General features: G+C 43.6%; 2 protein-coding genes across 4 annotated transcripts in view; one reads left to right on the top strand and one right to left on the bottom strand.

The window, feature by feature from the left end:
- DSCAM (DS cell adhesion molecule) overlaps positions 1–4,676 on the top strand; it is a 439,612-nt gene extending 434,936 nt beyond the window's left edge. For all 3 annotated transcript variants that reach the window (XM_056858130.1, XM_056858129.1, XM_056858131.1), the window contains one exon: positions 3,706–4,676. In XM_056858130.1, coding sequence (XP_056714108.1) covers positions 3,706–4,049 — 344 coding nt within the window. In that variant the 3' untranslated portion in view covers positions 4,050–4,676. The remainder of the gene's footprint in view (positions 1–3,705) is intronic.
- A 44,133-nt stretch (positions 4,677–48,809) lies between these two features.
- Positions 48,810–136,634, bottom strand: PCP4 (Purkinje cell protein 4). Its single transcript, XM_056858551.1, has 3 exons — positions 136,517–136,634; positions 102,195–102,246; positions 48,810–49,267 (listed from the first exon to the last, which is right to left on the bottom strand). The coding sequence occupies exons 1-3, from the start codon at positions 136,523–136,525 to the stop codon at positions 49,140–49,142; spliced, it is 189 nt and encodes a 62-aa protein (XP_056714529.1). The 5' UTR covers positions 136,526–136,634; the 3' UTR covers positions 48,810–49,139.
- Positions 136,635–144,179: the final 7,545 nt, after the last annotated feature.

Below are 144,179 nucleotides of genomic sequence, written 5' to 3'. Positions count from 1 at the left end.
ACAGCACAGTGAGGCATCTGCCAGTCAACCACCAAACTCCCATTATGCCCTGTCCGCTGCCTTACAGTCCACCCGTACCCCAAGATCTTGTTCACACACACTGTGAACATCCAGTATGCATGCTTCTCAGGAGAAAAGTAGTGATGGTGGAGAAAGATCTACAAATGGGGTAAGAGGATAAAAGCCCAGAAAATGAGAGCAGGGAAATGAGGGGGAGGCTGAGAAAGATAGGAAATTAGGGCAGGGGGGAGACTGGGAAGATATTGAAGCTGGAGGCAATGTGAAGGGATACGATTTTCCTTATGCGAGTTCCATGGATCCTCAGCTTGTAACTTTCTATTTCATGTCCACATGTATTTTAGTATATCATTCCAAAGATTCCTAAAGCTTTTTCCAGGCAACTTAAGAATATGCACTCCAAATATATATTTTTAAAGAAAAAGCTAAATATCCACAAAACAAGTGGCTGTGGAGGAAGGGTATGGGATAAGCTTGAAGATAATGTGTGTGTTAAGTGCCATCAAGTCGCTTCTGACTTATGGCTACCCTATGAATCAGTGTCCTCCAAAATGTCCTATCGTTAACAGCCTTCCTCTGCTCTTGCAAAGTGAAGGCTGTGGCTTTCTTTATAGAGTCAGTTCATCTCATGTTGGGCCTTCCTCTTTTCCTGCTGCCTTCAACTTTTCCTAGCATTATTGTATTTTCCAGTTATGCTTGTCTTCTCACTTGAAGATATACCTGCTTTTATTTTCAGTCTAGATGAGTATTCCCAAGTAGGGCTGTCAATTCGGTTCGGCCCGAACTGAAAATCAGCCGAATTTCCCCTGATTCGGTGGTTTTTAGTTCGGGAGGAACCGAACTCAAAACTGGCAGGCAACCGGGGGGGCCGAATTCAGCGAGTTCGGGAGTTCGCGAATAAATTCGGCAAATTTGGCCATCAGTAAGCAGCATAACCGGCAGTAAGCAGCATTCTCCTCCCCCGGCCAATCAGTGGGCAAGCTGGGTCTTCTTCTGGCCAATCAGTCAGGATTGAGTACTGGAGGAATCAGCTGATGTGCGGCCCGGCCAGGGAGAGAGAGAGAGAGAGCGAAATCCTCGTGTGTGTGTGTGGGGGGGTGCTTGTGCACATTCACTCTTTTCTGTGGCTGCAGGGGGCATATTTTTGGGGTACAGACACAAAACTTTCACTGGAGTTTCAGACCAGTGTTCTTAAGATACCCCCCAAGTTTTGTGAACATTGGGTCAGGGGGTCCCGAGATATGGGCTCCCCCTTTTTCTTTCCATGGCTGCAGGGGGCGTATTTTTGGGGGTACAGATCCCAAACTTTGAGCGGAGTTTCAGACCAGTGTTCTTAAGATACCCCCCAAGTTTTGTAAACATTGGGTCAGGGGGTCTCGAGATATGGGCTCTCCCCCTTTTCCCTCCCCCCTTTTTCCATTTATGTGGCTGCAGGGGGCGCTTTTTTGGGGATATAGCCCCCAAAAGTTTAGCATAGCTTCAGTCAATTATTCTTAAGATACTACCCAAGTTTTGTAAACATGGGTTCAGTGGGAGCAGAAATATCGCCTCCCCCCCTTTTCTCTTTCCATGGCTGCAGGGGGTGCATTTTTGGGGGTGCAGATCCCAAACTTTGAGCGGAGTTTCAGACCAGTGTTCTTAAGATACCCCCCAAGTTTTGTGAACATTGGGTCAGGGGGTCCCGAGATATGGGCTTTCCCCTTTCCCCTTTCCCCTTTTCCCTATTGGGATGAATGGATCAGCCGATCCTGTGCATCTCCAGAGCAAAACGTTCCGTGCCTAATTGGAATCATCTTGGATTATTTACAAGTCCTCTTCAGCCCCTCTTGATGGAACAGAAGACAGCCACAGTAAGACCCCTTTGGGGGCTTTAATCTATAATTTTTCTCCTGTGTATGTGTGTGTGTGGGGGGGAAAGCAGAGTCTGTGTGTGTGGGGGGAGGGAGCAGTTTCTGTGGGTGGGGGGGAAGCCAAAGGGGGCTTTCGTCGGTTCTGCCTGGGGTGTGTGTTCCCCCTCGAGTCTCTCGCTCCCTGGTTTGAGGGGGGAGGTTTCAGTTGTGTGTTGCAAAGGTGTTGTTTAACAAGGTTGTGTTGTTTTGCAAACTTGTCAGCTGTTGTCGGGGCTGGGAGCTTTGTGCGTGGGCGGCAAGCTCTGCTGAGAGATGCACATTAAGGGTGGGGGGACCCCTTTCAGGGCCCATATCTCAGCCCCCCCTGACCCAATCTTTACAAAACTTGGGGAGTCTTTCAATAAACGTCCCTGGAAGCTCTGCCGAAAGTCTGGGACCTCTAACCCCAAAAATGCCCCCCCAGAGCCGAATTTTTTTCCGAACTTTGAATTCCCGCCGAATTGAACGGATCCGAAGTGGGGGAGTTCGGACTTCGGCACGTACCGAACCCACAAGGGCCAAATTCGGCCGAATCCGAACTGTACCGAATTTTTTTTTTTTGACAGCCCTATTCCCAAGCAGGAATACTACATAGAGGAGCACTTGGCCTCCAGTGATACTATTTAAAAGTCACAAAATGCCATCAAAATGCTGATCACCACTTATTTTCAAAAAATAATCCAAATGAACCTACACAACCACTGTGATCATATTCTGAGGCCCTGTTTTAGGTGCCCCCACCTTCTGAGTTTAGGCAGGTAACAATGCAAGAGAGGGCCTTCTTGGTCATGGTATCAAAACTTCCTCCCCTGGGATATCTATCTGTCCCCTTCCATCACTGTCTTCTACCAGCAGGTGAAGACATCTTTGGTATCATTTGGAGATCCCTTAATGACCTCTCCTTCCTTACCTATGTTTTAGTTGCTGGTTTTATACAGGTTTTATTTGTGGTTGTAACTGATTTTATGATGAGTTTTATAATATTCTTCTTTTAATTGTTAGTCATTCAGTGGCCCTGTTTGGGTCAAAAGATGAAATATATATATTGTAAATTAATTAAGTTCATTCCAAATGCCAAATGCAATTAATGTGCTGTCTGGAGGAAATGTATCACTTTCCATATGCAAATTACAGTATTTTTAGAGCTGGGAAAATATTATATGCCTTCAGCGGAACAACAACCTTGAAGGTAAAATGTATAAATTATTTCTAATTATTGTGTTAAAACTGATTTCTGTAAAGGCCAATTCAATTATATTTAACAATCAAGTTATAATTATTATCATTGACATTATTCAAATTTATATATGCACATTTAAACATGTGGAATTTTTTCATACAGATATATTGTATTGCTTTCCACATAGTTTTTCTCCAGTTTTGCATCTAGTCAACAAATGTTATTACTACACTGAAACTGCTGTAATGCATTTCCACATAATACAGTTAGATCGGAAGTTTAATCCCTTTCCGTGGATGCAGCATCAGAATATCTGGATTTCTTGTCCTTTCCTCTCATTAAAAGTAATTGCTTTATTAGATTACTTTCTTTTCACCCAAGACACATCAACTCAGTGGGATAATAACTTCAGGATGACCTTAGATTTCATGGAGCAATATTCCTTCAAATAAATGTTATGAGGCAGGCAGGATTTATTTTCACATAGCCTGTGACTAGATGAGGGAAAGGTCCATGTCAGTACTGAATACAATATCCTTCCAGTCACAAACAGGTTAAGAGTTTTGCACTGTGTTAATTAAGAAAATATCTTTTCCTTTCCCCCCATTCCCATAACAGGTGACCTCATGCATTTGCCACCGTATCTTAGAATGGACTTTTTGTTAAATCGAGGCGCTGCAGGCACTAGCAGAGACCCGGGTTTAGGACAAGCCTGTCTGGAACCCCAGAAAAGTCGAACCTTGAAGCGCCCAACAGTCTTGGAGCCAATACCGATGGAAACATCATCATCGACGAGAGAAGTACAGTCATGGCAACCTGGCGCCGTAGCAACATTACCTCAGCGAGAAGGAGCTGAGCTAGGACAGGCAGCTAAAATGAGCAGCTCCCAAGAATCCCTGCTGGACTCCCGGGGCCACTTGAAAGGAAACAATCCTTACGCAAAATCTTATACCCTGGTATAACGAAAAGAGCATGGTTGGACAGTGGCTGTAAATACTTAACAATTATTTAAAAATCAATCAAAGCTACCTTTTTTATTGAATTCCAATATTTATAATTAAAGAAGAAGATTGCCAAAATATTTGGGATGAAAAATGCAACCTACAGACAGTGCAAAGACTCTCCTGCTTTTTTTCTGTCTGAGTGTCAGCTTCATCTGACTGGATCTCTGAATTTTTTGGGAAAAGGAAGTCCAGTTTTTCTGATATTCACAAAGCTTTTGTGTTTTTACTGATTTTCTACGAAGTGCATGGGAATTAAATAAAATATTTTAAACTGGGAATTCCATTACACACAAGGAAGGAGGAAAATAATAAAAATAAATCACCCTCTGTGAATTTAACAGGGATATTTATTTGAGAAGGCAAAAAGTCTTTTGTCATGTTTTGCACATTTTTTTAAACTAGAAAATGAGTCCTTGATCATTTTTCCCTTTTATTGTTAATTAGGACGAGTGCTGTCAGTCAGTGAAGTGGGGGAAGGGAGGGGGATTCAGTTTGGTTTTGGCATTTCTTTTCTTTTTTAATCTTAATTTAATGAGACACTCTTTGCATTTTGTCTATGCGAAATAAAAGGGTCTTCTGCCTTTATCTCCGTGTCTGCTTTACCTTGCCTTGTTGCTTCTGCTCTATTCATTTAGCATGGGATCCCTTTAGGTTTTGTAGAATTATAACCTCTACAGACTTGACTAGGAGAAGCTTTTTTTAACCGTTGGAGAGGGGGGCAAATCTCTAAGGGACTTCCAGTGAGGGAATAAAGCTGTTTAAATGCAAATGTAAAAGGATATAATTAAAAGAATGGATGAATATTCACGTTATGATGACTTTGAACTCATGCTGCTAGTGTTAATATTTTCTTTTGGATATTCTAGAACTTTCCCCCTTTTTCCTGAAGTGCCAGAGATGGACACAGGACAAAGCCATTTGTTGCTAAAATGCTGTGAGGTGATGTTGAATTGTATGTTTTCCATTCTTACTCAGAGCCCAGTGGATTACTGCGTTATAGGAGGCAGGAAGGTATTCTCCCCTGGGTCAGATTGGATAGGGACAGGAAGGAAAGCGGAATGTTTATTTTTCTCTTCCAGCAATTACCATGGCAGTTTACATGGAAGTCTTTGGCTTTGTACTGTTTTGGTCTCAAGATTTCTACTGTATTGCAAACTTTCTGCCAAACCACAGGAGCAGCGTTAGCTGAATTACCTCTACACTACCAGCTGTTTGCCTAAAGTGCTTGCATGTAAGCTGCACCACGTTGGACAAGGATGAATGAAAATTTCCTGTGCTGACAATTTCATATATCTTTTAATTTGTCTTCTGGCTTTTTAGCTTTTAAGGTTATGAACATCCTCCTCAGGTGGTGTTAGATGTACCGAACAGCCTTCAGGCTAACCTCCAATGTAGGATTTCTCAAGTTGCAATAGCTAAACAATGAACATGTATTTCAAGAGCTCATCAATCCAATTGTACATAGCAATTGCAATACACTGATTGGCCTCCCTACTGACAGCCCATTCCTGAGCCGCGCCGGCAGCTCAACCCAAAGGCCTTTGGAGGCCAACGAAGGCCTTCCCGGCGCAAGGGCCCACAACGCCAGCGCCCGGAAGGTGCACCCCGGCATTAGTGGCCCCAGCGCCAGCGTGCAGGCCTGGACACCAGTCCCTGGATCCCGCTGTGGCAGCACTGGGCCCAGACGCCGCCGGAGCCTCCTGCTGGCATCCAGCCGCCAGCACAGGACGCAGCGGCGCCCCAGGAGGTGTTCTGGTGCCCTGGGAAGTGTTCCTGGGGTGTTCCGGCTCAGGAACGCCCCCTTTTTTTGCTGAGGGATGGACGGTTTTTTTGTGCCGGGTAGAGCACAAAACGCCTCTGGGTTGCCTCCTAAGCCCGGCGCAGGCATTCCTCTCAGGAATGGGCTGTAAATCTTGGCTGTTCCCATACACCAAATCACTTTGTAGTTACACAGATTTGGTCCTTGCTTCACCATTATTTCGCTCCTATGCATTGTCATCCTGCAGTTCCTAGCTGGTCCAGATAATACAAGCAATGTCTATGCATATGATCCTGTGCTTGCATCTGTGATCTGGTAAGATTTCCGATCCTCATCCTGTCCAACTCCTTTTCCTTAATAACCATGTTAAACTTTTAATAGTGGCAGCTACTTTTTTTGAAGAGTTTATCCAGCCCATTCATTTCTCCATGACACCAAAGTATCCAGTATTTGCCAGAATAATTTTTTTAAAAAGCTTACACTATTTACTTTAGACAGTAATTCCAGTGAACTTAATGAATGGATTTCTCATACTTCTGGAAGAATGTTCCTCTGAATGCACACAGGAAGCTGCCTTGTACTAAGTCAAACCACTGGTTTATCCAGTTTCTCAAACGGAGGTATTTCTCACAATCTACCTCCCAGTCTGTTTCACTGGAGGTGCTAGGGGTAGAACCTGGGACCTTCTGTATGCCAATCAGATGGTCTACCACTGAGCCATGGCCCCTCCCTAGTTCTAATGCTGTTTCCTTAAAATAAAATTACAGTTACTGAATTTTGGCGTACAAAAAGGTCTCCACGTGCATTATTGTGAAGTTTCTGAGGAAAGAAAAATGGATACACAGCAATTTACCAAAAAAAACCCAGTTCCAGGTATGTGGATAATAAAGAAATGTAAAACTTTTGCTTCTGGAAACCCCCAGGGCAAGGAGCTTTATGCTACTTTTTCCATACAGTACAATAAAAACTAGTGTCTTATGGGACATGTTTAACAGACAACAGGAAGCTGTGTAGGGGAGCGCCTGCAGTGTGGCAAGCCACAGGATCCCACATGAGTGCAAGCCTCTGCATGGTACCCTTTCCACCTGGTGGTGAGAGCCACCTGACAGCCCCCGAGTTTGGCCTGTCACCGTAAGGCTCCACCTCAAGACCCCTGAAGGGAGTCCCCAAAATAGAGGAGGCAGGCATTTCCTAAATGGATCCAGCCTAATGCCCAAACCACCAACCCAAGCTGTGACAAGAATGCCATTAAAAACAAGCACAATATATACCGAGACACAACCAGAACAACTATAACCTAGGAAGTGGGGAGGGGAGAGAGCAAGAACAAACAGAGGGCAAGGCCCCTACAGTTGCCAGAATAAATAGGGAAAGGGGCCCAGAGGGAACCCTTCGGACTCCAGATCTGCCTGGAGGTCCACCCCTCCCTATCCTGCCCCCAAGGAGCAGATAGGACAGCTTGGGCCTGCTGCAGGAGCCTCCCCCCCCCCCGGCTCCCTACTGGAGACAATGAGGACCTTCCCCATACTGATTTCCAGCCCTGCAGCTGCAAATGCAACCCCAGAGAACATCCCCATCATGGAATCACCAAGAGTCTATCCATATCTGAATTCTGAGAGTTGAGAAATAGTAATTTTCTCCCGAAATCTCCCTTCCCTCCCCCTAGGGTTGCCAACCACCAGGTACTAGCTGAAGATCTCCTGCTATTACAACTGATCTATAACCAATAGAGATCTGTTCACCCGGAGAAAATGGCCGCTTTGACAATTGGACTCTATGGCATTGAAGTCCCTCCTCTTCCCAAACCCTGCCCTCCTCAGGCTCTGCCCCAAAAACCTCCCACCGGTGGCAAAGAGGGACCCGCCAACCCTCCCTCCCTCCCTTCCTTCCTTCATCTGTTTTTCCCTGTAACTATTTTTAGGAGTCAGTTCTGCTAAAAATATATATTCCATACTTCCTAACTGAAATATTCCATATTTCCTAACTGATTTTCATTCATATGCCAACTTGGCAGTTTCCTTTCCTTTTAACCCTTAGAAACTTTTTGATCTATTGATCTTGAGCAGCATCGTTTTAAATCTATTGTTTGGGGGATATAAGGACTGAGATAAATTTTGCCACTGCCAATGTAGCCTTAGGATCCCTATCACTTAATAAAAAAGGCATTATATCAGACACACAGGCATTAGACTTATCTATTAAAAGAGGGCCCTGACCTGGATGGCCCAGGCTAGCCTGATCTTGTCAGATCTCAGAAGCTAAGCAGGGTCAGCCCTGGTTAGTATTTGGATGGGAGACCACCAAGGAAGACCAGGGTTGCTGTGCAGAGGAAGGCACTGGCAATCCACCTCTGTTAGTCTCTTGCCATGAAAACCCCAAAAAGGGGTCGCCATAAGTCGTCTGCAACTTGAAGGCACTTCACACACACACACACACACATTAAAAGAGGAGATATATATCATAATTTAAGCTTCTCATACAAATGACATTCCAAGAGCACATGAGCTAGTGAATTGATGGAACTGGAAGAGCACAGACAAGTCCTTTCTGAATATGGTAGGTTCAAAAATCAACCTTGCAAAACCATAGAAGGCTTAGCGTTTAATCTAGCTAGAAAGAAGGCTCTAGAGAGATGAGGAATTGTCAAAAAAAAAAAAGGTATAAGCAGGCAAGCCACGTGGAGGTGGCAGTTCAAGGAGCTTTGTCATCTGCTCTAGGTTTGAAAGTTTGGCAACAATGTCCTTTACAGAACTCAAATAAATAATGAAAATGACAAATGGTAAAATCCTAACCAGAAATATGTTTAATTACCCGCATTTCCAAAACTTCATAACTATATTGCAGCCTGCAACATGTGAAAATCATCTGCATAGTCATTTCTACATTTCCAGTAATTATCACTATGTATCAAATGCATTTTTCTTTATTTTGTTGATGTCCCATACCATCTAATAAATAATTATTTTACTTTTTAGATTAAATATTACGTTGTTCACCTTTACCCAGTCTTTCACTGCTTCCAAACACTGGTTTAGCATTTCCATCAACTCCCTGGCTGGAAAGAAGATACAGAGCCATTAAGGCACATAAACAAAATTTTGAAATTGCTATTTTTAACACAGATTATTATTATTACTATTACTGTTGTTGTTGTTGTTGTTGAATTTCTACAGCACCCTCCTCTGCCAAGGCAGGGCTCAGGGCAGTTTACAAGGTCATATAGCATCGCCTGGCTCACTTGTTTGTTGGCATTTTCACACATGAAGCTCTTTCTTCATTGCTCATTGGCCCCAAAAAGGCTCTCCTCACTTTTTCTGTTCCATATTAGCAATGATCAAACATTTCTCTGAAGGATCAAAAGTGATTTAAGCTTCACACAGGAAAATGTCCAGGAACAGCCAGAGCAGCAGACTGCTCAGTCTGGTGCACATTGTTCATTGTTCATTCCTGCTTGTGGTACTCTGTGGTCCAATTTACATGTTTTAATTGATGAGGGCCTAAAAAATTGAAGATCCTGATTTATATGGCAGGGCATTCGACACCTGCTTAGACCTTACTAGCCTTATGACTCTGAAGCAGCTAATCCTAAGTATGTTTTCTAAGAAGCAAGGGGTGTGGTATAGGTGAAACAAAGTAGTACAGTACAACTTTAGTTACAGAGTCATAGTTGCATGATAAAATTTCTCTCCTGGTCATGGAAAACAAGTGTGGCAAAGAAAAAGATTCTACCTGATGTACTAGTTTAGTACATTAAGCCATCCATTTTCCACCAGCATGCTTAAGTGACACTGTACTGTCATTTTTCTGAACACATAGATAGTCTTAAACACTGAGTTCAGCAGGTCTGACCTCTGAGCAAACATATTTATGAAAACCATTAAGAAAAGAATGATATGTGTCTGGATGGTTTTAATCTCCTACTTTAAAAATGCTGCTTTTGTGTGTAAGGAAAACTAAACAAAATTGTTTCAAGGCAGTGAGTTGTTTCCATGGGTATTGAAAAGCTGTAGAAGCTATTGACATACCTGGATAGATACCACTGTAATGCTTTAATGGCTTCCTTTCAGGTACTTTAAGCAGGAAAAACAGACTTAATGTTTTTAAAACATCACAAAATTGTGAATATGCCATGCAATAACAAAATGCTACTCAGCAATACTCAGTTCTTTCTCGGTGGCAGTAAGTATTTATGTGGCAGTACTATATACTGGTTTGAAATGCTTCCTTTTTGAAAAACAATGTAACATGGGAAGCAACCATAAAGGGTTTTGTGTGGCCAAACTAAAGCCCAACATATTTGCCAAAGATGAAGTAAACACATTAAGATGTGTGGCAAAGGTATATGAGGGAACAGTCACATTTGATTTTATCATGTGAACTACCTTTGCTCTCGGTACTGTATCAGTAAGTGTTTGCTAAAATAGTCCACAAAGCAGGATGAAAAAATGGCCCTGGACAAAGGCCCCGCCCCTGGCCCACCTAGGCCACACCCCCACAAAGGAGGGAGAAAGAGCTAGCCAGCCACACACCTCATGTAGCTCAGCTGGGTGGCTCCCACAGCTCTTCTGACCCTGGGTGCAGCCACCTATATCCTCCACAGGCTGTGCCCAAGTGGTGGGGGCAGACCACTGGCTCACTGGGGAATTCCCCAGTAGCTATAATGGCCAGTCTGATGCAAATAATTACAAAATATAATTATTCACAGAAGCTGTATTTGATATGATGGTATTGCCAAGCATATAAACTCAAGTATGACTGTATTGCTGATGTGCTCATATGGTTAAACTGCTGTCTCCTAAACTGTAGTAGGCCATGTCTTATTTAAGTGAGGATGTGAATGAAGCTGCATGCCTAAGGTCACTTTCTTTGGAGTAAGGCCCCATTGAAGAACAGGGGACTTACTTCTGAGGAGACCTGCTCCCTATGTCACCCAGTGCAGCTTTCAGCTTCTGTTCCCAATCTTACTTCCATGAAATGTGTTGCCTCCATTGCAGCCAGAGACCTCAGCTTCTGAGAGGGTATGGTCCTGCTCTCAAATTATTATCAGTACCGGAAAATCCCTTTCTTCTTTTTCCAGTCTCTGCTTTCTTTGAATAATGTGTGGGGAGAACCTATCAAATTCTAAGCATTGCGAATTAAATTAATTATCAAGTATTGCAAATACCTCTTATTGGATTCCAAAAAGAGCCTTTCCCAGCTCATTAGGACTTGATAGTTTAATTTTGGTGGATAGTAGAGGACACTTGCAAAAGTATTTTAATGCATTATGAAAAGGAACTGCACTTTGTGTGCAACAAAATAATCTCATGCTAATTTAAACCCCCCCCCCCCACAGATCTGTACTTTTATTTCCAGTCTACAGAACTGATGGACGTGTGCTTTTATGGACTATTCCAAAGAAGGTTCCAGCAGTTTGATCATTAAACTTTCATTTGCTGATAAACAACTCAAAGTAAATCACTCTTAAAGGTAAAATCTTTCTAGTATTGATAGGCAGAATAAAACAAACAGATTTGAAATGCAGGTTATTGTTAGTAAGGATTATTTCCTCCCCATGGAACATGATGAGACTCTTGTGGCCTTTTGGCTGTTTAAGCAATATCATTCAAGTAAGAAAGACGAGACCCTTGCCACAAAATGAAGCTTAATACCTGGAGAGCTCTCAAGACTCTTTTTGAAAGGGAGAACAGAGTCAATGGTTGCTTTTAAGTAATAAAAAGATGTTCCCTCATGGTATTGATTACCACATTCATATTTTATTTGTGCTGAAGGAAAGAAATAGTGAAGGCTTTTAAAATTTCTGTTTTGGAATGTAATATTTCCTAGCCAAATGAGAAAGCAAGTGATTTGCCATACAAAATTTATGGTTCAATGTAAATTGCAGACTTCTCAAACAAGCAATACACAGGAAACAGAAAATTCAAAAGAAATAACACTATTTCTGTACTGAAGGAGTTGCTAACTCTTAAAAAGAATTATAAGAATTTGATCAATTAGAGGAAAAAGGAGGCCTTATATAAAAGTTGGAGGAGCTTGATTAAACAACAATGATAATTTAACCTTTTGGCGGATTGTAAATTCTTCAAGTAGGGTTATGTCAAAGTCCCTGTCTGGTATCCCTTCATCAGGCTGGGTAACCTACTTTAAGAATCTTTTCTCCAATTCCTTGGATAGACAAGAACCTATATCTGTAGCACCTCCTATTCTGTTGAATTCTTGGCCGGACGTGTCTCCTGGTGAAATCAAACTGCTCATTGACCATCTACATCCAGAGAAAGCCCCAGGCCCCGATCTAATTCCCTACAAACTTTTTAAAGTGAACAGTCAATGGTGGACTGACATTCTTGCTCCTATTTTTACACAAATTAATGCATCAGGAGCTATTCCAAAATCATGGAGACATACCATAATAGTCCCCATCTTTAAAAAGGGTCAGCATTCTGACCCAAGTTGTTATCATCCAATCCGTCTACTGTCTTGCTTAGGCAAATTGTACTCTTCTTATTTATTAAAGAAGTTGCTTGATTGGATTGAGAGTAATGACATCCTTGGCTGGGAGCATATGCTTTAGAAAAGGTTGGTCTGTTATGGACCATTGTTTAATACTCTCTCACTTAACTGAGAAATATTCCTCTCCCACAAATGGCACCCTTTATGCTGGTTTTAGGGATCTTAACGGAGCCTTTAATGCCATTCCTAGGGAGAGACTATGGATGAAACTAATTCTAGTATGGGTAGGAGGCTATTATGGCTTATACAGCAATTTCATACTAACCTTACATCTAAGGTTCGCTGTGATGAGCAAGGAAAATTACCTGAGTCCTTTGTTTTGGCCAAGGGAGTTAGACACTGTTGTCTCCTTACTCCTCTTTTGAACAATATGGCAATGAACTTTTCAGAGTCCTGCCATCCTCCAAAGCTTTCAAGTTGTAGTATTCCAATCCTACTTTATGCCGACGATGCAGTTCTTCTGTCCTGCACAAGAATTGGTTTGAAAAGATCCTTACAAACTTTTTCTAAATATTGCTCTAGGGAAGATCTTAAAATAAACCACCATAAATCCAAGATCATGATCTTCTCTAAGAGGAGAAAACTGCCTTCTTTCCATTGGATACTAGACGGCTTTCATGTTGATCAAGTTAAGGAGTTCGTTTATCTCGGTATTCTATTTTCTTATAATCTAAACTGGGATATTAATCAAAAAGTGGTATTCAACAAAATTAAACGTGGGGCTATTGTTAACTTTTTCCATACTAAAGGCGGAAAATATATTCCAGGGGCCATTCAAGTTTTTAACTTAAAAATCATTCCAATCATTCTCTTTGGTGTTGCTGTCTGGATAACTACTGTCAACAAGTGCATAGATCAACCATTGCTTCCGTTTTTATGAGAACTGTTAAGTGCCCCTCGTTGTGTTGCTGGTTTGCTCTGAGTTTGGCCAAATATATCTCGAAGATAGGGCATGCTTGTTTGCTTTTAAGCTACAACTTAAGTTGTTGTTTTTTGCACTAAGGGGTACTTAGTTTCTCTGAAGCATGCCTCATAGCAAAAAATCTTTGATGAGAAACTGTCACTGATGGGCATCTCGTGGTATATGTTATCAGATCTTAGAAAAACAGAAGCTTTCGCTACAATAAAAAAGCATATCAAAGAGATTGATTATGATAGCACATATTTTCATGCTCTTCGTGTTTGCTCATCTCAGTTTTTCAAAATACCACCACCATGTGGTTTGCCTGCCTATACCTGCTTTTTGACAATTCCTCGCCTCTCTAGAGCCTTCTTTCTAGCTAGATTAAACACTAACCCTTCGATGGTTATGCAAGGCAGAATTTTGAATTTACCATACTCGGAAAGGAGTTATCTGTGCTCTTCTGGCTCCATTGACTCATTAGCTTTTTTGCTATTGGAATACCATTTCTATGAGGACCTTAGAGCACGATATATCTCTGCTCTTTTAATACATAAATTCAATGCCTCTGTGTCTGATATAATGCCTTTTCTATTAAGTGATAGGGATCCCAAGGCTACATTGGCAGCAGCAAAATTTATCAGTCCTTATATCCCCCAAACATTAGATTCAAAACTATGCTGCTCAAGATCAATGGATCAAAGAGCTTCTAAGGGATAAAGGAAAGCATCAGCCATATAACAATCAACATTTGAAAGAATCTAACTGCTGACATTGAATTTTAAGGTCAGATTGTAGCATAAAATGCTAAAATTTGACAAATGTTCATTACTTTCAGCATGTTTTCCATGTCAAATTAAATTTCAGAAAGTGTTTGGCTTTTTTTAATTGTGACCCTGAAGTCAACTACATTACTGAAGTGCTATTTATTTCATTGGGACTATTCCATTAAGCACATAATAACCTATGCAACTTGTGACCAGCCACAATGATCATGTATGGCAGCCAATGAGGAATTTGATAAACCACCAGTCTTTGCTATCTGCATGGAACTGTAAAAACAGAAGGTAGGATTGTCAAACAATGGGCAGGGGTAGGGTTGCCAGCTTCAGGTTGGAAAATGCCTGGAGATTTTGGGGGTGGGGCCTGAGGAGGGTGGTGTTTGGGGAGAAGAGAGACTTCAAAGAGGGATAAGGCCATAGAGTCTACCCAAATGGCTGTTTTCTCCAAGTGAACTGATCTGTGTCATCTGGAGATCAGTTGTAATCTCAGGAGATCTCCAGCCACCACCTTGTGGTTGGCAACCCTAGGTGGGGGTGCATGGTGAGTCTCAAGTTGGGCAGCCTTACTTAACAAGTTGGATGCATTCAAGTAAATGTGAACAGATTCTGTGACTTTCTTGCCTTTCAGTTCAGTCTTCAAGGACAGATAATGTGCAAGAACTGGGGACTGATTCCTGTTTAATGAAACTCCTGAAATACACACAAGCTGAGAGACTTTTAAAAAATCGAGAACACATTTAAAAGTTCCAAGGCATTTACATTGCCAATTTTGTTAGTTTAAGCTTATAAATCAGAGGCAAGGAGTAATTCAATTAACTGCTCACTTTATGTCCTTTGCTTTCTCTCCTTCTGTACCTTTGAGACCTTTGTGGAATTCATGTGTCTGCTCAAAACTGCTGTTGAAAGCTGAATCCAACCTCAATCAACCTCTTCTGCATTTGTCTTGTGGCCAGTGCACTCCTCCTGTCCCTTCCTTGGCAGTTAAAAGGGTCAACTGAAAGTAGATATGGGGGTGGGGGGTGAGAAAAAGTCCTAAGCTGAACATAAACATGCTAGTTAAAGTGTTTTTAGAGACTTTCTTCTCATATTGATGTGAGCAGGTGAAAAACAGAAATGTGCTTGTACCAGGATTCTGAATCAGCTGATGTCCATGTACCATAATTCAACTCTTCACATTATGTACATTATCTACATGCTGCCACCACCCAGGTCAACTTTGGTGGCTCTCGTTGAGTATACAGTCTGCAGTAATACACTTCACAGTAAGTATTATACAGTGGGCCCTTGCCACCTACATAATTCTAGCAGTTGTAGCTGAGTGATATGATAGTAACAGGTCCTTCAATAAATCACTCACTTTATGTATCAAAGCGATAAACCAATTAAAATCTTATTGGTAAAGTAGTTCTCTTTAACAGAGTTACACAAAGGACACACTGTTAGAATCTAATGGTGATGTTAACCTAGACTGTAAATCTAATTGATGTCGTCATGTCTCAAGTACTGGTCTGAAGTAACTAGAATATTTGGTCAACCACTATCTTCTACTCCTCCTCAGCTCTCATTTTCCTTCTGCCTTCTAATTCCAACTACTCCTTGATTCTCCACCCACAGAATGTTCAGGTGGGCCAATCAGGTTTGTACTTTAGTTACTTTTAGCACCACTTTTACGACAGCAGCTCACCATGGTGTCTGTCCATCTGCAGCATTATGCAAAGAGGATCGATTTGTGACAATCATACAGGAAAGCTGATCGACAATCACATTTCATCCTTCCAATGCTTTCAAATGCATGTGTGATTTCAGGACTGTTATGTGCATATTGTATTATGCATCTAGTTGCACAGGAGAAGCTGGGGCTAGGCTTGCAAGATGTAGTTATGACAGATTATGTATTTCCACCCTCAATATGTAAGAGCATGCCCAAGTGTAACTACTTCTAACCCATCCCTCACATGGTAAGAAGGCACATAACACAGCATTCTAGTGCCTGGGTGGAAAAATACCTAGGAATTCTAGGTGTGCCACCCTGAATTCCATGGTTAAAAAGTGAAATGTTAAAAAAAAAATGTATATATTTGCACTTTTAAGAGGACCTGCAGCTAAAACTTTACTGGTGATAGGACAGTAATGCAGCCACATTGAGGAGCATATTTACCTCAAAACAATTCAGAGATCAACTCAACCTGCACTGTGTGATGAACACTGGCACATCATAGTAGGTAAGTGTTCCATGAGATTCTAACTGCTTATGTGGAAACAGGTATTTACAATGTTATTTTTCTGTTTATTAGTTTATCTTACTGCTATAAGCCACTGCCAATATATTAATAGACAGTGTGAGATAAAAATATGTTAAATAAATAAAATACATATGTGTACATGCAAATGTGGCACATGTGATACGTGGAGCCCCCCTGAACAAGTTTGGTAACTCTGGGTAGCATAATTGTAGAACAATATGGTTCATAAGCTGAGATCATACATTTCCAGACCTACATGAATAGGAATGGAAGGAACAGCAGGTATTACAGATTTAAGCATTCTGTAAGGAGCCCCGTGGCGCAGAGTGGTAAGCTGCAGTACTGCAGTCCAACCTCTGCTCACGGCCTGAGTTCGATCCCAACGGAAGTTGGTTTCAGGTAGCCGGCTTAAGGTTGACTCAGCCTTCCATCCTTCTGAGGTCGGTAAAATGAGTACCCAGCTTGCTGGGGGTAAAGGGAAGATGACTGGGGAAGGCACTGGCAAACCACCCCATAAACAAAGCATGACTAGGAAACGTCAGGATGTGACGTCACCCCATGGGTCAGGAATGACCCGGTGCTTGCACAGGAGACATTTACCTTTTAAGGAAGAAGACTAGCACTAGTTTAAAGGTCAGCACCTTATTTTTTAGAAAAAGGCATTTTATGAAGAAAAAAAAAGAGTTGGTTTTTATACCCCTCTTTTCTCTATCTTAAGGACTCTCATGCAGCTTACAGTCACCTTCCCTTCCTCTCCCCACACCAGGCACCTTGTGAGGTAGGTGGGGCTGAGAGAGCTCCGAGAGAACTGCGACTAGTCCAAGGTTACCCAGTAGACTTCATATGGAGGAGTGGGGAATTCAACTTGGTTCTCCAGATTAGAGTCCGCTGTTCTTAACCACTACACCACGCTGGCTCTTATGAAGTCTCTGCTCCACCCTCTGGCAGTCCCTGCATGGCACCTGGATTTGGGATGGGCATGCCTCTCCTTTCTTGCTACAAATAAAGGAGCACCTGGAGAAGAGCCCAGGGAAGATTTAATGAGTCATGAAAAATGAAGCTCCTGAGTGTTTTTCATTGTAAGGTCAAGAGAAAGGAAACCAAGTTCTGTTGATGTGAATTACTGAATACAGTGCATTTAGCAACACTGGGTCCTGACATGATCTCCAACACGATTTCCCAAATTTTATTGTCTCTACTAAGGATTTGTTTTTAGGGGACATTTTAAAAAACATTGCTTTAGTAGCCAAAATATCTACTGTGGTAAACTTAACAAGAATTGGAGAAAGAAAAAAATTAAAAGAGAAAAATATTGCAGAGTAAGATTGCGATGTTCCCACTTCCAGCAGGGATCCCCCATTTTCAGCCTGTGACAACCCCCTCCCCCTACTGCTTAGTAGCTTTGTGGGAGAAAATTAAGGGGGGAATCATAATTGGTGCAATGACATTATGTCACTTCTGGGGAAAACACAGAGGTGACATCATGCCATTCTAGGAATCAGCGGGAACTCTGTGGTTTTACTGAAAGTGATGTAATGCTGTCACGCCAATGGTGCTCCCCCCGTCCCCACCTCCCAAGTCTCCTCCTGGGTGCCAGCCCCTGGCTGGCAACCTTACGGGGAGGAAGAATACTTAAGAAGGAAACATGGGGAGGTACTGAAATTAACATTGTTGCTATAAAATCAAATCACAGGGAAATTCTGCATGTGTTGATGAGTTCTGTATTTGGATTATGCTGAATGAAAACAAGGGGCCATGGCTCACTAGAGCATCTGCTTTGTGGGCAGAAGGTCCCTGGTTCAATGCCTGGCATCTCCAGGTGAAAGGATCAGGTTGTAGGCAAGAGACAAAAAGAGGTGGTTTAGTATCCAGAAAGACTAAACTGGCATATTTCTACAAACTTCTGGACATGACAAGCAATAAAAGTACTTTATTTCTGTGGGGAGTGGTAGAACAAGGATGGAGGAGTGAACTCTCCATTGAGGGCTCATGATTTGAGTTCAGGCTTAGCTGAACAAGTTTCTCTGGTCACCTTTCAGATATTTCCCTGGGTAGAATGAAGAGGACCCACAAAGGACCCATTGTGATTCAGGGCCACCTAGCTGATTCCTCTCTACTTCAACTGGTGGCAGCTCTCCATTCCGTTCCTTAGAAAAATACCACAAAAGACTTGCAAACTTTGGCTCAGATCCCGCAGTGTTTTTCTGCCCACACAGCATTGTTTTCTTGGCTCCCCCCTCCTTATTTTAAAACTCTTTCTGAGGTTCAAACCATGTTACACTTTCTTCCATAATCATTTAAAGACTTTTCATTTCCAAATTCAGCCACCTGGTCTGCATTTTATCCCTTTATTGCCATGCCTTTTTCCCCACTGAAAATATTGATTCTAGAGCATTTTTTACCCACCACTGAGGAAAAATTACAGGCATCCATTCTCCCCTCCATCTTACTATCTCTTCCCGACCCAAACCAGAAATTGTTTACAGGGTTCCATATTTTGTCAAATTATGTGGAGCCCTCTCTTGCCAATGGCAGCATAACCCTGGCAGTCAGGATGACCTTGCTGGCAGTCAAAGACTTCACGTTACTGGTGGCGCATGTGGGAAATCTGCTTTTTATCCCTTTATTCCCGTGCCTTTTTCCTCACTGAAAATACTGATTCTGGAGCACTATTTACCCACCACTGAGGAAAAATGAGTAAGACTTCGTGTTACTGGTGGCACGTGTGGGAAATCTGCAGCAGCAGTGAAAAAATTAAACTCATTTTTAGACATTATTAGGAAAGAGTTGATTTTAAATTATGAGACCACAAATGGAATTCTTTGTTCCAGTCTAGTCACTCCATCTCAAAACAGATACTGCAGAACTGGAAACTGGACAGAAAAAGACAACCAACATGTCTTGGTTTGGAAGACCCTCTTCCATTTGATGAAAAGCCAGTGTTCAGAATATTTTAGTTTAAAGAAAAGACCACTAACAGAAGATCTGGTAAAGGTTTATAAAATTATGCATGCTGTGAAAGAAGGAGATAGAGATTTTTTTCCTCCTGTCTTATAAGATAAGATGTTGAAGGATGATAAATTCAGAATGAATAAAAGGAAATTCTATTTCATTCATTGCATAATAAATTTATGGACTTTTCTGACACAAGTTGTAGTGATAACCACTAGTTTAGATATGTTTTAAACTAAGTTAGACAAATTCAGGGAGGTTACATCTATCAGTGTCAGCTAAACGGAACTTCCATGGTCAGAGGTAGCATACCTCTGAAAACCAGCTTCCTGGGATGCAAAACCAGGCATGGGTGTTGCCTTCTTGCCCTGATACGCATTTCCAAAGGCACTTTATTGTCTGCTGTGGGAAACAGGAATAGCATCTTTCACTAGATTAACATTGTTATAGAAATATATATGTGTTTGACGATGAAGTAGACGTAAAGATATCGATAAGCTTGAAATATAATTGGAATGAGAGGTTAAATCAAGTAGTGTAACTATTATTAGCATAATAAGGGTTAAAGCATTATTAGGGGGAAGACACTATGTGGGGGTTGCCCTGGACATGGATCATGATATGTTGATTTTTAGTATTTTTCCCTTTTTTCACCCTTTTCTGTACCCTACTAAAATTCAATAAAATTTATTTTAAAAGAAAAAAAAGAAAAAAAGAAATATATTTGTGTTTGAGCTTTTATAGTAGCCTGCCTCAGGCATATTCCAAGGTAGGGGATCTACAGACCAACATAATTAGATATTTTGGAGGAAAACAGAAGATTGTATTCCAGAGTATCCACATCCATGCCAATTTCTTTCTTGTGTAGTGCTAGCTTATGGATCACTCAGTTTTGGAAATATAGAGTGATTTAGGCATTGCTTCTTGTGTGTATCTATATATATGAAACAAGGAATCCTCATAAACAATGAAACAAACATCTTGGCTGTGCTATGGCTCACTCCTTTGTGCTATGGCTCACTCCTCTCCTTACTTATCTTTCCATCCCCAAGAAATGTGTTTATTTTAAAATGTATACCCTACTTCTCCAAAGCTCAAGGTGGTTTCTATAAAAATAAAAATATCATCAATAAATACAATAAAAAGCACTGGCAACATAGTCTGTAATGTCTATTCAGTAACTCTATACCTTCTAGAAGTGGCTAGTTTTACACTGTCACTGAAAACTGACCCACAATTCATTGGGAAGGTCATTCCACAGCCCTGGAGCAATAATAGTATATATCAGGGTTGCTAGGTCCTCTGCTATGGTGGGTCGGCCTCCTATCAAGCCCATCCATGGCCAGTCATTCACTTTGCTGCTGCTCCTCATGGGTTAGCTCTGTGGGGCTGTACCTTGTGCTTCACTGCACCCACCTGCAAAGACACCAGCTGGTGTCTGTTACCCAAAACTGGACCCAGAGAGGGGGAAATTAGCATGTTATAGGGTCTCCAACCAGACTTCTGAAGAAGGCCCTGCCACCCACAGAAGTGTAAACAAGGTCAACTGGCAGGGCCAATCTCCCTCATGGGGGGATTGTAAGGCACCTGTCCTCTCCTCAATTGAGATACCCCAATTTGATCCCCATCTCCTCTTAGTTGTTTTGAAGTGCAGTGGGAATCCTTGAGAAAAGTTTCAGAGAGCAAATCTGGCTGGCCATGTCCAGAGCACATTCCAGCACAGAGGCAGGATGAGGCATACATAATATGAGCATATCTCCTGCTTTAAAGGATATCTTCATCATTTATTGAACAATAACTGGATTGGGGGTGATTTTTCTCATCAAGTGGAAAAGGCCCATTCTGATGAAAGCATCTCTTAACCTCCCTATACATTTATACGCTAAACTAAAACATTAAGTATTGAAACAAAACTCCTCAGAGCAGCAACTACACATGGTTGGAATGCCGCCCAGCCCAACCGGGAGTCCTCCAATAAATTTATGTAGATTTCTCCCCCACTCCTGGCAGTAATGCATTCTGTACTATACCTAGGGTTGTGCATATCGATCTACCCGAACTGAAAATAAACCATTTCGGCAATATTCGGGTTTCAGGTCAACCAAATACCAAATCCTGGGAATCTGCCTGAAGCTGAATAGGCGATTCCTAAAAAAGCTGGATAGATATTCAGCTTTTTTGGGTTTCAGCTATTCACCTTTGCTCAGATGCACAGCTCTGTGCTTTCTCCCATTTTTCTGTCTTTGACTGGTTTTGTTAGGGCCCCATAGTTGGGACCCTTTTGAGGTAGGGGTCGTGTAATCAGAGCCAACTTGGTCTAACCAAACTATCCATCACCATTCAGTGGAGTGATCTGGATCAAGATAGTCTGGAGGCAGAAGGATCATTTAAAAGACGGTGTGAGGGTTCCCAACCTCCCTGTGCAAACTCCATAAAATCACTTGCTCAGACTGTCATGCAGAAACAAGGAACTTTATTGGAAGCTTCAGGTAGTACAGGCCTTACACTGGTAAAGTTGCAAGTGCTCACAGTTTCACAAAGACAGAATTATAACCCCTACAGGGAAGCAGATGTCAAACGTATGTTATGGGAAGCTACGAGATAATTGTGCATGGTACAAAACATCAAAGAACTCAGGGAGCTTGTTAGTACTATCTACCCACCAAGGCCATAGCCGGTGGAAGGGAGTCAGTGAGAGCAAGGGAGGGACGTGGGAAGAGGGAAGAGACATTCCAACCTGGGGCCTGTGAGACGCCGCGCCTGAACCAAGGAAAGGCAAGAGGCCTGGACTGCTTTTACGAGTCCAGGGAGGGGGGGGAAACATACAAGGCAAAGGCCTTACCCAAGGCAAAGGCGTACAGACCCTCACATTCTGCCCCCCTTAAGGCCCCCCTCCCCCGAGTCCGGGCGGACGAGGCTTGTCAGGATAGGCAGAGTGAAACTCTCGAACCAGGCGGGGAGCCGCCACATGGGGAGCGGCCACCCACTCATCCTGGGCGGACCCCAGGTGCTTCCAGCGGACCAAATAGAACAGTTTTCCCTTTTTCAGCTTAGAGTCCAACACTTTACAAACCTCAAGATGCGATTCCCCTCCCACAACCGTAGGAATTTCGGACTTAGGGAGGGGGTGGAACTGAGGGGCAGCGACGTACGGTTTAAGTAGGCTGATGTGGAACACTGGATGCACCCCTCGAAGAGACTTGGGAACTCCACCGTGACGTCATTGATCACCCGGGTGATGGAGAAAGGACCTACATACTTGTCACTAAGCTTTTTGCAAGGCCGAAGTGACCGTAGGTTCTTTGTGGAAAGGTAAACCTGCCCTCCCACCTTGAGTTCCCACCCCAGAGACCGATGTTTATCGGCCTGGTCTTTGTATTTGCGCTTGGCCCTTTCCAGGTTTTTCTGCAGCCAGGGCCAAGTGGTCTGCACTACTTGTACCCAATCCTGGACCTCCTGCACCCCTTCAAGTTCAGGAGTGATGTTAGGAGAACCAAAGGGCCCAAAGTCCTTTCCATAGACCACATGAAAAGGACTGAAACCTGTGGAGGAATGGGGGGCATTATTATAGGCATACTCAGCAAAAGGCAGTAGGTCTACCCAATCGTCCTGATGGTAATTGACATAACACCTTAGATAGCATTCTACTACAGCATTGACACGTTCGGTCTGGCCATCGGTCTGGGGGTGATAGGCTGAAGAAAGTCCTTGCTCTTCCACCCCCATGACTTTCAGGAAGGCTCTCCAGAATTTGGCTACGAATTGGGCCCCTCTGTCGGAGAGGACCTTCCTCGGGATCGAATGATGCTTCACCACGTGATTAATAAACAGTTTAGCCAATTTCTGGGCCGATGGTAGCCCCGCACAAGGAACAAAGTGAACCTGTTTAGAAAATAAGTCTGTTATCACCCACAGTACAGTTTTCCCCCGACTTGGGGGCAAATCAGTGATAAAATCCATGGCGATCACTTCCCAGGGCATGGTCGGGGTCTCCAGAGGCTTTAAGAGTCCGGGGGGCTTTCCCATCCATTTTTTGGCCGTGGCGCAGATGGGGCAGCTGCGCACGTACAACTCCACATCGGCCCTCATACCTGGCCACCAAAATTGACGCCGCAATAGATGCAAAGTCTTTACAAACCCAAAATGCCCCGCAAGTTTGGCCCCGTGAACCAGTCCCAGTACCTCTTTTCGGAGCACTTCGGGGACATAAAGCTTACCCCCCTGCAACCACAAGGAGCCCTGTTGGTCGAGATGTGCGGGGAGAACCTGCAGATCCGCCTCCCTCAGAGAAGCGTCCCGGAGCCACTGTTGAAAAGCCTCCGGGATTCCCTTGAGGGGAGGAAAATCCTGGCGGTGGGACTGGGATCGGGTGGTCACTGCAAGTCCCGAGACTTCCCCTCTCTGTTCAGGGGTAAACAAGGAATCCACCGGCCGGTCAAAGTCATTGCGGTATTGGGGAAGCCTAGAAAGAGCATCCGCTAACGCATTGTCCTTCCCTGGCACATGTTTCAGGACAAAGCGGAATTTGGCAAAAAACTGTGCCCAACGAATCTGTTTCGCGGTGAGCTTTCTAGCCCCTTTTAAGGCCTCTAGGTTCTTGTGATCGCTGCAAACCTCAAAATGGATCTCTGCCCCTTCCAGAAAATGCCTCCAAATGGTGAGGGCATGTTTAACAGCAGCGGCTTCCTTCTCCCAAATGGCCCAGTTGATTTCGGATTGGGAGAATTTTTTTGAAAAATAGGCACAAGGTTTCAGCTGACCGTTCTCGTCCCGTTGCAAGAGGGGCCCCCCCATGGCGACGTCAGAGGCATCGACCTGGACCACGAAATGTTTTTCACAATCAGGGTGCGCAAGAACAGGTTCGGACGAGAAAAGCAGCTTGAGCGTATCGAAAGCCTGCTGGCAGTCTGAAGTCCATTGCAACCGAGCAGAGGGCAAGGCGGCTCCCGCCCCTTTCCCTTTCATGCGCAGAAGCGAAGTGAGGGGGAGTGCTACTTGGGCAAAATTAGGGATGAAGTTTCGGTAAAAGTTAGCAAAGCCCAAAAACTGCTGTAAATGTCTGCGCGTGGTGGGGGGGTCCCACTCCATTACCGCCCGAACCTTCTCAGGATCCATCTCTAAGCCTTGATGGGAAATCACATACCCCAGGAAGGTGATGGAGGGTTGATGGAAATCACATTTAGAAACCTTAGCAAACAGTTTGTGCTTGCGCAGCCGCTGCAGCACTTCGCGCACCAGTTGTACGTGCTCCTTCATGGTTTTCGTATAAATGAGAATATCGTCCAAGAAAACCACCACCCCACGGAACAAGAAATCATGAAGCACTTCATTAATTAATTGCATGAACACACTCGGAGCCCCCGAAAGTCCGAACGGCATCACTAAATACTCAAACATTCCAAAACAACTGGAAAAGGCAGTCTTTGGTTCGTCCCCTTCTCGTATGCGGACTCGGTGGTAAGCCTCCACCAAATCCAATTTGGTGAAGATTCGGCCCTCTTTCAATTGTGCGAGAAGGTCTGGAATGAGAGGGAGGGGTATGCATTAGACTGAGTGACAGCATTCAGTCTACGGAAATCAATACACAGTCTTAAGTCTCCCGTCTTTTTCTTGACAAAGAAGGCGGGGGCCGAGAATGGAGCCTTAGACGGGCGGATAAAGCCCAGCGCCAAATTGGTGTCCAAATAATCTCGCAGCACCGCCTTTTCATTAGGACTCATGGGGTAGACCTTCCCCTTGGACAATTTGCCATCCCCCACTATCTCAATAGCACAGTCCGTCTCCAGGTGGGGGGGCAGTTCGTCGCATTCCCGCATGTCAAACACATCGGCAAACTGGGAATACTCGTTGGGAAGCTGGGGCAGCAGAATCCCGACAGAAGGGGCCCCTACGAGGGCGGCTGCGGGAGTGTGCAGTACTCGGTCTTTATCATGAAGTTCACACGGGTTGCGGGGAAAGGTGAGCGTCCGCTCAACCCAGTCTATGGAGGGATTGTGCCCCAGCAACCAATTCATTCCTAACACAATGGGTGCAGTGATGGGGGCAATGGTAAAATAAAGTCGTTCCCAATGCTCCCCTATAGCCATGACGACCGCGGCGGTGCAGTGAGTTACAGGTCCTTTTTTAAAGTCACTGCCATCCATCTGGGAAAAGCGGATGGGTTCAGGTAGCCGCTTTCACTTAACGCGCAATTGTTGGGCAGCCTCTTCGCTTATCAGGGTGCGGGCACAACCTGAGTAAACTAGGGCCGTAAATTCTAACGTGGGCCCCCCTTTAGGCAGTGAGAGATTGACCTTTACATACACATTGTCTTCCTGAGCGCTTACCATCAGTGGAGCTCCTTGCACAACGTTCGGAGCGGTCTGCTGAGGAGCCCCCTTTACAGCAGACCGACGGCGTTTTTTGCCGGCATGTCCCAGTCCTCCTCCTCGCTGGAGGAAGCAGCTGCGGTATTTGTAATCCGTGACTCCGATGAGTCAAAGGCTTCATTTGTAATCCGTGGCCCCAATGGGCCGGAAGAGTCCAAGGCTTCGACCTCGGCGCGTGCGTGCAAGGCCAAGGGTGTGCTCCGTCAGCTCGGTGCGCCGCTCCGGCGGCGAGGTTGCCCCTCGGGAGGGGGCTTCTCAGGTTCGGTTGTTGCCGGACGAGACGGTCCCGGACGTCCGGGTCGTGAAGGGCATTGAGAAGCAAAGTGTCCTTTCCCCCCGCAAACGAGACAGACCCCGCTCTCAAAGCGTTTGCAGCGTTCGGTCACGGAGGGTCCTCCCCCCGAGGGGGGACGAGAGTCCTTCGGACCGCTGGGCCTGTCTCCACGGGTCTTGGTCTCCAGTCCGGTGCGTTGTCGGGACAGGAGCAGCAGTTGCTTTCAGTTTTCGATGTCAGTGGCGTGGCGAACCCACCCTTCAACATCGGGAGGGTTACCTTGCGTGAAAGCCCAGTGTTGCAATTCCGGGTTCAAACCTTCGCGGAAACACTGCACCTTAGTAGCTTCACTCCAGTCCAAAATGCGACTCGAGAGCGACTGGAACTCGCTTGCATACTGCGTGACAGATTTAGTCCCTTGGCGCAGTTGTTGCAAGGCAGTTTTTGCTCGCTCACCCAAATGCGGGTCCTCGAAACGGTGTCGAAGGGCGACCATGAAGTCATCGAGACTTCGCAAGACCGGGGAGCAGAGCTCATACTGCTGTACCATCCAGGCGGCCGCCTCACCTAGTAGGAGGGACGCCACATATTGGACCCGGGATTCTTCCGAGGTAAAAGTCCGGGCCTGTTCACGCATAAAAATGTCCACTTGCACCATAAAAAACGTCAGCTGGTCACTCGACCCGTCATACGTGACCTTCAGATCTCGGCAGGCCGGTGGAGCAGGACGGATGGGAGGTGCGGGGACCACGGGTGGGCCTGTTGGTTGCCCTCCATCCGCCGGAGCCACGGGTGGAGTCTGAACCTTCAGGTCGTCCATGGCTTGGGCCATGTCCAGCATCACTGCGTTCATGGCATCCATCCGGTCCAGTAACTCCTGGCGCTCTTTCTGCCAGCGCTGCCGCTCCTCATCCATCTGGTGAAGCAGCAGGGCTTCCTTTTGGGCGGGATCGTCCTTGAACCCCAACCCGTGAACAGCAGTCCGTCTTGACTGCGCGTCGCTCTGCGGGAGCGACCAATGCCGGGGAGATTCCAGCCAGATCTTCAAGCGGGTGGGCTTGGGCTTTGCACCCAAACCCGATCCTGAGTCAGCTCTACTGGGCGTCTTCCCAGTCGACTTTTACCTTCCGAAGGGGCCAGGTCGGGCTGTTTGGGTACAGCGTCGTCCTTCTTGTCGTCGTCATCCCCGTTGCCTGCCATAGCTGTCCAAGAACGTACAGAAGCAGGACAACGAGGCAAATGACTTGCAACTTAATGTGAGGGTTCCCAACCTCCCTGTGCAAACTCCATAAAATCACTTGCTCAGACTGTCATGCAGAAACAAGGAACTTTATTGGAAGCTTCAGGTAGTACAGGCCTTACACTGGTAAAGTTGCAAGTGCTCACAGTTTCACAAAGACAGAATTATAACCCCTACAGGGAAGCAGATGTCAAACGTATGTTATGGGAAGCTACGAGATAATTGTGCATGGTACAAAACATCAAAGAACTCAGGGAGCTTGTTAGTACTATCTACCCACCAAGGCCATAGCCGGTGGAAGGGAGTCAGTGAGAGCAAGGGAGGGACGTGGGAGGAGGGAAGAGACATTCCAGCCTGGGGCCTGTCAGACGCCGCGCCTGAACCAAGGAAAGGCAAGAGGCCTGGACTGCTTTTACGAGTCCAGGGAGGGGGGGGAAACATACAAGGCAAAGGCCTTACCCAAGGCAAAGGCGTACAGACCCTCACAGACAGGGCTCATCCAGTCCTGTCTGGAGAGAGATACCATCCAACTTAAAAGCACCAGCTTCAACAGCTGCTGACCACCAGGCTTCTGAAGAAGACTCCTCACCCATGCGGATGAGCAATCTCCTTCACAAGAGCTGCCTTGGTCATGACTTCGGCTGGCTCCAATATCATCCCCCCCAAAACCTGCTCTCAAACTGAAGGTCACCTCAAGTAGAGGCTTCATTTCCCCACACTATGACCATCTCTTGAAATCAGATTTTTGATTAATATAATTACATGCCTTTTTTTCTTGCATTTAAGCCGTTTTCCTCAATTTGGAAGCTAATTTGCATGGACATCATGCTATGCGCCCCAGATACAAAGGGAGCCCCCAGACTTTGAGGTGCCAGCCTGCCAATTGGCTCTTTTCGCCAGTCCTCAGCAACGCTGAACTTCTGAACCTGAAAACCGATGGACAGCTCGGCTCGCAAATGCCTGGAAGATGGGGGTGACCCCTTTGCTGGCCCATAAAATTGGACTCCCTGTTCCCACATTCACCAAACTACGGTGTCCATCTAAGGAGAGTCCCTTGCAACTATGCTGCAAATTTGGTGACTCTACCTCCAAAAATGCCCCCACAGGAGCTTTGAAAAAAATCCCCATAGATTATAATGGACCCGAATTTTTTTGGTAAACCTGGGAATAAAGCTGAAATACCCCTTTACCAGTATGAGTATTCGGCTTATTCTGGGTTTACCGAAAAAAGCAGGGCCAATAAACCCGAACCTGAAATTTACTGATTTTTTTTTACATGACCTTAACTATACCTGAATTTGTGCTGTCATTATCTTAGCCTTCTCAGTTTGATAGATTTATTGCATGACAACACATCTCAGAGAAGAGGCAAGTAAGTAATCTTGAGTTTGCTTGTCATCTAGAGGATATCTCCCAAGAGAGCAGTATGTCATAATGATTCCCAGGGAAAGTAGTATATGCAACAAGCAATGGTAAATCTTTCAAAGATCCTTCATGTCTAAAAATAAATACTTTGAAACCAGGAACAGCCAATTTTAATTACACCTTAGAGGTTCAACAGGGTTTTGAGTCTGATGATGTGTTATTGGTCAGGAGAGCCAAGGAAAAAAACAAACCAAATGAGGATGAGATTACGTTGCTAGGAAAAACTGTAAATTCAAATCAGCACTGGCCATTAGTGCCATAGTAGCTAAGGGACTTTCTGGAAATAGTTTCTGGGCATGTTAACTTTGTCATTAAGCTAACTCCTCAGGCATATCAGAAGATTTTTTTTCTATCTTGCAAGCAATAGTTTTTTAAAAATGAAGACTCATAAGTTACAAATCTATAGCTGCATCATTTAATTTCTTATCACAAATATAATTCACAGGTGATAATTATTTATTTTACTTAATTTATACCACAGCTTTCTTCCCAATGGGGAGCCAAAACTTCTTACATCATTCTACTCTATATTTTATCCTCACAACAACCCTGTGAGGTAGGTTAGACTGATAGTATGTGACTAGCCCAAAGTCACCCAGCAATTTCCATGGCAGAGTGGGGATTTGAATCTGAGTCATATCCTAGTCCAACACATGAACTGCTATACCACACTGGCTCTCATGTGAACCAGTTCCACTGAAAAGCACTGGGTTGAATTCAGACTAAATTTTCCACTAGCACAAGAGAAGGTATATTTCAACCAACTGCCCCTTTCTGCTGCAGACCCCTAATTTACCTCATGCCATTCCTGAGGGTTTCCTGCACCCGCAGGGGCAGCATTGCAGGGAGATAAAAAGACTACAGCAGGAGGGGGAGAAAAGAAAGTTCTGTTCTGAGGATGGCAGTACCTTCCAAAAGTGGAAAATTCAGTCTAGATCCAGCCTATGGTGTGGTGACACCCAGGTTCTATGCCTCTGTGGAATATGGCTTGTCATGGCATGTTCACTCATCTTCTGATTTAGATGGGTTATGGTCAGTAGGACTCATCTGATCAAGAGGTAGGTATGGACAAGTAAGTTTTTTTGTGGGAGGGTGGCAATACATGTGCCACTGAGATTCAAGGCCAGCATTTCACACCATCTGAGGCTTCCAAAGCAGCTTCTAGGGCAGCCCTGCACAGAGCAAGTTACAGTAATCTAACCTGGAAGTGACTGTTGCATGGTTCACTGTGATGAGATCAGAGTCGGACAGAAGGGTTTAATTGCCAGACGTGGCCCAGGAGGTGGAATGCTATCCTAGCCATGTTGGACACCTGCCTCTCCATTGTCAGGGAGGCATCTAGGAGAACACCCAAACTCCTGATGGAAGGAGATGGAATTAATTGTGCCCCTTCAAGAGAGGGGAGTGTCTGCCCAACCCCAGTACCAGTCCAATCTAGCTCTAGGACCTCCATCTTTGATGGATTTAATTCCAGCCAGCTCTTCCTCAGCCATTTCAACATGGTCTCCAGACATGTTCACAGATATAGATTTCAACTGGTCATTCATTAACAGGTAGAGCTGGGTGTCATCTGCATGTTGATGACAACCCAGCCCCAAACTCCTGACTAACTGGGCAAGGGGGCTCATGTATAATTGAACAGCATATACACATTGAAGAGCAACACCCCACACACGAGAGGATCCCAGGCCAAGACCCTCTCCCCTAGCACCACCTTTTGTCTTCACTCTTGTAGAAAGGAGGAGAGCCATTGTAAGGCCACACACCCCGAATTCCCAGGGTGGGAAGGTGGGGAGTCAAAAGATCATAATCGACCATATCAAGTAAAATCACCTTGATCCAGTTGTTGGCAGAGGTCATCTGTAAGAGTGACCAGAGCAGTCTCAATTCCGTAGCCAGGTCAGAAACCTAACTGGAAAGGGTTGAGGGTCACTACTGCACAAGCATAATTCTTAAAAACACTTTCCTGTTGTATGATACATGTCACTTTCTTAACAAAGAGCAGCTGACCACCTTAGGTAGCAGATCTTGGAGGACACTAGAAGGCTAGTTATTTATTTTGTAACTGCCAAGACAGCCCAATTTACATGTTTTCACCAATAGTGCTAAAATATCTTGTGGACAATTTTGTCCTTTACTCCTAGTCACTAGAGGGTTACATCCTGCTCAGCATGCAGAAGGGCTAAGCATCAATGATATACAAAACATGCATCACTTCCTTGCACCAGGCAGTACTGCTGAGTCCTTTTTGTCCATTTGCCTCAGTTGCACGTTCACAGTATCCATAATGGAGGAAGAACTCTCAGTTGACTGTATATTGACATTATGAGAACAGACTGTCAGTGAAAAAATGTGGGTTTTTCCCAACATTTATTGCCTGTTTCATCACGGAAATGTTCCAACTGTCTATCTTGATAATGAAGTGTCCCCTGGAGAACTTCCCTGTTGCCTGTAACTGGACAGTTACCAAATATTTCCCTCTCTCCTCTGCCAATTTCCTCACTGCTTGGTAGAATAAACTGTAGAATACCCTTTTTACTTGTTAAAGTTGTCTTTGTCTACCCTAGAACAGTGTGCTGCAAAGAAGCAGTGTGCTGGCTCTTAATTCAGATATGGGTCTTGGCTGATTTATATATGTATGAACTGAGCACTTTGGGATAAATTGCTAATGGTAAGGAAAATATAAAGTAGTGGCAATTGCTTTTTCTTGGGTATTGAAAAAGACCACTTACTTTGTCTCCTCCATGGGAGTATAATGAATGGGAATGCATAATGTATGTTTTTGCAGTGCTCTTATCAGCACAGATGAAATGGAAATGAACAGAAACAGTCAGAGAGAGCATCAATCTTTTGCAATGGTATGAAAAGTTCTAACTAGCAGTTTTCCATTCTATTACACTTCTAATGTACTGGCAACATCTCCTCTTATTTCTCCTCCAGCAACCCAGGAGAAATAAACTACTGCTGAGGGATTATTTTAACATTTGCTTGCTACCAAAGCTTCTAGAGTATAAACACTGTTTATGTTGAATGATTTATTTTATATACAGAGTTCTAGTAGGTAAGGAGTTAATGAAAAATCTGGTGAAAAACCCTTAATTCTCCTGTAAAGTATATCTATAATTACTTGATATGTGATGCATTTCAATACATTTCTTAGCTTAGTGATGCGTTGTATTCAAATCCCCAATGCTCTCCATACGTCAGAGAAAAATCTAAGATGGGGTGATTGATTGCCAACTGTTAAAAAAGGAAAGGAAAAGAAAACCTGGGCATGTACTTAGAGTCCTTTAAAAAGCACCAGATGTCTGAAACTGTTCCATGCGTTTTCTAAGTGGTGAACATGCTGAGAAAGCACACGTCATATTTTGTTCAAGCTTATATACTTCTCCCCAGGATTGAACTTGGAGAAATAGGATGAGCATGTTTGGGGCAGTAGTTGGCTGTGTGGGCTTGAGCCTACTAAACAAAAGCTAAATTTGATAATGTTGCAAGTAGGAGTCCTCAACCCCCCACCAGTTCGTCTCATGTCCTGTTGGCCAGTCACAAGCAATGAACTGATATTTCAATGGACAGTTCATCTGTTTGTCAACCCGTTCATGGCTGTTTGGCAAGTTGCTCCAACTATTCCTTTCCCAGAGTGCAGTATAGTGCAATCTGCATGCATTCTCATACAGTCCAATGGAGTTCTACTGTCTCCCCTTGTTGTCCCACTCAGTAGACAGTTGTTTAAATAAACACTGAAATCAGTGACATCATATAAATCAGTCATAAATAAATACTGTGGTTTTTTTTAAAAAATGCTACCATTTGGTATTGTCAAAGTTGTTGTTAATGAAATTAATGACGGCTGGTCTGTTTGGATTGGCAGCTCTTTCATACATGTACAGTTTTGCAAAAACCCAGTTCAGATCTTTGAGATGCTGAACTAAACAGACCCAATGATCAGTATGATTGACAAAGTGGAACGTGGTAGGTTTGAATGTTGAACACAGTTGCCATGAAATCTGTGGCTTCCCTAGTTGCAAAAGATGCTCTAAGAAATAACTACAGTGTTAGCCTGTCTGAAACATAGTAGGAATGTGCAAGACAGATAATTTAATATCAGCATTCAGTTGTTGATAAGTACATTTATCAAAAGGGCCACAAAGATTGGAGGGAAACTGGGTTCAGTCCACAGGAGGGGAAAACACAGCAAATCCTTTTTAAAGCTCATCAAGGTGGTGCATGATGATTTAGCCTTCAAATAATGTAGCACTGCCATGATTGCAGGGTAATAGGGATTCTATGTAATCGTTATACAGCTCCACATCGAGGTAATATGGGAAACCATTGTGTGTTATGTGCCATCAAGTCACTTCTGACTTATGGAAACCCTATGAATTAATGACCTCCAAAACATCCTATAATTAACAGCTTTGTTCAGGTGTTTGGAAATACTTCATTGTATAATCCCCCAAATTATTTAACTTTCTAAGGTTTCTTCCCTACTGATGGCCTTTATTAATGGAGCCTTCACTGAAAAATGAGAGTTACTGGTCCAGTTGAAGTTTTATCTTCCAGTCAGACATTAGTTATACAAGGAAATTGCCTAGTAGCCAATCATAGTTTTCCTGCTAGAAGGCCTTGTAGGAGGCTGTAGCATCTCCTTATTTCGCATTACTTCCATTCCTCTACCCTTCTCTGCTATGGCCAGTGGCAACCACGGCATTAGACAATAAATATTCAGTGTTTCTCACATGTACTCTAATATATTATTAGTGAGTGTGGAGATCATCCCTCGTCTTGTGTAGCTTCAGGCATGTCCACTCAGGTGTATTTGATTCAGAGCTGCCTGACTTCACAAGATATCCAAATAGAAGAAGAAGAGTTGGTTTTTATATGCCGACTTTCTCTGCCACTTAAGGGAGAATGAAACTGACTTACAATCACCTTCCCTTCCCCTCCCCTGTGAGGTAGGTGAGGTAGGTGAGGCTGAGAATGACTCAAGGTCACCCAGCTGGCTTCGTGTGTAGGAGTGGGGAAACAAATCCAGTTCCCCAGATTAGCCTCCGCCACTCATGTGGAGGAGTGGGGAATCAAACCCGGTTCTCTAGATCAGACTCCACCACTCTAAACCACTGTTCTTAACCACTACACCACGCTGGCTCTCTGACTGCGATGCAACAATATTTTTAGGGATATCAATAAAGCAGCATGGGATGTAGCATGAGGGTTCATTTCTCAGATTCTACTGCACAGTTGCTTGAGGTTCCAAAATACCTTGGACTAATATCCACAAATGGTACCTCATGGCACCCATTCACCTCCTACAATTGTGCACCAGGAGTTAGCACAAGCAGAGGATCAACACAGATAACAGTCTATGTTCACAGAAAGGACAAATGTAACACTGCATCTGGCATTCATGTCACTTGTACTATAAATTAGAACAGCCCACAGCCTCTGCTATTAGACTGAAATAGAACATGAACCTGTAAAGAAAGCATGTCAAAGGAGCATGGGGATGGAATGAGCTATTATCTGAAGCCAACATCTGAGACTTCTCAGAAGAGAATAAGCAGAACCTCTTTTTAAAGAATCTCATCCCTTCCTCTTCGTTCCTTGGATAAATTGGTGTGTTGGGTTCATAGACGGCTCATGGGGGGCGGGCTGGGAGGGAATTCAGTAGCTGGGCAAGACTGGTGACTTGTTTCCACAAGATGTTAGAGAGTTGGGTCCTCATAGTGTGATTGTGGGGGCAGAAGGAAACTTTGTGTAGGGGTCACACTGGGTCTCAGCAGCCTGGATGGTTGTGTATAATACAGCTGACTTTGTAGCTTCTTTATCTGTCAACCACATATTGCTCCCTGCTTCAAGAACAGGAGTATCTCATAGATCCTTGATGAATCCCATGAGATTTTGCTAATTCATCATTGAAATCCCTTTGCACATGATAACAGTCTGACATGTCTGGAATGCCTGTAACTTCCTTTTAATAGTAATAAGTTAACCACTAGGGTATAGTTTCCATATTCTATTGCTACTGGATACTAAAAAATTTCCTAAAATCACTGGGTGTGGCAAAAAGTAAAGACATATATCTGAGTTTTAATCTAATTCCCCGTTTATTAAGCATGTGAACTTTGAATTTTAGTTAAATTCCTTGATTTCAATCAAACTTACCTCCAAGTAAGTGTGCTCACAGTCACAGCTGAAACCAGTATTTCCTCTTTTTTATTTATTTTGGGACTGGAGGCGTATCTGATTTAATCTTTTTTAAATCCTGTGCTTCAATGTGATTATAGTGCTGTCTGATCTTATGTAACTAGTTGGTATATATTTAGTACTACTATTTAATGACTGTAGCAAATGTATAGCATTTTGAATATGCTAAAAGTGCATTTTGATTATATTCACTTTAGTTTAAGACAGGAATCTTTCAAGCAAAGTTGTCACTGGCTCTATCTTCCTCTTTTTAAGGAGGTTTAGTTTAAAACAATAAAAGAAACTCCTGAGCCAACTATAGGTACCTCTGCAGACCTAAGATTCCCCCTCCCTTATATTATATTGATGTTAATGCAAACAAAAAAACTATTAAAATTGAGTGTCTACTAAAACTGTCATGATGGGCCCCATTTAGAGAATGCTCAGGGAGCTTTGTACTCTGTATTTTGTACTCTACTCTGATATCATAATGACTGGTGTGGTGTTGTGGTTGTTATATACTTTCTACTAAGCAACCCTCCTGTGTAGGGTTGCTGGCATGCTGAGTTTACTTGGGTAAAACTCAGAAGTGACATCAGTGGACTCTCTAGTATTTTCAAAAGCTTTTACGTTTTTGAAAATCCTAGAGTTTCCATGATGTCACCTTCAGTTTTTACTGGAAATGAAGTCAGAATGCAGGCATGGCATTGATGTGCTCCCATCCACCCACCCACGCACCCCACCAGTTCTTCCTGCCAGCATTTCAGGTGCTGGGAGACAAGCCTATTCTATGGGAATCAGTGGCAATGGAAAGGGGAAATTGCCTTATAGTCTAGTTTCTCTATGCTTCCTGCTAAATCCTTCCCCCCCCCCTTTGCATCTTCTAATAAGTTTTTTAACCTAATTTCTGGGAAGGTTTTGTAACTTGATCTCTCCAGCAAGGCCAATAATTGGATTTGTGATCCAATTAACAAAGCTCTTGCTTGAGCTTGGCTGGTCTTTGTTTACCTAATTTTAACATCAGCCAAGCCATATAATATACAGTATTTTTTGCACCATAAGACACACTTTTTTCCTCCTCAAAAGTGAGGGGAAATGTCCGTGCGTCTTATGGAGCGAATGCCAACTGGGCGGGTGCGCTTTGGGACGGCGCGAGCCAGCGTTCCCCACCCCGACGGCCAGCTGGGAGGCGGGCGGGGCCGCACAGAGCGAGCCGGCACACGCGCCCAGCCGGCTCTGTGCGGCCCCGCCCGCCTCCCAGCTGGCCGTCGGGGCGGGGAACGCTGGCTCGTGCCGTCCCGACACGCACGCACCCAACCGGCATTCGCTCCATAAGACAAGTTTTTAGAGGAGGAAAACAAGATTTTTTCTTGTTTTCCTCCTCTAAAAACTAGGTGCGTCTTATGGAAAGGTGCGTCCTATGGAGCGAAAAATACGGTAATCTCTGTTTTGTTTTTGCTTTAAGCATGTATGCTTGAAGAATCCTGTGTAACTTGTAAGCTTACAGAATTCTAAATAGCAGCTGATCCAATCAAAGGTAACATCTCTTTAATAGGTGCCGTTTTTGTTTTTCTGTGGGGTTGTCACGGATAGTCTACTAAACTCTGATTGAAGTCACTTGGCATTGAACACACAATGCTGCTCAATTCCTGTAGCATTCAATGAATCTGGTACTTTGACCCTAAGTATGTTGCATGAGACTAAGCCCATCGATTTGGACTGCGCCCATGATATGCATTTTGATGGAATTTCAAATAACTGAAGCCTACAAAGATCAATCAAGAGCAATGAAGGTGATAAAACTTGTTGTCAGAAGTCTTACCTTGCTGAATCAAAAGAGTCCATCTGATTCAAGGTTTTTTCTCCAACTGTGGCTGGCAAGTCACAGACGGTGGTGGAGGTGATCAAGCCCTGTTGCCAGCATCTGTATTCAAAGGTATACTGCCTCTTAATAAGAAGGTTTCAGACAGAGTTCATGATTCATGGCCTCTGACAGACTTATTTTCCAAGACCTTGTCTCATCCGCCCTCTAATAGTAATCTGGCTAGCCCACATGTGTATGCTGAAAACTGTAAAACTAGGCCAAGGCAAGGAGGAGGGACTCTATATACTCAGTGGACTCTCCAGATGTACAGAAAAATATGAGTGTTTGCAAAAGAGAAAGCAGCCCCATCTAAGGTTGCCAACATCCAGGTAGTAGCTGGAGATCTGCTATTACAACTGATTTCCAGCTGATAGAAATCAGTTCACCTGGAGAAAATGGCCGCTTTGCCAATTGGACTCTATGGCATTGAAGTGCCTCCCCTCCCCAAACCACACCCTCCTCAGGGTCCACCCCAAAAACCTCCCGCCAGTGGCAAAGAGGGACCTGGTAACCCTAGCCCCTTCTCAAATGGCCTCATGAGGACTGAAAATGCTTCAGAAGGGGTGGAATGTTGAGGGTAGTCAGTTGAAGGGAAAGGGAGGAGGAGAAATTAGCTTGCTCAAGGAGTTCCTCAGATCATGGAGTATCCTAAAAAGGAATATATGGAGACTGAGGATGGCATTTCTCAATCATTTTATTCCTCCTCCCTGAAATTCATCACAGGCCTGCAGCTTGTTCCCTCTTATTGAACTTGTTGGTTGTGTGCCTATCAGAAAAGCAGCAAAATAAGTTCTACCAGCAAAAAAAAAAGTATAGAAGGTTGTATGTATTGAAATGACTCCCCAAGACTAGAGCAACTGTCCTATGGGGAGCGGTTAAGACTCTTAGGGCTGTTTAGATGGAAAGAAGGTGGATTAGGGGAGACATGATAGAGGTCTATAAAATTATGCATGGTTTGGAGAGAGTGGACAGGGAGACGTTTTTCTCCCTCTCCCATAATACTAGAACATGGGGTCATCTGCTAAAGCAGGAGGGTGAGAGATTCAAAACAGATAAAAGGAAGTATTTTTTCACACAACGCATAGTTAAATTGTGGAACTCCCTGCCCCAGGATGTGGTGATGGCTGCCAGCTTGGAGGGCTTTAAGAGGGGAGTGGACATATTCATGAAGGAGAGGGGTATTATGGCTATTAGTCAGAATGGATACTAGTCATGCTGGTTACCTATTCTCTCTAGTATCAGAGGAGCATGCCTATTATTTTGGGTGCGGTGGAACACAGGCAGGATGGTGCTGCTGCAGTCATCTTGTTTGTGGCTTCCTGGAGGCACCTGGTTGGCCACTGTGTGAGCAGACTGCTGGACTTGATGGGCCTTGGTCTGATCCAGCAGGGCCTTTCTTATGTTCTTAAGAATGCAGAACAATATTGGCTTGAATCCAATGTAGGTTGCTATGGGGGCAAAGGAGGGTGATTTTCACCAGTTCACCCCTCCAAACCCCAAATCCCCCATGCTGCTCCTGCAGGACTCAGGACCTCCAAAAATAGTTAGGGGAAATCAGAGGTTTCCCTTGGGAGGGGGCGTTACTAAAAATCACCCCCTTCCTGAAACCACTGAAATCTGCATGGGATCCAGTTCATTTGTTTGTAAATTAAATAAGACACATGTATCCCTAAGAATAACCTGATGAGGACTGAGCATAATCACTCCTGTTGAGATACTGAGAATCAGATGAAAGTTGGTTAAAGAGATATAGATGGAAATGGCGAAGGTAGCTTACTCAGGCCTCTGAGAGCTTATAGTACCCTTTAGCAGGTTGTATGGGTTAGGAGGGTTCCTAGATATCTTCCTTCCTTCAGCCAATCTCCTCAGCATAGTAAGAAGCTAGTAGTCATTGTCACGGTTTTCCTAGTGGAGACTACAGTGAGGGTGCTGCTGGGATAGGGGCAAGAGAGGTGGGGCAGAACAATGGGAGGACAAGGATTTTGTACTCAATGGAAGGCGAAAGGACTGGACCTCTCCTGCACCAAAACCTTATTCAGCCATGAAATGTCATGGCCCTTTCCAAATGAATACATGAACTTGCTCTATAGTGAGTCAGACCACTGGTCCATCAAAGTCAATACTGCCAACTCTGACTGGCAGTGGCACTCTGGGGTTTCAGGTAGAAGTGTTCAGGTAGGGATCCCATGGGAGCATGTGTGTTTGTGGGATTTTCTGGAGATATATCTTACAATCCCATGCAATACACAAGTGCTGCCATTACACACAGAAATAGTGAATACTGTCATCATGGACTTTCAGGACAAAGGACTGTTCCAGGCATTTCTCACCTCTCTTTTCAGCAAGTAGCCTTAGTGATACTGTTCATACACATCGTTTCTTTGGTAACTGCAGAACACACACACACACCGACACTGATGCTCCTGTAAACTATGTTACCCATTGAAGTTGAGACCATTGGGTACACAGAGGAACTATTATAAGAATGAGTAATTGGATAGATTGTAAATGTACGGAATATATAGGTTGCTTGCACAGCAGTCTTTTCATCAGGCCTGTTTACTGAAATGGATTTCCAAGGAGCTACTGTATAATCTACTTCAGGAGGCCATATATCAGCCTGTTGACTGTTTTGAATTTGTTCCAAAATATCTTGGCTGCCTGAATACAGCAGTGTACATGTCAGTGAGGACATTAACAGGAGTTATGAATTGGGGAGAGGATGGAATCATTTGAGTGAAAATAAAATAGATTTAGTACTTATTCACCCATTACATTTGAGCTAGAGATAATCAGAATAATCTTCAGAGAGGTCCCTAGGGAGACCTTTGGATCTCCTGTGGCTTTCATTTGCTGTTTTTGTAGTTAACAGCAAACTTAATGGTTAAAACACCTTAAAAGCCCATGAGCCTAACTAGTATGCAGAGAAATCATTGATGGTTGATACACCTAAAAAACAAAGGATGGAGTTCAGCTCCATTAAAACTAATTGATGTTTTGCCATTGATTCCAGTGGGAGGTGGGTATTCCAAGTGTCCAGGAAGTCTATACATCAAGTGATATGCCTAACTACTAACTGAAGCCTAAGGCTGAAAATCAAAATTACATTGTAAAGTGCAGAAAACATAAAATGCCATTGTATATCAACCTTTCTGCCTGGCCATCCATCCATTCAGAAACTGGATATGAGCACTTTTAAAACTGCCTTTCTGTTTATCTGCACAGGCACACCCAACAACAGGGGGGAGGCTGAAAAGCACTTAAGTGGTATGTGTTATTTTAGCCTAATATGTGCGTATGACCCAAAGATACATTTCAAAAGAAACTGAACTCTTTTAAATAATGCCCAAGTTAGAAAGGGGGGGGGAGATCGATACATCATTGGATTTTGCATTATTGTAATCATTCATTTCCTGTCCACATAGGAAGATCCAGGAGGTGAGTGATCACAACAGTGCAATATCCCACATAAGTGGATCCTAAACTTGATTGGGACCTGAAGAGACAGGATTCAAGAGACAACCATGCACTCACGGAAGCATTTATCATTATTTTCTAGGCTGTCCACTTAGAAAATGTCTTTTACAATTAATATAAAGAAGAAGAGTTGGTTTTTATATGCCAACTTTCTTTACCACTTAAGGAAGAGTCAAACAGACTTTCAATCACCTTCCCTTCCCCTCCCCACGACAGACACCCTGTGAGGAAGGTGGGGTTGAGAGAGTTCTAAGAGAGCTGTGACTAGCCCAAGGTCACCCAGCTGGCTTCATGTGTAGGAGGGGGGAAACCAACCCGGTTCACCAGATTAGCATCCACCGCTCATATGGAGGAGTGGGGAATCAAGCCTGGTTCTCCAGATTAGAGTCCACCGCTCCAAACCACTGCTCTTAACCACTACACCATGCTGGCTTGTTAGCGGCTTTCCTAAACAAAATATAGTCAATCTGACATTAAAATCCTAGCAACACAAGGACTGTGAACATGCTCATTTGTTGATGTATGCATAAAGACACTAATTGGATTGCAACCAGTGCTGGAGATTGCAATCCTAAATACATTAATGCCTCTATTCACAAAGCAAAACCCAAGGTTTTCAGGGGGACCACAATCTCAATAGCAAGCTTACAACTGCAGCCTCATTAAATATATTTAAACTATTGAGACTTCATTTGATATACATCACACCAAACCAGAGATGCACTGAGGTTATGGCAACTCTTATCTGCACCTGGAATTCCAGTGTTCTCAGCATTTTCCATATTTACTTGGCACCTTTCATACGTAACATTCTGTAAGGGACAAGGAGGCTTCCCTGCCCTTGAAGGGAAAACCAGCCATTCAGCTGAGCCTGTGGAAGTCCAACATCCAGTCACCTTTCAGGAGGAGGATGGAAAGTTGGCGGGAAGCACAGAAGGAAGGAGTTGGGTTCTGCCTCAGGGAGGGAGGGAGGGAGGGAGGGAGCCCTGACAGCTCAGGTCTGGCTCAGCAAAAGAGCAGACAGAGTAAAGGGCAACTCTGCCTGGTAGTGTGGCAGCGTGGTTTAGCTCTATCTCTGGGAGAGAATAGACTACCCGATTGTTAGTGAGCAGACCTTGTACCACTTAGTCTGACTTTTGGGAAAGGGCAGGCTGGTGTGGGTGGAATCCTAAGAGAGGATCCAACCTAGCACCTAGACAGTAAAGGCCTGTTTGTGCCTGAAAGCATTAAAGAAAATTCAAACCACTCTCTGAAACCATAACTAGCTTAAATTTATGTGCCTCTGCTGGGTTTCTCCTCTACCTGGAGACCTGTGCAGCTGATCTATTCTGGAGAGCCAGCATGGTGCAGTGGTTAAGAGTGGTGGTTTGAAGCAGTGGACCCTGATCTGGAGAACCGGGTTTCATTCCCCACTCCTACACATGAAGCCAGCTGGGTGACCTTGGGCTAGTCACACTCTCTCAGCCTCACCTACCTCACAGGGTGTATGTTGTGGAGAGGGGAAGAGAAGGTGATTGTAAGCTGGTTTGATTGTTCCTTAAGTGGTAGAGAAAATTGGCATATAAAAACCAAGTCTTCTTCTTCTTCTTATAAATAATTTTTTTGTTTTTATATACTAATTCTGCCTCCATATTCTACTTGGGCTCCACAAAACTTACATCACAGCAATAAATCCATTCCTATACACTTGCTGCCCTGACCTGGATGGCCCAGGCTAACCTGATCTCATCTGATCTCAGAAGCTAAGCAGGGTCAGCCCTGGTTAGTATTTGGGTGAGAGACCACCAAGGAATACCAGGGTTGCTGTGCAGAGGAAGGCACTGGCAAACTACTTCTGTTAGTCTCTTGCCATGAAAACCCCAAAAGGGGTTGCCATAAGTTGGCTGCGACTTGACGGCACTTTACACACACACACACACACACACACACACACACACACACACACACACAGACACTTGCTACCTTAAGAACCCCTGGCAACTGGGGAGAAGGTTTATAGTTAAAACAAACCCTAAATCATAGGAGGCTGTGTGGGTCCCCTAAGTTGGTAGAAAAGTCCAGTCACACATACCATATGATGTTGTTTTATACTGAGTTTGAGCAATGATCCACCTAGCTCAGTAATACCTATCCTGCTGTCAGCAGCAATCCAGAGGTGTTTCCCAGCACTGTGACTTGATAGCATTTGAACTGGAGATTCCTGGGCCCTTCTGTATGCAAGCATGTGTTCTGTCTCTTTCCCATGCAAAAAGATGCACATCAAGAGCAACCAGAAGCCCCATACATGATGAATGCTAGGATTCCCAGGTGCCCGCTAATGGCGAGCAAACTCCCATTGCTTCCTGCCACTGCCCGCCAACACTCAGCTGTTCAGCAGGTGGAAGCAGGCTGGCTGAAAGGGGGAGAAGCAATCTGTGTTCCTGCGTGATGACATCACTTCTGGCTCAATGTGGAAGCACCAGCATTATACCTGGGGGATGTGCTATCACTCTTCCCAAAACCCTATGGAAACCATAGAGTTTTGGAGCAAGTGGTAGAGCATCCTCCCGATGCGATGCCGGCACTTCCACATTGCACCGGAAGTGATGTCATCATGCAAGGACTTGGATTGCCGCTCCCTATATCTGCCTCCCAAAGCTCTTGCCAGTTGCCAGGAAGGACCTGGCATCTCTATTGAATGCTTTTTGGAGACTGGGGCATCCACGGAGCTCTGATCTGGCTCATAGTTAAGAACTAATGTTAGCCACTTGGGTTCTGAAAACGTATCAGTAATGCAGTCAGACATTTTGTATAGCCATCCAGTAAATCTCTGAAAGGTAGCTTCTATTTTTTCAGTGTACTTCATAGCTAGTTAGCATCTTTCTGCTTACAGTCTAGACCTGACAGAAGATATGGCAACAATGAACCAGTTGGTTCTTTGGGGATTCAGCTGGATCATTTTACATGAAAGTGTGTGACTGAATTTGTGTTTGCGGGGAAATAAAGCAGTCAAACCTAATTTACAGATCTCCCCAGCCTCCTCTTAAAGTAATAGAGCACATCTGCTTATGTGCCTAATCAAGGTACAGTTGCCAATATCCATTGATGTTTTATTTTTTAAAGGAATTGGCTAAATAAATGAGGCATCTGGGAAATACAGCTGCCAGAAGGGTTGTGTATAAACTCAGGGTTTTTATATAGCTGCATCATATATTTTACAAACATGAGGGGATAATGCTGAAGAATTCTTCTGAAGTCAGCAAAAAATAATTCATAAAATTCATTTTTTTTTTACCAGCCAAGCGCTAGCTGATTATCTGGTGCACTGAAGAAGAGTGTCAGGAATTGCACCAATGTTTAACTGATGGCTCAGCTGAAGTTGAAAATGCTGTCAAGTGGGGTGGGGCTACTGCAGGGAATCATTTTCATAGCCGAGATTAAACTCCAGAGTCTCTTGTCCATGGACTAGTGCTTAGTTCACCAGTGTTTCCTTTTCCTTGTCAATAATAAAACTTAACTCGCTGAAAGGGAATTTCTATAAGCCCCAGACTACCTGTTAACAGTTCCTCTGCCATCAGTTAACTGATCTGGAAGTGCTTTCAACAGCAGTGTATCATGTAAACAGCAGCTTCTTGGGTCCAACTGAAGAAGGCATGGTTGCTTGTATTTTATAGATCTACTGCTGTTCTCTTCACCCCTATCCTTTACATACAGTGTCTCTCTCACATGCATACTTCCATGCACACAGAATGCTGTCCCTGTAGTGAAATGCAAGCTGAATTAAGAGATTGGAACAAGGGAGGAGCAACTAACAGGAAACTGGAAGTTACAAGGAGACTTTGGGCAAAAATGCATGGTCGCTTGAGCCTCCTTTCTTCCCTGTTCCAGCCAGGATTCAGCCAGGATCGAACGCACGTCCGTGCGTTCGATCCTGGCTGAATCCTGGCTGGAACAGGGAAGAAAGGAGGCTCAAGCGACCGTGCGTTTTCACCCTGAGAGATAGAGAGAGAGCAAGTAGGCATTAGGGAGGAACGGTTGACTTTCCTTTGTGTTATAGAAGTTCAATAAACACCTTGTTATACAAATACCGGACATCCCTGGCATTGATGAGACATGGTGTCAGAAGTCTGAACCTTCAGTCTCTGCTACGGAGCTGCAGGCAGTCAGGGCCTGCAATGGCAAAGTTTTCCCCACCAGAAGCCTTTGATTTTAGTAGGCCTGACAGTCCCCCCCACCCCATCCATCTATTTTTTTAAGGATTGCCATTTTCAACCCAGCATGGCTCCTTCCCCACTAAAGCCATGACCTGTATTGAATTTGCCAGCTCTATGAGCTAGTCCCTGTACAGCAGTTATATCGCCTGCATATCTGGCCACCCCATCTTCTACGCCACATTTTTCAGTTAATCTCTCCTTTCTAATGTATTGCTCTGGCTCTTTAAACATTAATTTGGTGCAAAGTGACCCAGGTGCCATTCTGAGGGGATGAAAACGGCTTTTGCTTTTCATACACCCAAGTGCAGAACTTGCATGCCTCAAGTAAAATGAAAATAGCATGCTCATCACCAGTTTTCTCAGCAAAATACCTGGACATGCCAGCTGAAAAAACAACTAGGCTCTCGCATGCCTGAGAAAAGTGGCCTGTCATGCGTGGCTGATAAAAGTAAAACTTAACAGGTGACCTTCAATATTCATGGTAAGGTGATGGGATGGTTGGAAATTTCTGGTCCAGTCACTCTGATGGATCAGAGTACGTCCAGAAAGGCTCAGGGCCTGCTATGTGCCCATAGCTTATCCGCCATCTTCCCCTTAAAAATAACGTGAGACTTTAACTGAGAGGCAGCGACAGATCTACTTTCCACACATGCTATTCACTTTCCATACATAGACTCTGGTTAGCTATTTGGAAGAGAATGAGATGCTTTCTATTAATAATGCCTAAGAACAGATATTTGGCCCCAATGTCCTTTGTAAGGCCATTGAAATCCTGAACTATGCATACATTTCAATGACTGTGCTTAGGTCAGAGCAGAGCTCGGCGCCATCATCCCAATTTCCATGTGCGTGTTCACTCTTCCCACTTAGCACACCTGAAAAGGCTACAGAGTGGCAGGTGCCAAATAAGTCCCAGCAGCATTCTTTGATTGGGTGGGAAAACACCCATCTTCTTCAGTAGTGACCCCATCAGTGGTTTTAATAGCTCGCCTTTGGAAACTGCCAAGTACTACAGGAGCCTGAATTTAAATTTCTGGATTTAGCTAAGGAAAGCCTCCATTAATTTTATGAGGCTCATCTTTAATAAAAATTGAACAGCTTCTGACTGCTGTTGTGGCAATATAACTGTCGGTGTCAATATCAAGCGTAAAAAGAATGATTAATCTCTCCCTGTGGCACTTTTTTCTGACAAACAGTTCCCATCTCTCTGTATCAATCTGATTTGTATAATGTATTGGACATAACTTATTTTCTTGGACTCATTTATGTATTTATAATGCTAAAACAATTAAGAAAATCTATGCAGTGTTTTTCTTTATTTATTTATTTCTGATGTTCCTGTGTTTTTTTGTACTTTCTAACAATAAAACTTATTTTAAAAAAAGGGAAAAAAATTCAGAAAATCTGGTTTAAACCATTGTCTTCTGTTTTGGAAAATGGAGAAAATGTCCACTGAGAGAAGAATGGGCGATTTTTGCCAATTGTTCCTTGCTGCAGCGGACCTCAGACTTCCCTCATCGTGTTCCAAGGGGCTCACTTGTCCCCTGGGAGCAGGATTTTGGGGAGCATTGTGGAGGGCAGGAGGAACAGAGAGGTAAAGAATTCTTGCTCCTCTGATATCAGCAAGATCTTCTCAGAGACAAGCCTACATGCTGGTGCCACAAACTATATTTTAATTGATTTTTAAGTTTAGAAAGTTGTGATTTACTTTGTATATAATGCAAAAGAGTGGCTTATCATCTGGAATAAGGGAGGGGGAATACTACTGAGTTGTGCTTTGTCTGCCATTATGTCTGGCATAATACAGGAAAAGAACTTGCAGAGCTAAAAGCACAAGTGCCAGATACAAAAACAGCTTGCAAAATTTAAATTACACATGTTTTTAATGCATCAGCAGAACAGCTCTCATGCCTCTGTTCCCTGAGCATCTTTACAATGTCCCAAACTGCTCTTACAATTCAAAGTTCTTGGACATTTAGAAAATGGCACATCATGACACATCAAGTGTTTAATCTAAACAGAGATATATTTCTGCTTGATTCAAACCACCACATGATTCTGATTTTGTGCATGGATCTCCCTTAAACACAAAAACCTCCAGTTCAGTTCACAGGGACCCATGAAGCTGCCTTGTACTGAATCAGACCATTGGTCCATCAAGTCAGTATTGTCTCCTCAGACTGGCAGCAGATCTCCAGTGTTTTAGGCAGAGGTCTTTCCCATTGTTTACTACCTGATCCTCTTAGCTGGAGTTGCTGGAGGCCTCCTGCATGTGAGGCTCATGCTGCTCCCCTCAATACAGATGCATGGCTCTATGCCTCCACTAAAAAGACTGCATGGGTCTATATCTCCACTAAAGAATACTGAAGATCCATTTAGGGCAGGGAGGCTCTAGCTGTTTATTGGAGTTTCCATATATGTAAGAAATTGATACTGTGCCTAGGAAATATTACTGTTTTTTTTAGGTCATACTGAATGTTGGATGCTCTGAGAATAAACTTGTCACAGACTCTTTGTCATGAACTTTGACCTATGGACCCTATAGAACATATGGATTTGAAGAATTTTCCTATTTGGAATAATTGAGTTCCTATTGAAATCCTTTGTAAGCCTCATAAAAATCCATTGAGAGGCCTGTCTCCTCCTTGCTAGGCAAGGATAGGCAAAGGACCCTTTCATTCCATTAAAAAAAGGTCCGTGTCTCCCTTTAGCCTCAGAAGCATTTTTCTGCTGTCTCACTAACTAACACTGAAGAAACCTTGAGAATGGAATGTGCCAAGTCTGATCAGAGAAAATGCCTTTTTCAGTTACTACCTGGTCTTAACCTTTCTAGTAGCCTCAAAGCATTCAGACTTTAGTGTCTCTCGACAGCTTAAGGATCCTCTATGGTAGAAGGGTCCAAAGAACCTCACAACGAATATTATAATGGTATTTAGATTTATATATTATAGGTATAAGAGACGATAATGGTATTATGCTTGTTTTACCCGCAGTTCTTAGAATTTGAAGATGCTAGTAGAATTAAATAATGTAAATATATGGAATTGCTAATATCTGATTGTTGTGATGAAAGTAAACTGTTTAAGACTTTAGCCTTTGATGGTGGAAAAGGACTACAGCACCATAGGGCCTCTTGTGAGTATTCAATCCTGACTGCTGCAAGGTTGAAATGCAGTAGTAGATTCTGCTCTCCTATTATTTAAATGATATTGGAAACATATAAAGAGGGGAAGAAAGGCAGGGAAGTTAGATCTCTCTAGCCCTTACATGGGCTAGAGATTCTCACCAATCTCTCCAGTCCTTATGGACTGGAGGTTTTCAGATCTTTCCAGTCTTTGCATAGACTGGAGGCTCTTCAGTCCTTAGGGACTGAAGGCACAGATCTCTCCGATCTTTGCGTGGATCAGAGGCTCTCAGAGCTTTCCAGTTCACAGATCTCCCTAGCCTTTAGGCTAGGGGGTCTCATACAGATCTCTTTAGTCCTTGTGTGCATTAAAGGTTCTCAGAGGTCTCTCCCAAATATGGAGAGGCTCATAGACTCAGTCCTTGCATGGACTGAGGATTCTCAGAGATTTCTCTAGTCTTTGCATATTCTGGAGATTCTCAGAGATTTCTCCAACAAATGGAGGGTCTTAGAGATTTACCCAGTCTTAGCATAGACTGGGGACTCTCAGATCTCTCTAGTCCTTATGGACTGGAGGGTTTCACATATGACATGAATGGGTAACATATGTCTACTTACTTATATGATATTCTATATAGTTTGAATTAAGATTCTTTTAACTAAATCAGATCTTATTCACTGAACAAGGTACTTATAACTATTTTTCAGATTTCTGTAACTGTTGAGTTTTCTGGATGAAGTATTTTTACTGTTTCATTTTAAGGTTTGAAAATCTAATATAGAGATTTAAGATAGAGATTGCTTTAGAGATTGCTTGTAACATGAAATATGTTTAAGACTTATAGTGTCTGAACCTTTGATGTCTAAACTTAATGTAACACTGTTTAGACTCTTTGGTAACATTTAAAGACTTTGTATCCATCTACACACATGCATACTTTATATGTTAAAGACTTTACATACATACACATACATACATATATATATTGATTGAAGCACCTCAATAAAAAGCTTACTCTTGTAGCTAAAAGTTGTGTCCTGCTTATTAGGTGACTAACTGAATAAAATAATATACTTCTTCTCATGAAGGGGTCGATTCTAAGAGCATAGTCACTGAAAGGCACTGGCCTGCTTCAAACTGTTTCAGTGGAACCATAATACCTTCTAAAACATGAGACATACATGCACTCCCCCCCAAGGCTCACATACATTCCACCCAGCATAATTAGCTGTCCATGGCTAATTAATGAGGCTAATTCACCTCATTAGGGGAAACTATTGTCAATTGTCACATATGGCTGGCATTCTGGACTCACCGAATGAAGTAAACTTGGAAGAGAGTTTATGCTCTCATTTCTCAGCAAGAGAGAGAGAGAGAGAGGAGTTGATTACATAAGGTGCTGTGTCTCCAAGCTTCAGGTGAAGAGGAAAATGGGCATCTGGGCTGTTTTAATTTGTAGCACTAGGCTTGCTGGATTGATATAACAAGACAGATCAAGGCTGACAGTTAAAGTAGCTTGACCCTAACCTTTTATTTTAACATCAAGTAAAATGGTGAGTTACAGAAGCAACGAGAATGGAGTTGCACAGAGATGATGCCACACAATGAGCTTCATAGTTTTATTATCTTCCAATGGAGTTTTAAATAGTGATAATTTCTGTACACGCATCTAGGTTTTTTGTTTGTTTGTTTGTTTCTTCATTTCCTGTCAGACCAGGAAGTGGTGATGCTGAAACTGTGAGGTAGCTACTAAGACTGGGAGCCAGACTTTTTCTTCTGGAATTTTCTGAACTGAGACTGTATTGCCACTGCAGCCTTCTCTGTCTCTGGTGCATCCATGTCTATGTCAAAATCCTCTTGAACTTTCTTTTCCCCATCTGGAAAAAGAACACAAACACAATTCCACAACAGATTAATATACATTTTATAACAAAATAGTGTATGAAGATTTGTTAACAGCTGCCTTGTTTTATTTTTGTGAATTGTATATTGGATCTTGCTGTGTTCTGCTGGGAGATTTTAAGAAAAGCTCCATTTTTAATTGTATGGGAATCTCGATTGTATATTGCAACCTAGTAGAATTTTTGATGCTTTAAGACTAGCCCTTTTTATTTATTTGTTTGCATTGTTTTGACAGTGAGCTGCCTTGAGTGGCAAATGTGACTGATAATTTTTTAAAATAAAAATAAATAGGTGATTATCATTATGCATTACTGAAATCAAAAAAGAAACCTTGTTAGGTCATGGACTCAGGCAAGGAAATAATCTAGCATGCTCATGAAGATGGGCATCACTGCTTAAGTCAAGACAAGAAATGAAGAAATTAAAAAAACCTAGAATCCCACCAGTGACAGTCTAAAATTTATTTATTTCCAGCACATACTATGTGCTGAAAGCTCATGTGAACACTCTACAAGCATCCCTTGATCAAAATGGTTAAAAACGGTAGTAGTAGTTGTTTTTAAAGATGTGGATCTCCCTACAGTCAAGCAATGAAATACCTCATTGTTTGAATGGGAGAGATTTAAGCATAATGCTTAACCCTCCCAGTGTCAGAGGTTGTCTTTGATTCTTCACTACATGTCCTTTGATTTCTATAGTAGCCATGCTTGGGCTGGCCCGTACAAGCTGTCAGGCTCTTGACATAAGTTAGGCCAGTGTTTGCATATTTTGCTCTGCTATTCCCACTCCCTGTTCCCCCCGCCCTCTGCCTTGGCCTTGGGCGGCTAAAAAGCAGTACTCTGTTTAGGTTGCTTCTTCCTCCCTTCCTGCCAGGCAACGTTATCTATCCCTTTCCCAGGCCCTTTGAAACTGCACCTGTGATGTAATCATGCTTTAAGTTATGCCTTGTAGTCTGCCTCGTCATTAGCAGCTTTGAACCTGCAAGTTGCCTTAGCTGTACCTGTTGCTTCTACAGTAAAGTTTACCTGCTTCTGACTTGGCTGTCTGAGCAAGTGGCTTTTGGGGAATTGCCTAGGTTGGCTGGAGAACCTGACATTAAGCTGCTAATCCTTTTTTGCATCCGAGCTCCGCTCCCATCCTAACGTTCGGGTGGCTATGGCGGGGGACAGTGATGACAAGAAAGAGGAGGACAAGACGGTACTGGGTGAGCCCGATCTTGACTCCAAGAAAGAGAAACTGGCGGGAGAGAAGCCGGACAGGGCGGGCATGGGAGCCAAACCGCGGGTGTCCTGTCTCAGTACTTGGCTAAAATCCCCCCGCTCTAGGGCCCCGTTGGGGGTCACCACCATGTGGCGGAAGCCGACGGTCCCCGGTTTGGAGGAGTTTGATGGCGATGTGGCCCGACGAGACTCCCGCTTACGGCATGAGTGGGAAGAGGAACGTCGGCATCTACAGTTTGAGTGCCAGGAGATGGCAGAACGGATGGACGCCATGTATACCTTGATGCAAGACATGGCACGGGAGTTGGATGATTTGCGGCAGAGGCCGTAGCCGCCACAGCAGCCCGTGGGGGCAGGACAGCCGGCTGTACCTCCGCCACCACCGGGGGATCATCCCGTTCCAGCCCCACCACATCGACGGGAGTTGAAAGTGACTTTCGATGGGTCAAGTGACCTGTTGTCTTATTTTTTGATCCAAGTGGATGTTTTTATGCGGGAACAGGGGGAAACGTTCACCTCTGATAAAAGTCGGGTTCAGTACGTTGCTTCACTGCTGCAAGGAGAGGCCGCAGCGTGGATGGTGCAACAGTATGAACTACACTCCCATGTTTTGTGGAGTCTGGATGACTTCATGGTAGCTCTCCGGAATCGGTTCGAGGATCCGCACCAGGGGGAGCGGGCCAAGACAGCTCTGCTGCAACTGCGCCAGGGGACTAAATCAGTGGTGCAGTATGCAAGTGAGTTCCAATTACTCTCGAGTAAGATCTTGGACTGGAGTGAGGCTACTCGGGTACAATATTTCCGCGAGGGACTTAACCCCGAATTGCAGCACTGGGCCTTTATGCAGGGAAACCTGTCGGATGTGGAGGGATGGGTGCGGCATGCGGCCGACATTGAAAACGTAGACAACTACTGCAAATATCCAAGCAGCGGACAGCGAGAGAGACCAAACCCCATGGAGACAAGCCAGGTACTTTTAAGGACTTTCGGCCCTTCCAGGGAGGGGGGCAGTCCGTGGCAGAGCGCCGTAAACACTTTGAGAGTGGAGCTTGTCTCGTTTGCGGTGGTTTGGGCCATTTTGCCATCTGTTGCCCGTCCCGAGCTGAGAAGCCAGGACCTTCACAGCCACCATCCGGGGAAACCGAAAGAGCGCGCACCGAGGGACAGTCCTGCCACCGGAGTGGCTTGCCAGGGAGGCGGAGTACACCCTTGGCGCTTCAAGTACAACCCGACCAGGAGAAGCCGAAAGCTACCGGCCCATTGGGGCCGCGGATTACAAATCCAGCATCCGGCTCATCGGAGCCACGGATTACAAATCCAGATTCCCCCTCCTCCAGTGATGGGGAGGAGTGGGGCCTGCCGGCAAAAAACGCCGTCGGTCTGCTGTAAAGGGAACTCCTCGGCAGACCGCCCCGGACCATGAGCAGGGAGCTCCAGTAATGGTAAGCGAGCAGGAGGACAATGTGTACGTTGAGGTTGCCCTTGCATTACCCAGAGGGGGACCGATGTTGCGTGCGGCAGCGCTGGTCGATTCGGGCTGTGCTCGGACTTTAATGAATGAAGAGACAGCCCATGCGTTAAAGGTGAAACGAGTCAAGTTACCCGAGCCCGTTAAATTTTCCCAGATAAACGAGAGTGGCTTTAGAGGTGGGCCGGTCACACATAGGACGGAACGGGTCACCCTGGGAGTGGGAGAACATTGGGAACAGCTCCACTTCACTATAGCTCCCATACAGGCCCCTATTGTCTTGGGAATGAACTGGTTGCTTGATCACAGTCCCATTATAGATTGGAAAGAACGCACAAGCTCAATGTGACCGACATAGATGAGAGATGGTCTTCAGAGAGCAAGCGGCTGTTTTGCTGGAGCAGCCGTCAGTGAATACTCTACCGCCTCAGCTCCCTAAAGAATACGCACAGTTTGCTGATGTGTTCGATGTTCGTGAATGTGATGAGTTGCCCCCCCATCGAGAGACAGACTGCACAATTGAACTGGTGGGGGAAGGCAACCTTTAAAAAAGGGAAAATTTACCCTATGAGTCCTAAGGAAAAGGCAGTATTAAGAGAGTATCTGGACACTAATTTGGCAAGGGGGTTCATTTGCCCTTCCAAAGCGCCTTATTCAGCACCCACTTTCTTTGTGAAGAAAAAAGACTGGTGATTTACAACTCTGTATTGATTTCCGCAGACTTAATGCGGTCACACAGTCTAATGCTTACCCCCTTCCTCTCATCCAGACCTGCTCGCTCAATTGAAAGAAGGCCGGATTTTTACTAAGCTGGACTTGGTGGAAGCTTACCATCGCATCAGGATTAGGGAAGGGGATGAACATAAAACGGCCTTCTCTAGTTGTTTTGGGATGATTGAGTACTTAGTGATGCCATTCGGATTGACGGGGTCTCCTAGTATGTTCATGCAAATGATTAATGAAGTGTTACACAACTTGCTATTCAGAGGAGTGATTATTTATTTGGATGACATTTTAATTTACACGAAAACTATGGAAAAACATGTGGTCCTGGTCAAAGAAGTTTTGAAACGGTTTCGCGCTCATAAACTGTATGCAAAGGTATCCAAGTGTGACTTCCATCAGCCGTCTATAACGTTCCTGGGTTATATTGTGTTGCAACAGGGGCTTGAGATGGATCCCAAAAAGGTTCAGGCCGTGGTAGAGTGGGAAACCCCCACTACTCACAGGCAGTTACAGCAATTTCTTGGGTTTGCTAATTTTTATCGGAAGTTCATTCATGACTTTGCCCAAGTAGCTTTGCCCCTCACCTCCCTACTACAAACGAAGGGGAAGGGACCCGCAGCCGCTTTGCCGTCAGCCCGGCTGCAATGGTCTCCTGAATGCCAACAGGCATTTGATACGCTCAAACAGTTGTTCACGTCAGAACCAGTACTACAGCATCCAGATTGTGAAAGACCCTTTATTGTGCAAGTGGACGCTTCCAAGGTGGCTATGGGGGGGGGGAGCTTTTACAAAAGGATGCGGATGGACATTTAAAACCGTGCACTTCTCAAAAAAGTTTTCCCCAGCCGAAATTAACTGGGCTATTTGGGAGAAAGAGGCAGCCACTGTGAAACATGCCCTTACTGTCTGGAGACATTTTCTGGAGGGGGTTGAGGTGCCCTTTGAGGTCTGGACTGACCACAAAAATTTAGAGGCACTTAAAGGCTCTAGAAAGCTGTCAGCAAAACAAGTTCGTTGGGCGCAATTCTTTGCCAAGTTTCGGTTTGTACTAAAACATGTTCCAGGGAAAGACAACTCTTTGGCTGACGCGTTGTCCTGGCTTCCCCAGTACTGTGGTCAAATTGATAGTCCTGTTGATTTCCTCTTTACTCCTGAGCAGCGGGGGGAGGTTTTGGGGTTGGCTGTGACTATCCGGGCTCAAAGCCGGGCAAAGGACTCCGCCGCGGCCAGCAGGCTCCTGGAGGCTTTCCAGATGAAACTGAGCGAAGCTGCACTTCAGGAGGAAGGCGGCCAGATCCTCCCCTAAGCCCTCACCCGTCAAGGGGACTTGTGGTTTCATGGGAAACAACTCTATGTGCCTGAAATGATTCGGAAGGACGTATTGGAGATGGTTCATGAGGCTAAGACAGCAGGACATTTTGGGTTTGTCAAATCTTTGCATTTACTACTGCGTCAGTTTTGGTGGCCGGGAATGAGGGCGGATGTGGATCTGTTTGTGCACAGTTGTCCCACCTGCGCAACCTCGAAAAAACTCATGGGGAAGCCCCCTGGCCTCCTCAAACCTTTGGAAGTTCTGTCTGTTCCCTGGGAAGTCATTACCATGGACTTTATTACGGACCTTCCTCCTAGTCGGGGGAAAACAGTATTGTGGGTAGTAATGGACTTATTTTCCAAGCAAGTACATTTTGTCCCCTGTTCAGGTTTGCCTTCTGCCCAAAAGTTGGCATGCATGTTCATTGCGCACGTGATGAAATATCATGGTTTACCACGTAAGGTGATTTCCGACAGAGGGCCACAATTTGTAGCACAATTTTGGACAGCCTTCCTGAAATTAATGGGGGTGGAACAAGGTTTGTCATCAGCTTACCACCCTCAAATGGATGGACAAACGGAAAGAGTCAATGCTGTGATCGAATGTTATTTACGGTGTTGTGAATTACCATCAAGACAATTGGGTTGATTTGTTACCTTTTGCTGAATATGCTTACAATAATGCTCCCCATTCGTCCACAGGATTTAGCCCCTTTCGGGTAGTGTATGGCAGGGAGTTTAGGCCTTTTGGAAACGCATCCCTGCCCCTGGAGGTGGAGGGTGCAGGGGACATCAAAGACTGGGTACACATAGTACAAACTACCTGGCCTTGGCTCCAGAAAAATTTGGAACGAGCCAAAAACAAATATAAGGAGCAAGCGGATAAACATCGTTCACTAGGGTGGGATCTTAAGGTGGGGGATCAAGTGTATCTGTCCACAAAAAATCTACAGTCATTACGCCCCAGTAAGAAACTTAGTGAGAAGTATGTTGGTCCCTACCCTATCATTAGAGTGATCAACAAAGTCACCGTGGAGTTGGCACTCCCTAAAGCACTTAGGGGGGTACACCCGGTGTTTCATATCAGCCTCCTCAAGCCCTTTACAGCGGCCCCCCACTTCCATCCAGAGCCCGAGCCTGAAGTGCCTACTGTGGTGGGGGGGAGGTACATTTTGAAGTTTTTAGAATTCTGGATTCCAAACTAAAAAGACATCTGGTTTGATGGAAATATCTGGGACTGGCCCATGATGAGTTGGGGGCAGCCTCACATGTTGCGGCTCCTCGGCTGGTTCACAGATTTCACTATGCTTACCCTCTGAAGCCTCAACCAACCTCAGATGTGGGAGGGGGGCCTTAAGGGGGGCAGAATGTCAGAGGTTGTCTTTGATTCTTCACTACATGTCCTTTGATTTCTATAGTAGCCATGCTTGGGCTGGCCCGTACAAGCGGTCTTGACATAAGTTAGGCCAGTGTTTGCATATTTTGCTCTGCTATTCCCACTCCCTGTTCCCCCCGCCCTCTGCCTTGGCCTTGAGCGGCTAACGAGCAGTACTCTGTTTAGGTTGCTTCTTCCTCCCTTCCTGCCAGGCAACGTTATCTATCCCTTTCCCAGGCCCTTTGAAACTGCACCTGTGATATAATCATGCTTTAAGTTATGCCTTGTAATCTGGCTCATCATTAGCAGCTTTGAACCTGCAAGTTGCCTTAGCTGTACCTGTTGCTTCTACAGTAAAGTTTACCTGCTTCTGACTTGGCTGTCTGAGCAAGTGGCTTTTGGGGAATTGCCCAGGTTGGCTGGAGAACCTGACACCCGGTGATTTCAAACAGAAATCGAACACTTTGCACCCAAAATTCTTTCACTGATTCATCTGCTAAGATCCATTGTGACATACACTTATTCATCAGGCACTGGGGAAGAAGAAGTGTTGGTTTTTATATGCCAACTTTTTCAACCACTGAAGGAAGAAACAAATCTGCTTACAATTCCCTTCCCTTCTCCTCCCCACAACAGACACCCTGTGATGTAGGTGGGGCTGAGAGAGCTCTAAGGGAGCTGTGATTAGCCCAAGGTCACCCAGCTGGCTTCAAGTGTAGGAGTGGGGAAACCAACCTGGTTCTCCAGATTAGAGTCCAGCCTTTTAAATACTGTTTGACAGCCTCTTAAATACTGACTTTGGAATAGAACTCTGGGGAATAATGTGAGAAACACAGAGATGGTGCGGTTTTAACGCATAGGACTTGGGTTGTGCAAAAAACATTGGTAAATTTCAGGTTCGGGTTTAGTGGGCCCGATTTTTTTTCAGTAAAACCAGAATAAGCTGAATAAACATACTGGTAAAGGGGTATTTTAGCTTTATTTCTGGGTTTACCGAAAAAATTCGAGTCTGTGGGGATTTTTTCCCCGAAGTTCCTGTGCAGCCATTTTTGGAGATAGAGTTCCCAAATTTTCAGGGTAGCTTCCTTGCATGAACCCCAAACTTTGGGACAGTGGCCCAATTTTAAGGGGTTGGGAAGGGGTTGCCCCTCCTCCATAGAGAAGTATGGTAACGTTTACAATGCTTCTCTATGGAGTCAACTCTTTCCAGACCCCATAAAATTGGACCCCTTGACCCAATCATCACCAAACTTTGGGGTTCATGCAAGGAGAGTCCCTTGAAGCTACCCTGAAAATTTGGGAACTCTACCTCCAAAAATGCCCCCACAGGAGCTTTGAATTTTGTTCCCCAAAAGCTGAAGCCAAAAAGAGCTGAATACCTCAGCTTTATTCCCAGGTTTTGGCATTCGGTAAAACCAAAACCCAAATATTGCTGAAATGGCTCATTTCGGGTTTATTTTCAGTTTGGGTTTATCAATATGCACAACCCTACATAGGATGAGATACACATCACAGCATGTGAGGCACCTCCTAATTGAAATAATTCTAGTCTCCAAGAAACCTAACCTAAGAAGCTCCATCTGAGTATATTTGCTTCATGTGCAGTGCTAGCTGCTTTGGTAGGACAATAAAAGGAATTTAAAAAAATAGGAGATAATGCTATTTACATCAGTTGTTCAAACCAGTGTTTCTCTATTGTATCACTCATGTTTTGGAACCTATGTTTTGGAATTTCATCCTTCAGTTATACTATGATGAAATTTAAGAATGAAGAATGATAAAGTACTATAATTTCAGTTTTTCTTATACAAAGGTCCCCTCTCCCACACCTTTTGAAAGTTGGTTTATATAGACTCAAGCACAAGACTATTTGGTATTCATGGCTTTAGAAGGATGGTGAATGCTTTTAAGTTAACAGTATCACCATCATTCATTTCAGTTCTGACTCAAAAAGTAAATCAAGAAATTAGCTGAAGGCATAGTAGTGAGTAATTACATTTTCACCGCATATCTCAGAAGCTTGCTCACTATCCATCCTGTCCTTTTTATTGATTGTGGTGTACAGAAACACATTACGTAGCTAACAGATTTGTTCTACAACAGGACTGAATAGCTAATTTACTTCTGCAGCTAAAGCATTGGGAATGAGTGGTGGAATAAGGAGAGACGATCGGGACAACTGATTTAGCTTGTGATGCATGTTTTGGTTTCCTTTTGTATCTAGAAAAATGATGTGATTGTTGTCTAAATAATTAATAGATTTATTTTCTAAGGGATATTTTTAAAGCATAGCCTACACAAGAATGAAAAATAATTTATAAGCACAGGTGCATTGTCCCTAAATGAAATATTTATTTTGGAGGATCAATCTTCACACAGAGTTATTATTTGGCAGTAACAATTTTCTACTGTTTATTTGGGCATTGATGTTGTGTGTCCAAGTTTTCACAAAAAGAAAAAGCATTGAGAAACAACTGTGTTCATGAAATGTCTTGATGGTTCTGGATTTGGAATGTGAGGGGGAAGTTAGACCATGTTTTGGACCTTAGTACAAGATTAGAGTGCACAGACCTACCTTATTGATAAGTGACAGAAACAAAAGGGAAATGTCAGCGACAAGTTCCTGCCATGGGAAGGAAGGAGAGGAGGCTCTTTTAGGAACAAGTGAAGCCATTTAAGAGTTAAGGGATGAATAACTAGATCAATAGGCAGCAAAGTCACCGGCAGCCCATTCCTGAGGGGGGAGCAGATAGGCAGTGGCCAGGAATGGTGCAGCCACACTGCCTCCACAGAGGCTTTCTGGCCACCAAAAGGAAATTACACACGGTTTTAAAACAAAATGTCCCCATTTCCCAACCAGGAGCTCTCTCAGCCCCACCTACCTCACAGGGTGTCTGTTGTGGGGAGGGGAAGGGAAGGGAATTGTAAGTAGGTTTGTTTCTTCCTTCAGTGGCAGAGAAAGTTGGCATATAAAAACCAACTCTTCTTCTTCTTCCTCAGGGCCTGATGAATAAGTGTCACAATGGATCTTAGCAGAGGTGCAAAGTGTCCGATTTCTGTTTGAAATCACTGGGAGGGTTAAGCATATGCTTAAATCTCTCCCATTCAAACAATGAGGTATTTCATTGCTTGACTGTAGGGAGATCCACATCTTTAAAAACAACAACTACTACTGTTTTTAACCATCTTGATCAAGGGATCCTTGTAGAGTGTTCAGGTGAGCTTTCAGCACATAGTATGTGCTGGAAATAAATGTACTTCGTACACCACTAGCTTCTTTCCCTCACGATATTAATAATGTAGGTGTTTAGGCACTGCTTGAAAATCTCCAAGGAAATCATTCTGATTCAAAATGCCAGATGAAATTTGATATTCATTTATTTGTGAAGGTTCTTCTAAGTTACAAAAAAAAAAGTGCCTTTGGTGATATAACATTCTCCTTTTCCAGACCAATCTGTACTTTGAAGGAATGAAACCCAAGTTGGCAATATCCCATGAACTTAAACTCTAAAATGGGACTTGATACTCAAGAAATGTACCTAGTAATATTGGAAACTTTTCATGTGATTAGATAATTCGATAGGAAAAGAAAGTTTGGAGGCAGAATAAATGTATTACTAAGTCATATCCAGATCATGAATAACTGTTGAGCATTCCTAAGAAATTAGATAGAGAAATAATATCTTTATAGTAAACTGTAAATTGTCAATTGGACAAAAGATAGCCAATCTGAGCTTCTTTTGCCTTCATCTTTACTTTGGCAGTGCAGTGTTCTGTTTGCAAAACAGCAGGCGAGATGTACAGTGTGATGGTTGCTGTTGTATGAAATTAAATGTTATTTCAGTTCAAGCCTTTGAAGTTTCTGATTAATATTTTCCTCCCAGTTGTACTAACGAGAGAGCAGGGCCCTGTCCACACTCACAAGTAGTGCCGCCTTCTCATGCGCATTTTCCCTGCATGTACACACTTCATGTCACGCGAAGGATGTTGGAAGCGTCCTCAGCGCACGATTTCTGCGCGTTAACAGTAATCGGATATACGGCGATGTAAATAAAAAAAGCCGTTTTCCCCACCCGAAGGCTGGAGTGCGATCTGAAAATCCACTTTATTTCTCCCCTTGCTGCCAGGCCATCCCATCCCACAATCCGTCACTGCGAAAACTGTCCAATCGCGTCCGCCCAACGAGACTCCCGCTGGGCATGCGTGGAAGATGATCACATGTTAACCGATAGCGAAGGCATTTTTGCTTCGAGGGTGTTGCTGCCCCGCACTGTGGACAAAAGAAAATGGCCGCAAGTGGGAACGCTGATCCCAGCATAACCAAATCACATGGTGGTAGAGGGGTATCTTGGCGTGAAAGGGAAACCCTGGACTTGCTCGCAATATGGGGTGAGGAGAAGACCCAGGAATCCCTTTGCGCCTCCCATCGAAACATAGATGTTTTCGAGAGGATCGCTCGACAGATGGCGGCGATGGGTCATCGAAGGACGGCCGTAGAGTGCCGAACCATAATGCTCGCTCCGGCAACGATCCTGCAACCTGCGCGTTCTACCCAGAGCTGCACAGGATCCTGAGTGGCGATGCCAGTGTCATTCCTAGAAGGGTGGCATGAAGTCTACAGGTTCGCTGGGTTGTAGGAGAACGTCCCCCCCCCCGGAGGAGGTGGCCCCGGGGTCGGAGGAGCTTTTCTCCCATGAGATGGTGACTATCAATGCCAGGGACATAGTTGCCACCCCCGCGCCCCATGAACAAGGTATGTGAAAGGATGTAATCGATTTTTTTAGGGTGTGTGGGTCATTTATTTGCCCCTAACAATCACCCCTTTTTCCTCGCTACACAGCCTCGAATGAGGGACGGGAGAATCGGGGATATCATTTTTGACACAAGATAAGTAGAGTACACCAGAGTAAATATAATGAGAAAGAAAAATAATAAAATCAATGTATAATATTTCATTTTAAACCAACATTTGAACCTCTAGAGGTATGTGGGTTTTCTCCTGAACAATCGATATGGTTGACAAATGTTTTGCTTTTAAAATGTTAATATAGAACCGTTTAATCAGGAGACTACTGCTATTATCTGCTATTACTTCAGAAATGTTAATATGTTCTGAGTTATAGGCCTGGGTTTTATCATCACGGTGCATTAGTATTGCTTGGCATGGGGATGAGAGAGAAAAAAATACAGACATCTGGCCAATTTCATTGTCTTTCCCTAAAATAAAAATGACACAGAACTGGAAAGAAACCTTTATAAGGAGCTAACATATGCTGGTGTTACTGAAACACCTCCATACTGAAGTGTTCCTTACATTAAAGGAATCAAAAGTGCACACACTGAAGAGTTTGTGCTAGAGCACTAGCCTCCAAGAGGAAATAGCAGCAAAAATCCACATTTTGTACTCAAGCCAAAGAAGAGTTGTTCGATGCTTAAATGCCTCTGCGATTAGTAAAACAGATTATGCACTGTTTCAGAGGCCCATCATGTGCCAAGATAACACAATTAACAGTTAATGATAAAGTAGGTTAAATCTTTATATCTCATTTCACTGTGATACCCTACAAATGGAACCAACCACAGAGATATAACTTTGTCCTCCATTAAATCTATTAATGGGGTAATTCAATGTGTAATGAAATATTAACTAGACAATTACAGATGGAGATAAGCCAATATGATGGTTCTCCAATCAGTCATTTTGCATATCTTTTAAAATTGCAGCTTCACTTCATACCCCAACGAGGTACTCTATCAAGACCTTTCCCCAGTAAAGCTCCTTTCTGAAAAATGGACATCATGTAGAACTGTTGCTTGGTAGAATGCACCCAGCACAGTTTTTAGTGTTTTTTCCCCTCTGATGATTGAAATACACCATTTTTCCTTCCTCATCGTCCTTTTTTTTTTTTAAGCTGTCAAGTCACAGCTGAATTTCTGGCAACCCCATAGGGTTTTCAAGGCAAGAGATGTTCAGAGGTGGTTGCCCCTGTCATGCCCCTGGTATTTCTTGGCGGTCTCCCATCCAAATACTTGCCAGGGTTGATGCTGAGTGTGATTGGCCCGAGGTCACTCAGCAAGTTTCCATGGTGAGAGTAGGGATTCAAACTTGGGTTTCCCAGATCTTAGTCCAACATCTTAACCACTACACCACACTGTCTCTCTATTATTCTTCCATTAGCGGTATTGTATGAAAGGTAAAAGGTGATCCCCTGCTGCTTGCTACTGACAGAAAGGCCAGCCAGCCAAACAGCAAGGGAGGCGGAGGGCAGCCTCAGGAAGGTTTCCAGGCAAGGACGCAGGCTACAGCATCATGGCTCTCCTCCTTTGTAATGAACTGTAACCATGAGGTGAATGAAGCTAACCATGCCTTTAGGCACTTGAATATGTCTGTGCAAGCAAGCAGTGGCTGGACTGGTGCTTTCAAGACCCAATGGACCCCAGCTGTGATGTTCCCCACACCCCAGAGGATGCCATTGGGGATTATTCCTATGTAAATGTGCATGGGCCAGAACTAACAATTCTCAGTGGCCTTGGGAAATTAAAAAAAAAAAAAACTCTTGGTTCATCATCATAGCTTCTGTGCAATCCCACAATGGGTTTTGGTCTGCTAGGGACCCAACGTTACATTGTATTGGTCTCTCAGGATCCAAGAAGGACTGGTCAGCATCCTCACACAACCTACCCTGAGGGTTGGTAGAAGCTACCACACTCTATCTTGAGTGCACGGCTGTTCAATGTCACGTTATGTAACATGGCTCTCTCCAACAGAGTACTGTTTATCTTTGCCACATTCCTGCATGTATTTTGGATGAGATACAACATAGTGTTGGGTCCCTAGAAGACCAAAACTCATGTATGCCTGCACAGAAGACCACTCAATGAACAGCTACAGGTAAGTGCAACCCTGTTTTTAAAATCAGAAAATTAATACATTTGGTGCCAGTTGAAGGTATATGGAAGGAAATTCCATATGAGGCATTGCAGTAGAAAAAAATCTGTCTCCCTTATACTGCTTACATCATTTGGAATGCAGGGGACTCAGTAGGGCATAACATGACAATCTCATTCAGGCATGTTCATACAGGATTGTATCCTGGCAGTTCAGGGATTTAAGGACCTTTATCTTGATTTGGCCTCAGAAATGATCAGGTTACCAGTGAGGATCTTTAAGCGCTTGTGGGATATGTTGCCTGCAATAGGGGATGAAAACGTTCCTTTATTTGGACTACTGGTAGGAAGCATTGCCCTTCCTCTAATTTGGCATGATGTTGCCTGCGCCCACACCACATGCTTCCAGCTGCAACCTCGGGTAAAGGGCCAGGTGGAGGCAGTGGTGGCTGGAAGTGCACAGCGTTGGTCCTGGAAGGAGCCGCCGCCACTTTGCCTCTCACAGTGGGGCTTCAGGCTGTTGCAATGTGTACTGAAACCCTGGCTGGTGCTGGGGAGAGGGGGGAGCTGGAGGAGGGCTTGGGAGTGGGGGGAGGGTGAGAGAGGCACAGGTCCAGGGGGGGGGGAAGGAGGAGCTGCTGCCTCCCAGGCAGGGAGTTGCCCCACATGCTGAGACACATGGGCAAGGGACTCGTGACTGTTACACTCCTTACTTCCCAACTTCACATATGCACTGATGGGATCTGTGCTGGCAGCGACAGACCAAGAAAGGGATCTTGGGGTGGTAGTGGATAGCTCAAAGAAGATGTCAACCCAGTGTGCGGCTGCTGTAAAAAAGGCAAATTCCATGCTGGCCATAATTAGACGAGGAATAGAGAATAAAATTGCTGATATTGTACTGCCCTTGTACAAATCTATGGTGAGACCACACTTGGAATACTGTGTACAGTTCTGGTCACCACACCTAAAACAGGGATATTACAGAGCTTGAGAAGGTGCAGAAAAAAGCAACCAAAATGATTAGGGGAATAGAGCAACTGCCCTATGAGGAGCAGTTAAAACGCTTAGGGCTGTTTAGCTTGGAAAGAAGGCGGCTAAGGGGAGCCGTGATAGAGGCCTATAAAATTGTGCATGGTTTGGAGAGAGTGGACAGGGAGAAGCTTTTCTCCCTCTCTCATAATACCAGAACATGGGGTCATCTGCTGAAGCTGGAGGGTGAGAGATTCATAACTGATAAAAGGAAGTATTTCTTCACACAACACATAGTTAAATTGTGGAACTCCCTGCCCCAGGATGTGGTGATGGCTACCAACTTGGAAGGCTTTAAGAGGGGAGCGGACATGTTCATGGAGGAGAGGGGTATTCATGGCTACTAGTTAAAATGGCTACTAGTCATGATGCATACCTATTCTCTCCAGGATCAGAGGAGCATGCCGAATATATTAGGTGCTGTGGAACCCAGCCGGGATGGTGCTGCTGCAGTTGCCTTGTTTGTGGGCTTCCTAGAGGCACCTGGTTGGCCACTGTGTGAACAGACTGCTGGACTTGATGGGCCTTGGTCTCATCCAGCATGGCTTTTCTTATGTTCTTATGTACTTTTAAGTCGGAAAAAAGCAGGGGCAGGAAAACCTGGGGAAGTTTCAGATTAAGGTAAATTGATCCCACTTTCATCTTGTGACCATGCATGTTGACAACAGCGATTCACTACATTAATGGGATAATCACAGAACAAAATGGCCATGCGTTAATGCCCATTGTCACATATCTAGATCTGATTGGCTGTATGACATGACATAATCACATTGTGATCTCTGATTGAGTAAGATCATCTTAGGAACAAACACTTTTTAAATAGTATGTACAGGAAAAAGAAGCAGCTGTATACATATGGCAAACACTGCAAAAAAGAGGTAATCTTTTTACACACCTCAATCCCCTTTTGATTCAAAATATATTGTTGACAAAAATTCAACACAGTGCTATTAAATGCTCATGTGCTATCATTCTGCCAGTATCAAGGATGCCAAAGCATACTGGAACTGGTCCAGTATGATTACTCACATCTGACCAAAACCTTGGGAATGGTGTATGCCAACTACTTCAGTCTGAAGTTAAATCGATGTGCTCCTTTGGAGTGAATCTATAAATATCAACTTTTTAATTATGTTAACTTAAGTCTTATCAAGAGAGAAAGGCACTCAGTAGATTAAGAATGCCAATCACTGATTCTGCTAATTTCCTTGGAAATTAGTATTCCATGAAGTCTTCTACCTCATGGAAGATATATTTATGAATATAAAAGCTCAAGAAGATTGCTACTGAATTAAACCTAGGACTCCTATTGCTCAGTTTCTTGTTTCCAGCATGGGCCAAGCAGATGCCTCCAAGAAGACTCTAAGCCATGCATAAAAGCAATATTCTCCCCCATTATTTGTCCAATAAGCAACTGCTATTCAAAAGGTACACTGCCTCTGAACATGGTAGATCTTTTTAGCTAACAACAATTTACAAGCAGGGACCCATGAGAATGCTGTGTGTGGGGTGATTCTCCCCGCTCACCCAACACTATGTCAACTGCCTCAAAGGACACAGCAACAGCGGTGGTTGCTCCCCCCGCCCAGCCCATCCATGGCTCTTGGCATCACCACCACTAGGCACAGCTCCCAGCCCACCCCACTGTCCCCACTGCCAACCCTCAGGCCCAGCATGGCTACCGGTGAAGAAAGCAGGCTGGGGGGAGGGGGGAGCTGCTGCTGTTTTGCTGGCAAAGCTAGGTTTGGATGGGCTGGGGGCACTCTGCCACAACAAAACTTGATTAGGTGGGCTGGGGGAGGCAGGGATCCATGCCAAGTTTTCTGGAGGACCTTTTCTTCCCAGCCCCCGGCAGGGTGCCCAGCTGAAGTGCTGCCACTGCCTGGCTACAGCAGCTCCCTCTCACTACTCCAACAGGAAACCATTGTCTGCACATGCGCAGACAATGCTCCCATGTTTGAGGGGATTTAAACTCCCCACCATTTTTTTCATGGGTTTTTAGATTTTTCTGCAAAACTGGGGATTTTATTTAATGGGATTTATTCCCAGGATAATGTTCCTTGGATTGCAGCCTTATTGACCTAGCCTCCACTACTTTGTTTATCCTGCTTTTAAAATCACCTAAGCCAGTAGCCATCACTACATGTTGTGACAAGGAATTCCATACATTCATTATGTCTTTCTTCCGTCTGCTCTACAGTCCACTGTTGGGGGGACTCCACATTTTTCTATTCCAATTACAGATCTATGGTACGATTTTTGAGAGTAAATGACCAGAGCTATATACTATATTCTGAATGAGGGTACACCATAGACCAGGGGTCCCCAACCTTTTTGAGGGTGAAGGTACCTTTGGAATTCCGACACGGGGTGGTGGGAGCATTACCAGCCAACCACAAAAAGGCTGCTACAGGAGGCAGAGCCAACCACAAAATGTCAGAGAGTATGATTATGCATAACTCTGAAAGTAACTCTTCAACATTTCAGGCAAAAGCTCTGTGCCACGTGGTCATGGAAGACTTTAAAAGGGAAGTGGACAAATTAACGAGGACAGGGCTATCGATGGCTACTAATCGTGATGCACATCTACTCCCTCCAGTAACAGAGGTAGTATATGCCTCTTTAAATCAGTTGCTGGGGAGCACAGGCAGGATGATGCTGTTGCAGTCTTCTTCTTTGTGGGCTTAGCTGGCTGGCCACTATATGACTAGATGGGCCTTTGGTCTGATCCAGCATGGGGCTTCTTATGTTCCTTGTGCTACACAGCCAATCATATCTCCAATAGCCAATCAGAAACCCCACCTGGCCCTGCCTTTAAAAAAACAACAACTTGGTGAGCACCAGGAAAGGTGTCAGCGGCAATGTCAAGACAATATGAGATTGGTCTTTTTTTTTCAGTCCCTTCCTTAAGAATCCCTGGTATGGAGTTTGCCTCCTTTTATTATTATTATTTTTTTACTGCTGCTGCACAACAACTAGATGTTGAACTTTCAACCATAACCCCAAGATCGCTTTCCTGGATAGCCAGTTTGGATCCCATCGATGTATCTGGGAGGCTGAGATAGATTTCTGTTTGCCTTCATGGGTGTCACTTTACATTACATTTCTTCCCATTGCTATTTTGTGGCCCTTTTACCAAGATCAGCTTTAATTCTTTGGGAGTTGCAAAGGTCTGCTTGGGTTTACACTCTTTGAATCATTTGGTGTCATCTGTAAACTACCCTCATTGCTTACCTCTGACTCCCTTGTCAGGCAGAGTCCTCGGAGAATTGCCAGTCTATTTTGTTTTGCCTGCTATTTAAACAAACCCTTGCAATTTTTCTTGACCTATTTTGGTCATGCCTATATGTGAATACTCAAGCCCATGGCACACATTCAGCTCCCTATCTAGTGTTTTGTGAGGTGAAGGGGGGGAGTTAAAAGTGGCATTACATTTATAAGGTGCAGTAAGAAGAAGGTCTTGCCCAGCCTACATCACTGAGAGAGGGTGAGATGGATCTGTTTAACAGGAGGGTACTTCCACTGCATTCCACCAAGATTAATGTACAGAGTTATCTGTGGAGAAAATGGTTTATTTAATCTCCAAACCTTTTAGTTAATCATAAATCAACATTGGCTAGCATTTAAAAAGGTGGTGTTTTTTTTAAACCATGGATTGAATCCAAAACCTATTAAAAGAAACAGAACAACCCCCTATAAACTACTCCTTTTCAGGAGCAATACTGAGAACTAGGTCATTTATGCTTGGTAATTAGCAGCGCATTCCAGGCTGAAGTGCCCCGTATATTTTTTTGAGTTTTTCAAGCTGAACCGTCATTCAGGAAGTGACTGCGAAGATGATGCATACCTGCTTTGCATTTCTTAAGAGCCCCTTTAACGCGACCTTTTGTGCTTGCTCCCCCACATAAGAACATAAGAAAGGCCCTGCTGGATCAGACCAAGGCCCATCAAGTCCAGCAGTCTGTTCACACAGTGGCCAACCAGGTGCCTCTAGGAAGCCCACAAGCAAGACCACCGCAGCAGGACCATCCTGCCTGTGTTCCACCGCACCCAAAATAATAGGCATGCTCCTCTGATACTAGAGAGAATAGGTATGCAGCATGACTAGTATCCATTCTAACTAACAGCCATGAATACCCCTCTCCTCCATGAATATGTCCACTCCCCTCTTAAAGCCCTCCAAGCCCCCACCTCGAAGAATCCCCCAAAGAAGCATGCAAAATCACAGCCGTGTGTTAGCTATGCAAACGGTGGTTGCTAATGGAAGGAATGAAGGAGCAAGCAAGTGGGGTGTGTGGAATTTCTCCTTGTGCATCAGGACTGTGAATAGGCAGTGTAAAGGTCACATTTTTAAAAAGAGAGTGAGCATCAAAATTGACCCTGCATCAGTGGCCCTAGAGTACATGTTAACAAAGGTCTTTTATGCACAGGCTGTTTCTGTCACCACCACACACACACACACACACACACAACTACTTCAGGGCTTTGTTTTCATTATGCACATTTTCTCCATCCTTTCTCTGATCTTCTCGCCTTGCTCTCCTCTCGCATTTTCTGGATGCTGTTGTAGCCCCAGTTTAAAGCCTGCCTCGATCCTAAATCGAAAGCTGGTCCTGTGCATACGTGTCAATTCAGGTTTTACTCCCTACGCCCATTCTCGCTTCTCCCTTCCACTTGTCTTTCTGGATGGAGAAGGGTTTCTTGTTTGTGAGTGCAGGACTAATGATATAATACTGGAATAATCACAAATGATTTATGCGGCTGCTTATTTTTCCAGTCTCCATTTAACGTCCTCTTCAACCACTGCCCCCCCCCCCAGACAGGGGGTTACTTGGCTCACCTAAAATGAAAGAATCCCACCGCGGGGCTGGTAATGTATTAAAAAAAAAACCACTACAGCCAATTACAAAGCAGTATTTGCAAGGGGGTCTCACGTGTAAGTGCCTTTTTCCCACCTGTGATCTACCATGAGACCGATCTATCACTGGAGCACATGTGTGATCAAAAAATGGGGGATCAAAAAAACAACATTGGTAACCACTCCCTCCCTTGGTTTAGATCAGTGGTTCCCAACCTTTTTTTGACCAGGGACCACTAGGACTTTTTTGTTCGGTGCAGGGACCTCAAGGTTCAAAATAAAAATTCTGAGAATTTGAAAATAAACTGTTATCATAACTGTTAGTTAAACATTAAACCTAGAATGATATTTGAATATATATATATATATATATATATATATATATATATATATATATATATATATATATATATATATATAATAGAGAACTTTTAATTGAAAATATTAATTTATTATGGGTTTAGAACTTTGTTTTGCGGACCTTAATTTAGTTCTCGCGGACCCCTGGGGGTCCATGGACCCCTGGTTGGGAACCAGTGGTTTAGATACTCCACATTTGCATAGGTACATACATAATTTACTCCAAGTAATCCCAAGTACTCTGGGAATTTATTCAGAAGAAAAAGCTCCTGTGCAGAGTGATTTGAGAATTTGACTGCAAATACTGTGCATCAAGAGAGCAGCATATCCAACGGAAACAACCTGTGCATAAAAGGCAAAAGATCACAGAGAAGACACTGATAGTGGATCCCAGCCGGGGCCACATAGTGTACGTGGTGCCCACTGCATTGCATCAGTCTTGCACATGCTGTAGAACAACATGTGGACCAACACTGAACATTATGGTCTCAGCTGAGTAAAATGTTACATAGAAGCTGCTTTTGGTTGTTTCTGTGAGATTGCTCTAATGTGTGTTTTATCTCTGACTACAGGTGACAAAGGCACTGATTAGTCAAAACTACAGCTGAGGAACTTCTTTCTACTTTTGATTGTGACACATGTGCTTCTAAGGCAGGTTTGCATGTAATCACTCACCTAGGGCGAGGAGAAATTGCCCATGGGTGAGCAAGCATTTCCCCCAGAGACTTTGACTCTGCTATACATAAAGGACAGCCCTGTAAAAAAAAAAAAAAATACAGAAGACAATTGAGTGTGCCTCCTACAGCTCCTAGCTGGCAGGTTTTCTGTGTGGGAGAAGATGACAGTTTTGTTTCCTAAAAATGCAAATCATGCCAAATCTCTGCTTTCCTGCCTAAAGGGAACTCTCAGTGAGGAATTGCTGTTTGTTGTTCCCAAGCTATTATGTCCTTGGTTTAGGATGGATGTTGTCTGCAGGTCCAATCCCTTTCTCCTGAGTACTGGCTATTGGGTGATTACTGTAATGTGTGGACTTCCCTTACATAGGTGTTTTAATGGGGTAATTTCAGGTTCAAAATAATTAGAACAAAATAATTGTTTCAGCTCAGCTACACACCCTACTCTCCTTATCTGTACAAGTATATTATGGAATCTGGTGGCAGATTTGGGACTAATCTTTTGGTAGCCCCTCAAGTGATGCAAAGGGCAGCAACAGACTGCAAGGAAACCTTAGGGAAATCAAAATGCCTTGAAATATTGAAGATGACTACAAACCTATCTAAATGGAGGAATAAAATTGGAACTTGTAAGACTTTCCTGATTTATCATCCACCATTGTTCTTCCTGGGATAGATGCTCAAGTGCTATCCTGCTGACTGGATCCTACAAGTAAACAGGAACCTTCCTCCTTCCACCAGATCTTGTTTCATTGCATTATAGATAATTACTGAATTGTCGTTCTCCCAATCTGTAGTTGGGGGTGTGGGGGGAATTTCTGCTTCCCCCTCCCGGTTCTTTGTGATTGGACTTCTCTGCCTGCTTACTTACCAAGCAGAGCCCAGAGAATGTGATAGGAAAGATAGATGCTCACAAGATACTTTTTAAACAGCACACCAAACGTGTAACATGCAGTTTATTGAACTTACAAGAGAAATATAAGGCAAAGAAAGAAGTAAATACTTGATTAAATATATATGACAGAATTTAACAAACCCACATACAATTTGACAGACAAATAAACAGCTAACAGAGTACTCTGGGTCATTCCAAAGAAAAGACAGAGCTGGCAACCACAAATTTATGGAGCCTGGTCTCTCCTTGAGAAGGACAAAGGACTGGACAACTGGACTAGCCTTTTATAGGCTAAACCGTGAGAAGGGGGTCCCAACCGGACACCTCCTTTCAAATTCTTCAGGAGATGGGTTTTCACAATCATGGCTAATCTTGTTTGGAAAATATCCTGTTCCAAAATAAGTTTCTCATATCCAGAGTCCCTGACAACTGTTTGTTCGTCTGTCAGCCCATGTACAAAAACTATTTCCCCCCTGCTGCCTGTCTAAATGACCTTGCTATCCCTAAACATGATTTGGGGCACCTAATGTGCTTTGGTTGACTAACTCTTAGCAATGCAATCTCCTGTACCCTTTAAGGTCAGGGGCCTAGTTGAAGCTGGGGTCAGCTAAAGGTCTCCCCCCCTTGAAAGCCATAGTCAGGCCTGTATGTGGCTTCTAAGCTACAGGTTATAATATTAGGGTATAAAGATGGTTCTTCTTAAGCCAAACTAACGTTTAATATAAAAATTCTCACCACAGGGGGATGATACCTGTATGATTGCTGAAATGAATAAATGAACCAAATGAACAGTATATGGGAGCAATCCTAGTCAGGTCTACTCAGAAGTTAGTCGCATTTTATTCAATTGAATTTACTCCTTAGGATTGCAACATTTGTTATGTGTGTGTAAATATGATATCTTGGTGGGCAAGGTTGCTAAAGTTTCCGTTACTTCTTCTCTACCCAGCATAACTGTACTCCAGAGCTCAGTACTTTTCATCTAGCCTGTGTCCTGTACCTGGCAAATAAGGAATGTATGCCCTTCCTCCAAGTGGTAGCAGATAACCCTCATGTACTAGCACACACAAGAATTTATTGTGAAGCACAAGGTGGTGGAGGGCAATTAACAGGTTCTCTGAAAGCCTGGTGCATGAATCAGAAAGGGCACCATGTCCTTCTCAGCAGCTTGCTCATTACTTACAGGAAGTCACTGCACTACTGGCCCAATGCTTGGAAGTCAATACCAGAGCTCGGTGGGGATTTCTCTTGCCTGACTTGTTTTATCTGTATTTATTGAGTGGGTGCTGATGGTATCGGATAATGTAATTTTCCAGTCCTTTTCAAGGAGCTAAGATTCATGAGCAAGATCAGGCACCACACTAAAGGCTCTGCACAGCATTTTCTTCAGCTGAAATTTAAAATACACTATGGTTGAGCCAAATGCCCTCAAGGTTCATTTTTCAGCATGAACATATTGATTTTTGCAGGGGGATGCACCCCTCCTCCAAAATCCATCTTTTGATCCTACCTGGTTCATAGCTGTTTGCTACTGATTGCAGCCAGGTTCTTCCCCCTTTGCTGCTGCTTTAGCAACCAACCATTATTTTCTGTCTTATTCCTCCTCAAGTGATCCCAGTCAGAAACTTCAATTTCCCTGTTCTGTCTTTAAGCTTCTATTTCTAGTGGGCAGTGAGAGGAGTGAGTGATGCAGCAGATACTTGCCAGGCAGACGTGCCAGCCAACCAGAATACATATTCAAAACAAAAATGTCACCTCAATTGGCATTTCCCCTGAACAACATTTCCCTAGACACATTGTAGGCTCACTGGTTTTGGAGGACTGACATGCTAGATAACAAGGGACATTCTTCATTGTAACCATTCCAACAATTGTGTGAGAGTGGCTAGTATACCTTTGCTCCCCGTGCACTTATGATCAGGCACTGTAGCAACAATCCATGGTGCTCTCTTCTTCTTTGCCAGGTAGTTTATGTACATTGAAAACATTGGAATTGCAAAAACAGAAATGCCTAGTGTGAGAGGAAGTGATCTTCTGCAGCAGAGGACTGACCCTCTCCCATGCACACACGTACACAAAATGGACAAAGGTGAGATGAGGGAAGAATGAGACATTTTCTAAAAAGCAGTCTGGATGAACACAATTGTGCATGAGTCTGACCATGCTCATGAGAGCCAGTGTGGTATAGTGGTTAAGAGTGGCGGACTCTAAACTGGGGTACCAAGTTTGTTTCCCCACTCCTCCACATGAAGCCTGCTGGGTGACCTTGGGCTAGTCACAGTTCTCTCCGAACTCTTTCTACCTCACAAGGTGTCTGTTGTGGGGAGAGGAAGGGAAGGAGATTGTAAGTTGGTTTCAGACTCCTTAAAGGTAGAGAAAATCACAGTATAAAAACAACAATTCTTCATGTGTAAAGTGAGGGCAGGATTAGGAATGTACAAGCAGAAAAACTGGAAGGACTTTGGGGGACACTTCATTTCCCCCTTTATCCCCTTCCCTACACTATTTCTTCTACCTTTCCTCTTGGCAGCCACTATACCCTCTCCCCTTTTCCTGCTTCCTTCTTTAATTTTCCTTTAATTGCCCCCCCCCCACTCCCAATCTTCAGCTTTTCCTCCTTCCCTCCCCAGCAGTCTTTCCCTGGGAAAGTTCTGTTCTGTTTCAGCCACTGGGCCAAGTTGCGTGGTGTGCCATCCACCAGGCTTAGATCCAGTTGGGCAGTGCTGGTCACTGGGCTGGGCCCAGTTGCATAGAGGGGAACCTGCTAAAACTTGCAGGGGGCACTTCACCTCCTCCTGTATCACCTACCCCACATGATTTCCTACATGATTTCCTCTTTTCCTCCTCCTGGCAGTTCCCACATCCTCACCTTTACCTTCTTCTTTATCTCCTTCTCCTACCGTATATCTGCCTCCCATCTTCAGCTCTATTTATTTTTTATTTTCTTCATTTATACTCTGCCTTTTTGCCCAATGGGGATCCAAAGTAGTTTACTTCATTCTCTTCTACTCCATTTTATCCTCACAACAACCCTATGAGGTAGGTAAAGCCAAGAGTTTGTGACTGGTTCAAGGTCACCTAGTAAGCACCATGGCAGGGTGGGGATTTCAACCTGGGTCTCCCAGAACCTAGTCTGAAACTAACTACTAAACTGCTGGCTTTTGAGGAGTGGCTGATGTTGAACAGTAGCAATCAGCTGGGCCTGCGTGAATCATGCAAGTCGAGTAACAGTAACTCGCCTGGCGATTGCTGGTGGGCCTGGCCCAATAAGTTCTCCCTCCGTACCAACAGAAACCAAGGCTTGCTTGCAATAGTGTTGTGGTTGCCTAGCAACAGCCACTTAGCGCTTTTGTTTCTTAAATCTACAGGCACAGCTATTATTTAGAGGATTTTAACACACACCCCAATTTGGAGGGAAGGTGACATGGTATAGCCTGATCTCATCAGATCTTGGAAAGTAAGCACAGTCCATACTTGGAGGGGAGAACACCAAGAAAGTCTCTGCAGAGAAGGCAATCATACCACCTCACTTGCCTTGAAAGCCCCTTGCTGGGGTTGCCATAAGTTGTCTGCAACTTGAGGGCACTGTACCCACACACTATCCCCCATTTTTTATTTCAGATTTTTCTGCAAACCTGAGGCTTTTCTCGGGTGTGTGGATATCTTACTTATTCATGGCCCTAGTCTCCAGATTTAAGTATCCACAGATGGGGCCATGTTGAAAATTAGATATACTCATGATGTCCTCCATATACAGGAATATGCTGTCAGAAATTTGCTGATTAAGAAGGCAACTCAAACCACACCTATTCATTGGTACGGCAAATGCTCCATACTCTAACAATTATTTTCAACCTTCATGAAGTTTCTTTGGATCTTACTGTTATTCAGGAACCTCAGTAGTTTTAGTTTTACTAGGCAAAGAGGGCAGTGAGAGGACAGAGTGTCTCAGCAGATATGGACATCAAAGGCCCTCAGAGCTTGCAATGAATTACTGGAGATCTTCTGTTCCTGTTATCTACTCCAGAGTTTTGATGACATTCCAATTCTCTCCCCAAATTCCATTGAATTAAACTGGGCTAATTCCTGCCCCTCTCTACTGTGTGCAAGAAACTTGAAAGCTTAAACCAGGGCCAGCATCAGTATACCCTGAGGTGAGGCAGCTGCTAGGGAGCAGGGCTTCCAGCAAGGCCCACTGCCTGCCCTCTCCTGCCCATCTCCTGTCAACCCTCCTGAGAGTTCCCCTTGTAGGGTTCCCAGGTTCCTCACCCCTACCTCTGGCTCCTGTTTTCTTCTGCCTCTCCTGCAGCCAACAGAAGAAAAAGAAGGTAAAAAACATAGCTGTCAATGCCAGTGTGATGTCACTTGTAGGGAAAACCCAGAAGGGATGTCAGTCCATTCTAGGAATCATCAGAAACTCTATGGATTTACGATAGAGTTTCCGGTGATTCCTATAGCTGACTGATGTCCCTTCTGGGTTTTCCCAAAAAGTGATGTCACATCATCATCTGATGGTGCCACCCCATGCCCTTGTCCCTCCAGGATCCCACCAATTCCCAAGCTGTAATCAATTGCCTCCCATGCTCCCAACTGCATGCAATGCCCAGTAACACAGCAGCAAGGACATACATGCAATGTGTGCTGCTGGTAGTGTGGGTATGGGGAGGGCTCAGAAGTGAGAGAGCTGGCAGGAAAGGATGTATGGGTGGGCAGTTGGGGTCCAGAGAAAGCCAAACATTCTTTTCTCAAGGGGCCCAAAACTTGGAACCAGCCCTGCCTTAAATATCTGTGTTTCATATGGCAATTTGAAACTGATGGATCTTTAAATTTTATTTCAAAACACAGCCATTAAATAACTGAAATGAGTGAAAATATGGATTTAATAAAGGCCAATTAAATTTAATACATTCCAAATAAAACCCATTAAACTTAGTGTCAACTTGATATGAAATTTAAATGGAGATCAGGGAACACAGATTCCCCTCTTGCTTAAATTGACATCACTGTTTAAAAACTAGAGAGAAGCAAAAACAAATATAGTAGCACACAGGGAAAAATAGGGCCCAAAGTAAGGCCTCTTAGGGGAGATTGCATTTCAAAATGCATTTGTAAAGTGTTTTGTATATGCATGTGAAAACCTCACATATAAAACTGACAAATGCAGATACATACTCACCAGGGAGTGGCAGCTGCCACAGACCCATGATGAATGTACTCTGGAGCCCTGTACAGGTGGCATGTCTAGGGACAACACAATGCAGGTACAGGCAGAGTCAAAATGGGAATGTTGGCCCCACCCCACATTCATTGGAACTTGAGTAAACTTTCCCCTACTCTCTTCATCCTTAACACTTGTTCGTACCACTTTAGCTCCCCCCCCCCACAACTAGGATAAAAAAAGTTGCACTGAGCTGCAACTTCACATTTCCAAGTCTAAATGTATGTATTGTCCAGCCTGTTAGTGACAATCTAGTCTTCTCAAGCCCTGATGTGCTCCCAGCCTGAGGTCTGTTTTATCAATATCATTTTAGGCTGCTCTGTTTGTTTTGTGTATTTTTGTTTCCTGGATTGTTTTTATTGACTTGTTTTGTTTTGTTTTATTGATTTGGCTTGTTTTATTGACTTGAGGCAGCATACACATTTTCGTCATAAATAAGTAAATGTGCAACACCATCTGAGAATCCTGGAGATTCATTGGAATCACATGCAGCCCTATACTTTCTCACCTTTAAATGAGTGATTGCCATTCATCCCCATCAGGAAACATAAAGGACTGCACTGGAGGACAATAATACAGTGGAGACGAAACGTCTCTTTTTACCGTGGCACTGGGTTGCCTGGCCTCATGAACAGATCCCCACCCGGTAGGCAAGTATTGCAACACCTCGAATCCCTGCAATATAATCCACACATGTATGTGTCTGCATGCACACACCAAATATCATAATGGTGGATGTTTTATTAGAAATAAAATACAGTACGGGAACTCTATCATTGTGCATTTCTTAGGCTGAGTTCCTGATAACCTCTTTTGGAATGCTTTCCCCTCAAGGGAATTTAAACTCTGACAGACAGTTTGAATTCAGCCTGGATTTATGAGCATGCCAAATTTATCACTAAAATGGATTGGGCAGGTTGTCTCTGCAGACAGGCTGTTGGTGAGCCCGTCCTTTGTGGCAGAGCTCATTTCCCTAATCCAGTGGATTTCAGACTGGCTACCCTCAGGGAACAATTTCCATATCGATTCATCTGTTGAGGAATCCTTGTCTGTGTGCTGCAGAAGCACTGCATGTTGAGAATATTCGGAGGCAGCCCAGCCTGCATTGGGACTGGCTGTCACTCTGCACAAACAAGAGTCTGGCTGGCCTGGGCAAGCCTCTTCTGCAGCCAGAGATTGCAGGGAATATCAGCAATTGTAGGGACCAGTCTGTTTGCCATTACCAGTTTTCTGTCTGAGAAGCCTCTAATAAGCTGCTGCAATATCTTAAACCTGGTTCATACACCTACCAGGCTGACCTGTGTGTGGTTTACCTTCCCTGACGCATTATTCCCCTCAGAGAGCATTATGTTCTTCAGGAGACAACAAACTGGTGATCTCTGGCCCAAAGATGATCCGGCTGTCCTTGATCAGGGCCTGAGCATTTTTGGCTGTTGCCTGGCCTAGTGGAACTCCTGTTCTGCCAGGAAGACGAAGAGGAAGAAGCGTTGGTTTTTATACCCCACTTTTTCTCTACCTTTAAGGAGTTTCAAAGTGGCTTACAATTGCCCTCCCTTCCCACAACAGACACCTTGTGAGGTAGGTGGGGTTGAGAGAGTTTGGAGAGAACTGTGACTACCCAAGGTCACACAGCAGGCTTCATATGTAGGAGTAGGGAAACAAACTCAGTTCACCAGATTAGAGTCCGCTGCTCATGTGGAGGAGTGGGGAATCAAACACATTAGAATCCACATTAGAATCCACCACTCTTAACCTCTACTCAACTATAGTTGAGGACAGTGACAATTATTTACATCACCTGGCCTTCTAACCACTCATTTATCTCCCATCTTTTATGCATATTTCTGATCTCACATTAAAAAGGTAAAAGTCCCCTGTGCAAGCACTGGGTCATTCCTGGCCCATGGGGGGATGTCACATCCTGACGTTTACTAGGCAGACTTTGTTTATGGGGAGGTTTGCCAGTGCCTTCCCAAGTCATCTTCCCTTTACCCCCAGCAAGCTGGGTATTCATTTTACCGACCTCGGAAAGATGGAAGGCTGAGTCAACCTTGAGCCGGCTACCTGAAACCAACTTCCGTCGGAATCGAACTCAGGTCGTGAGAAGAGCTTGGACTGCAGTACTGCAGCTTACCACTCTGTGCCACAGGGCTCCCATTATCACCCAGTAAAGTTTTTTTAAATCACTGAGTGTTCCAGCACCACAATGGAAGCACTGGACTGCTGGTGGTGGTGGCCAGGTTCTGTCTCCTCCCCCCAACTACTATCTGTTTGGTGAACTTAATTGGGAGGAATGTTATAAATGGTGCCATAGATCTAGATTAAGTTTTATAATATAGTATAATTGCATTTTATATTGTAATTATTTGGTTTTATATGAATGTATTTTAATAATTTGTATATCAACTGTTGTAAGCCGCCATGAGCCCTGCTCGGGTGGGGAATGGGCAGAGTAGAAATTGAATTAAAAAATAATAAAGTCCATAACATAATGTGAGATAGTTTGTTGCTAAAACAAACTTCCAGAGGACTGGAAGATAGAAAACATAACTCTGATGTTTCAAAAAGGATCCCAAAGAAATCTCAGGAGGTGCAAAACAGCTGGTCTAATGGTCTGTTCTCCTGGAATTACAACTCATCTCCATGCTACAGAGATCTGTTTCTTTGGAGGAAAATGGCTGCTTTGGAGGAATGGACTCTGTGTCATTATAAGCAACTGAGGCCCCTCCCCAGGTCCACCTACAATCAGCCAGGATTTTTCCAACCCACAGTCCGCAACCCAACCTGCTTGTAGGCCTCCTATTCTGGAAGCATCTGGTTTGCAACCACACAAAACAGGATGCTGGATGAGATGGAGCACTTCTCTGTTCTGTTAGAGGTGTTGTAATTTTTTATATTCATATAACCATTCTGCTATGCGTACGGGGCTCTACATTATTTATTTATTTTATTTGCAGACTTTGTATCCTGAGTTTCTGCCCTTACAATTAGGGCTTTGAAAAAAAAATTCGGTATAGTTCGGATTCGGCCGAATTCGGCCCATCTGGATTCAGGATATGCTGAAGTCTTAACTCCCCCGCTTCGGGTCTGTGCAATTTGGCGCGAATTCAAAATTTGGGGAAAAAATTCGGCCGAATAAAGCCATTAAAAACACAACCGCGCCTTTCCGCGGCTCCGGGGGGCATTTTTGGGGGTAGAGGTCCCAAACTTTCAGCAGAGCTTCAAAGGACCTTTTTTGCAAGACCCCCCAGGTTTTTTAAAGATTGGGTCAGGGGGGGCTGAGCTATGGGCCCCAAAAGGGGTCCCCCCACCCTTAATGTGCATCTCTGAGCAGAGCTTGCCGCCCACGCACAAAGCTCCCAGCCCCGACAAACAGCTGAGCTGCGGGGAGCAAGGGCGGGGCAAGTGCGAAGAAGTTTGCAAAGCAACACAACTGCAAAGCAACACAACTGCAAAGCAACACAACCATGCAAAGCAACACGTTTGCAACCATGCAAAGCAACACCTGACACCTGGGAGTTTGCACACCATGGAAAGGGACAGAGGCAGCTAGCTATGCATAATGAGCAGGAGGAGGTGGAATTTCCCCTTTTGCATCAGTCTCGGGTCGGGAACAGGCAAATGCATTCTTTAAGTCACCATTTGAAAACCAGTTTTGAGCAAGCATCAAAATAGACCTAACCGATCTTATGAATGAGGGAAAACCTGAGGACACACAACTGAAGTCCCCCCTCAAACCAGGGAGAGAGAGACTCGAGGGGGCACACACACCCCAGGCAGAATGGGCAAAAGCCCCCTTTGGCTTCCCCCCCACCCACAGAAACTGCTCCCTCCCCACACACACACACAGACTCTGCTTCCCCCCCACACACACACACAGGAGAAAAATTATAGATTAAAGCCCCCAAAGGGGTCTTACTGTGGCTGTCTTCTGTTCCATCAGGAGGCGCTGGGAGGACTGGGTAATCCAATACAATTCTATTTAAGCGCGGGAGGTTTTGCCTTGGATTTGCCGCTCTGGAGATGCATACAGGATCGGGTGATCCATTCATCCCAATAGGGAAAAGGGGAAAGCCCATATCTCGGGATCCCCTGAACCAATGTTTACAAAACTTGGGAGGTCTCTTAAGAAGGCTCGTCTGAAGCTATGCTGAATGTTTGGGGGTTGCACCCCCAAAAATGCACCCCCTGCAGCCACGGAAAGAGAAAAGGAGGAGCCCATATTTCTGCCCTCACTGAACCCATCTTTACAAAACTTGGGGGGGTCTCTTAAGAAGTCTTTTCTGAAGCTATGCTGAAAGTTTGGAGGCTGCACCCCCCAAAAAGCGCCCCCTGCAGCCACGGAAATGGAAAAGGGGGAGGGAAAAGGGGTGGAGCCCATATCTCGGGACCCCCTGACCCAATGTTTACAAAACTTGGGGGTCTCTTAAGAAGGCTCGTCTGAAGCTCTGCTGAATGTTTGGGGGCCGCACGCCCAAAAATGCACCTCCTGCAGTCACGGAAAAAGAAAACGGGGGAGCCCATATTTCTGCCCCCACTGAACCCATATTTACAAAACCTGGGGGGTCTCTTAAGAAGGCTTGTCTGAAGCTATGCTGAAGGTTTGGGGGCTGCACCCCAAAAAAGCGCCCCCTGCAGCCACGGAAAGGAGCGAATGTGCACACGCACACCCCCCCATGAGGATTTCTCTCTCTTTCTCTCCCCGGCCGGGCCACGCAGCAGCTGATTCCTCCAGTACTCAATCCTGACTGATTGGCCAGAAGAAGACCCAGCTTGGCCACCGATTTCCCGGGGGAGAATGCTGCTTACTGACAGTTATGCTGCTGCACCCTGAATTTGCCGAATTTATTCGTGAACTCCCGAACTTGCTGAATTCGGCTCCCCCGTTTTCCCGCCATTTTTTAGTTCGGTTCGTCCCAAACTAAAAACCGCCGAATCAGGGGAAATTCGGCTGTTTTTCGGTTCGGGCCAAACCGAATCGACAGCCCTACTTACAATGATAAAATTACATTTTAAAACCCCTCCCAAACACATATCCTTAAAACAATTTTAAAACAGAGATAAAATACATGCAAAACATAAAAATGTTGGTTAGGAAGGGGTATGTCAGGAGCAGGCCATGAAGACAGTTCATGGTTATGCTCCAGGTGTTATTTTGCAATTCTCTCCAAGGCCAAATTTACTCCAAAACCATGGAGGAACATGTTGCCTTGGTCAGGGAAGTCTTGCAACATCTTAGGAGTCATCAGCTCTATGCCAAACTTTCTAAATGCGAGTTTCACAAGAAGCAATTACCCTTCCTGGGTTATGTCGTCTCGCACCAAGGCCTGACTATGGATCCAGACAAGGTGCGAGCTGTGCTCAGTTGGGAACCACCCTCTACTCGCAAACAAGTCCAATGGTTCCTCGGGTTTGCAAATTTCTACAGGGCGTTTCTCCCTCATTTTGCTCGGATTGCTCTACCCATCACAGATCTCCTTAAAACTAAGGGGAAGGGGGATTCAGCCACTTTACCCAACGCCCGGGTGGAGTGGACCCCCCAGTGTCAAGCCACCTTTGATAATCTAAAGCAACTCTTTACGTCCGAGCCGGTCTTCTAACACCCCGACTGCACTCAACCGTTCATAGTTCAAGTAGACGCTTCCAACATAGCGATGGGGGGTGCACTTCTGCAGCGGGGGGAGGATGGACACCTACGTCCGTGCTCTTATTTTTTCAAAAAGTTTACCCAATCCAAGCTCAATTGGGCTATTTGGGAAAAGGAAGCAGCCGCGGTAAAACATGCCTTAACAGTGTGGAGACAGTTTTTGGAGGGTTCCACGGTGCCTTTCGAAGTGTGGTCCAATCACAAAAATCTGGTCACCCTAACGGAAGCCCGCAAACTGTCCGCAAAACAAGTGCGTTGGGCGGACTTCTTTGCCCAATTCTGATTTGTCCTGAAACATGTACCAGGGAAGCAAAATCTACTGGCTGACACCCTATCTAGACTTCCCCAATATCCCACCAAGGTTGACCGACCCATAGAGTGGCTCTTCACCCCTGCCCAACGGGGTCTAGTGCCCACTCTGGTTGTGCAAACCCATTCTCAGACTCACTCCCCGCCGCTGATGCTTCCAGAGGGGACAGATGCCCCATGCCCGGACGAGCCGGTGACGCCGCCCACCTCACTTCCCTCTCCCTCGGAGCGATCTACAGCCAGGTCTCCAGAGGCACAGGGACCCGAGCTCCCTATTCAGCCCCCCACCACTCCAATAGCACCTCTGTCCCCTGTCTAGCTGCCCGCTGGCACTACTCCAGGGGGGGTGGAGGGTCTGCCCGGATCCTTTAGGGACACTCTTCTTCGTAGTTATCAAACAGAACTTTCCTCGCAGACCCTTCCCGCTTCTCGTTAACCGCGGGGACTTTTGGTACAAGGATTCTAAACTGTATGTGCCAGCAGTGTTGTGGGGGGAGGTTTTAGGGTTGGTCCATGGTGCCAAGACCGCCGGACATTTCAGATTCCTTAAGACGTTGCATTTGCTTAGGAGGCAATTTTGGTGGGCGGGCATGCGATCAGATGTGGACTCCTTCATCTGCAGCTGCCCCGTCTGTGCAGCGGCCAAACGGGCACAGGGAAAACCGCCCGGACTTTTGCAACTGTTAGAGACTCCCTCTAAGCCTTGGGAGGTGATTGCGATGGACTTCATGACGGATTTACCCCCTAGTGGGGGAAAGACTGTACTTTGGGTGATTACTGATCTGTTTTCAAAACAGGTGCATCTTGTGCCCTGCGCAGGTATCCCTTCTGCCCTGAAATTGGCCTGCCTCTTGGTGTCACATGTCTTCCGTCTGCATTCCTTCTCACGCAAGGTGGTGACAGACAGGGGTTCAAATTGTGTGGCCAAATTCTGGAAAGCTTTCCTCAAACTGGTTGGAGTGGAACAGGTACTATCTAGTGCCTTCCATCCCCAAACGGATGGTCAAACTGAACGGGTAAATGCAGTCTTGGAATATTATTTGAACTGTTATGTCAATTACCATCAGGATGACTGGTTAAACCTGTTGCCTTTTGCTGAGTATGCTTACAATAATGCGGATCACCAATCCACAGGGTTCAGCCCATTTCAGATTGTTCATGGTAAAGAGTTTAATCCTGTGGGCAATGTTGATGTTTCTGAGGAGGGGGGGCTGATGTGGCTGAATGGGTACGTTCCATTCAAACCGCCTTTGATAATCTGGCCATGGCTGGTTAAAAATCTGGAGCGAGCCAAACGAAAGTACAAAGCTCAGGCTGACAAGCATTGCTCCCCCGGTAAGGAATACAGGGTGGGGGATCGCATCTATCTGTCCACCAAGAACCTACGATCCACCCGCCCGTGTGATAAACTCAGTGCCAAGTACATAGGTCCGTTCCCCATTTTCCGGATTATTAATCCAGTGACTCTAGAACTTTCCTTGTCCAAGTCTCTACAGAGAATTCATCCTTTATTCCATATCAGTCTCCTAAAACTGTACGTTCCTTCCCAAAGATGGCATCCCGAGCCACAATCCGAAGTGCCTGAAATGGTGGGGGGGGGGGAGGAACATTTTGAAGTAGCTAAGATACTGGATTCCCGCTTTCGCTACGGTGCCCTTCAGTACCTGGTTCGCTGGAAACATTTTGGTGCATTTGGGTGCATGCCCATGACGTCTCCGCCCCCCGTCTGGTGCAAGAATTCCATTCCGCTTACCCTCACAAACCCTCGGTGGGAGGGTGAAGGGGGGTCTTGGGGGGGGCAGAATGTCAGGAGCAGGCCATGAAGACAGTTCATGGTTATGCTCCCAGATGTTATTTTGCAATTCTCTCCAAGGCCAGTCTGTGCCCCGTGTTTAGGCTTCACAGAGTCCTTCATATATTCCTTTCGTGTGAGAAATGCCAAGTACTCCTTCCTGTCTCTGGGAGGGGGGTTGCCTGGGTTATTGATTATCTCCTTTTGCTTTTCCTTATATGTCATGTGCCTTGCCTTCATCCCTCACTAGTAACATTTTGAATATGGCTTCTGTAACCTGTCGAGTCTAATCAATAAAGCTGCTTTCGTGGACTTGCCGTCTGCTGGAATCTGTTTGTGGGTTTGCTCCAGGACTAGAGCTCACAGGGGATCATTGAGGAGATCATTGGGGGGATCAAAAGAAACAAAAAAACTCTTCATCTGCTGGCAAAAGACAGCAACAGAGGCAGACAGATTAACTTCCCTGGGGAGAGAGTTCCTGAGCTTTGGTGCCATGACCTAGAAGACCCTCTTCTGGGTTGTGTGTGTGTGTGTGTGAAGTGCCGTCAAGTTGCAGCCAATTTATGGCGACCCCTTTTGGGGTTTTCATGGCAAGAGACTAACAGAGGTGGTTTGCCAGTGCCTTCCTCTGCTCAGCAACCCTGGTATTCCTTGGTGGTCTCTCATCCAAATACTAACCAGATACTGACCCTGCTTAGCTTATGAGATCTGACGAGATCAGGCTAGCCTGGGCCATCTAGGTCAGGGCTCTCCTGGGTTGCCACCTGCCTAATCTCAGAAGGCAGGGCCCCCTGAAGCAGAGCCTCTGAAGATGGCTGTTGTGGTCAGGCTGTTTCATAAGGGATTAGGCCGTCCTTCAGGTATCTTGGTCGCAAACCATTTAGGGCTTTAAAGGTCAAGACCAGCACCTTGAATTGTGTCCAGAAACAAATTGGGAGTCAGTATAGATGAGCCAAGTCTGGACTGATATGGTCCTTGTGACCACTCCAGTCAACTTCATGGCACCCCCTGCTTCACTTGTTGTGTTATATGCAAAGTGGAGAAGAGTGAAAGAGCATGCACCCAGTTGTCATCACATGAAGATGATCTCCAGCCTAGTAAATGAACTGGGCCACCACATTTAATCTATGTTGCCTCCCCTCCCCTTACTTTATTTCAAAGGTCAACATCACCTGTGCCAGTAGAAAAATTATATTCTAGGTAAAAGACTGCAAACATCATTTCTTCCTCCATGGAAGAAAATATAATTGAAGCCACTGTAATAAATGCTATGGTAAAATCTTTTCTGACAGCTGGAATCACAATTCTCAGATGCTTGATATTATATTGGTTAAGGACTGAAGTTTGAATAAACAAATCCAGCATCTTTGTCTCTTCAGAAACCCAATCTTCCTTCCAGGTGGGGACCGGCACACTCCTCGAATTACAACCAATTACCAGAATACGAAGATCAGTTCCCCTGGGGAAAATGGCTGCTTTGGAAGAGGGACTCAATGACATTTATACCTTGCTAAGGTCCCTTCCCTCCACAAACTCTGCCCTCCTCGGGCTTTACCTCCAAATATCCAGGCACTTCCCAACTCAGAGATGGCAATCCTATTTGTGACAAATATCCAACCTGCCCTTCAGCAGTGAACTAGTTGGGCACAGAACTCTGACTTCTTTGAGAACAGATGAGAGCCGGCGCAACGTTTTCTTACTCTCTTTCCTTTCACTTTATGCACTGACCAACACTGACGATCAGAATCTAGTGGGAACCTAGTGTCTACCAAGCAAACATACTAGTTGCCTGGAGGGTAAACAGACTTATCAGGAAAGATTGCTATGCTGAGCCCCCCTTGAAATGAAAGAAAATTGTGCAGAAGTACGGCATTTATTTCAACAGGCTCCCTGCAGGAGAGAGATCGCTGGCCGACTGTGTCCTCTGTCAGTAAAGCTGAGGTCATTGCAAGCCTTGTGGGTTTCCCCCCCCCCCAATTGCACAAATGGCAGCAAAGTATCTGGCGCTTACTGAAAATCAGTGGGTGCTTAGTTTTGTCTAAACTGGGCACGGCACACAGCTAGTTTCATAACCCACGCTGAGGGAGGGGGATGTGAACTGCGTGAAGAATGGCCAGTGTTGCACCACTGTTGCAACTTTTGAAAGCTGGGGTACATGTTTTTTTCTGGATTAAATCTGAAAATACACCTCACCTGACTGTCAAAGATGTGCATGTATTCTCAACCAACCTTTAACAATGGCAGCCATCCATTATGCTTCTGTTTCTGAGATTCCCCTGTGCCTGTCAGCAGTAGCATCACCTTCATTGTGGAATACTGATACATCCTTCCTGCTTCCTTCAGTCTGATGTCACTTGCCTATTTACTAGCAGGGACAGAGAAGGAATTCTATGAGGCTACCTTAGACTGAGTCCATCTAACTCAGTACTGTCCTCTGTGGCTGGCTGGCAGCCGCTCTCCAAGATGTTTCCCATCACCTGCATAGCAATCCTACTGGATATACTAACTTGACTGATACTGGGACCTTTTGCACCACTTAGCCAATGTCCCTCCCTGTGGGATCCATGTCACATAGGAACTCTTCTCTCTGAAAAGCATAAAGGTAAAGGTAATCCCCTGCACAAGCACCGGGTCATTCCTGACCCATGGGGTGATGTCACATCCTGACGTTTACTAGGCAGACTTTGTTTACCGGGTGGTTTGCCAGTGCCTTCCCCAGTCATCTTCCCTTTACCCCCAGCAAGCTGGGTACTCATTTTACCGACCTCGGAAGGATGGAAGCTGAGTCAACCTTGAGCGGGCTACCTGAAACCGACTTCCGTTGGAATCGAACTCAGGTCGTGAACAGAGCTTGGACTGCAGTACTGCAGCTTAACACTCTGCGCCATGGGGCTCCTGAAAAGCATAGATGCATCTATATGTCAACCCAGTTTTGCAAAGCACACCTCAGGTCTTCGTGACCCACTCATGTGCTCCACTACGCCACATGGGAATCATGGTCATTAGCTGTAGTAGTGTTTGCAATTGATTTGGATTTCTCTAACCTTAATTCTCTTCCTTTCCTCATAAGAGTTGGCTTAATAACTTTTTTCTGCAGGACCTGAATTTAGCCTCTGACAGCAGTCCGGAAATTTCAATTCAATGCAACAAGGAAAGAAGGACACACAAGCCACTGGAAAGGGGGACAAAAAAGGAAGCAGGTTTGGGAAGAAACGGAAAAAATAATGCCTTCGGGAGACTGAGAAGACTTATTGTGCTTGAAACAGATTGTGCAGTATTGAAGAATGACTTAGAAACACATCAGAAAGGAAATCACTAAAAACAACCAAAGCCATAATACAGAAGAATAGGAAACATGATCTACATGGAAAATTAGTTAGAAAATAAACAACATAATTCTGTCTGAAGTATGGCAGTAGTCAGCTATATGAAAATTAACAGACTAGGTTCACTAGAAGAAGTCCATTATGGCTCTGACAGTTTTCTGTAAGTGTACTCAAAGCCCTATGAGTACATGGACAATGTTTTGAGTGAACAAACCAAAACCAAAAAGCAATATTGCGCTGGAGACTCAGGCTTCAAAGCTTGGGGGGTCTAGTAGTAGGATTTGTATTCCGTCTCTAGTTCATATCTTTTTCATTGGAGTGTGAAAGGTGAGGTGGTGGGAGGGGATGCTTAGCAGTTTGTACTCTACTTTGTTTCCAAATTTCTCTATTTACAAAGAAATGTTAGTATAGTGAAAGAAGTCCACTTGCCCCTGAGTCTCTGGTCACTTATGCACGGTCGGTTTAGCCTCCTTCATTCCCTGTTTCAGCCAGGATCAAGTTTTTGAAAATGCACGTGACCTCATTCCTTTTCAGCTCAACCCCGTTTCAACCTTAAATGAACTCAGCTTTCCCCATTCCTCTTCTTGCCGGAGTCTTTGGCCGATTATGCATGCTCACTTTACCCTTCTTTATTCCCCATTTCTGCCAGGATCAAAGCAACCTGGGTTGGGGAAAACTGTATGCATTGGCTTGAATGATCAGGGAATAAACTGTGTGCAAATAGGGGGCATGCATACAGGAAAGCAGTCTCCCAAGTTCAAATCAAGTCCCACCCCTTTAATTGCTGGTCTGTGATTGGCTCATCTCGTGAGAGAACGTTTCCTTCCCCCCAGACCCAACTGCCACATAAAAAAGCATTTTAAGAACAAAAAACAAAAAATGGAGCCATTTGAAAGAAGGGGGGGTGAAATCCAAGCCTTATTTTAAAAAGCCTTTCTTTCTCTCAGAAAGAGCTCCCAGGAAGCAAGAAGCAATTGAATCCCTACCTCTTCGTGATTGGCTGTGAGAGATGCCAATCTTCGCTGCTTCCCCTGTATGGCAATCAGCAAACAGAACAGGAGAGGGGTTTGGGAAGGGGGCGGGGAAAGCTCAATGCGAGGCAGGCGTTCTGCACGCTCTTTGGATCTGGTTTCGGCTAGGAAAGACCGTTTGACTCGGGCAAGAAGAGGAATGGGAAAAGCCAAGTTCGTTTAAGGTTGAAACGGGGTTGAGCCGAAAAGGAATGAGGTCACGTGCATTTTCAAAAACTTGATCCTGGCTGAAACAGGGAATGAAGGAGGCTAAACCGACCATGCATAAGTGACCAGAGACTCAGGGGAAAGTGGGCTTCTTTCACTATACTAAACCGACCATGCATAAGTGACCAGAGACTCAGGGGCAAGTGGGCTTCTTTCACTATACTAAACCGACCATGCATAAGTGACCAAACGGATTGCAAGGGCCATTTCACACGTTATGAAATATGTACCTTCAGCTGGGGAGGGAAGGCAGCATGGTATAGCCCCCTCTCATTGGATCTCGGAAGCTAAGCAGGGTCGGTACTTGGAAGGGAGGCCTCTAAGGAAGGCCTCTGCAGAGGAAAGCAATGGCAAACCACCTCTGCTTCTCACTTGCCTCGGAAGCCCCTTGCTGGGGTTGCCATGAGTCGGTTGTGACTCAACAGCCTTTGCATACATACGAATCTTCAGCTGGGAACTCCAGCCAATCACAGTTCTCTGATGTGCACCTATATGATACATGAGTGCAGAGGTGTCTGTTGCAGTTGTGTACTGCAGTTTTAGGTATACATAAAAAATGTCTTTAGTGTATACCTAAAAGCCTTACTTATGTCTTCTCTCTAAGAATACGGAGGGATTCAATAATAGAATTGCATCTTCAAAAGTAGACAGTGGTTAATATTGTAAATCAAATGTTAGCATCTTTGAATTGTAAAGGCCCACTGTTATAAATGCAAATTATATAAATCATACCAGCTCAAAAATAATACAAAGACACAAGACCAGAATATTTTCTTAAAGGGAAAAAATCAGCCCTTGTAAAACATTGAAGGACAAACCACCCTGCCTTTCTCTAACCAGAGCTATTTAAAGTGTAGTCTGCTTTTTGGCAGAATTGGCCAACTGTAAATCATCCATCCCATCCCCTCCAGAAATGTTTGCCTAGGGTAACAAAAACACTAGAAAAGGAGTTTGGCGGGGCTAAATTATCTTTGCCACTAATTCTGCTCTTGCATTGAAAGTTAATCTGTGATGGGAAAATTAAATTGACCAAAATTAGAATTGCAAGGTACTCCCAGCAGACAGTGCCAGGCCTGTAATCTCACGAACCCTAGGATAAATGAGTGCCTTTGCTTTCTAGCCTATGCAATGGGACTCTTTTAGCTAACCCCAAATGCTAAGCATTATCATCTTACACTTTCTTCTACCATTTAGTGCACAAGAGCACTTGACACTATTATTGTTACTCAGGAAAAATATTCAGAGCTGAAGTAAACCTGGACAGGGAAATACTCCAACACATTTCCTTAATTTGAGCTGACTTGCAAAAACAAACAAACAATCCCTGACGTTGTATTCTTTCCTTTTCCTTTTATCCCTTAGAAGCTCCTTGATCAATTGATCTTGAGCAGCATATATCTAGTGTTGGAGGGATATAAGGACTGAAACAAATCTTGCCACTGACAATGTAGCCTTGGGGTCCCTGTCGCTTAGTAAAAAAGGCATTATGTCAGTCACAGAGGCATTGGATTTGTATGTTAAAAGGGGGGAAATATAGTGCGATCGAAGTTCCTCGTAAAAGCGGCATTCCAAAAGGGCATGGGCTAATGAGTCAATAGAGCCGGAAGAGCAAGGGCAGATCCTGTCTGAGTATGGTATATTCAGAATTCTGCCCTGCATTACCATAGAAGGATTAGCATTCAATCTAGCCAAGCAAAAAGCTCTACAGAGACGAGGAGTTGTCAGATAATATGTATAGGCAGGCAGACCACGTGGAGGGGGTATTCCGAAGAACTGGGATGAACAGACGAGCACGGAAAGTAGTGCTGTTATAATCGAGCTCTTTAATGCGCTTTTTAATTTTGGCAAAAGCTTCAGTTTTCCCAAGATCTGATAACATATCCTGCGAGAAGCCCAACAACGCCAGTTTCTCATCTAAGATTTTTTGCCATGAGGATTTAAAAGGGTCATGCTTCAGAGAAGCTAGGAACCCCTCAGTGCTAAAGCACAGTTTAAGGTGTAGTTTAAAGGCAGCGTTGTATTCTAGCAGTTTGAATTTGTCTTCTGCTTATTTGTCATATAACTCACATAACTCACAGAAGCCCCTTGGGGCTAGAAGTTATCACTATGGGGTAGGGTTGCCAACTGCCAGGTAGTAGCAGGAGATCTCCTGCTAATTCAACTGATCTCCAGCCGATAGAGATCAGATCCCCTGGAGAAAAACGGCCGTTTTGGCAATTGGACTCTATGGCATTGAAGTCCCTCCCTCCCCAAACCCCGCTCTCCTCAGGCTCCGCTCCCAAAATCTCCAGCCGGTGGCGAAGAAGGACCAGGCAGCCCTACTATGGGGCCATCTATAGGCTGCACTGTAATGCTCCTGAAACTCTCTGCATATGGCCAGCTGAGAGCCAGTGTGGGCAGGCAAAGAGAAACAAACTCATCCACTGGAATACACCATACATTGGTGAACTTGCGTGCACAACATGGCCCAGCTGAAATCATATCCCATTGCTGTTTTCGTTCAGTTCAGTGTTTTCATCACAGATTAACATTTAATTGCACCAGTGAAATTAACAGCAAAAAGTGTTTCAGTTAATTCACACAAAATGTTGTTTCACTGCTAGTGGATAAGGGAGATAGTGTGATGAAATGTTGAACTAGGACTGGGGACCTGGATAAGTTATCTAAAGATACACATTCCACTAAAGTTAGGGTTGTAAGGTTCCCCCTGGCCACCAGCAGGGGATGGGGTGCAGGGTTACCAGATCCAGGTTGGGAAACTTTGGGAGATTTGAGGCTGGGGAAGACAGGGACCTCAGTGGGGTACAATGGCATAGAGTCCACCCTTCCAGTCATTCATTTTCTCCAAGGGAACTGATCTCTGTAGTCAGGAAATGAGCTGTAATTCTGGGGGATCCCCAGGTCCCACCTGGAAGCTGGCATCCCTACTCTACCCTGCATGTATGGGTCCAAATCAACTGTAAACTTTATGCAGGATAGAGCAGGGATGCCAGCCTCCAGGTGAACCCTGCCTTGTAATGAGGACAATAGCAAGTATTATATACTGCTGGTATCCTAATGAAAAAGCCCTCTCCCCATTGACATCAATGTGTATTGTTCCAATAGAGGCCTCTGAAGATCTACATAAGGCAAGTAACAATAGGCGCATCTTTGAGACCTTCCAGCTATTCTAAATGCTGTCACTCTTGCAAACAGGCTCCCAATTATGCCAAATTACATGGCAATTTTCAAGCATCAGCTAAATGTATTATGCTAGCTGCACACATTGGAAACACAAAAGGCTTCCAAAAGATTACGACCATGATTAACCCCTTATCATGCTATCCATAGGTAAAATGACATCAGTTTCAAAGGCTTTTAGCATTGCCCAAACAAAATAATCTTACAGAGGAAAAACATACTGAAAATTAAAGGAAATGGGTTCTGTAGTTATAATAAAAATGGTGTTGCTATTTTTAAGTGTGATGAGAGTGAGAAGTACATGCTTGTTTCTTTCCTCCCAAATTTCACCATCATTAGAAGTTAATTATCTTGGATTGTTGGACTTGTTAATGGAGTAGCATAGAATCATAGAATCATGGAGTTGGAAGGGACCACCAGGGTCATCAAGTCCAACCCCCTGCACAACGCAGGAAATTCACAACTACCTCCCCCACTCACACCTAGTGACCAGAAGATGGCCAAGATGCCCTCCCTCTCATCATCTGCCTGAGCTCACAGAATCAGCATTGCTGACAGATGGCCATCTAACCTCTTCTTAAAAACCTCCAGGGAAGGAGAGCTTACCACCTCCCGAGGAAGCTTGTTCCACTGAGGAACCGCTCTGTTAGAAAATTCTTCCTAATGTCTAGACGGAAACACTTTTGATTTAATTTCAACCTTCTTGGGCAACAGAAAACAACTCGGCACCATCCTCAATATGACAGCCCCTCAAGTACTTGAACATGGTTATCATATCCCCACTTAGTCTTCTCCTCTTCAGGCTAAACATACCCAGCTCCTTCGACCTTTCCTCATAGGACTTGGTCTCCAGACTAGGGCTGTTGAAATTTTTTTTTTTTTGTAAAATTCAGATTCAGCAAAATTCAGATTCAGACCCGATTCGGATCCGTAGAATTCGGCACCAAGTTCCGAGTTCGGGGAAAAATTCGGCCGAATAAAGCCATTAAAAACGTATTGGAGCCTTTCTGCAGCTCTGGGGGGCATTTTTGGGGGTAGAGGTCCCAAACTTTCTGGGTAGCTTGAGGGGATGCTTCTTGCAAGAACCCCCAAGTTTTGTAAAGATTAGGTCAGGGGGTCCCGAGATATGGGGCCCAGAAGGGGTCGCCCCCCCCAAAAAAAACCACCCACAGGAATAAAGCCACTTAAAGCACATTGGCGCTTTTCCGCGGCTCCGGGGGGGCATTTGTGGGGTTAGAGGTCTCAAACTTTCAGGGTAGCTTGAGGGGACGCTTCTTGCAAGAACCCTCAAGTTTTGTAAAGATTGGGTCAGGGGGTCCCAAGATATGGGCCCCAAAAGGGGTCCCCCCAATGTGCATTTTTATTCCAGTTACAGCACACATTCGAGCCATTCCGTGGCTGCAGGGGGCATATTTTGGGGGGTACAGCCCCCAAACTTTCAGCGTAGCTTCAGAGGCGTCTTCTTGTAAGAACCCCCAAGTTTTGTAAAGATGGGATCGGGGGGCAAAATATGGGGTCCCCCCTTTTCCCTATTGGGATGAATGGGATCAGGCAATCCTATGCATCTAGAGAGCGGCAAATCCCAGGCAAAACCTCCCGTGCTAACCATTGCAATGCAAAGCGACACGCGAGCAAATGTATTATGAGAGTCAGATTTTCAAAAACATTTTTGAGCGAGCAGCAAAACAGACCGTGCAAAAAACCCCACAGACTTTGTGTTTTCTGCCCTGCTCCTTCTTCTCATGGTGGAGGGATGCTCCCCCCTTATGCAAATGACCCCACCAAACTCAAGCAAGTCTCACCAGCACCACCCCTCACCTCTCCAACCAATACGGTGCCACGGTGCACCCCCCCTAATGGGAAAAAAATCCAAGACGCAGGGGATCTCACGCAAGCCACCCCGTTGCACTCAATCCCAGGCTAGGGGCAAAAACAGGGAAAAACACCAAGGAGGAGGCGCGGCCTGGGTGCCGAGTGGAGAGAGACTCGCTAGCCGCCGCACAGACTCAACTTTAAACTTTAAAAGCAGTACACACACTCTCGCAGAGGTGAACGGTCACACACCCCTTGGCAGAATGGGTGAAAGCCTCCTTTGGCTTCCCCCCACAGAAACTGCCACCCCACACAAACTCTGCTCCCCCCCCCCACATACATATGGGAAAAATTATAGATTAAAGCCCCAAAAGGGATCTTACTGTGGATGTCTTCTGTTCCATCAGGAGGGACTAGGAGGAGTGGGTAATCCAATACGATTCCATTTAAGCACGGGAGGTTTTGCCTTGGATTTGCCGCTCTCGAGATGCACACAGGATCGGCTGATCCCATTCATCCCAATAGGGAAAAGGGGGGACCCCATATTTCGCCCCCCTCCAATCCCATCTTTACAAATCTTGGGGGTTCTTGCAAGAAAGCTCCTCTGAAGCTACGCTGAAAGTTTGGAGCTGTACCCCAAAAAATGCGCCCCCTGCAGCCATGGTACGGCTCGAATGTGTGCTGTAAATGGAATAAAAATGCACATTAAGGGGGGGACCCCTTTCGGGGCCCATATCTCGGGACCCCCTGACTCAATCTTTACAAAACGTGAGGGTTCTTGCAAGAAGCGTCCCCTCGAGCTACACTGAAAGTTTGAGACCTCTAACCCCAAAAATGCGCCCCCTGCAGCCACGGAAAGGAGCGAATGTGCACACGCACCCCCCCACGGGGATTTCTCTCTCACACAAACAGATACTCTCTCTTTCTCTCCCCGGGCCACGCAGCAGCTGGGCTCACGTGCTCAATCACGACTGATTGGCCAGAAGAAGACCCTGCTTGGCCACCGGTTGGCCGCGGGAGAATGCTGCTTACTAACTGATGGTTATGCTGCTGCGCCAAACCCCAAATTTGCTGAATTTATTCGCCGAACACCCCGAACTCACCAAATTTGGCTCCCCGTTTTCCCGCCTTTTTTGAGTTCGGTTCCATCCAAACTAAAAACCGCTGAATGGGGGAAATTTCGGCTGTTTTTCGGTTCGGGACGAACTGAATCGACAGCCCTACTCCAGACCCCTCACCATCTTTGTGGCCTTCCTCTGGACACGTTCCAGCTTGTCTACATCTTTTTAAAATTGTGGTGCCCAAAACTGAACACAGTACTCTAGTTGAGGTCTAACCAGAGCAGAGTAAAGCGATACCATCACTTCGCGTGATCTGGACACTATACTTCTGTTGATGCAGCCCAAGACTGCATTTGCCTTTTTAGCTACCGCATCACACTGCTGACTCATGTTCAGTGTTTGGTCTACTAAGACCCCAAGATCCTTTTCACACACACTACTGCTCAGACAAGTCTCCCCCATCCTATAATTATGCATTTGATTTTTCCTACCTAAATGTAGAACTTTACATTTGTCTTTGTTAAAGTGCATTTTATTAGTTCTAGCCCACTTCTCTAGCCTGTCAAGATCATCCTGTATCTTGGCTCTGTCTTCTACCGTATTTGCTACCCCTCCCAATTTAGTCTCATCTGCAAATTTAATAAGCATTCCCTCTATTCCTACATCCAAATCATTTATAAAGATGTTGAACAACACAGGGCCCAGGACAGATCCCTGTGGAACTCCACTAGTCACTTCTCTCCAAGTGGATGAGGAACCATTAACTAGCACTCTTTGGGTACGATCTGTCAACCAGTTGCAGATCCACCTAACAATAATAGGATCTAAACCACATTTCCCCAATTTGTCAACTAGAATACTATGTGGAACCTTATCAAAAGCCTTACTGAAATCTAGATAAACTACGTCTACAGCATTCCCCTGATCCAGCAAGGTAGTAACTTTCTCAAAAAAGGAGATAAGGTTAGTCTGACATGACTTATTCTTGAGAAACCCGTGCTGGCTCTTAGTGATCAGATCCATCCTTTCTAAATGCTCAAGGTCTGACTGTTTGATGATTTGTTCGAACACTTTTCCTGGTATAGAAGTCAAGCTGATGGGTCGGTAGTTACCCAGATCCTCCTTTTTCCCCTTCTTGAAGATGGGGACATTTGCCCGCCTCCAATCTTCTGGCACCTCACCTGTTTGCTAAGACTTTTCAAAAATAATGGACAGAGGTCCATAAAAAGGATGGAACAAATTATGTTGTGTAACGTCATCACAGGATAATGGCCTACTTTATCCTACAATAGTAGTGACCAGCTCCCAAATGTGTGTGTGTGTGTGTGTGTGTAAAGTGCCGACAATGCGAAGCTGACTTATGGTGACCACAGCAAGTGGCTTTCAATGCAAGTGAGAAGCAGAATTGGTTTGCCATTCCCTTCCTCTGCAGAGTATTCCTTGGTGGTTTCCTTTCCAAGTACTGACCTTGCTTAGTGTCTGAGATCTGATGACATCGGACTATCCCAGCTGCCTTCCCCCCCCCCCAATGCATAGGGATGGTAAAAAGGCAGCATGTAACCCACAAAGTAATTTTGAGCAGACCATTTTGGCTGTGGGCAGATTGCCCCCTTAACTTACTGGAAAGGTTCAAGGTGGACTGCTACCCCTGAGGTTGAACTGCTGCCGAGTTGAGCCCTTGAAGCAATGGCTGTGCTGCAGGGGCCGCTTGTCTTGGAGCCAGCCGGTACCAGCTATGGGAAGAGTCTCACCTGTTGCTTTCTCCCATGCTATTGCTCACTGAGCCTGCCCCCATTCTTATCATTCCTGCTGGCCAGAGCTGCTCAGCATGTCTTGTTCCTGGGCTCTTTCAATGACCTGATGCACCCTGTTTTTGTCCCTGTGCTCCCTGAATAAGAATGTCCTGGCACTGACACTATCATTTTTTTTCCCAACAGAACCCTAAAAAGGACATTTAGTATTCATCCATCACTTGTAAATCACTAATGTTTTAAACTGGGTGGGAGTGAGAAGCTTACTGCTTTCTCTCTCCACCAAGTGAGATCATTGCTTTTGAAATACAGATTTTTGAATACACTGAAGTATTTCATAGGATAGAGTTTGGGTCTTCCAATTTGGAGTATTTGATCCCTGGAACCCATGTACTATTTTCAGCACTGGTCACTGCTAGGAATGGGGAGCATATTTAAATCAGGTTGTGTAGCATGTAATGAAACTGTTCTTTGGATGCCACTATCCCAGGAAGAGGGTTGTTTGTCTTTTTTTTAACAGCACAAAAATCATGTAGCCCAACTGCGTAGATGAGATACAGATATGGCAATCTTTTCTTCCTTGGCACTGCCTTGTTGGTCAAGTTGGCTGTAAGAACCCATAGTTGAGTGGTTGAATGCATGCTTTGTTCATAAATCATTCTGGACTCATGTCCTGCCATCTCCATTCCATAGGTTCTCAGTTGACAGGGCTGGGGAAAAACCTGTCTGGCACCTCCAAGAGCTGTTGCCTGACAGAGTACTGAACTAGATGAAGCTGTGACATAAAGCTGCTTGTATGAGATATGTCATTCCTTCATTTGCCCAAGAAAAAACCTGTAATCTTCATCCAGATCACATGTTTTCCAATATGTGCTCACACTCATACACAAGCAATCTTTACAATTGTCAATGAAACAGTAGGGATGCTTTTGAAATTCTCCTCATCTAAAGTTCTCTTGAAAGTTCTGGATTGTGCCAGAGTTTCCACACAAGTTTGCTCTGGATTTTGGTTTCCTTGCACCTTTTGCTGACAAATAAGTGTATGTTAATGCTTAACTGCAGAAAAGCAATTTTGATGCAATTGTATGAATCACTGCCTCACAATTCCTTTCGTGTGGTATTTTATCATCAAAGTGATGTGTGGTGTGCCTCAGTCAAATGCAACACAACAAAATCTTGATTCCATTGTATGTATGATCACTTTGAGACCTATTTCCCCATGATTTTGTCAACAGGCACATATGCATCCATGAAGTGGGTTGGAGGTTAAAATGAACTAAAGAAAATGAAGGATTCAATGCATGATCAAATTCTCAATTTAAAAAAAATTCTCTAGGTTAAACTGGCATTCAGAACAGGTGGAATGCAGGCCAGGGTGAACACACAGAACAATAAAGGAATGGAATGGGAGAAACCAGCTAACCCTTAACCAGCCAATCTGCCCATCCATCCTGTTGTGAAAGAAGCAGTTCTCCTGGATAGGAGAATTCCAATGCACTTGACTGTCCGTAAATGGCATATAAATATCATTGGGAGTGTGAAGTGGATTTCTAGTTATGGTTTGGATTCGAACTATGGTTATTGGTAACCATTGCTTATCCAGTTTGGACATCAAAGCAATCTCAAGTTACTGCAAACCAGAAAGTGAGAGAGATCATTTGAATATTTGAAGTAATGAGGAAGGGGAAGAGAAAAGGGGAGTAAAGGAAGAAGGTGAGCACAATGCCAACTGGGTCATTATTTTGCTTTGTTTGTAGTCACATATTGAGTCTAAAGAAGATAATTGCTTGTCTTGCTCTGACTATTCCAAAGAACAGAAATACTATATATTGAACACTTACTGCTAAGACATTGTAAGACATATTAAGTTGAAATGCTTACAGTAACAACACAACTTCAGTAGTAGAAAAGGGATACCATCTGAAGAAGTGAGTTGTGGCTCACGAAAGCTCATACCCTACCAGAAAATATTTTTGTTAGTCTTTAAGCTACTGGACTCTTGCCCTTTTCTACTACTGCAGACAGACTAACACAGCTACCCACTGTGAACACAACTTCAGCTTTATCTATGCGACTTTATTTGAAATAAAGGTAAACCCACCATTCTTGCTAATTGGGTGGGACTCCAGGCAGAGAATTAAACAAAGAATTAAACACTGTAATATGATATATACTAACCCTTCCTAAGAACAGAAGCACCCTAAAAGACTTACACACAAAAACATGATGCCCACTTACTTCTGTTTCTGTTCATACTAATAAACTGTAGGTTGTCGCTTGGGAAAGATCTAACCACTGTGGGTTATCATTTTTGGTATGTACGCAGTCTGGCTAAAACAGCATGTATTGCAAAAGCTGGACCAAGCTAATCTGGAATGGAAAGTTGACTGAAGTGGAATGTATTCTACCTCAGGTCTCTGCCAGCTGGAGAATTCTGATGAATATTTCATGGCCTATCAATATACAGCTAATTCTGAGAAATGCAGACTATGTTCATTACAGGTACTATAAATAATGCACACAAGGCCGGCATTCAGACCTGACTTGTTTCCAAAGCAAAAGAACTGCAGATAACACAGAAACTGAGGACTATAAAATGAAATACTGCCATAACACTAGCTAAACAAGCTGAGGAACTCCAACTTCTTTTAGAGTTAGCTAGCCAGGACATCAACCCCATCCAGTAATTTCCTTTGGGCACGAGAGTTTATCAAGTCTTCCCCCACTCACTTCAATGGAGAAATCAACTCTGTATCCAAAGGAATGTTTGTGCATAGCTACCTTCTCCATTGAAATGATTGGGGATGCCTACACATGCAGAAGTTCCATGGGTAAATCACAATTCACCTATGTGAAATTTGGGAGACTGAATGGGCTTGTGCATTGTTTTAGACTACAAGTTGGATTCAGCCAGCTGTTTTGCTCTATCTCGGCCAATTTCCCTCCTTATTACAGACCCCATTCCACATGGCTTTTGTCCATGCAAATCCTGTCGGCCCAAATATAGTCTTTTTTGGTGGCCTAAGAGGACCCTTTCTTTTTCACCAGTGGAAGAACTGTCTGGATCCAACCCTATGATTTCTAAATTACATATACACCTAGAGCTGCACATTGCAATGATCTCCTGTCCATCTACACAGCTGACTACGGGCAATCATGGACAGTTATCACTGTGGGGTAAGGTGTTACTTTTGGGAGGAGGAGCTGTGAAATTGTGTATGGACCAGAGTGTTTTGGGGGCACATAACTTGCTTCTAATAGGATACTACCAAACAGATGAACAGGAACTAGAGGGAAGCTCCCATGAACATATAACTGAAGGGTTTCCAAAATCTTTGTAATACAGATTTCCCTTGAACCAATGTTTGATTTTGAGATAGCAAAAGATGGGGAAAAAATCTTTCAAAGCCATCTCTTATCCCCTTAGTAAAGCAAGACAAATTTGTTTTTCCTAGGGAATTGATGCAGATCTATTTTATTTTCTTCTTAGCTTGCTCCCTAGAAATCTATGCAAATTATCAGCACTTATGTATGCTTTTTATTATTCTGTAATCTTAGTCATTTATGCATGGGTACTTGGACTCATGTTCACCCCCTGTCTGACTTGATTGTTCCTTGGAGTTCTGCATGAGTTTTCTGTCCATTAGAAATGACCTCGCTGCCAGCCCTCACAATGTCCGGGTTTTCCCATTCCTCTGTTAATCCGCCTTTTCCCTCTACCCTGAGTTCAGCCCAGCTGAAATCTCTGTGCAGAAGGCAAAGCACAGGACACAGAAGACTGGCTTCTCTCACAGCCAATCACAAAGCAGCGTGTAAAGAGGTGGAGATTCAAATGCTTCCTGCTTCCTTGGAACTCTTTCTGAGCAAAAGAAAGGCTTTTTAAAACTGAGGGTTAGATTTCCCCCCCCCCTTTCTTTCAGATTGCTCCGTTTTTTGCTTTTTGTTATTAAAATGCTTTTTAATGCAGCAATTGGGTTTGGGGAAAGCAGAATTTTCTCTCACAGTGAGCACTGTGAGGTAAGCCAATTACAAAGCAGCATTTAAAGAGGTGGGGACTTGATTTGAGCTTGGAGACTGGTGGTGCAGAGATTCCCAACTGGAAATTGTGGGTCCAGCCAGCAACAAACCTTAGGTAAAACTCCCAAGCATAAATGAAAGGGGGAGTTGATACACAAAAAGAGAAAACGTATGACTATTTTTTAAAACCGCAAGGCTAATTTTGTATATTTTGGAGGGTGGATAGGTGAGTTTAACACCAGACTCCACTGGCACAGATGCAGTTCTTTTCTTATAAAATACGCTAGATGGTTTGTATGGCAGCAGCTTATAAATTATGCAAGACAAATGTAGGCTGGTGTGAAGGGAGGGGAATGGGGCTGAGCTATGGAAGACATCATGTTTGTGACATCACTGGGAGTGAGAAGGCAATGATTATGTACGTGGCTAAAGAGCAAGCGGGAAACGTAGTACTTCTTTTGCTCCAGTTATTTCCCATGGAGAAAGGACACTAAAACATACTGAGCCAGACTTACCAAACAAAGTAAGGACTGAAATAGCTTAGCTAGACTTCTGCTGCAGGTGCAAAGCAAATGTTCACAGAAAAATCAACTCTGCTCACCATAAGCTAAATTTACAAGAAAGGGGCTTCCAAAAAATGTGCATTTCTTTCTCATTTGTCCTAAGTGCATAATTTTATTAGGAACTTTGTGTTTCCCTGTTGTATTACACCAAATTGCACCAGAGAGAAAGTCATCTCGCCTTATTAGGAAAGCAAAACTAAAAAAACAACTCTGCATCTCCTAATGAGTCAATCTCAAAATGTAGAACAAATACACTCATCAGGCTGGGGTTTATTATAGCCACTCAGCTGTGTAGGAGCAGCCATGCATAGAATAGGGAACCCTTGAAGGGGGTTTGGCAAAGCGAGAGCGAGAGCGGGAGAGAGAGAGAGAGAGAGAGAGAGTTTCCTACATGGCTAGTTTTGACATAATGACGTATCAGGGCAAAAGACACTTGCCTAGTTAAAGGAAACTTGTTCAGTTTCATGCTATAGGCTTGAACCAGAAGTGCAGACAGCTTGTTAGTAGGACATGTTTTCAGAAGAAAACCAAATTAACCGTTTGGTTTTTTTCACATGATCTCTCACAGAGTGGGGGGTATCCTGCTTTCCTCCCTATGTGGCGCTTGCATTTTTTTTTTAGGAGGCAGGGGGCTATAAAGACCTGAATGGTAAATCAGTGATTTCTTCATAACCAGAGAAATTGTTAATATCAGAAATAGACATTGAGTAAAAACAGTATAATTTTTTATTTCAGATTTGTATTTTATTTATTATCATATTGTCCTTAATTACTTTCTCAATTTACCCCTTGCCCCTTTCAACGAGAAACATTGGCTGCTACATGGAATTCTGAGGAATGTACAGGAATAGAGGAATGGAAGGACAAATTTGCAGAATATGCAGTGATGGTGAAACTGACAAACTACGTGAACAGAAAGCCAAACAAAGAATTTCAAGACAAATAAAGATTATATTTTTATACACTTCTCAAAATCTGGTGTGAGGGTCTATACATACGAGGAGAACATTATTTTTATGTCAAAATATCAGGTTTGATAAGAATAAGTTTTATTAAAAATAATGTACATAGAAGTTGGGTATAAATTAGCATAATTAAGATATGATTAAATTGATTGATTTAGTTATTATTGTGAGACTAATTAAAACTATGTTTTATAAAATGTTTACTATTTAGAATTAATTAAACATAGAATGATAGAATATATAAGGCATTATTTTCTCAAAAATATAATATCTAAAAAGTATAGGGAATGATGTTAAGTTATGCAGGGGTAGTTCAGAGTAAATGAAAGCATGAAAGTAGCTATAATATTTCAGGTTAAAAGTAGATTTTGTAGTAAATTCAGTTAGGTTATCAATATTTGACACATGTATGTTACAAATCTGTATTTTGGGGGGTGTTTTCTATTCTGTACTTTCTATGTTTTTTGTTCAGTTTCTATAAGCAAATAATAAAAACAAGTAAAAAAAACAAGAAAAACGGGCTAAAATGAATAAATAACTGAAGTAAATAATGGTCAGACTTATAGCAGATAAATGGGGGGTTTGTTTGAGAACCACTGAAGCATGAAGGTGGAAGATGACTCGAAAAATCCACCCTGAACCAGAAAGGAGGGCAGCAGGGTGGGTTCGGGTGGGTCAAGTACGTGGAGAGTAAAACAATGTGACTTTTTCCCCTTAATCACCGAGAAGTCTCCCCACTCTCATTTTTTCATGGGAGCTGTCAAGTCACAACCATACTTCTGGCTGAAGGTAAGTATGGGCAGAAGTGAGCAGAAAACAATGGATTTCTGCAAGGTAAGGAGCGGGGGGAGAGAAGGTGGCATGGTATAGCTCTATCCAGTAAGATCTCAGAAGCTAAGCAGGGTCTGTACTTGGATGGGAGACCACCAAGGAAGGCTCTGCAGAGGAACACAATAGCAAGCCACCTCAGCTTCTCACTTGCCTTGCAAGCCCCTTGCTGGGAGTCACCATAAGTCAGCTGCAACTTGGTGGCACTTTACATGCTCACACAAGGAGGGAGAGGGTTTAGCTACACATTACTGTAAATCATAATAATAAATGACTCTCTTTACATATGAAAGGGTGGACATATAAACTAACAGAAGCAAATCAGTCTATCATACCTAGTTTGACCCTAGGAGTGTTCACAGTAAAATATAATACAACAGGATCTTACCATTGTCGCCAGATGTCTTGTCTTTTCCATTTGCCGCTCCAGCACCTTGTCTCTAAGACACAAAGAGAAAAAAAGGAGGGATTCTTACTTGTGCTCCTTTTGAAAGCATTATTTTACTGGAAGCTGATTGGCATTTTCACTCACACACAGTGCCAATGGATATAAAATCTGATCAGAAAATGTACAGATGAGCATAGAATTGAAGATCCATTGTGAAGTTTCAAAGAAGGGAATTTTCCACCCTCCTGTTTCTTACATTGCTGGAATCTGTGCAGCATCTCAATATGGAGATTTATATGTATGCTTGGCGATATTCCACAAACTGGACCTTAGCAAATGTAGAATAGATCACACAGGTTGTTTTTATATAAAAAATAAACTATTAGAGGGACATGGGATCTAATGGTCACCCTAGAATAATGGAGCCTCTCATGTTCAAGGTTTTGCACACACATTGCTTCTCTGATTTTGTCGGGTTTTAATCCCATAATTATTTTTAAGCATCAGATATTTATGCAAACCTGGGCTTTTCATTTTAACGTTATTCATCTTGATGACTGAGAGACTGTGAAAGGTATACTTCTATAGGAGCCTACGACTATAAAGGCGACTCTGGATGGAATAAATATAAACAAATTTTAGACTACATTTTACAAATGTCATGTTACTCAGTCTAAGGTCTGCAATTTTCTCATACATTTATGTACTTTCACAATGGGATAGCTGTATTCAGAATTGTATTATTCAGACCACTGAAGAAGGCTTCACAGCCAAAACGCATTTGGTCTGAGCTGTGATATTGTTTGGATACATTGTTGCACTGTTGTAATTTTGTGTTTTTATGTTTATTTGGCATGTTTAGCATAGCTACATAGAGGCTTATTTTTGTGTTTGTATTAAATTTACTATATATTATTCACAAAATCACTTGTATCGATATTAGCCCATGGTTTCATGTTGATTCCTTACCTTTTGGGTACCTTACAGCCCATTCCTGAAAAAATGGGCTGGAAGTCCTTAGGAGGAGGCGTAACCTCGCCGCCAGCGTAAGTGCATGTAATCGCACAATTACATGTACTTACGCTGGTGGCGAGGCCAGTCCCACCGGCGGGAGAGTGCCGCGGGACCGCACCACGCCCCTCTGCCAGCGTGGCATCTCCGGGGCGCCAGCAACGGCATAGAGAGGCCGCGCTGGTGCAGGGGGGTGTTCCAGGGGCGGGGGGAGGAGCCGCCGGTTAGGCGGCCGCCTATCCCCGTCCAGCTGGTTATGCCGCTGGTGGGAACGGCAGTGCTGCACCTGCTATTTAGCAGGCACAGTCTCGCTGTTTTCAATGGGGCTTTTGGCCCCGTTTAAAGAAAAAAAAGCTGTGAAACGACTTTTTTTGTTCCCGCAGTGTGAATCGGCTTAGGAAGCGGCGCCGCTATGCCTCTTCCCTGCCGACTCTGCACGCCTACTATTCAGGAATGGGCTGTTGGTCTGTGTTCTCTGGTCTGCCTGTGTTCTCTGGTCTGTTGTTCCGCCATACAGACACTACTACCTTTAATAAGGACCTGTTAGGAACTTGTTGGGTTACATTTTCCTCAAATTTAAACCATAGCTGTAGGACTGTAGTTTCTTACCAATTAGGCTTCTGTTAGGCCTTCAAAAGAGCAAAGGATATTGATTTTCAAATACTTAAATAAATAGCTTAACAATTTATTTGTGGCCTCTGCCCTCGGCTCTATTGATGCCAGCTGAGGTTAGAGTTACAGTTCCACAGTTAGGGAAGCAGTTCCTTGTAGGAAAAATTCCTCCTGGTTCCTTGGGAATTCATTGGCAGAGCGCAGAGTTAGATAGGGTTTAATATCCTCAGTTGAGGTACTTCCCATTTTTAAAAAGTTTCCTAATTCCATCTCCAGGACAGTGTGAGAGATTAAATTTGGTCAGGTCTAGACGAGGCAGGACCTCTGGAGCTGCCCCACCTGCACAGGTGACTGCAGATGCTGGCACTGGGTGGGGGTCTGCTGCTCAGGCTGTCCTTCCTCCTGCTGCTGTTGTTGACCCTTCCCAGCAGCAGGGGGAGGAGGAGCAGCCTGGGGTGTCTTTTGGGCTGAGTTTCATGGACGCAAGTCTTTCGGAGCTCACCCATATTTACTGGCATGGGTATTCGGCTTATTCCAGATTTACCAAAAAAATTGGGCCCAATAAACCTGAACCCAAAATTTACTTCTTTTTTTTTTTTTTTTTTTGCACAGCCCTAAGCAGCAGCACTCAATAGAGAAGCAGTGAGCTGGGCAGGTGCATAGAAGAGAGCTGTTAAAATCCAACCTAGGGATACATTGTCTAAAAGTATCACATTTGCCATATTCTGTAGTACTGACTTACAAGTATTCCACAAAGTATTCCTCAAAGATAAAGAGCAATCTGAAACCTTTTCAGAATTAAAGCATTCTGAAGCATGGTTTAGACATGCAGCAGAACAAGGTGGCAGAATCCTGATTGGGTAGACTGGATGGGGTTTCTGCAGATTATATTGGTATGTGTCAAATTTCTCAATGATCCCACCATAATTTAAAAAAAAAAATGTTCTGCAAGTGAAAAACTATAAATGAGCAAAATGTTTTGGATCTGGCCCACCCCCTGGTTTCTCCTTGAAGGAGCTTTTCTTGCCAGGAAGCATTTAAAATGAATTTATTTTCCACAATGTGAAATGCAACAACCCGTTTTACTAGCTCAGATCTTTACAACCATAATTCTACCACATTCTGTAGACCAAGGTTTAGAATTCTATAACTTTTACTGAATACTGACAATGTGCAAAATTTAGTTTCAGCCGTATTTTGTTCTCAGAAAGTGGCTGGTATCCTTTCAGGCTGAAGGATGTCCCTCCAACTTAAGAAGCCTTCCTTCAGCCTAATGATCTTTCCACCAATGCAAATGTCACTTCCATTGGTGGAAGAGCCACTTAAGTTGGAGAAAGGATCTTAGACTAGAGAAAAGCTTAAAGAGTTGCTTAGTGGAGTGATAGGACACAGGCACACACAGACATGATTTATTTGAATGATTGCCATACTGAAGCTAGGAAGGCATTTTTCTCCAGGGTCACATTGCATGTGATCCTTTGCTTTTCTTTTTTCCTACCCATGCAGCACAAGGCTGGGCTCACTCGATACATCACTGCTTGTTATTTGCAGTATCAGCATTTTCTTCAGTACACTTGTTCTCGGACTGTGACATTCTGTTGACTTGTGTCGTTTAGATTGTTCTGTGTGGGCACTGATGGAATGGCTAGCAGAGAACTGTCAGATAGGGCTTCTGACAGCTCCGTCCCCAAACTAGATGGTTTCCCCATGAACAAGATGGAGTTCTCCGTGCACTCCCCCCCCCCCGTTTTGCACACGGGCTCCGGCCAGGGATTTACAATTGTATTGGGACCCGCCCGTGTAAATCTCCGATCTGATATCGGGTCCCGCGCACAAAGCCGAGAGCTCGGCCATCTCCTCCACTGATTGCTCACGATTGTTTCTGTTTCAGTTTTACTTAAGTCGTTACCGGCAGGAAACGACTACATTGTCTCTTTGTTCCTGTAACCCTATTGTATCAGCCCTATATATGTATCCATACTCCCCCAGTCATGTATCCAGCCTTGCTCGTCTCTTTACTGAAATCACTGACCTCCGGAATAAATCCTTGAATCACTGCTCTGTCTGGATTTGAGTTCTATTGCCTGAAACGTCGTGCATTTGCTGAAACCTGACAAGAACTTCTTACCCTTCCAATCCAAATCAGAGTACCAGCATGGTTTAGTGTTTAGGATACTAGACTAGAATCTGAAAGATTTAGGTTCAAACCTCTATTCTGCTCGGGTTGCCAGCCTCCAGGTGGGGGATGGAGAACTCCCACTATTACCACTGATCTCCAGGCAACAGAGATCAGTTCCCCTGGAGAAAATGGCAGCTTTGGAAGGTGGACTCTATGGCATTAGACCCTCTGAGGTCCCTCAGCTCCCTTAACTCTGCACTCCCCAAACTCTCGCCCCAAATCTCCAGGGGTCTCCCAACCACCAGATGGCAAACCTACACTCTGCCAATGGTAGGTCACCAGGTGACCTTGGACCAGTCAGAGTTGTTGTGAGGATAAAATGGAGGAGGGAGAATGATGAACTGGACTGCAACTCCTTGGAGGAAAGGGGGGTGGAATAAACATGTACTATATAATTAAATAATAGTAAAATGGCTTCTTAGCAAGCAAATCCACATTCTGATGATTTCCTATTAATTACCAAAAATGTTTTTTCAAACAGAAGGATTGGTATTACATTACATTGCTATGGAGAATCACTTCATAGTCAAGAGCTGTCTTTCTGAGTAAAATATGAGGACTCAGTTTGCAGAGAGCAAAAAGAGACAGCCATCAATCAGAGCTGCATATCAGTTTGCAGAGAGCAAAGAGAGACAGCCATCAATCAGAGCTGCATAAAGCTAGTCAAAATAAGCAGTCTTCATAAAGCAAACAAAGCTGTAAGACTGGGGATCCTGAACACTTAACCCACGTGCTGTTGTACTGCCAGCTTTACATGGGGCCGAGGAATACCTATATTAAGCCCCTACTGCCCAGTGATCAGAGTCTCTCAGATCAGCAGTTGGTGATGTACCTTTTATCTGATAGAAACCCCTCTGTCACCCAACAAGTAGCTAGTTTTCTCCTGTCTGCACAAAGGATTCGTGAGCAGTTTGTTCGTACTTCTAAGTAATGTCATTTTAATGTAACCTGTTTTCACAACTCTGTTTATTGTATGCTGATGTAAATGCCTAATAAAGGTAATGATTATGATGATGAAGCAAACAAAGCTTGCAACTATTTCACGAACAATTATTAGTGCAACCTGCTTTTACTTAAACTAGAATGCCAGCTGCATCACCTTGGATCCAGTAATAAGGCAATTACTGAGAAGCTAAATGAATTATTTTCATCTGTCTTCACCACTGAAGATATAAGGCAAGTACCTGTTCCTGAATGGATGTTTTCAAGAGGAGAGGATGTGGAGGTAAGGAAAACAGTGGTGACAAAGGAAGATGTTCTAGAACTTACAGGCAAATTGCAAATTAACAAATCACAAGGACCAGATGGTATCCATCCTAGAGTTCTTTAAGAACTCAAATGTGAAATTGCTTATCTAAGATATACAACTTGTCCCTATGACAGGGTTGCCAGCTCTGGGTTGGGAAATACCTGGAGATTTTGGGGGTGGAGTCAGAGGATGGCAGGATTTGGGGAGTGGAGGAACTTCAGTGGGATATAATGCCATAGAGCCCACCTTCCAAAGCGGCTATTTACTCCAGGGGAACTTATCTCTGTTGCCTAGGGTTGCCAACCTCCAGGTACTAGTTGGAGATCTCCTGCTATTACAACTGATCTCTAGACAATGGAGATAAGTTCACCTGGAGAAAATGGCTGCTTTGGCAATTGGACTCTATGGCATTGAAGCCCCTCCCCAAATCCCTCCCTCCTCAGCCTCCACCCCAAAAACCTCCCACTGGTGGTGAAAAGGGACCTGGCAACCCTACTGTCGCTTGGAGATCAGTTGTAATCCCAGGAGATCTCCAGCAACCACCTGGAGATTGGCAGCCCTATCCTAAGATCAGCCTCTGTATTGAAGGACTGGAGAGTGGCCAATGTAACTCTCCTTTTTTTAAAAGGATCTGGGGGGATCTGGGAAATTACAGGCTGGTTAGCTTAATGTCTGTCCCAGGTAAATTGATGGAAAGCATTGGTAAAGATAAAATAGTCAAGCATATGGAAGGACAAACCCTGCTGAATAAAAGCCAACATGGTTTCTGCAGGAATAGAGAATAAACTGCTGCTATCATACGGCCCATATACAAATCTATGGTGAGACCATAGTTGGAATATTGTGTACAGTTCTGGTCACTGTACTTGAAAAAACATATTGTAGAGCTTGAAAGGTACAAAAAAGAGCAATATTTCTTCACACAACGTACAATTTGTGGAATTCACTGCCAGAGTATGTGGTCATAGGTGCCAACTTGGAAGGCTTTAAAAGGGAAGTGGACAAATTCATGGAGGGCTGGGCCATCAATAGCTACTAGTCATGATCGGTATCTACTCTCTCCAGTACCAGAGGTAGTATGCCTCTTTAAATCAGTTGCTGGGGAACACAGGCAGGAGTATGATGTTGTCTTCCTGTTTTTGGGCTTCCTAGAGGTAGCTAGTTGGCCAGGGGGTGAACACAATGCTGGACTGGATGGGCCTTTGGTCTGATCCAGCATGGCTCTTCATATGCTCTTAACATTAGTAATACTATTTATTGCAGTGAGGATCACATCTGTCTTTGGCCAAAAAAAAAAAAAAAAGCCCACTTCGGAGATTGTCTTTCACCTGAGTCTGTGTATAGAGGGTCAATTACCATTTGCCTTTGAGCATTTCATAAACTGCTTGAGTGAATAACTTGTTATCAACAGGAAAAAGAATGATGAGGAGAGGTTTTTGTCACTTTAAAAAGTATTCCTCTGTCCAATAAAAAATTTACACTGATGCAAGAGCTGTTTTAAAGGGCCTAACTAGACATCATGGAGGACATGAGACTACCACAGACTTGTAATTCCTCCATAATGTTTAGTTGAAGAACTGGAAGACTTAGAGGAAGGATACACTGAGCAAGATGTTAAGACACGTTTCTTTTTCTAGGTATGCCTAGGGAAATGCAAGTCAGTGACAGTGATACATTTCTCCTAACATGTAGTTAGACCTAAGGTTCATGCTGGGCCACACCCAATGTCTTCCAGTTCTACCCTTGGTATCTGATGAAGGGAGATTTGAATCTCAAAAGCTTATATCCTAAAAATCTGGACTTGAATCTAGCAGTCCTACCCTTAACAGAGAAGTGCCAGAGCTTTTGCCTCCTGACAAATTCAAAATTGTGGTGGATGGGAATGGCTTAGTGGTGGGGAAAATGCCTTGGACCGATGCTCCAATGTGCTGTCATGTACTTATCACAGGTATTCTATGACACTGTGAGAAGGTTAACATGAAATGAGGTTACAACCTGGAATAAATAAAAGTGGAGTAGTGACTACATGAAGAGATTTGAAGTCAGATAACATTTCAAAACACGACACTTCAGATAGTATTGCTCTTATGGTATTTTTGTACAAGCACATAAAAATATTCCATTGGATTACTTTGAAGTAGATTCAGTCGTTGAGGCAAGTGGATTAACTGGAGGGCATCTTAAAGGAATGGACATGTGCAATCACCAGAAATGAAGGTGCCAAAACGGACAAAAATAACTTCAGGTAGGATCCAGCACCTATATTTTTATTCTATAGAACCCATGGACAGAAGATGATTTGAAAAGACAGCAGCAAAATATTTCTTCTTAGTTAGGTGGGTAACTTTGTGATAGTGAGAATTTCTTATTTTTCGTGGGTAGCCTTAGCAGAGAGTTATGGCACACCTGGACATGAGCAAAAACAAGCAGATCCACGGTGCTGGCTGTGACACAGACTCAGGCAGCTGGCATTATCCTCTGCATTTCCAAGCAGTGCTACCGCCTACTCTATGGCTAGTGGACTGGGGATGCCAGGAAGCAGCATATGTGCCACAACCACCTCGTGTTTTCTATGTAACATCTAAAGGTTGGATGGACACCACTATCTGGCATTATCATCTTCTAATGTTCCCCGGCATTTTCTACAGCAATCACCAGCAATCATTAAAGGGCAGAGGTATGAGTGATCCAATAACCCTAGCAGAGGAGACAGAGTTGTAATGAACATGAGTGTGAAATACAGTAAAACAGGATAAACAATTTTGTCACTATGGAGAGTAACAGGAGACTGTTTGTGACTGTTTAGGGCTATATAAATTTTTAAGTCAGTGGTTCTGTTGAACATCAAAGATATACCATTAAAAGTAGCTTGGAAAAGTAATTCTGAACATGTCTTCATAGAAAAAAGGGAAGGAGGAATGGAAGCTACAATATATGCCCAAGACTATGATAAAGAATGCCAGTGACAAGGCAGCCAAATAGATTTAGGCTAAGGGAAACATCTTTACTGCAAAGGCAATTAAATGATGAAATCAGCAGCCAAGGGAGGCTATGGACAGGAATTTGGCGGTAGTGTTGTACATATATAATACTGTGAGCTGTCTGGACTAGGTGACCCCTTGGATTTCTTGTGGCTTATCCAACTTTATAACCGTACATGGCACCCACAACAATATTTCTCACTACACCATCCCTTTTCTAAGAAAAGGTAACTGGTGCCAAGGTTTTTCTTTATGTTCTGTAAAATATGAATAGTATACTCACACATATTTAAAACACACCTGTCTCATTGTCATATTTTTGCAATCCAAAAATATTTTTGAAGTTTTTTACTCTACAGTGTATACTGTTTTTATTTTCTGGGTCTTGATCAAAAGATTTATGGATAGCTGGTATTTAACAAAAATTGATTCAGCAACAAACATTCCCCTGGCCATTCATGAGAGAAGAGTACAGTGGATCGTGCCCACTTTTGGTCAGAAAACACAGGCCCTTGAACCACATGGCTCAACGGAATACTTTTGATCAAAGTATACAACAAAGGGAAATACGTATAATGAGGAGCCTTCCCCTGTACTTAAAAAAAGTTTTAAAAGTATGAAAAATATCCCCTCCCAGAAGCAGCCATTATGGCAAACTCTTATTCTATTATCATTTCTAATTCTGTTCTATTTAAGCATTTATTTAATTCATAATAAAATCCTAGCTAAGTACTGCTTTCAGATCTCCGGCAATGCATTTTGAAGTAGCGCGTATAGTGGCTGTTAATCACGACAGCCACTTAGTCAGAAACAAAATTATATCTGGGAACCACAGATGTACTTTCAAAGTTTTATTATGGTAAGAATAGATGCAAATGCTTAACCACTTCATGAGAGGTTTAAATTTTTTTTGGTTTTTTATTATTATAAACATTTAATCTAACAATAAAAGGAAAAGGAAAAAAAACCATAGATATAACATAAAAAAACAACAACAAATACTAATGATACAAATTATTTTTAAAAAACTAAAACAGCACTACTAATATAACTAAAATACCCATAGCACTTAATCAAGTAATATATCTATTCATCTAAAATCCACATATTTATTATATTACTACCTCTCTACAAATGACACATTGGAGTGCTTTTTCCATCCTTGAAATTGTTGAATTCCAGCAAGTGTCCAGTTCTGCTATATTTTTATCATTATTGTCATGGTCCAGCCGGACCCAGGGGACCCTGACGACTCCTCTGATGAAGAGTCAGCGGGCAGCTCTGGCTTCGATCCCCAGCCTGTGGCCGAAATTGCACAGAAAGAAGCCGCCCCGGCGGGGCCAGAGACCCAGACCTGCAGCCGGAACTAGCGCAGCAACCCCTCGGGCCTCCAGCTCTGCGCCAGCTGCAAAACGTCAGCTGCCTGTGTGCTCACCCCCCTCGGCACCAGAGCCTCAGGAACAGCGGAGGAGGCAAACACGGAGGGCCTTGCAGGAAAAGAGACAAAGTGCCCGCCTAGCAGCTCGGTACCGACCCAGCACTGACCGCGGGGATGAGTGTTTGCAGGAGCAGGTCTGAGGTGGCTGGCAGGTGGCTGCCTGAGTGGCGTCCTGTGTACAAGCAGCTGGAAAGGGCGTAGCTGTGTGGAAGCAACACGTTTATCCACTCCTGACCTTGCTGGGAACTGTTTGCTTCATCTGGACCTTAGCTTGGACCTTCGGACCTGGCTTTTGGTATACCCTTGGACTTGCCCCTGTGAGGTTGGAAACTGTTTGGTGTGTGTGTGTGTGTTAGGGGCTTGTGACAGTTATTATAGTACGTCAACTTTAAGTTTCTTTAACCTTGGTCTTTAACCTCCGTCTGCCCATCAGGTTTCTTTAACCTTGTTGAGCCAATTATTTAAGTCAGGGAATTTATTGCTTTTCCAATATCTCGCTAGATTTGTTATAGCAGCCGTTAACATATGGAGAAACGTAACTTGAATATCCTTTGGTTTGTCTGGAAAATAATTTAATACAATTGTTTCCGGTCTTACTAGAACAACAATATCAGGACCGTTGGATATGATTTCAATCACTTTCCTTCATTATGTTTGGGCTCTACTGCAGCTCCACCACATGTGTAGAAAATTTGCACCAGCTGAATCACAATACCAACATTTACTAGCATTTTTATCCAATTTACACATTTTTTAACTTTGCTTGGGGAGAGATGCCACATGTGTGTCATCTTAAATAAATTTTCTCTAAATGCAAGACATTGTAAAATTTAAACCCTTTGTGAGTATTAAGTTCCATTTCTTTTCATCCAGCTCATAACCTAATTTTTTATTTCATTTCTCTTGAAAAGGGGGGGTTAATGAACCTATTTTTGTACTAATATTCATATAATTTACTTATGAGATTTTATATGATTTTAATAATAGTTCAAATTCATTAAGGATTCTGGGTAACAGCTTGCCCTTCTTAACCAATTGTACTAAATAATTTCTTATTTGAAGATACTTAAAGGGGGTCAATACTCTTTTTACTTCCTCTGGGATCTCTGTGTACTAGATTATTTGTAGATTTTTAACTTAAATTTAATCCATGAACATTTGCCAATATTATCGGGTGTCATATCTGCCATTATTGATGCTAATAATGATTTCCCTACTATTAATCTATGCTTTATCTGATCCCATATCCTAAGTAAGGTATTTAGAGAGGGGTTTAATTTTTGATGGGTCCTTCTGATTACAAATCTCTCATAAGGTCAGAGAATTAGTTTTGTGTTCAAATTAGCTAATCTGGTCTGAACAACATTATTTATTTATTTATTTATTTATTTCAATTTGTAGCCCTCCCTCCCCAGCTGAAGCCAGGCTCAGAGCAGGTAACATCATTTAAAATACATCATGAATAATCAATAGTAAAATTAACCATAAATTCTAAATTTAAAATAATAAAATCCCAATTAAAACTTCAGGAACTCCAAATGGCGCCTAAATTCACTCATGTTGCCCGAGATAAGCGGCAGGTTGCCCCCTCAGTTAACAGAAAAATACAGTGGAAAGAAAGGGGTAGGGGTATTTTAAAGGGCAGAACTCTCAGTATTGATTTTCATTCTGTGTTCTAGCTGCTAACTGTTGTCCGTATATAATGAGATTCTAGGCAGAGATGTAACATTTTTCAACCAATGTAAAGAGGCAGCTATGGGTTGAGACAGCATGTGAACATTCTCTCAGAAATGGACAATTATTCTTCACTGTCTCCTGTCATTTAATAGCACCATTGAGGAGTGATTGTAAATGCCATTTGAGAGCTCTATCCAATCAGGAAGACAAAAAGTACTAGTATAGTGTAGTGGCTAAGAGAGTAGACTATGAATATGGGATTTCATGGTTCAAATCTCATCTCTACCACAAACCCATTAGATAGGATTGCCAGTCTTCAGATACTAGCTGGAGATCTCCTGCTATTACAACTGATCTCCAGCTGATAGAGATCAGTTCACTTGGAGAAAATGGCTGCTTTTGGCAATTGGATTCTATGGCATTGAAGTCCCTCCCCTCCCCTCCCTAAACCTCTCCATTCTCAGGCTCTGCCTCAAAAACCTCCTGCTTGTGGCAAAGAGGGACCTGGCAACCCTACCATTAGGTGGCCTTAGCCTGAGCTCAGCGACAGTGAGAACTCCGCAGAGGAGGAAGGACCCCGTACAGCACAGCCACAGCTGTCAACAGACAACCAGCAAGGAGACCAAGTGCAGACACTCCCAGGGGTGCAGCCGACAATCAGCTCAGAGGCACCTCCACCTCCTGACCCTGAGGCAGTAGCCCAGCCCCCAGGTCCCAGCTCCCCAGGGTCACCAGCACCCTTGGAATCCCACAGAAGACAACTGAGAGCAGAACTGCAGACTCGAAGATGGAGTGCCCACCTGGCTGTTCAACATCAGCTGCAGATGGAAAGCAACAGTAACGATGAGTGGTTGCAGCCCGCCCCAGCACCAGGCTATAAAGCCTCCGGACAGGAACCAGTTGGCATGGATGCAACATGTTCGATAGGCATTGAACTGGCTGACACTACCTGATTTATACCTGTGACCTGACCTTGGACTGGCAAACCTTCCTGTGACTCTTTCTGGCTCCCTTTTGACTCCGGACTGTTTCGACTCTGCTTTTCGGACATTCCTTTGGCTTGTAAACCTCGAAGGCTGGGAGAGACGCTGTACCCTGACACCAGCCAGGCAGGCAGGACAGGTTAGCACTCCCTCTCACCCTAATATGGGCAACAATATCAGCCTACCATGCAGGGTCATTATAAGGCTTACAATAATACAATGGACTGGATCCTATGCATCCGTTCTGCCTACATATGAAGCCTTTCTCCAGAGCAAGAGGTTCCATTATCACAGGAGGCAGAATGGCTGATTTCACCCACTTCTTCCGCCTCACTGCAGCCACTCTATGCTGCTTAGCTTTTTAGCCATTAAAGGTCCCCCAATCTTGGCAACTGCAGTGTTAGTGCTCATGAATAGCTGCTGGAGGAAGGAGTAGAGAAGGGAAGATCTGCCTCTGCATCAGCTTCCATTCATACTAAATAGACTCCAGCCCAACGTATGAAGTGATTTGAACATGCTATACACATGCTAGGCTAACAAAACAAAACAAAAACCATCATCTACAGGAATAACTGTCTACACAATCAGGGCTTATTCTGCTCTGGATCTAACAGCTGTTTTACTAATGTAAATTGAATATGGCCCTCAGTATCCACAGAGGAAAAATAATTTAAGCTGAAGGCAGGCAATAGTGTTTCAAATAATTAAAAGTGGTTGGAGACTCAAGTGTTATATTGGTTCTCGTAGGTTATCCGGGCTGTGTAACCACAGTTACACAGCCCGGATAACCTACGAGAACCAATGAACTCTGACCGTGAAAGCCTTCGACAATATCAAGTGTTATAATTTCCCACAAAGAACACACAGATTGTTCTCGCATTACTTACTACAGACAGGAATTGCAGAGATATGATCATATAGAAGACTGTACACCCTACAGGCAAATATCCCCTTTCAAGTCATCTTTGACTGTCCCCCTCCAAAAAACCCTGTGTCCAGCAGTTTGGTGTAAATCAGACAAGATGCTGGGGATCCACATCTCATTAAATTTCACTTCATAACAGCCATAAAAAACCGGATCAGGTTTGGGAGTGTGGTGCTGGGCAAGAGGGAGATAACACTTCTCCTTATGCCCCATTTCCAGTTGGTCCCCATAGGACCAATACATTTTATTATATGTTTGCTCTACTAGGGCCAACAGTGACACCAGGAGGCTGATTTACATCAGGAAAAAGCATAACCCTCTCCATGCCCAGCATCATGGTCATGATCCAAGTCACTCCCTTCCCCCAGCTGCTATTTAGAGAAATTTAATAGAAGCAAGATCTGAGCAAAGACCTCTGTCTCATCTAGTATGACCCGTAGTCTTAAAATAGAAAAAATAAAATAAACTTCCACTGACATCAGTGTGGTGTTTTTTTTTAACTCACATACATTGTTCTAGAACATATCCATTTGGTTATAGTGGCTGTTTTGAATAATGCAAGTAAGTCACCCTTAATTTATTTTACATTAATTTAATTAGAAATAACTATTTTTGGAAACCTCCGATAATCCAGGCAAATGATTTACATTTGCAGGGCTTTGAGGTTGACTTGCATAAATGGTCTCCTTGATGTTAGGGGAAAACAAATTTGGCATGCATGTTTTACGATCTTTTGCTGAAGGCATTTTCTTTTTGTGCAGTCCTGCAAAACACGTACTAGCATGAAGAGAAATCTCTCAAAATTTAGCATTTGTTTTCCAAGGTCTAAAATCAAATCACATGTGAACTAATAGCCCAAGTTGTAGGCTAGTCAATATTTTGTGTATTTGACATACTTTGAAGCAAACATGTTGTTTGACAGATTTTTTTAAGGACATAGCAGAAATATTTTCCATATGGGAATTAAGAGGATGTCTACATTTATCTTGGAAGTTACTGCAAGAATATATAACTCTGTTACTGCGAAGCCCTTAAAAGACTTATTGTTTGATTTTTTTTCTTTGAAGGAGTGTGGTTTTGAGTTGTCAATATTTATCTACATGGGTAAACTTTACTTAATGTAATTCAATGTGCTTCTATAGTGTAGCTGTATGAGTAACACCTGTGTGATCAGTATATGTAAACAGCATATGAATGCTTAGCATGGGGCAAGTATGAGCTATACAGTTCACCTCTCCGTTCTTTCCTCCAAAAGCTGGAAACTAATTAAGTCTACCCATTGTTACAAGTGGAGGTTACAGCCTGTATCCTAGTTCCAGTAGAAAAGCAGAACTTGGATACTAGAGAAATGAGCAAAGTTTCAAAAGGGTTTCATGACATTGTTTAAAGAACAGACTTAGAATCATGGAGTTGGAAGGGGCGATACAGGCCATCTAGTCCAACCCCCTGCTCAATGTAGAATTAGTCTAAAGCATCCTTGACAAGTGTTCATCCAACTGCTGCTTGAAGACTGCTGGTGAGGGGATGCTCACTACCTCCCTAGGCAACTGATTCCATTGATGAACTATTAAAAAATTCTAGCTGGTACCTTTCTGCCCATAATTTAAATCCATTATTGTGAGACCTATCTGCTGCCAATAGGAACAGCTCTCTGCCTTCCTCTAAGTGACAGCCTTTCAAATTCTTAAAGAGAGCAATCATGTCCCCCTCAACCTCCTCTTCTCCAGACTGAACATTACCAACTCTCTCAGCCATCCCTTGTAGGGCTTGGTTTCCAGGCTCCTGATCATCTTTGTTGCTCTCCTCTACACCCGCTCCATTCTGTTCACATCCCTTTTGAAGTAAGGCCCCCAGAACTGCATACTGAACTCCAGGTGCCACCTGAACAGTGCGGTGCACAGTGGAACTATGCCATCTTGCAATTTGGATGTTATGCTTCTTTGATACATCCCAAGATCACATTAGCCTTTTGTGCTGTTGCATCACACTGCCTGCTCATATTTGGCTTACAGTCCACCCGTACCCCAAGAACTTGTTCACATACACTGCTACCCAGAAGTGTATCCTCCATCCAGTATAAGTGCTTCTCAGGAGAAATATGTCTTCCTCCTTGAAAAGGGGGGGGGATGAAGTGATGGCGGAGAAAGGTTTGCAAATGTTACCCAAGTGTATCCTCCATCCAGTATGCTTGTTTCTCATTTTTTGTTACCCAGATGTAGAACTCTGCACTTATCCTTGTTGAATTGCATCATGTTCACATCCACACACTTTCCCAGTGTGTTCAGATCTCACTGAATTCTATCTCTATCTTCCGGTGTGTTCGCTGCTCCTCCCAATTTGGTACCACCTGCAATGTAATGAGTAGTTTGTCCACCTCCTCATTGAGATCATTTAGAAAAATATTGAAAAGTACTGGGCCAAGAACCAAGCCCTGCTGAACCCCACTGGACACCTCCTTCCAATTAGATGAAATGCCATTGATAACCACTCTTTGGGTGCAGTTCTCCAGTTCCCTCTCCACATAACTATCCTAGAGTCCAGTCCACAGTCCTCCAGTTTACCGATCAGAACATCATGGGGAACCCTGTCAAAAGCTTTGCTGAACTCCAGGCAAACAACATTGATGCATTCCCTTGACCCACTAAGCTCATTATTCGATCAAAGAAGGAAATGAGATTGGTCTGGCAGGACCTATTGAGTACAAAGCGGTGCTGACTTCCTGAATCACCAAGTTGTCCTTCAGATGCTCCAGTATCTTCCTTGGGACAGAAGTCAGGCTGACTGGTGTGTAGTTTCCTTTGTCATCCCTCCTCCCTTATTTGAAAATTGGGATAACATTCTCCCTCCTCCAGTCTTCTGGCACAACCCCCAACCTCCAAGAGGTCTGAAAGATGATGGACAACAGCTCTGCAAGCTCTCTTGAAAGTTCTATGAGCACTCTCGGTTGCATAGCATCTGGCTCAGGGGATTTATACTCATCCAGTGCAGCTAGGTGCCCACAACAACCTCTCTGTCCATGTCAACCAGCAGCCCAGAAGCCATGACTTGCCTACTACCAACTCTAGAGGAACCTGTTCTCTTCTTCAGGATTAAAAACTGAGTCAAAAAAGGCATTGAGCCTTTCTGCATTCTCTCTGTCCTCTGTCAGAGTTTCTCCATTTTCACCCAATGGTGGGCCTATCGCCTCTTTTACCTTGCATTTACTCCTTGCAAATTCTGAAGAGGCTTTTCTTGTTGTAGCAAGCCTCCCTGGTCTGCCTCAGCTCAGTGTGAGCTTTGGCCTTTCTGACGGGTGCCCTACAACACCTAGCAACCCGCAGATACTCTTCTTTCGAGGTATGTCCTTGCCTCCATTTCTTGAACATATCCTTTTCCTTCCTTAGCTCATCACGGAGTTCTCTTTTCATCCACATTGGCTTCTTGAATCCCCTGCCATGTTTCCTTCTTGTTGGAATATTTAGGGCTTGAGCTTGCAATAGCTCTTGTTTAAGGAGAGCCCACCCTTCACTTGCTCCTTTCCCTTCCAGCAGTCTTGCTCATAGAATGACTCTCATCGTGCCTCTTAAAGTCTGCCCTAGTAAAATCTAACATATACGTCTGAACATGAACTCCCTTGTTCCCACAGCAAAAGGAATTTTAGGAGGACATGGTCACTCCCCCCTAAGGTAATCACCACCTTCACCCATCTACTAATTCTTGATGACTGGTTAATGCTAAGTCAAATATGGCTGAGCACCTCATAGCTTCCTGCACCATTTGAAAAAGAAGTTGTCAGCCATGCAGGTCTGGAATTTGCATTACTCTGGACACATAACGGAGTTTGTCTCCCAACACACATCAGGGAAGTTGAAGTCACCCATAACTACAAGGTCATGATGCCTGGATACCCTGTCAAGCTGCTCAAGGAGGGCAGCATCCACCTTCTCACCCTTGTCAGGTGGTCTGTAGCAGACTCCAACCACAATGTTTGTAATTCTTTACCTTATCCTCACCCAGATACTTTCCACTGGGCTGTCACCCACCTCCTCCGGTATTTCCTGACAAGCAAACCCTCTCCTCACATAAAACACTACTCTGCCTCCTCTTTGACCCTTTTGGTTTTTCTGGAACAACTAAAATCCATCCACTGCTACATTCCAGTCATGGGAATAATCCCACCAAGAATCTATAATGCCTACTAAATCATATCTCTCTGTCTCCATTAGAAGTTCAAGCTTTTCCTTCCTATTGCCCAAAATTTGGGCATGGGTACATAGGCACCTGAAGCCCCGCACTTGCCGATCCATCTGACCCCGAAGTTGGAAACCCTAATACGAACACCTGAGGGTGGGTGATTCACTGATTATCTGCTGAATCACTCTCGCCCCTCATGATTCCAACCTCATGCAGCTGTTAAAAGCAGATAGAGAGATACCAGGTCTGTGAATTTTCAGAGACCATCATTTTATTTAGCAATCAGATTTGTTATATTAAAGAACAGAGGGGATTTGGTTTTTATTTCCCAAAGCACTTCCCTAGTAATGGGTGCCAGCCGTGCATTATCTCCCTTTTCACTCCTTTTGTCTGCAGGAATCTGATAAGAGGTGTTTAAGTGAAGAGGAAGGGGCAAAAGCCACACTGGTAGGAATGAACAAATGGAGGCAGCTGACACACACACAGCATACCTGAGGAGTTTGGAGAAGGAAGAAGAAAGGAAGGAGCAACCAAGGAGCCTGTTTGAAAGTAGTGGTGCATTGAGTTTGCTCGCAAACAGGGAGGAAAGAGAAGAGATTAAAGGATGATTTAATTTCCCAGGAAGCACATTCAGCTGCAATGTAGTTAGAGGCTGCCTTCAAGGGACAGCAGGATTATTAAGCTTGCCCCCAACGAGTGGCTTCATATCTGAACATATTGATCCTGCCATTATTAAAACAGCATTGTCTGCTCCCTAGGATGATTACCTTACCAAGTCCCTTCTCTAAGGAAGTGTCCCCCTTTGCAATTTCCCCTAGATTTTCCAGAGCAATAGCTTTTGGAAGATATTTGCAAGTGGCAAGTAACCTGCCAAGTGAATGAATATTAGCTTTAAAATAGTCATTATACAGTGTCATTTTTCATACACCTGCAGGATCTGCCATTCAAAATGTACAGAAGCTTGGGGGGGGGAGCGGAAAGCTGGCCACATGCCACGTCTGCTTGTGCTTCACTGCCAGTGCAGCCATAAGAACATCTTATTTGCCTGAGGGCTTCACTGAGCTGCAGTGAGCTCAGATGGATTATTGCCATACATCTATTGCAGAAAAACCAGCGCATGTCAGCCATACTCACGTCTCCTTGGGTAACTGCCTTTACACTGAAGGTGGCTAAAAGCTACAGTATACTGCAGGCCTGAAGGCACCAGAAAAGCATTATGTAAGGGAAATCTACCATTGGCTTTAAATCTGCCTTGTGCTGCTGCCGATATTTAAAAAGCCCTAACTTCACACAGAATTTGGCTTGTTTTATTCAGGGACACACTGAGATGGATCTTGGGAAAGCTAAAAATGTCAAAGATGCATATCAAAGTCAGAATAAGGTTACTATTTGGCTCACTATGTGGTTTCAACCAAACCCACTGAGAGTTACTTTTCTTCAAACGAAATGAAGTTGCCACTGCGAGAACATTGGATTGCCAAGATCCGCCATTTGCTACTGTTCAGATATGCTCAAGTTTTTGTTCTATATAAGATGTGAAGAAATACCAACTCGATCCAGATACTCCAACTTTCTGCCTTGATCTTGATCAGCATATACCTTGAATTTCATTGCCCTTTTCTTATTCTTTTATACATAACAGGAGCATGATAGGACAATTCTGTGTTTATTTGTAGAGAAATGGCAGCTACTGAAGTTGGTGTGGGCTGGAGGAAGCCTGGGGAACTTTAGGAGAGGCTCTGAAGCAGCACCAGACTATAGTAGATGTAGTTGGCCTCAAACCTTTTGGAAAACCTGAGGAAAACACATGCAAATCCCCATTATCTGTCTTATTCCATTCATGAATTACTTGCAGATGGTATTTTATTTAAGGTCTCTCTAGAGCAGTGGTTCCCAACCTTTTTTTGACCAGGGACCATTAGGACTTTTTTGTTCGGTGCAGGGACCCCAAGGTTCAAAATAAAAATTCCGAGGATTTGAAAATAAACTTTAATCATAACTGTTAGTTAAACATTAAACTTAGAATAATATTTGAATATATATTTTTATAATAGAGAACTTTTAATTGAAAATATTAATTTATTATGGGTTTATAACTTTGTTTCGCAGACCTTAATTTAGTTTCCCCGGTTGGGAACCAGTGCTCTAGAGTCTGTGATGCAGCTTTAGCTGCTCCAAGTATTTTCTTACACCCTCCCCCAAGGTTCCTTCTCCTCTTTGCCCATGAAGACCTTTGCCTTCCACTGCTCCTTCACCAGGTAAAGGGGAGTTACTGTGTCAAAGAAAGTAAAAAAAATATATTGATTAGTGCCACTGGTTAAAAAAGTATAAGAAGAACAGGAGGAAACCCATGCAAAATTATAGAAAGGGTACACATTCATCACTTGTTGCCTTTGTATCTTTCTCCCTTCTATTTTTTCCCACATTCCTCCAAACTAAATTTAGAGTGTTACCATTTGAGTGTAGGGGGACCTGTCTTCTGATGAAGTGCCAAGTGCTATGATTGGGGGTTCCCAAGCCCATGGCAAGCTGTTTATTTTCCCAAGTGGGGGAAATCACCAGAAAAAGGAACTAGGTTCAGCCTGAACCCCACCATTTGGCATAGCTGTCAAAGAGGACCTGATGGATGAGCATCATAATCCCCCCAACATATTATAAAACATACAACAACATACAACAAAAAACATACAAACCACATGACATAACAATTCCGCCTGTCAATACATCTCTAGGACAAGTTACTGTTTGTGAATAACTGGAATGGGTTTCTAATCCTTTTAACCTGAACTGATATAAAACTATGAAATGCTTACACAACATAATATGGATTGGTTAAGACTATATTGACCTGCTATATATTTATCTATATATTTTACTTTACTAAAACATTACACTTTCATATCAGTGAATAGTTAATAGAATTAAACTCAATTTGTTGATATCAAAAGTTAGCTTATAAGGAATTTTAAAAGCAGTTTTTTTTAAAAAAAATTAAATATAATGAAATATCATAACCTTATTTAGTTGTCTCGTTAGTATGTAATTATTCTATATAACACTAAACTAGCATTGATTCCTGATTACAAAAAAAGAAAAGAAAATCATGTCAGATTATGGCTTTCTACTTAGTTAAATTACTTAGCAATGTATTCATAATATAGTTTCCAGTTCTTTGTAAAATCTTCTCTTGGTTTTTTATTAACAATGTTCATCAACTTGGCCAACACTACATACTCTGCAAGTTTATCTAGCCAATTACTCAGTGTTGGAATATTTTCTTGTTTCCAGCTTTGAGCAAGGACCATTCTTGCTGCAGTAATCAAATATCTGAACATTTTTGATCTGTTTTTCTCAATCTCTGGTGGTAAAATTCCTAAGAGCAAAGTTTTTGGGTCCAGCAAAAAGTTCCTCTTTAATCTTTTTTGTAGCTGGTGTATCTCAATACAAAATTTTCTTATTTTTATACAGGACCACCAACAATGAAAGAAAGTTCCTTCAACTTTATGGAAAAACAACAACAACCAAAATCCTGAGTGTCAACATATAATTAGGGATAACCTATTCAAACTTTGGTTCAGAGTTAGAAGAAGATTAAGCCCTCTGCCTTCTCTCTTGATGTCTCCAACAGATGCTTACTATTCTGTAAAGGAGAGGAAGTTGTTGAGTTTTGTCACATATCAAGATATGATTACCTCTAATGGACAAATGAAAAATTGGGAAGAATTCAGAACAAGCTACCAAAGAGTAGGCTGGTTAACCTATTCTCAAATGATGTACAGACTTAAGAAAGACTGCATAGAGGCCAGCAAGCTTAGAGACTTAACAGAACTTGAACAATTAATCAAAAAAGATACTGAAATTGGGAAAAATTTATAAACTTTTATTAAAATATGATACAGAGATGGAACCAATCAAACCGTGTATGATAAAATGGATGCAAAACTTCGGTCAAGAAATCAAGTTAAAAGACTGGAAAGACCTGTGGCTGAAATTCACTGCTAGCCAGAGCCTAAGAGAAAATCTTTTACCGCTGGAATATTACACCCAAAGATATTAGTAAAATAAGTAAAAACACAGATGGAAGATGTTGGAAATGCAAAGATATCTGACTCTTGATTGGTAGAGGGAAGTTTTTACTTCAGCAAGCAAAAGGGTTAAAAGGTGAACCCTTCCTTTGTTCGGAGTGAGGAGTGGAGTGGAAGCAAGGGATGAGAGCTCTGCTCTGACACATGGAAACCCATCTCTGAGGTGCTGCGATTGGGGAGGGGGATGCGTTTGCTCCATCTGGAGGTAAATGTTTTTACGTTTTATTTCCCTAGATCTGTATCTCTTTCTATGATGGCTATTTTCCATATATGTGCTCTAGTTTAATCTTTTGTAATAAAGTTCTTTCATATTTAAGAAAGCAGACTGTGCCTGAAATCTCTCCCACATGCTAAGACCATTCTTACACACTAAAGGATGCACTCACAGGGGGAGTTAAGGTAGTTGGAAGCTCTTCCCGTTGTGCTTGCTCAGAGACAGCTTTACCAGGGTTCCCCAAGGCACTGGTTTACTGAGAGGTTGGGTTTTTTATCTTGGGATGGTGGCAGGAAGAGGAAACACACTTTTTACATGCAAGCAAACACACAACACGCATGTGAGAACACGCAGAGCCAGTATGGGAATGTGACACCAGGTACTCTGCATAGGTACTCTGCATCATCATCTTTGCAAACACCCAACTGCACTGGGAAATGGGGGCCAACCAAGACCCATGACTTACATGCACTTTGGAAGTATAAAAGTATAAAACCCTGGGTTGGGAAATACCTGGAGATTTGGGGGGCAGAGTCTGAGGAAAGTGGGTTGGACAGTGGAGGGACTTCAATGCCTTAGTGTCCAATTGCCAAAGCAGCCATTTTCTCCAGGTGAACTGATCTCTATCGGCTAGAGATGAGTTGTAATAGCGGGATATCTCCATCCACCACCTGGAGGTTGGCAACCTTAACCAAATGTAAATTAAGCAATTAAACAGAGACACCTTGGACTGCAAGCACTGATTGGCTGCTGCCATTTGCATCTTGAGCTCATCTCCAAGTGCCTTGCTCCTCTTACCTGGCCCATAGCCTTTTTAAAATCAAAAGCTGGCAATGTTAGTATACAAAATCAAATTCTAGGTGCAAAAGCAAACCAAAATGACAGAAGAAAAGTAAGCCAAGTGAAATGATCTTTTTATACTCTTTGCCAATTCCTGGCTATGACAGGGGTCATTTCAAGCTGCTGCACTTCCCTCATCAGAGAAAATAAAACTTCACATGCAAAATGCCTGAAACACAGTCACAATGTAGAAGTTCACCTTCAGTCTGTAGAGGCCCATTATACTGTGCAAAATAAGTTAATCTAAGTGATAGCATTTAATCATGTCTTGTAAAGCAATCTACCTCAGTAACGGGTTTCGATACATTCATCTTCTTTGTCTTTCCTGGCTTGACTATGGTTAGAGGCACCACTGACTATAAGTAAACATAATAGAAGAAAATAGGCTGTATTTTTTTTTTTAACATCTAGGTCAGTGTTCCCTGGCTTACAGTTTGCAAGCAACATTGTGTTGCCATGTAGGTTTCCAGGCATTAGATGTCGAAAATAAAACATATTCCATAGTCCTGGTGTTCTAAAATAGGGGATAATTATTATGTTCAATGGAACTGTTTGACTCTGGGGTAATGAGAATTTTTTTCAAAGAAGGTCAGATTGAAAACAGCCTAACAGTTTTATTCTGAGCACAGCCACACTGTCCTAAATCCACTGAAGTCAATGGGCTTAGATAAGCATAAAATCTGTTTAGGATGGCACTGCAATAAGAGGTTCTAGATAACTTCTGAGTAAATTACATCCCTTAACACACAAACACTGGTCCAGTGCAAGGTATCACTTCCATCTTTTAATCATCTACAAACATAATGGTAGTAACTTCCTGGTCCTTCTTTGATTAACGGAGAATATAACAATATTTTATATGAATTTGTACTGGCTCAATATTTCTTATCCATGACATGTCACAGTGATAGAGTTGTGCCAATAAATTCTTGCGTAGAGTTTTTTGCACACCATCATAAAAACAGTGATGGAAAAGGTCAAATATAGGGTGTGTGTAAAGTGCCATCAAGTCACAGCCGACCTATGGCAATAGAGTTTAAAGACTAATAGAGGTGGTTTGCCATTGCCTTCCTCTGCATAGTGACCCTGGCATTCCTTGGTGTTCTCCCATCCAAGTACTAGCCAGGACCAGCCCTGCTTAGCTTCTGAGATCTGACAAGTTCAGGCTAGCCTGGGCCATCCAGGTCAGGTCCATATATAGGGTAGGTGTTCAGAAATAAACTCCTAAATGTTATGAACCATTATGGGCCAAGCTTGCCTCAAACCATCCCTGCTCATAATGGCCTTTTGCAAAATCTATCATATTCCAGTTTCCTTTCTTCCTCTTTTTGTTGCAAGGTAAAGGTATGGAAAATGGCATCTTAGAGGAGCATGGCTGGTTCCCAAGCTGATCTTCACTCTCTGCAATGAATGGTTTGGGGCATGTCCAGAGCTTGCTGACACGAACTCTGGGAAGTATAGCTTTTTTATAAACTGTTCCTACTGATTCATGGATCAAAAAAAAAAAAAAAACGCCACGCTATTCCCCAGAGTTCCTTTCAGCAATTCAGACTCCAAGTATGCTCTGAGGTGTTAATTGCAGAGTCAGGAACTTAAATCCAAGATTAGTTGATATTTACATGCTTAAAAAATTAAAGCCGTTTATGTTCAGAACATATGCTATGATTGTTGCTGTTTCTCATCAAAATTATAATAGTGATATCAACACAGATCACCTCCCTCCCCCTTTTACCCAAAGGCATTTGTGTTTAGAGCAATAGTTGCCTTATGGGCAGAACAAACAAACTGGCCAGATATATATGTATTCCTACAAAATAATTACATATTATTCACAACACATGGAGGCCATGCTCTTTCTCCTTAAATGCTACCCCTGTAGCCTAGCAACCAGCAAGAAATCAGGGAGGCAGTGACATGGAGGGACAGCTCTCAGTGAAGGAGTGATGTAACACCTCTCTAGGAAACTCTATGGTTTCCCCTGGAAGTGATGTCACAACTCTCTAGGAATCTCTGAAAACTCTACAGTTCCCATCACCAATGGATTTTTAATGTTTTTATTTCTCCTGCTGTCCATTGGAGTGCAGTCTATGCACAGTAGCAAACATGTTAAGTGGTTGCCCCAATGGTCATGTGAATTCACAGTTGACTGTTCACATGATCAAGTTTCTAAGAAGGGATGCACAAGCCTTTTTCATTTCTGGATATTGTCATTATGAACAGTTTTTGGCCTTTTGTTTTGGTCTGTTATCTATAATTTATTTTTTGTACACAAATACGTTACTCAAAAACACATAAAATAAACAAATGAATCAATTTAAATGAATGTATTTATATGTATAATGTATCACATTTATAGTGTAATATTTGTATAATGTTAATTTATTGATGCACAAATAACACTGAAAATGCATATGGAAAATTCCTGGGAAATGTGCTGGAAAGTAGGGAAAGTATAACAGCTCTTGGATGTGTAGCAGATATTACTGGGTGAATGAAGGTGTTACTGATTTAAAGTGAATGAATGGGTTTAATGTAGCCATTTTGGCAATTCATTTGTAAGTCTGTTTGTAATGGCTGAACAATTTGTGGTTGAATATTAGCATAGCTCCATGAAATTTGGTAAACATGTATAGGGCAGAATTCTACATTTCAACCTTGAACCCAGCAGTCTTTTTCCGAGAAGAGAAGGAATTGGAAAAAAACAAGTGCATAAAGCAGTATCAGCTTTGAAACACTGAACTACCTAATCAAGTGTTGGTGTACATATTGTGGATGCAATTTAAGTAATCTCACCTTGACCCCACACAAGAGGAAGAAGAGAGATGCAAAGCATACAGCAACGTGATATCTCTCCTCTCTTTCCCCTGAGCAGTGAAACATTGCAATGAAAGGGAGTAGGTATATTAACAACATAATTCTTCATTTGAAGTCTGAATGTTGGCTCAGTCTCTGCATCACTTTTAAATGAATGGAGAAAAGCTACAAAAGAGATTGTGCTGTGTTTGAAGCCTCTCAGAATCTATGATTTTGCCTTTTGCAAACAATTAGAGAAGTAGCTCTACAACTTTGTTATTTTAGGGCATTGTCATCTGCACATCAGTAAACAATTGCTCCATGTTTTTGTTATTTTGATAGTAAGTTAATTTAATCAGCACATAGATCTCTCTTACTTTGTCGAACCAAGTGTTTAAGTTTGGAGAATTCGCTCCTTTCCAATATCTGGCAAAATTTATTCTTGCCAATGTTACCATAACAAAAACATAGAAGAATTGGATAGAATATGGAAACCCACTATATCTAGGATGGAGAACACGCTTAAAAGTTTAGATTCTGTTGGTGGTGGTTCATAAAGAGAGTGTTTATTTAGAAAGTTATATGTTTTATAGGTTTTATTAGTTGTATAAGTACTGGTTGAGTTTCGTTTTTTCAAAGTTTTTTAATATTGTATATTTGTAATTTTTAATATATTTTTTAAAAAAGTAAACAATTGCTCCAAAGTTCAGTCACTTACCTTTTAAGGTTCGTTTTTGGTAAATAAAAAAATCATCTGGGACATAGACCAATCCCAGAAAATCACTGATTACTCCATTCGATTAAGGTTGCCAGCTATGGGTTGAAAATTACCTGGAGATTTTGGGGGTGAAGTCTGAGGAGGGGGGGTTGGGGAGGGGAGGGACTTCAGTGGAGTATAATGCCATAGAACCCACCTTCCAAAGCAGCAATTTTCTCCAGGGGAACTGATCTTTGTTGCCTGATCAGTTGTAATAGCGGGAGCTCTCCAGTGTGAGCTCCAGGCTGAGAGCGCAGCTGGAGTCAAGGTCGAGTAGCTCAGAGGTTTGTTATGACGGCCTGTGCCCCGGTGCGATAACTGTAATCTATCATGGGAACCAGGCTCAGCCTGGTATCCAACGGTGCCTTTCTGATGTATATGTTTAAACCTGCCCGCTTTCCCCCACTTGAGTCCTCGTACCTTTTCCTGTAAGCTGCTGCTACACACCTTATGCTTCCCAAATAAACTGCTTCTTAGACGACTCTGTCTGGATGTTCTGTTGTTTGGGATTTGACAGGTGGACAATAGGACTCAAGTCCTTTTCACTTTCTTTTTATTTTAGTTTTTTTTTTTATTCCAAGGAATGTGGTTCTTGCCTCATTCCTAAAGTGCATGGCAACTGCACCTGGGTCCACTGGTTCCTCGTCAGGAGACGACCACTGGGGGGGTCAACCGAAGACCTCCACCGCTTGAGAAATCCTCCTACAGCTCCTGCAAGAGGAGACTGAGGATCGAATCCAGAGTGCCCAGAGGGAGGTCGACCGGCACTGGCGTGAGGAAAGGAGGAAGGCCACCAGGTCCTACCTTTTAAACCAATTCCATCACTTGAATAACGGTACCGCTGGGGGTGTGCCGGAGGAGCAGACCCTGCTCACCCAAGAAGGGACTTCCTTACTAACGCAGTGGGTCGCGCGCACCGCGGCTCTTGAGGATTTATTGGACAGTCCTTTTTTACGGGCCACTATGGCTGAAGGCTCCGGAGGCAACCGCTTTCAGTTTGAGGCGAGTAACGCTGCCGCCAAAATTGTGTTACACATCATGGAACTACCACCATCGGCTTCGGAAGCCCAAATCAAAAAACTGTTGTTGTCAGATTTTGGGTCCACAGCTGTCCAGTATGCGCCACTGCAAAACGTCTGACAAGCAAGCCCACCGGGCTACTAAAACCATTAGAAGTGCCTCAAGGGCCATGGGAGGTAATTGCCATGGATTTCATGACTGATTTACCATTAAGTCGAGGGAAAACTGTCCTGTGGGTGGTTACGGACCTTTTTTCCAAATAGATGCATTTAATCCCTTTTGCAGGCATGCCCTCTGCTCAAAGACTGGCTTATCTGTGACACACATATTCAAGTATCATTCCTTCCCGTGCAAGATAATCTCAGACCGCAGCTCTATATTTATAGCCAAGTTCTGTAAAGCTTTCCTCAAACTGGTAGGAGTTGAACAAGGTATGTCAAGTGCCTTCCATACCCAAACAGATGGACAGACGGAAAGAGTAAATGTTGTACTAGAATGTTATCTCCGATGTTATGTGAATTATCATCAAGATGACTGGGTTGATCTATTGCCTTTTGCAGAGTATGCATATAATAATTATGTTCATCAATCCACAGGCTTCAGCCCCTTCCGCATTGTGTATGGCAAGGAGTTTGGCCCCATCGGGCAGGTGGATGTGTCAGGGGAGGGGAAGTGCTGAGATGTCAGACTGGATTCAAACCATCCAGTCTATGTGGCCTTGGTTAACTGAAAATTTAGAACAGGCCAAAAGAAAATATAAAGCTCAAGCAGACAAGCATCGGTCCCCCGGCTGGACGCTCAGGGTGGGTGATCTGGTATATCTCTCCACCAAAAATCTACGTTCTCTGCGACCCTCCAAAAAACTGAGGGAAGAATACATTGGTCCTTTTCCTATCACTTGAGTTATTAATGAAGTCACAGTGGAGCTGCAACTCCCAAGAAGTTGAAAAGGGTCCATCCAGTTTTTCATGTCAGTTTATTAAAACAGTATGTGCTCGCGTCTCAGTGGCATCCAGAAGAGCCTCCAGAGGTTCCCGAAATGGTGGGGGGAGGAGTACTGTGTGGTTTCCAAGATCCTTGATTCCTGCATTCATAGGGGGGGCTTGGAATACCTAGTCCGTTGGAAACATTTCAGTCCCGCCCATGATGAATGGGTTAAACATCGTCACATCTCTGCCCCTCGGCTGCTGAGTCAATTCCATGCTACGTATCCAGATAAAACCGCCCCATCTACTGAGGTGGGGAGGGGGAGCTCTGGGGGGGGGCAGAATGTGAGCTCCAGGCTGAGAGCACAGCTGGAGTCAAGGTCGAGTAGCTCAGAGGTTTGTTATGACGGCCTGCACCGCGGCGCGATAACTGTAATCTATCATGGGAACCAGGCTCAGCCTGATATCCAACGGTGCCTTTCTGATGTATATATTTCAACCTGCCCACTTTCCCCCACTTGTCCTCGTACCTTTTCCTGTAAGCTGCTGCTACACACCTTATGCTTCCCAAATAAACTGCTTCTTAGACGACTCTGTCAGGATGTTCTGTTTGGGATTTGACAGGTGGACTCAGACCTTACATCCAGCCACCATCTGGAGGCAGGCACCCTAATTCAATGTAACATAGGGACATTTTAAAAGGAGTTTTTGAAAAGGGAAACTTAGGTAGGTATTGAAGAAAGAAAACATTTACAGTGATAATGGATTGTATGTACGTTCACTTTAGACACATATAGAGGGCTACAGTATGATTCAAATGGGTTACTAGTAGTAGTGGATGCTACATGCATTGACAAATGAGGACAAAGCTGTAACTATGGTAAAATTGGGAAAAGATGTTAAATGGGGTTTCAGTTCTCAGATTTTTAATTTTAACATTTCCAAGCATTTATTATCCATTGGAACAAAGGCTCCATGTCTTTCCACATATTCAATATCTATGGGTCCCATAGCCTCATGTTTTTCATTGTTTAATCATATTACCGTAACTGTTTGATATTAGGAAGAGCAAGAGAGAGCACTGCATAGATTCTCTGACAGCATGTCAGATCACAGAGTTCTTCATTGATTAGGGGATGAAGACATGTTCCTACTGACATCTATAGCAAAACTCCCACTGATTTTAATGAAGCAGGATTACAACCTCACTGAAAAGCTTCAACAAATCTAAAATACAGTCTTTCTTAGGCAATTACTTACAATATATTCAACCGTGGCATATGTATTTTTCATAGCAGATGGTAAAATCATTGAGTAATCAATTGTTTCAGTTTTCAAATACTAGAAGAGAAAGCACCCAACAGATTACTGTTTGTCAGCATAATCTAGTTTTCCCTTGTAGTAGAATCATTAGCATGTTGAATTGAGACTTGGAAATGCAGATCAAGTTTCCAAAGGCCCATAAAGAGTTCTCTCTGGGTGACCTTGAGCCAATCACATTTTCTCATCTGAATCTACCTCACACGTCTGTTGTGAAGATACAATAGATAAGGAAGAACTACGTATGCCACTCTTATCTCCTTGGAGGAATAGCAGGAGAAAAATGGCCCAGGTAGATATGAAAATATGTTCTGCTTTTCAACCATGTAGAAGAAGAGGGAGAGGAAACTTCAAACATTTCCAACTACTTCTACTTCACCACAAGTTTGAACCGTCAAATAACAAATTACCACCACAATTTTTCAATGAATACTCCTTCCATTTTACATTGCTTCATGCAAAAATACAACTCTCTTTGGATTTTTAAAAATAAATGAGAATTTGAATGTGGGGAGGGAAGGTGCTGGACAGGAATTGGGGAGGAGAAATTAATTGAAGGGGTGATCATTTGAGGTGGATCTGAAAGGGAAATTAATGGGGGGGGGGCATCCAACAGAAACCAGACAGATGACTTGAGAAAATTTCCAAGGTCTGTTTGTAGTTATGACCTTCCCCAGCTGTTTATCTCTAACATCTGGTAATCAGAGGAATAATATCTCTGAATATTGAGGTGCCATTTAGCTATTACCGCGAATAGTTGTTGAGAGATGCATTGCTGAAAGATCTAGTCTTTGCATCCATCACCATCCTTTCCAGTGGTGAATTTCATACATTTTATTTATTAGAACATTAACCTTGCCTATTGAAAGATAAATATTCAAGGCAAATTACAATATTAAAACTGTGTAAGATAGATAATTGTAGCCATTAAAAACATACACACACCAGGGACAACATTTAACTAAAAATGAAAAAAAAAAGGTTTTCAGCTGATGCTGAAAGGCCTCTAAAGAAAGAATAATCCACAGTGCAACATATTCCAAAGTTACGTTAACCATGCTTTGTGTTAAGAAATGGCATGCTCAGCATTTGTGTGCAAACCTTCCTGTCTCCACAAACATGGGAATTAGGGATGGGGTGGAAAAGGAAAGAGAAGGAATTCACAGAATGAAATTCCTACCATGGCATTGCAGCCAAATGGGGTTAAAGTGGTGGTTTGGTTTCAAAGCTCAGACCCCAGTTCGGCTGTATCAATGTAGCCCAGCATCCTGCTTCCAACAGTGGCCAGCCAAACACCTCTGGCAGTATACATGAATGGCTTGTGGACTTGACCCATCCTCAAAATCTGATCTACAGAAATCTCTTGTCTCTGAACTAGGGTTGCCAAGTTCAGGCTGGGAAATTCCTGGAAATTTTGGAGATGGATCCTGGGGAAGGTGGGATTTGGGGAGGGGAGGGACCTCAGTGGGATATAGCACCATACAGTCCACCTTCCAAAGCTGCCATTTCCTCCAGGGGACCTGCTCTCTGTAGTCTGGAAATCTGTCAGAATGCCAGGAGAGCTCCAGTCCCCACCTGGAGGTTGGCAAGCCTGATTTTATTTATCTATTGTGACTGATAGGAATGACTTCTACGAGTGGAGTAGGGATGGAGCTTTGGGTGAAAATGTCCAAGAGAAGGGGTGACGAGAATAGCTGGAAGGGGAAGGAGGCAGCACTCCTCTGTTATAGAGATAGCACAGGTCTTTCCTTACAAAACTATACTTTGCAAGGTGCCTTAATAGGAAAAGATCAAACAAGTTAAAATTTGAGGTGTCGTTGAGCCCATACCGCAGGTGGGAGAGAGAATTTGCTTCCCTGACTTTTTAATAGTAATAACAATAAAAATGTATTAATACGGTCACTGACCAGGAAAAAATGACGACAACAACAACCACAACCACAACAGATAATAAGAGAACCACAGCTTTTTAATAGTTTTTAAGAGAACCACAGCTTTTTCATAGTTATGCAGCCAAGGAAAGTTTTTGTACCCTGAATAGTTGTAGGAATGTTGGTGGGTGCCGCAATTCAAACCGCTTCAGCATTGTGACCTAGCTACTGTGCCCTTGTTTTGCACCTTTGTACATGCAGGGATCTTAAATTTGGTGCCTCACCCATACTGTGTTTGGATCAGCCCTTTGTATACACTATTTCTTGTACAGGAGTGGCTGCAAGCCCCGCGTGACTACAATATAGTTGGCCACATTGCATATCAGGAAAAATCAACTTCGGACTCTTAAAACTTTTTAGTCATAAACCAGAACAGAATTAAGTACTCTTAAGGCCATTGGCATGAGCTGGCTTAACTCTGTCAGTCTGTGACACAGTGGCCTGTTTATTTTCCCCCAGGGACACATTCAATGACATGGATGTTTTTAAATAACTAAGTTTCAAGACAAACTTTAAAAAAAAAAAAAACCCTCACAATTTAACTGTCGCTTAAACTGGATGTAAAAGGATAAAAAATATTATTTCTGTCATGAAGCTGTGAAATGAGCAAATCATTAAATATGGAGAAGTAAATGGGGTTTGAAGAGCAGCATTTCCTGATAGTCTTAAGCTTTCCAAATACAAATATTTAACTCGGTTGTGAGTCTAACCATTCTTAGTATAAAAACTATCAGCATCTGGGTCATCCTTTCCTCATTGCATATCCAAGTCTATTTTGGGATAGTGTTTTCATCGCCATATATGAGCCTCTCTTTTCCATTACACATGTCAGATTTTGTTTAGGTTACGAAACTAGAGAGGGAAAAATTAGAAGAAAGTTCACTGGATCATCATCAAGCACTGCGGGTGCAGAAATGTGCCTTTCTCCAAACTCTTTCTACAATTCTCCCCTCCCCTATTTTCCTCTTCAGTCAAAAACAATCACCTTGAGACTTGGTTTTATTATTCTGATAAGGGTATTCATTAAAAAAAACTTTGCTGTAATCTTCTAAATCACGGTGACACGTTTCGCGGCTTTTTGTTTTGTTTTACCGGGGCCTTTCGCCCCATTGAAAACAGCGAGGCTGCGCCTGCTCAAAAGGCCACGGCGTAGAGAGGCTGCGCCTGCTCACTGCCATAACTGGCGCCGGTGAAACTGGCCAAACTGGGATAGGAAGCCACCTAACCGGCGGCTCCTCCCCCTGGCCTGCCCCCAGAATGCCCCCCTGCACCGGCGCAACCTCTCTACGCTGTGGCCTGTGCCACGGAGAGGCTGCGCCGGCAGAGAGCGAGGCATGGTCCCATGGAGCTTGGCCGCCGGCGGGACTGGCCTCGCCGCCAGCATAAGTGCACTTACCCTGGCAGCGGGGTCACACCGCCTCCTAAAGACTTTCAGCCCAAATTTTCAGGAATGGGCTGTAAGTTTGTTACTTGCTAAGAACTGTATATTAATGATCTTAATGATCTGACTGAGCTGAATGCACTTTGGATCAGGTACTGATGTGGGTTTGCCTAGGAGGGCAACTTGCTCGAAGACCAAGGATACTCACAAGTATAGCATTAGTGATGCAGGTTTCTTATTTTTGGTAGTGACTTATTCCTATTTTTGGCACATGGGACACTTTAGCATACTGAATTCAAGAGAAGAGAGATTTCCTCTGAGAGGTACCAAATGTAAACTGCTGCAGTGTGAATGATACTTGTATGAACAGCTAGAGACAAGAGAACAGGATACAAAACTGATCAGGCAGAGGGATGACACACGATGGCAATTAGCGTTCAGTTGCTTTTAACAACTGGGAAACCTTTGAAAAGTTCTGCATTACAAAATAACAAGAATAGGGGCTACATCAGATAAGCCATATTATTTAACCGAGACACTGGGAAACAGTCTAATTTGCATATTAAAACACTGACCTTTTCCAGTTTGTTCAGATGTGAGCATCAAGTAGGAAGTGAGTAAGGTCCAGAAGAATGGATACCTTAACTATATATTCAAGAAGCACAGGATGAGTAATCTTCCTGCTTAGAGGGCAGTGCTATTCCCTGAAATCTATCCTTTTCAAAGATCTCTGAAACACACACCTGTCCAAGCGGGTGGGAGATTATCCACAGTGAAAGATATTTACAGTAATTTTTAAGCATTGACTCTGCACCTTTGATTTTATCCCACTTCTTTTTAGTTTAGGTACTATAGGTAAAATGCAGCAAACATCCCACAAAAGCTGTAGAGAGAATCAAACTTTATGCAAGTGTTAGTTTTACCCTGCTTGAAGGAAATTGGAAATGGTCTGCCAGGAATAGTTTTCCATTTCAAAGGAAAAGAACCTTCAAAAACAACACTGGAAATTTTTAGCTCTAATAGGGGAGCTGGCATGGCCTTTGGATAAACATATTTTAAACCAATACATACCTCACTGGCTTGCCACTGGAAAAGAACATTTCCTTGAATATGTTCTAACTTCATTTTCATATTTTTAAAATACACAAAGGACCTTTTATGCTTCATGCTCCCTTGGTTTTTCCTTATGTGTACACATGCAGATATCATCTTTCCAGCAACAACAGCAACTCAGTAAATAACGGAGGCAGTATATTTTTTACACTTCTGATGTTTAACTTTTGTCCATCTGACTCCTCAACTTGCTTTTAAGCATGCAGAACAGATGCTGAGATGCTTTCTTCATACCCTCAATATAACATGCACGTCGATAGAGCCATCATCAGGAATATTATTTCCAATGGCTGATAGAAGCTAGATTATTTGGGATCTTTGTACCTACAGAGCAGAGACTTGTACCCACAGACTCTTCGCAGACTTTAGAACAGTGTCTCACATGTATCTGAATTAAATATCACAGTGAGATGTTACCTGCTTCATTTCAAAACCTGGTAAATTTTAGGTTCAATATTTGTATAAGATGTCTTATATCTTCTCAGAAAACCTTCATCAAGCTCCATCTTTATAGTAACACTACTGTCCTAGGGTATCCCTGTTTTTTAAACTTAAATCACTTCACAATGAATTCCTCTTTTACCTCCTGTCTGATTCAAAGAGACAGGAGAGTAAAGAACTGCAGGAGCTGCAATTCTTTACTCTTCTGTTCTGTTTCTCTTTCTTCGGCTACCTGCTACCCTCTCACCAGATAAAAGCATTTTATCCACTCACCTCGCTCATGTTTGTTTGGAAATGAATGTTCACAGATTTCCACTTCCTCTGAGCAGGGCTACTGTACCGAGCTCTATGCTCCGTTCCCAGCTTTTCTCTTTAAAAGGGCTGCCGGGTGGCATCATGCCTCTACTAAGCCAATAAGAAATATTCACCTGCTGAACCCCTCTGCATGTATCTGAGAGCACCAAGGGCCACCTAGCGGTGCAAATTGGGAAACTGTTCTTTAAAAGACAGGGTAGCTCTTCAAAAGCTACATTAACAGATAAGGAGGAAGGAAAAGAATAGGTAAGCATGAGAGGTGATGGGGAAAGTGTGTGAGAGAGAACTTAGGCTGAGTCCATTCCCATGTGCCACTAAAAGTGCTTCTCAGCCACTCTCCTGGTATTGATGTGCCTGTATGGAAAACAGAGTGGCCGTCTTAAATGTGTTTGTCTCTGTGTCTAAACCGCTGGTTCCCAACCGGGGGTCCGTGGACCCCCAGGGGTCTGCAAGAACTAAATTAAGGTCCGTGAAACAAAGTTATAAACCCATAATAAATTAATATTTTCAATTAAAAGTTCTCTATTATAAAAATATATATTCAAATATTATTATAAGTTTAATGTTTAACTAACAGTTATGATTAAAGTTTATTTTCAAATGCTCTGAATTTTTATTTTGAACCTTGGGGTCCCTGCACCGAACAAAAAAGTCCTAGTGGTCCCTGGTCAAAAAAAGGTTGGGAACCACTGGTCTAAACCAACTGGCTATTTAGGAAGGTTGATTTACCTTACTGTTTGTGTGATTTTAGCCTATTATTGGATGATGAACTCATCATGATAAATGAAGTAACACGAGGATTGCAAAGGCAAACCAAGGCACAGGCCTTTTCAGCAGGTGATGTTTGCCTCAGCAATAGTTTCCATGCCAAGAAAGACTTACCTGTTAAAAACTCTGTGTGCAATGCAAGTAATGAGGTGGTGGCTACCTTTAAGGAGACTCAGCTTTGCTGCAGTGGGAAAGGCACACACACTCCTTTTTTAAAAGTGTAGCTAGATGTGCACTCCGGAGCAACAGACAGGACACCACAGCCTTTGAAATATACAATGCAATAAAATCACAAGTATTCAGTGTCCGAAACTGAATCAAAATCTTAATAAAAATATTCACACTTGAAAAGAGCACTACTACCAGAGGATGGAGCTTGGGGAGGGAAATCTGGTTTCTCTATTTTTTTTAAGTGCTAGATATTGTTATCGATCTCTAATGAAATTGGGATCATTTTTGTTGTTGTTGTTGGAGGTCTCCAAAGATTTTTTAAGAATTAATAATATAAATCCTTAAACACAGTACAAGCAGGACAGAGATGTGTTACATCAAGTCACACAGAGTATCCACCAAGCATCTCTGAACACCCAGCCACATCCCACATAGCATTTTCCCCAGAGTACACCCACAATGACAATCACATCTTCCCAAGTACAAAGTATTGCCATTTGATTAGGGAAATGCAATACCGCAGCAGAGGAGCACAGCCTTGAGAATGGACTTCAGTCCTGGAGGGTACTGAGACAAACACTTTGCTTGTACCCGCTGACCAGGGGAAGACTTTACAGCTCCACCATAATGGATAGCTCAAATGCTTTGCTTAATGGGAGAGCCAAAGGCAGAGGCCTGGGACAGGAGTAGCTGCAGTTGTATAAGATGTACCCAGTTATGCCTATGCCAGTCACCAGACAAGATGAGAGAGAGCAGTGATGACAAACAGCCAGGCCTATGCTGCCAAAACCTTCTTCACGTGTTTCTTTTCTTATGAGTTACCTAAAGACATGAAATGTGAATGGGACCACATATGTAGCATGCAGGTACACTAAACGGAGATTGGTTGAGGCACAGCTGTGTCAATGCTGTTCAAGCCATCTTGAGGAGAACTCTGAAGAGGCCGCACAGAAACATCCTTAATAAATAAATATAATGTGTTGCTGCCCGGTCAAACATAGGAAGATTCTACATTCTTCCAACTCATAAGACTAACCAGAGACCATTATTTGAACTTGTCTGCATTCAGTCCCTTTTGGCTGCCTACCTCTGTTCCATAACCAAATGTTATGAGGCCGCAACCTCTGAGGCCCCAGTCCTTCAGTCTGGTTAAGAGCATTCAATGATAAGTATCATCCATTCTCTGATCGCAGGTATTCTCTATAATATATATTATATGATGGCTCTGTACTATTTTCCATTGGTCACCAGCAGTCTCTGATACATATTGAATAGGACAAACAAAATGGAACTTGGCAAAACCTGCACAGGAAGTTTTGAGGAAACAATAAGCAACTACCCATCTTCTTACAATGGCTTTTGTCTCCTTAGGGCTTCTGTCTTTTGGCTCCCCATACTCATGTATGTACTTTGAATTGGTAAGTTAATGTTCCCCTTCTTTGCCACAAGGGGACTTTGGGCAGTCTTCTTATCCTAGATATCAGCAAAGTAATGAATCGAATTCAACATTCTGCAGAGGGAGAGAAAACTGGGTACCTTCCATGTGTCTTCCCTGCCCTCTGTCAATGGCCAGTAGTTGTGCAGGCAAGAAAAGGAAAGACAAGACCCCTGCTACTGCTTGTTTCACCTTTTTGGTATTTGTTAGATGTTTTTCTGCTACTGGGAGGATCCTGGCCCCGCCTCTAAGACCCCTCAGATAGTAGTAGGGATGCCAGGGCCCTTTTCGCCACCAGCGGGAGGTTTTTGGGGCGGAGCCTGAGGAGGGCAGGGTTTGGGGAGGGAAGGGACTTCAATGTAGGGTTGCCAACCTCCAGGTACTAGCTGGTTATCTCCTGCTATTACAACTGATCTCCAGCCAATAGAGATCAGTTCACCTGGAGAAAATTGCAGCTCTGGCAATAGGACTCTATGGCATCCTTATGTTATTTCTAAATCTCTCCAGCTCATATGCTTAGATGAGGGAGATTTGTAAAGGTCCTAACTCATGTTTAGGATATTTAAACCTTTTCTGTAAGGACATAGAATCTTTCCAATATTTCTATGTTCTTGCATTATCTTTGGTATATACAAAGATCAGAGAATCTCTGGTTCCTAGTTCATATAAGAGCTGAAGTCTAAAGCTCTTTAAATAGTTCATGCCCCTTTTAGGTTCATGAAAATATAGAACTATCTTGTTTTGGATCAGAGAAAGCTGCTTCGTGCCAATCTGAAGTCAGTACTTTGCAAGACTACCAATTAGTCCGTAAGTTTTAGCTATGTGTAGCTTTAATATTCAAGAGTTTTTACTTACAACTCTGTTTTGAAGTCTCTCTATACGCCAATATTAGGGAGACCCTTGTATGTGAACCTAAAGTTCTGTATAAGAGCTCAACAGCTCCATGGACCTTAATCCATGTATATACTATACTGTGTACGTACTATCATTGTTGCTGAGTGCAGAAGCGTCCCCTGCCCGTTGGGGAAACCTCTGACTCGTACCCTGAGAGATATCTCTGGTTGTTTAGAGAAATCTCTAAGAGCGTCTCAAAGAACATATTTCCAGTCTCTTCATCTCTTGAAAGACCTGTGTCTTGAAATGAATCTCCTCCAAAAAGGAATCTTTTCCAATCTTACAAGAAGTTTGTGAAATGTCAGAGTTACATATCACACAAGATATGGAGTAAGTCAATGGCCAAGCAGCCAGCGCTGTCCTCCAAGAACTCACTTCTTACATCTCACGCAAGAGATGAGGAAAGCTAATGGCCAGACAACCAGTGTTGTCCTCCACTAACACTCCTAGGTTTTACATCTTAAAGATGTGGAGAGAGTGAGGCCAGACCGCCGAAGCCGTCCTCCGTCAACCCTCTCTCTCTTCTGCCTGTTCAGCTCTGCCTTATATCCTCTCAAGATCAGTGGTTATCTGATCTCAGGTTAGGTACTTCTGCACCTCTGGAGCATAGGGTTAAAGCACCAGCGGCCTTGAAGTGCTTGTCTTCTGTACCCAGGGAATGTAGGGTTGTGATGCTTCTAAACCTGTTGAATGGAGGGTTGTAATAGAGTGTCCTTGTCCTTGACAATACTTTAGCACTGCGTCCTTGTCAAGTTTATTCCTCTAGGTCAGCAGCTGGGGGAAAGGCTGTAGGAACCCATTACACTATTACATCATACAGCTCACAGTCAGCACTTTCACAGGAAAGCTATATTCCACACTTATCTGACCTTAAGAAGAGCTCTCTCGCTCCTAAACAAGAAAGACCTTCTAGTTAATGACATTGATAACAAGACAGAGAACTGAGTTGCACTAGCTTAACTCATACCAGAAAGAGAATCCCTTTGCCTCTGATAAGTAGTGCTGATGTCTCTGCGTATTATTACACATTCACATGGCAGGCAACTTTACATCTCACAATCTTGCAGCTGCACCGTACCTATCTCAGAGGAGTACTGAGAACAAGTACTGAATAGCCTTGAATAGCATACATCACAGCATGACATTATTATTTATATACTTGAGATTTATATGGGATTCTATGGGCATGTCACTATTTGCGTCCTGGCCCATGACAGAGCATCATGGAAATAATTGTTCTGCTGCAATATCCCTTCTACAACGACATAAGATCGCAGTACATTCTCCCCATATTGTCATGCTTTCCTGGGAGATCGGAAGAAGCTAAAGTTTCCCTTCTTTTAGCAGACTCCTCTCGGGAGATCACCACTCAAGTAGCCAAATTTTGCCTCCGGTCTAGTGGGATTCGTAAACGGCTGATTGAAAACCTTTCCCCTTAGAAGATCTTTCCTCCTCCTCTTCAAATCATCCCTCCCAGAATCATCAACTTTTATTATTTTATTTTATTATTTTAACCTAACTTTGATTTTTATTCAGAGCTGATATTGTATCGAAATAAAACTTGATTGATTGATTGATTGGAAATAATTGGACATGGCCACTATTAACTTGGGTCAAAGCAAAAATGATTGAATAGCCTGGGAGGTTATTTTCTCAGATGGCCTGGATGCCCTTTAAATTAAAGCCACCCTCATTTGTAAATCTTGGAATGAAATCTTGGCATATACACGGAATCAGCGCTTAGGCAGTCGCAGGTGGGAAATAAGTCAGATTACTTTAAACTGTAGAATAATGTCAAGGAACCTCTTGCTGTAAGTGGGGAAATGCTTATTATTTTTCATGCCATGCTGTCAGATAGTTGCTGGCCCAAATGCCTAATGTATGTCTAATTATGCTCTTCAACCACTTCAGTAGTTGCAGAAATCCCACCTAAATTTTGGATTGCATCGGGCAAACACAATGAGTAGGAGCCAACCACTAGCGCCCACTCAGTCAATTACAAAAGGATAACATTGAGCCATGAACAAAATATCTACTACTTTTTAAATAGTCGGGCAGATGTTTCAGTGGTACAAATAAGAGAATGTTCTTTGAAATCAAAGCTTACCAGCTGAGGTTCTGGGCTGATGGTTTTGAATGTGTATCTATCATCTGCCAGAATCAAGAGATTCTGCCACTGTTACACAACCCTCTTTTGCTGTATATTTTACAGGAGGAACTTTTGCCCTGAGAATTTTAGTTAGTTTGTTTTTTATATATTTGTGGATTATGCGTTGAACTGGTACACCTGTTGCCCTAGTTACTATGATTCAAAGTGAACTGCCCTGACAGAGAGCCAAAGAAATCTCTGAAAGGAACCTGTGAGAGCTTCGCAGAGTATTAAATTATTACTGACTTGAGGGATAATACCTTGGGGCCTGCCAGGGCTTGAAGCAAGTGCTGCTAGTTTCTTTTGGCTCCTCTGCCAGAGTATGTTCAGGGGATTTGCAAAGGTCATTTAGGCAGGGTCAATTCTGAAGCTCGCTCAAAGCTCTTTTAAAAAATGTGACCTTTAAAATGACTATTCTTGGTCCCGATGCAAAAGGAGAAATTCCACCCACCACACACACACACTCGCCTGCTCCTTGTTTGCATAGCCATTAGCAATCACCGGTTGCACAGCTAACAGGCAGCTGTGATTTTGCACGTTTCCTTGAGGGGATTCTTCGCTGCAGGGGTGGAGCCAACACAAAAAGTCGTGTTAAGGGGGCTCTTAAGTAATGCGAAGCAGGTGTGTGCGCCGGCTTCGCAGATCACTTCCTGAACGAAGGTCCACTGCAGGGGCCATTCAGCCTGGAACGCGCTGCTAATTACCAGAGGCATGAATGGCCCTTAGGGTTCCTAATTTCCAAACGTGGAAAAAAATCAGGGGGATTTGTGGATCTGCATTCCATGATGAAGGTCTTCTCCTAACTATGGACTACACAGATACTTTTTAAGGAGGGAAATGCCTTATTAAGAACGGTTGGGTGGATATCAGAATATAAGACAAACATAAGGCTGCCACCATTTTCCTGATGGTTGTTTATGGCGATCAGCCCAAATTTATCTGGTGCCGCTTTCCTCATCATTTTATGTCCCCTGTCAGAGAAAAGAGGACAACTCTAGACAAACTGTGTAAAGTACCAGGGTTTCCATCCTCCAGCTGGGGCCTGGGGTTTCCCCAGAATTACAATTTATCTCCAGACTACAGAGATCAGTTTCCCTAGAAGAAATGGTGGCTTCCGAGTGTGGACTCTATGGCATAACATCCCCACTGAAATCCACTCCCAAAACTCTGTCAGGTTCAGCCCCCAAGTCTCCAGGAATTTCCCAAGCCAGAGCAGGCCGGCTTGTAAAGTAATGAACAGGCAGTCTGATCCTATGGTTGCCAACCTCCAGGTGCTGACTGGAGATAGCATTGCCAGGTCCCTCTTTGCTTTTTGGGGTGGAGCCCGAGGAAGGCAGGGTTTGGAGAGGGGAGGGACTTCAATGCCAAAGAGTCCAATTGCCAAAGTGGCCATTTCCTCCAGGTGAACTGATCTCTATCAGCTGGAGATCAGTTGTAATAGCAGGAGATCTCTAGCTAGTACCTGGAGGTTGGCAACCCTGACTGGGGCATTGGGGGACGAGAAAGTGTGTGTGTGTATGCTTCAGGAAGCTTTGGGGATGCAGAAAGAAGAGTGACAGCAGAAGTTACGGGGAAAGAGAGCAAGAAAAAACAAACATTGGGGGAGGGAGAACAAGAGAGAGAGAAAGTGAGAAAAGGAGTGGAACGAAGGGAAGGAAGCAAAAGCAGAGGGAATACAATAGTTCCTACCTGTACATTTCTAAATACTAGAGTTCTAAGATGGTGTACAGACAGATTAACTATCATGAGTGACAATGTTAAATTAGGAAATAATTGAACTATTGATTCCAGTACTGCAATCAATGTAAAAGCAAGTACACTGTTTAATACTCCATAGTCTATTGGGTAGCCAACTCTGAGTGGGGAAATTCCTGGATATTTGAGGGTAAAGCCTAGGGAGGGACTTCAGCATGGTGTAAGTTCATCTTCTGAAGCTGCCATTTTCTCCAGGGAAACTGTAGCCTGGAGATTAGATGTAATTGTGTGACATTTTCAGGCCCCAACTAGGGTTGCCAACCTCCAGGTACTAGCTGGAGATCTCCTGCTATTACAACTGATCTCCAACTGATAGAGATCAGTTCATCTGGAGAAAATGGCCGCTTTGGCAATTGGACTCTATGGCATTGAACTAGTCCCTCCCCTCCCCAAACCCCACCCTCTTCAGACTGCGCCCCATAAACCTCCCACTGGTGGCGAAGAGGGAC

Source organism: Euleptes europaea, chromosome 12 (assembly GCF_029931775.1).
Source record: "Euleptes europaea isolate rEulEur1 chromosome 12, rEulEur1.hap1, whole genome shotgun sequence".
NCBI classification, from domain to species: Eukaryota; Metazoa; Chordata; class Lepidosauria; order Squamata; family Sphaerodactylidae; genus Euleptes; species Euleptes europaea.
This window is presented reverse-complemented; position numbering and strand designations above follow the sequence as displayed.

Excerpts from the sequence above, each read along its gene's own strand:
- PCP4 (XM_056858551.1), bottom strand. Across the intron at positions 49,268-102,194 it reads CAAGACATCTGGCGACAATG|ATGGGGAAAAGAAAGTTCAA; the intron begins GTAAGATCCTGT and ends TTCTTTTTCCAG.